We start from the raw sequence: 119,688 nt of genomic DNA on the forward strand, positions 1-119,688 counted from the left end.
AAAAGTACAAAAGTAATAAAGCGCCGTAAAACTTAAACACTGAATTTTTGTTTCTCCAAATTTCACTTATGTTGATGAGCTCCCGTAGTCTGGAAAATTCTCATTCCGAACTGGCCGGGTCCTCAAGGTCCCAGACGAGAGAGGTTCAACCGGTACTTTTAAAAAAAGCAACTCTTCTTTTTAACAGCTCCTGCAAATCACCGGCAGCTAGCAGAAACTTGAAATGTAACCGAGAGAGAGAACCCCACTTACAGCTGTGCCTTCAAGAAATCTGGTGACACTGGGCTGTGACGAGCCAAAAATTAAAAGGCATTTAGAAATGTGCTGGGGTCTGTGCTAAGAGCTCGGAATGGCTGGCGGGCGTTCCTTCGATTCTGCACATTTATTAATTGCTATTATTGTTAGTAATCGTTTGTTGCCCTAGCACAGTGGCTCTCAACCTTTCCAGACTGTCGTGTCCCTTTCAGGAGTCTGATTTGTCTGGCATAGCCCAATTTTCACCTCTCTTAAAAACCTGCTTAAAAATCAGACATGCACACAGAAAAGCATGCAGCCCACTGATCGTGAAAAAGTGCTTGTTTTCCTCAGCGTGTACTGACTTTGCCAAGGCTCTTTGTGTAGCCTCTTGTAAAACTAAGCACCTGTTTAGATGAGTGGGTGTTCCCCGGCAGACCTCTGAGTACCCCCAGGGACATGCAGATCCCTGGCTGAGAACCACTGGCCTACCTCGTGCAGTCCTGAATCGGGACTCCATCGTGCTAGATGCTGTACAAGCATAAGAAAAAGTCAATCCCCGCCTCAAAAAAATCTAAGAATGAGACAGGCGGCGGCTAGCAGGAGCACAAGGAAGTGATAAGACAATAGTGGTCAGCATGATAGGCAGTGTTCTCCGTACACCAGCTACCTGATCCTTGTTAGGTAGGAGTCCCTGCTGCGCTTCCCCCATACCTGTGCAGTGAGTGGTCTTCTCCACCTTGTCCTGCATGGAAGGAGACAGGCAGGGCCTTTGAGGCATCCTGCTTCCTTCCCTCTGATAGGCAGGCATGTGTGGACTAGGCCAGGGCTCCCAGCTCCAAGTCTGAATGGAGCCGTTCTGTACGAAGTACTGATACCCGCCCGCATAGAGCAGGAAGTTCATTTCGGTGATTAAAGACGGCCTGGAGCATCACACTCCTTGCGTTCTAACCCACGCAACCTTCATTTCCCGGCATTAGTGCACAGAGCGGGAGCGGCGCTTGCAGCGCAGGCGTTTCCATACCAGAGCTGACCTTTGTAGACCCAGCGTTAACTCTCCACTTTATACTTGTGCAGGGAAGGGAGAAACCGCCTTGCCCTGGGGCACCTAGCGTTCTCGGGGAGGCTGCTGCAGTTCTTACATCCACGGCCGCCCACACGCACCAGCTCCGAGAGTCACAAGTCACGGATACTGGAAACCAACGCCTTGACCCCTTTGCGTGGGGGGACAAAAAGGGAGCCTGGTGTACCTCAGCATCCCCCGCGCCTCGCTGCCAGGAGCCAGCCCGAGTTGCGTCATGGAGTGTGCAGTGCCACTGCATTGTGCTGCCGGGCTGGTACGTCTGCACTGGAGTCATTGCCAGCTCCAGGAAACAGCCCTGCATTCCCGCTGATCCAAACAGCAGTGTAGCCATGGGAGGGGTTAGCCACACCAAAGTACCATCCCACAGAGCAGTGATCCCTGTAAGCTGAGCACATGGGTGGCTGCCCAGGAGAAATTCAGGTGCTGCCCAGCTGATTAGCAGAGCACCTACAGTGCCCACAGCTGGCAGCCTGTGTTTCTACTGGTGGTGCACATCTGCATGTCTCTGTGCACATAACAAAATGTATTCCACTCGGGAACGGAAACAGAGGGAACATTGCCAGAAGCACGGAGTTTTCCTTTCCCCTGGGGGTGCTTCATCAGTGCTCTGTCTCCAGACCCCACTGCCACTCTGCCCCCTCCCCGGAAGCCATTTCCTCATTCTGTACCCTCCTGCAAGGTCCCACTCTCGCCCTGCCCCCACTCTGTCCCCTTCCCGAGGTCTCCTCCCACTCGCTGCTCTCTGCCCTCCCCCACGCCTTTCTCTCAGCCACCAAATGCCGGATTGGAGGTGCCACCAAACAGCTGTGGCTGGTGGGTGCTGAGCACCCACTTGATTTTCTGTGGAGAGCTGGTGCCCATGCCACCCCCTCAGAGCACAGCCAGACACCCAGGTAGCTAGGGCCCCATGGCACTGTGTGTCACGAGCTTGGTCAGAGCCGGAAATGCCACCTCCCGCTCCAGGGTGGACATGTCCACAGAGTCAGCCTAGTAAAGTCCCCCTGGGCCAGCGCTTGGACGGCAGGTCGCCAAGGAGCAGCACTTGCCATTTCTATTTGTGGTCGTGCCCAGAGCCCCCAGCTCTGGATACCCACACGCCCCAAACCACGAATGCGAACACAGATTCTGGAAGGGTGTCACGGGGGCAGCTGTGTCACCAGGGCGCCTCCAGCCGGTAGTCCTGGGAATCAGCTCGTCGACTCACCCCATTGATAGGAGGGCCCCATCCAATAGCCTCCCCCAAGCGACCCAAGAGTTGAGGTCCAATGCTCACTCCCCTTTCCTGGCCACTCAGTCCAGTTTTCCTCCCTGTGTCCCACAAGTCAAAGTCTATAGTTTGCCTTCGGGGTCAGGGCAACCCAGTTCACTAGTCCCCACGTAACCCCAAGTTAGTAGTCTGTTAACGAGTTAGTCAGTAAGCGCTAGATACATATCCCCCAGCAAGGGGGTCTAAGCCCTCCCACACCACGGAACCCCAGCCTGGGGCCCATTAGTGGCCTGCTCACGCCATGGAATCGGTGGGAATTCCTGACTGCAACACACTGACTCTGCTCATGTTCCTGACTCAGCCGGGGAATCCAAACTGCACCACGCAGACCCTTACTGGCGACTCACTCACCCCGGTTGGCATTGCCGCTCTGGGGCTGCTTCCTGGCAGGCCTCAGTTTCACCATGTCCCTCTGCCTTTTGGGTACTGCTCCTTCCCCCCGAACCCAACGAGGTCTCGAGACGTCCTGACTTCTGGGTAAGCGCTGGGGCTTGCAGGGAGCTGGCTCGGCACATCCTCTCCCACCAGCCCCAACTGAGCTGAGCTGCTCTCTTTTATATTAGAGCAGCCTGAGCTTACCCAGTAGGCTAAAGGGGGTGTGGCCTCTTTCACCCTCAGGGCTGAGTTAACCCCCTCCTGTCCAGTGCAGGCTAGGTATGCCCCATCACAAAGGGCTATTCTGCGTCAGGACTACTAGAGATCAGGATGCGAGCTTGTGTCGGGGGAGAGATGATCTGAGATGTGTCTTCTGCAGGGGTCTTAGACCTTCTTCTCACACGTCTGGTGCTGACTATGCTGGAGACAGGCTACTGGACTAGGTGGCCCAGGGGTCTGATCTAGGCTGGCTGTTCCAATACCCAGGCCCTTTGTGTTCTTCTCTACTCCTGAATCGGAGCCATACAGCCTGCAAAGGCAGTGCACGGGGCCAATGGCACATGGATATTCTATCACAGGACCTAGGATTCTGTTTTGGTCAGGACACGGGGTTCACACTGGGCTGACAGTTTCTATGGGCCCCTGGGCAAGGTGTGGGGAGGCGGGGTGGGGCCTTAGACAGAAAGGGGGGGCGGGGAGCCAGCCCTCTGCACTGCCTGGACTGCGGTGCTGCTCTTCCCCCAGCCCTCAGAGCTGCACGGAGTGGTACTCCGGCAGCGATTTTAAGGGGCCGGGGCTCTGGGCAGCAGTGACGGCTAGGAGCGCTGGGCCCCTTTGAATTGCCGGGTCTTGGGGCAGCTGCCCCGAGGTTCCCCCGTCAGCAGGCCTACCTGCCTCAATTCCAGCACGGTAGTTAGATTCTGCCCACGTGGGTGTGGCTGCCGCATGGCACCCAGCACGTCTCACGGAGGCAGGCGAGACAAACGTTGCTTCGTTTTAATTAATGCCATACATCCCCTCTCTGGTTTCAGTCCATCACGGTGTCCTTTGCCTCCCGCCCTCGACTGCTACAATGGCTGCCCCATTGCAGCCCAGGCCTGGGTATATTCTGGTGGGCAGGAGACAGGGAGCCCTGTTTTTCCAGGCCTCCCTCACTGGGAGGTTCTGAATCTTAATTCCTGTAAAGCGGTAACGTTCTGTGAGACTCCCCTGTCACAGGCATTAAAGGAACATGTCCTTTTCGGAGCCGAGTGACGAATGCGCAAGGAATAATTTACTTGAGGAATTTAGCCCGTAGGAGTGTCCCCTGAGCAGAAAGCTGTTTCCTCAAGTGGATTCCTTATTCAAATGCATTCAGCAGAATTCTCTCTGTGGACGGATCCCGGACGCATCAGACGGTGCCTGCTCTCTCTGGGCTAGCATGCGCCTCATGGTAGCTGCTGTGGGTTTTTCCTTTAAAGACCCAGGTCCGGAGAGGCAGCCTGTGACACCTCACCTCCATATTGGGGCACATACTGAAAGCCGTTCTGCACATGCACAGAAATGCAGAGGGAACACTGGTCTTCGGGGTCCTCTCTCGTCCTGATTTCCTTATGCCGGGGTAGCCTTTCTGCCTTCTGCACCCCCTTGGGCTGGGCTGGGAACCCAGGCCCACCCTCTCCAATCTAGGGTCCAGCCACACATCTAACCCTTTCCTTTTCGGTGTGGGGCCTGCATAGCCCATCACTGAGCCACATACGGACAGACCAGCTAACCCAGGCCCAAGTGGGGTCATTTTCATCAACACTAGCCTGATATGGCAGCATTATACGCCACCAGGCCCTGACACAGGGCAGGGGAGAGTCTGGCCCAATGAGCCGGATTCTCCCCTCTCCACTGGTGCACTGTGACACCAGAGAAGTCTCCTGTACTTCCCCAGGTGTAAGAGAAGAGAATGAGGCCCAGTAGCCACGAAGCCAGGCCAAAAGGGACACGAGCCAATTCCTCTTTCGATTCAGACGGAGGCTCGATACGTGCTGTGGTCTCTGCCGACTTCTAATTAGCACAAATGTTCTCCTGGAGTATTTTTAATATCTTATCCCCTGCCCCCCCGACACACACGCTTCATATTTATCTTTGTCTTTAATTCACCTGCCTGGCCTGGCAGCCCTGGGGGAAAATCTAATTAAGAAAATCTAATTTTTATAACTGGCATCAAGAGCAGCAGGGCTGAGAACTGAACTCCCTGGCCCACCCTGGGCAGACCCGATCCTGCACAAATGGGTGGCCAGAGAGCAGCCTCGCTCTCCAGGAGGGCTCAGTCCTGTCCCATTCAGAGGGGAGGAGCAGAAAAGCCTCCCTCGTGCTCCTACAGATGCGGATTTACCCCAGGCCTCCCCAGCAGAGCCTGGCTACAGAGGCAAGCGGGTCAGTTTCGGTTCAGACCATCCCAGGACTCTCTTAGCGAACAGATTGCTAGTTTCACTCCTGTCCACTGTAAGGGTGTGTTTAAACTACATGGCTCCATCGATGGAGCCATGTAGATTAGGCTGATCGGCAAAGGGAAATGAAGCCGTGATTTAAATAATCGCGGCTTCATTTAAATTTACATGGCTGCCGCGCAGAGCCGACAAACATCTGAGCAGCTGTTTGTCGGCTGAGCGCGCTAGTCTGGACGCTCCCGCGCCGACCTGAAAGCCCTTTATCGACCTCCCCGTTATGCCTCGTAGGATGAGGTTTACCAGGGAGGTCGATAAAAGGCTTTTCATGATCAGCTGTTTGTCGGCTCAGCGCGGCAGCCATGTAAATTTAAATGAAGCCGCGATTATTTAAATCGTGGCTTCATTTCCCTTTGCCAAACAAACAAATCTACATGGCTCCGTCGACGGAGCCATGTAGTTCAGACGTACCCCAACTGTGCTGATTCCCCGCACCCCCAAACGCGTATTCTCTAGGCCATCCAGGCAGATGTGAGCCCTGTTAGTCTGAAGCTCTTACACTGGGTTACTGCAGCCATGAAACCCGACCTCTATTCTATTTGCTTATACAGAGGCCTCTTGAGCTATGTCTACACTCACAGCTTCTTGCACCAGAAATATGCAAAGGAGGCTAAGCGTGGAATATTGCCGTGCCTCATTTGCATACCGAATAAGCCGCCATTTTTTCAGAAGAGGCTCTTGCGCAAGAAGGAACGTCTACACTGCCCCTTCTTGCGCAAGAAAACCACTCTTGCACAATGCCATTCTTCCTGAAAAGTAATCGGCGTAAGGGCATTGTGCAAGCGGGTTTTTGTTGCACAAGAAGGGGCAGTGTAGACAGCTCCTGCTAGCGCAAGAGCCTTTTCTGTAAAAACGGTGGCTCATTAGGTATGCAAATGAGGCTCGGCGATATTCCACGCTTAGCCTCATTTGCATATTTCTGGCGCAAGAAGCCGCGAGTGTAGACATAGCCTTACTGTGGTGCTTCGCTTCAGCTCTTCAGCTCCGCTCATGCCCCCGTGCTGGCCCAAGGAGCGAATGATGGTAGTGCAGCCAGCCAGCCGCACGCCCAGACACACACACGCCTACCTGGCCTTCACACAAAGGGCTGGAGATCAGCCTTGCTCCACTGGCTGTAACCCATTCACAGCGGCTGGTGAAAGAGCATGCACACACAGGGATCCTTGGATTAGATCACGGGCGTGCGCACCCATGCACACCAGTTCGGGGGATCCCTGTGCACCACAGCTGTGTGGACAGAATCCCGGAGAGACAGTCACCTGTTTGCCAGGAGGTGCTGAGTAAGATACATGCTGGGATAAGCCAGTTTGGCTAAGAACATCTGCCAGTGCAAAGCTCCCAGCTCAGTGCTCCTACTGTAGGCCTGGTCTCCGTTCCTTCCTCACCCATAGCACAGACACCTCTACTAGCCAGTCATGCACTCTCTGGGAATGCCTGGCATGCAAAATGCCGTGCAGATCCATTACCACCAACAAGTGTCCTGGATACACCAGTGCACACTGGCTGGGGCGATGTTCCCACACAGGCGTCTCACCATGGCACAGACGGATGCACACAGGTGTCCGTGTAACCATCTCGGCATGCTGCACACCCCAGGAAGTGGCTCTGAATTGTATAGAGCCAGGGTCTCTTCCCTTGCCTGAGGTTCGAGCTACCTCTTCCCTGCCAGTCCCTCCCCCTCTCTCCCTTCTCCTTATTCAGCATTAATGTCATCCCAAGAGGTTCATTCATCATCCCAAATTAGCCATTATTAAAGCCATCCATTGGCAGGGCTGGGGCTAAAATGAATCGTGTTATTATTCCAGTTACGACAATGAATGACCCGACATCAAAACCCATTTTGAATGCGCAGCGAGACGGCAATCAATTATTTTGTTCCGCTGCCTCGGTGGCTGGGAGCATCCGGCTCTGTGCTGGAAACAGGCTGTGCTCCATTAATAGCATTTCAAAGCCCCCAACAGCAGGCAGGAGTATTTCATTTCATGCCGGGGCAGTTACCAGGGTGGCTCTTGTTATTAGCCCCCTGCAGCCTCTGTTATGGCTAAGGCTGCTCTCGGCGTGGGAGGGGGTTGGTTCGCGTCTTGCATATGTGTGGATTGAGCCTGTCTGGGGCTGTTTGTTTCACCAGCCCCTTCAGCCAGCCCACTACACAGCCATGGCACCCACAATCCTTAGGGCACCGTGCGCGCCTGCCCTTCTCCCCTGTTACCACCCGCCCCTTATCTGTTTCCACCAGGCCTGCTGCCTTTTCACGCTCCACATTCAACTCCATTGGAAGCCCCTCCAGACTGTCTCAAGCAGGCAGGAGAGAGCAGGGCCCATACTAATCAGCTGCAATTAAGATTTTGTGGTCCAACTTGTCCTGTCGCACAATTCATCTTCCCGAGACTGTTGTGATCCTGGCGCTGCTCTGTGGCTCTCACTCACCTCCCTTTGTTTCATGCACAATCATTGTAACAATAAGCCGTCGACTGTGCTGCCTTCCATCCGCCTTGGCATCTGTCCCTGCGCAGTGCTGCCTGCAGCCGCTTCCCCGTTCCAGTCTGGACGGGCTGCGGTGGTGGGGGGAGGTCTCCCTGTCATGGCTGTGTTGGCATGCAGGCCTGTAACAGTCTGAGCTGGTGCCAGCCACCTGTCTGCTATGACATGACTGGGACAGGCCGAGCCACTGAGAATAAAGTAACAGAACTTTCCACTTGATGGGCCTCAGAGACGGAGGGGAGTTCTATTTGTGTCCTCTGAACACGGAGAGTCTGCCATCCTGCCCCTGTCTGAATCCACGGGCTCCAAAGCCCATCGCAGCGAATGGTCTGATGGATACCATGGGCGACCAAAAGCTGGACTTGAAGCAAAACTGGTCATACTGAGTAGCTGCTGCCGCGGGTGAGCTTTCATTAATGAAAACAAGCCCCTGTCTGTCCGTGGAGAGATCTCTTCACCAGCCTGTGGACAAACAGAATCTGTTCTGGGAAGGGTGAGCTACTGCCTTCGTTTCGGAGGGGCGTTCCAATGATTACAGTGCAGAGACCAACACTTCTTGTTTACAGCTTCACGCGGGTGGTTGTAGTAGAAGCATCCAGCTATTCTGGGAGCATGGTCGGAGACAGAGTGGGATTTTTCTCTTTTAGTCTGAGCCATGCTGTCGACCTGACAGTCACTGACACAAACGTTCCTTATACTTGTGCTATCAACATAGCACTGATGTTTCTAACACCGTCTTCTTGGGGCATTTTGTGTCCCTATTTAATGACAATAATACTGTGCACTTCTCCATCAGCTTCCACTGACTTGCTCAACCTCATGACCCTCCCATGGCAGGGGTCCTCCCCATTTTACAGATGAGGCCACTGAAGAACAAAGGAGAAAGAGATTTGCTCAGGGCTAGGCAGTTAGTCGGTAGCAGAGCTGGGAATGGAATGTAGGACTTGTGACTCCTAGTTCCCTTCACCAGGCAATCAGCACATCACCTCCCAAACTGAGCCACAAAGAGTCCCTGGTGTGGTTTGCAGCAGCTTCTTTCCTGCTGCCCCTGATTCGTTTTCTAGGGGATCTCTGGCACTAATCCAGGTTCCGGTCCCCTGGCTATTCTCCTGGTCATCTGAGCACAAATTGGCCTTCTTGGAAGGTGGTGTGCACTGGGATGAAACTTACTCATCAGCTTGGCACAGGAAGTGAAAATGCTGCGTACAAGGGATCTGCAAGGCAAATGTAATTGGAGGCCGTATTCTTTCTGACATCCCGGTCCATGGGTGTTATTGACGGAGAGAATCGCTTTTATAGGCCTCCTCCAGAGCTGGCTAGATTTCAGCGAGGAGTGAGGGAAAGGAGATGCGCACAGTTGTGGATATCTTTCAGATCTGCAGGCACTTCACAAATACAAGCCCTCCTCCAAAAGAACAGGGTGCGGGGAAGATGTCTCATTGACTGGGTGAGAGGACCTCAAAGCTATGCATTAAATGAGGCACAACAAGCCCCAAAGGATGCACTAATTAACTGTAAGTGTTTAAATCGCAGCACGAAGTGCCTACTGTGTTAAGGAAATAATGAATGGAGATTAAACTCCCCCTGGCGTGCAGAGAAAAACAGAACACTTAGGGTGAACCGAGAAGGGCTCTGTGCTTAGGGAATTTTAAGATCTGAGGATAAAGCTGAAGATCGGGTTTATTAAAAAAAATGGAAGAGGAAGGATTCTTCGCAGAGTCACTATGGGCTCATCTCATGTCCCTGTGTACATCCGAACAGCCGGCGGGAAAGGATCACGTGTAAATTATTCCAGCTGGAGCTCGGCCAGGTCCATAGCGTTAGCAATCTCCACACCGGGGAAAGAATGCCATGGAATGTTAATTAAACACAAGTGGCATGTGACCTCTTCTAAAAGACTCTGTCAATGTCAGAGCATCCCCCAGCAGCAGGCCAGGCACAAACGCAACATCTAGGTCATCCTTGAAGGTCTCACGTGCCTTGCGTGGATGGCTCACTACATTCCACATCCTAATGGCATAAACAGCCAAGCACCGGGTATGTAAAGAGCACTCTGTACCCACTCTTATCAGCTTCATTTAGCAAGGACACTCTAATTGACCATTTCCCCCACTTTTTTCCTTTTCTTCCCCCCACCCCTGCCCATCCCCTCTCTTTCTCTGCTATTTATTTGGAACCTGGCCTTCTTAACTCCATTCATCTGAAGAAGTGGGTTGTGCCCACGAAAGCTCATGATACCATCTACATGTTTTGTTGGTCTCTAAGGTGCTGCAAGGCTATTCGTTGTTTTTTCAGTTTTTTCAGCTACAGATTAACATGGCTCCCCCTCTGAAACTTTTCAGCTGGCCAGTACTGGCTTGGCACAGCATGAGATGAGGACAGCAGAGCCAAAGGTCTTATGATGTGGGTTTCGAGATCCCCCCCCACCCCACCAAGCAGGTAGAGAGGGCTGAACGTGATGTAAATCCACTGTAGTACGACAGCCAACATGATTTTCCCCTTTAACCAAAGTCCTTCCTCCATATGTATAATAATTCCTGGTGCCTCCTTGGGGAGAATGAGAGTTTTTCTGCTGAACACTTGTTAAGAGCTAATCTTCATCTGACTCAGCCTTATCAGGTTTTGGAATGGGCTGCAAGATTTCAAGGAGGGGAAATGAAAAGGCTAAGAGAAGAGAGAGGCTCTCAAAGAGGCTGGGAAGAATAATCGACAGCGATGAAGGAACGTGATAGGGACAGAAGCAAGGAATGAAAGAAAGCATCTGAAGAATAACCAGAAGCAGCATTGCATTGGCGTGGCGCTCACAAACCCTGTGGACACGTGGTTTTGTGTGAGGGTCCCGGTCAGAGTTCTGGCTGGGACAGGAGCAGATCAGATCTGTTTGCAGATCTAGTCCCTGTGAATGACTCGGGGGCCTGAACCTGCAATTCTTTCTCACGTGCGGAAGCCTTATTCTTTGTAAGTTAACAACAGTGGGAACAGAGGTTGGATGACTGGTCCCCTCATGTACGAAAATGAGTAAAAATTGATTTTTCAGGTGAGGAAAAAGGCTGTGATTGTTGGGGCAACGCTCATGATCTTGGTGCTTATCAGGGACCTTATCACTATGGGCTCTAAGCATCTCACTCTCACAAATGGATTCATCTGCCCTGAACCCTGTGAAAGAGGCTAGTGGTATCATCCCATTTCACAGATGGGAAACTGAGGCAGAGAGAGATTTAAATGCCTCCCTTAGGACAGGTCTATGCTTTAGGGAAAAGTCGATCTAAGCTACGCAATTTGAGTTACGTTAGTAGCATAACTCAAAGCAACGTAGCTTAGATCTACTTACTGCAGAGTTCACACTGCGCAGGGTTGACAGAAGAAACCCGTCTGTCAACACACCTTACTTGTATTGGTGTTGATGGGAGAGTGATTGGTGGTTGATTTAGAGGGTCTTCCTTAGATCCACTAAATTGATTCCATGGTGGATTGATCACCACTGCTTCGATCCACCCCTGAGTACTGAAGATATACCCATAATGACCCACAGAACCTAAATGCCATTTTAAAAAGTGACTGTTTCTCTCTGTGGGATTTGGACTCCTAAAGGCCAGATATTTAAAGGCCTTTAGGAACCTAAAGATGCAGATAAGTGCCTAGGCATTTGAAAATTGCAGCAGGCACCTAACTCCCTTTTTAATCAATGGGGAGTAGAATAATAGACTCATAGAATTGGAAGATGTCATCAAGAGATCATCAAGTCCAGTCCCCTGCCTTCATGGCAAGACCAAGCACCATCTAGAAAGATCATTCCTGACAGGTGTCTGACTAACCAGCTCTTAAAGATCTCCAGTGATGAAGATTCCTCAACCTTTCTAGGCAATTTATTCCTGTGTTTAACCACCCTGACAGTTAGGAAGTTTTTCCTAATGTCCAACCGAAACCTCCCTTGCTGCAGTTTAGGCTCATTGCTTCTTGGCCTATCATCAAAGGTCAAGGAGAACAATTTTTCTCCCTCCTCCTTGTAACACCCTTTTAGATTTGAAAACTGCTCTTAGTCCCCTCTTAGTCTTCTCTTTTATAAACTAAACAATCCCAGTTCTTTCCGTCTTCCCTCATAAGTCATGTTTTCTAGACCTTAATCATTTTTGTTGCTCTTTTCTGGACCTTCTCCAATTTCTTCACATCTTTCCTGAAATGTGTGCAGAACTAGACACAATACTCCAACTGAGGCCTAATCAGCGCAGAGTAGGGCAGAAGAATGACTTCTCATGTCTTGCTCATAACGCTCCTGTTAATGCAGCCCAGAATCATGTTTGCTTTTTTTGCAACAGTGTCACACTGCTGACTCATGTTTAACTTGTCCTCCACTATGACCCCTAAATCCCTTTCAGCAGTACTCCTTCCTAGACAGTCACTTCCCATTTTGTGTGTGTGAAACGAATTGTTCCTTCCTAAGTGGAGTACTTTGCAGTTGTCCTTATTAAACTTCATCCTGTTTACCTCAGACTATTTCTCAGTTTGTCCAGATCATTTTGAATTTTGACCCTATCCTGCAAAGCACTTGCAACCCCTCCCAGGTTGGTATCATCTGCAAACTTAATAAATGCCTTCTCTATGCCATCATCTAAATCGTTGCTGAAGATATTGAACAGAACCAGTCCCAAAACAGACCCCTGCGGAACCCCACTTGTTATGCCCTTCCAGCATGACTGTGAACCATTAATAACTACCCTCTGAATTCAGCAGACTTTGGTGGAAAACTTAGGCCAGTGCTGAATAGGAGTGTAATAGTGTAGTCGATTAACCAATAAGCAAAAGCTTATAGGTTAATGCTATAGACTAAATGCATTTCCACCCTCCCCCTTTGCCAGTAAATTTTTTAGCAAGCTGGTCAGCAGCCCAGCTCAGTCCTGGCTCATGTCAGGTCTGGGACTTGCCCCGCTGCAGTTCTGTATTTAAAGTGTGTTAGGAGCCGGGTGAGCAGGCAGCCCAGCTCAGTTCCGGCTTGCACCAGGTCTGGGAGCTCAAATCCACCTTAGATAGAGGCTGCTGCCACCCCGCGCTGCAGCCTCTTTATCAGAGGCAACAGCACTGGGTGACATTCAGTCAGTCCGCGAGAGGAGCTGGTTTTTAAACTGGCTCCCCTCATGGACCAGCTGCCGCCTGGCAGCCTACGCTGCTGCCTCTGATATAGTGGCTGCCGGTCCCACCCTTGGGGACTATAGAATCGTTCACTAACCAATAAGAAGTCATGAGGTTACTCGAATATTCAATTAACCGATATTTAACATTCCTAGTGCTGAGCAGTTCTGAAGATCCTGTTTCGAACGATGCTATGTATGAACTGCCCCATTCAGCTCAAAAATTGTTAACTCTGAAGCCTACTGATGTCAATTACCAAAACAAAAACAAAAAAACAAAACAACCTCCCAGCTTCCCCTTCTTGGTATCTACAGTGCAGTAATACATTGGCCAATGTGGCGACAAACTAAAATAGAGCCAAAGGAATTGAATTTCATATCATCCAGCTACATCCTCACACTAAATATGGTGCCTTACTCCGTGAATAATTCTACTGAAGTCAGTGGGGAATATCAGTGCAGCAAGATGCTATTCAGCATGAGTAACAATGAGCAGTATCTGGCTCATGATTAATCGCATAAGGAAATCTCTCCCCATTGTATTATTTGCTTTTTCTATGTAATTAACGAAAGCCTTCCATTTGCTAATTTCTCTGGAGCTGCCATGGAATTCCCCCTCGTAGGTGGCTCCTTCTGCAGAAACCAGCAGCCTTTGCACAGAACTCAGGGCTAGGTTGCTGCAGAGCATGTGGGACCTCGGTTCTGATGTGCTGCTTAACCTGACTCTGCAAGCACCTTTGTTACATTTCAGTTATGTCTCTGCAGGGCTTAAGCCCCAAAGGACCCAGGAAAGAGGCTCGAGCTTAGCAGAGTCAAAGGCCTGGAGCAATGTTCCCTCTAATTTTTTCCATTTGTGTGGGGAATGAATTTTATGTGCACCAAGGCCTGTGTGGATGTGCACCACCAGTGCATGCTGGCTGTGGGCACTCTGCTAATCAGCTGGGTGGCACTGGAATCTCTTCTGGGTGGCCACCCAAGTACTCAGCTTAAGGGGACCATGGCATGGAGGAGAGGGAAGGGGAGAGAAGAAGAGAGGACGAGACTGAGGAGCAAAGTGCACAGAAGGGAAAGGCGCGAGAGAGGAAAGGGAGAGAGATGACGGTAAAAGAAGAGTCACTGAGAGGTGAACCCTCCACCACAGCAACCTGTATGTTCCCTTTTCTAGTCCTCAAGGGCCAGATTTGCAAATATTCAGGCACCAGAAGAGCTCCCAAAGCAGCTTTTTTAACTGCATCTTTTGGTGCCTAAATACCTTTGTAAATCTGACCCCAAGATCCTAACTCCCATGCAGGGCAAAGGCACAGCTCTGCCACAGTGGCAGAAACATCACAGAGAGTGTGTGTAAAAATCAAGTGTGCTGGGTGGGGGTGGGGGGAATGGGGAGGGGAGAGATGCTGAGATACCACAGGCTAAAGAAATCCAATTCCCTGTTAAATTGGAAAAGGCAGTGCTTTGAAGATAATGCTGATAGGATAAAGGCTATAGAACAGAGACAAGGCTGCGGGTCATGGATGCGGGAGAGTGGGTGGGTGGGGGGGTGTGAGCGAGGGAGGGAGCCTGTAAGGAATTGTACTATAGGGAAAATGGAAATGAAAATAAAATCAGCTCGCTCGTAGGAGATTAAAACACGCAGCCTGGCCCCATGAGCTAAATGCATCCGTGATGCCATGCCACGGATGTGACTGGAGTTACAGCCGGGCAGGGGGTATGGCCCCATCTGTCTGGAACGTACCGTAGTCTGCCAGCTTCGCAGGGGTGGAGAAGGGGGACTTGGCAACCCCGCACTGTGCATTTTGCATGACGCATGGTGCATTCCCTTCCTGCGGATGGGAGGTTTGCCTGTCATTGAGCTGATCTTAACTCAAAGTTCAGGGGATATCCAGGCAAAGTATGTGGGAGGGGTGTGTTTGGAGGGAGGAAGGCAAACACAGTAGCCCACATGTGCTTAACCCTGCCTCACACAGAGACCTAGTTTCCCAGGGAGGTTAACTAGCTTAATTCTTCTTCCTCCTTCCCAGAAGGAAAAGGCCAGAGAGACCTCAGTGTGTCTCCGAGCAGCGCAGCCTGGGCAGTAGGGGGCGTGGGATGCTGCAGCATCCCCAGGAATTGGGTACCAAGCCACATGCCTGTGCTGCCCAAGGTCCCAGCTGCCAGGCCTGCTGTTCCCCAGGGGCTTTGCTTCCAGCCCCGGGACCTGTCTGGCCTCTGTCCCTGCACATGGGGCCTTGGACGCTGGTCCCACTTCCAGCCCAGAGGATCCATTCTGGCCTGTGTCCCACTCAGCTGCTGTCCCCGTGCACTGGGTCTTAATGGCTGGTCCTAATTCCTACTCAGCTGCTGCCCTCACCACCAGGTCCTGCATGCAGGATCCCACCCAGCTGCTGGCCACCTGCCCCACATGCAGGGTCCCGGCTGCCGGCACCAGCCCTAAGGAGAAGTGAGGGGCATGGACAGAGGGTTGGGGGTGAAGCTTAGCGCCCCTCACTCCACAGATGGTTTGGCAGAATGGTGTAAGCCCAACCCCTGCTAGGCTGACGTGTAAGCATTAAACATACGCTCAGGGCTGTCGATGGGACAGGAACCCCTCAGCTGTTGAGCCAGATCAAGACTGTTCCAAGTGAGCCATATTAACGAGAGTAAGAGCCAGAGCAAGCGCCAGGAGAATCAAAACATTTGACCTGTTGGAAACTAAAAAGCTCACAGTGGTCAGAAGAGAGAAAAAGGAAGTTTGCTTTAAAGTGCCTCCTCGTTAGAATGCACCACGAGAGCAAGACACAGACGAAAGTTGGGAATGATGGGGTCATTTAGGGAGCTAATCTATTACAATATTTATGGCAGTGCTTCTGGTGGGGGTGAGGGAGAACTAGGCCAGTCCTGGTAGCCTCTGGAATGTCTTGGGGGAGCTGGGAAAACGAATCCCTGCAGCCAATTCGTTCCACACACCTCAGCTGAAGTCTTTTGAAGAAGCCCAAGGGAATCCAGTGCCCAACTCCTATCGCCTGAGTTCCTCCTTCTGCTTGTCAGCCGTCTACAGAGACACTTCCATTTGCACAGATGGGTTGATTGTTCGGAATGAATCATCCGATCCCTTTGTCGTGAGTAAATCCCAGAGAGCATCGCTGTGAGCACTCGCCAGTCCTGGTTTGACAGCGGCATGGTGTGATTGGCCATCTAAAACAGATTACATTGTGTCTGATGTTTTATTGGCTGACACGCGCCCCAGAAGAAGGCTGCCAAACCGACCTGGCCCGATTCCCATGCAAGGACACAGTCGCGTAAGTATTCCCCTTCCGCCTCTTCTCACAAACGTTCTTGCCTGTCAGAATTCTCTGGCTGCAGGAAAGGCACCTCCAACGACTGCACGGTATATTCACCTCGGTTGGGACGTGAGTGTCAGAATCCTCTCAAGCTAATTAGTGTCCCTTCAGTGTCTGAACCAGGCCGGTTCTCCTCTCAAGGCCAGATGCTGCATTGTGCAGCCATTCCACGGGGGGAGGCCGAGGCTTGAGGGAGGAAGACAATTCCTAGTGGAGTCATTAAACTGAAATAATTCAATTACAGTGTTAATTGAACAATTACATTTGGAACACTGCAGTTTAATTGAGCAATATTTGTATTGTCCCAGCGATGTGGAGAGCCCTCACAGACAGACAGACAGACAGAGTCGGTGCTAATGAAGGGCAGAAGATAAGGCCAAGGGCGCGAAATGAAGTGTTGCCTCTTTTTGGCCAGAGGAGGGGTGACAGTGGTTTGACCCATATTGCTTGTAGACCAGACGCCTGGCTTAATTACAGAAACAAGTAGAGGAAGAAGAACCGCTGCAGGCTGCCAGAAAACCGCTCTGCTGTTTGTTTTTAACTGAAAGGCAACACTGCATGGATGGCTCCCAGCACCAAGTGGCTTGAAATCTTACTCATGCACGGCCCTCAGGCAGCAAACATTTCGGCAGCAGATGTAAGGCAAAGTGACTTGCCCAAGGTCAGTCAGCAGGCCAGTGGCAGAGCCACAACTAGAAGCCAGGTTTCTAGCGCTCTATGCTGCACTGTCTACTGAGAGATGAGACAAAGCTGCTGGTTACAATCCCACTAGGTCAGGTCTTTTCCGTGGCTCATGAGGGTGCCATGATGTGGGCTGCGCACGCACCAGTTATCACGTGGCCGCTTAATTCTATAAAAAATGATCCTTCTGTTCTCAACCCTACCAGCTTTGCCCGCCTTGGGACGACACTGTAACCTTGGCCTGCTGCATGCTAACGAGTGGGAGGGCATTGAAGAGGATGGAACTTGAGGAGGGCAGAAAGAGAGGAAAGGAATGAAGGATGGTGGGAGGGTCTGCTTCCGACAGCTTCACGGATAATTATTCCATTTGTCTCCAGCTCTTCACACACACACATTGCCTTGGCCACGAAGCCAGGACATTTTCACTGTCCTGCTGCAGCTGCCGTCTTTCTCCAGCCACTTGGTCTCTGTGAAGAAGCTAATGCAAAGGCTCCTCAGAGCCACCAACTCCCACTGTCTGTGGTGTGCTTGGATTCTCACTCATGGTCACTCAGATCCATACTCTCGTGCCAGCCCTGCAGTCACCTTCTCCACCGTTCTGATGTACAGGCCACAGCCTCCATGCTGCAGGTGTGATTTGGGCACAGGAACACCCACATACACCAGCATTGGATGGGACCCAAGGTACCAAGACTGAGCAATCATCTAGTAAGACACATTCCCTAGGCTAAAGAACTCACAATCTAACACACAAGGCAAACAACGGCAGGAGGGGAAATACAGGCACAGACCAAGGTCAGAGTCACACGTGGGAACAGAAGTGAGGACGCCTGAATCTCAGTCCAGTGCCCTGTCCATGCTATTCACATGGAGCATCACATGCACAAGATTTACTTTCAAACATGTACGTGTGGAACACACATGTATGTGACTTGCATGTTTCCATGTGTGGCAACCCAAATAGGAGCCAAATTCGTCCCTGCGATCTCTTGATTCTGACGGAATTCCACCTGATTGCATCCGGCATGCCTCCTCTTCTTTCTCTGCTTCGGACAACTTCACAGATAATCACACACACACACACACACACACACACACACACACACACACACACACACACACACACACACACACACACACACACACTCAGACCCTAATCACATCCCAGAAACCATTCCCACATGGGCATTAGTTGTGGGACTCTGCAGAGGTCCAAGAACTGAGTGGGTCATGACGAGTGAGTTACCCTCTTGCTGTTAGAGATGGTCCCTCCGGGTCAGAGAGAGGCAGGTAGGACCCCAGAATGTGAGGCAGAAGAATGGTTCTGCCATTGCAAGTCACATCACCTCTCCGGGCCTCTGTGGGATGACAGAGTTCCAACCTTTGTGGTGATAACAGCCGTGAGGGGGTGACAGGTTTGGGAACATGTACATGACTCTGCTCTCCGGTGTTGTCCACCCAGCACCAGGAAACAAAAGGAAATGACAAGTTCAGCCTATGAGCGAGCGGGCCAGATCCTCTACCGCTGTGTGTTGCCACAGCATCATTGACTCCAGTAGGACAGCACTGATTTACACCTGCTGGGGGCGAGGGTCTTTCTTTCTTGCCTGGAGACTGCGAATTTGTCACTAAGCCATTCTTGCATCGTCGGCTGCCCCTTACTGGGGGCACTGCATGAAGAGGATCGGTTGTGTGTGACTTAGCCCCGTTCTCTCCCTCACTCCGCAGCAAGCTCTCGAGGGTCTCCGAGGCCAATGAACTGCTGTTAATATTAGGTTTTCCCCCGCCAGCCTGTCCATTCTCCCCGCCCCCTGTAGCGCCCAGTGCCTGGTTACACAGCCTGCCCTGAAGCTCATTTGCAGGGGGACACACCTCCCATGCAGCTGTTATTTCCCCTGTGATTACAGGCCACTGTCACACCATATCATTATCAGCCCCTTTCGCACTAGGCTGATAATGACCAACTAGGCAGGGCTTGCTAAATGTTACTGCACGGGGCATTGTCCTTGTAGTCTGAAGGGCCATGTGCATGGGGCTAGGGTTAATGCTATCCGGGGGTATTTATTCTCTCTCCAGCACCCCAGTCCCATTGACTCAGATGTCCAAACAAGAGCAGGCCACATGCACACACCTTAGTCAATCTCTTATCATCCAGCTTCTCTTCCTGGAGGCTATTCTCCCTGAATGGGCACGGAGATGGGGGATTTACTACAGCCAGTGTGATGAGGCACTGAACTCATCTGCACAACAGCCCGACAAGGCCAGGCAGTATTATTGTTCCCATTTCACAGACAGAGACACTGAGGGCTGGTGCAGTTACATGGGTGGCCAAGGCCAGAACTGGGAGTAGCTCCCAAGGCACCCAGGTGCATAACCTGCTGCTTCTAAAAGACCAACTAGGGCTTGGGCACCCAATCCTGGTCCTCCTTCAACAGCTGGCACAAACTGCAGTTGTGGAACAAGGTCAGCATGCCCAGCACTTGCATCTGATCCAAAAGACTGCCCCAGGAATCCCCACTGTTGAGAACAGGAGCTGCTGCTTCCGCCTCCCTCCTCCCCAGTCTGCTGGCCCTTCCCTCCCAGCCGCAGGATCCCAGGGGCATATTTCCTCCCATCCCATCCTGCTGTTTTGTGGTTTGGACAATGGGTCGCACACACATAAATAACGCGCCGTATGGGCCAACCTCCTCCCCCGTGCACGGCCAGTGACGCCCATGGGCTTCAGCGAGGGCGGAATCTGCTTCAGTGCGACAAACGGCAAACTCTATGGAACATATCACACAGATGGCTGGGTTTTATGTTACGGCACAAAACTAGGGAATGGATTTTTTTTCCACTTCATTTCCCCCCATCTTTTCTTCCCAGTAATGATGGATCTCCCCTCTCCTCCCTTGAGACACACGCCGGATGTCATTGTGTAAAGAAATGTTTCATTATCCCGTGTCCCCCAGTTACGCAAGTGGTATTTAACGCATCCAGCCGTCTCTCCCTGGGGAACGCAGTGCCAACAGAAGGAGGCTTAGCTTGGCAAACGCTGCCCAGAAACGAGCCCTGCTCCTCCTGCCCCGGCACGATCTCCACCAACGTACAAATGAACTCCTCCGTGGCTCCTGGCTTTCTCTGCTTCTTATTCCCCCATCCTGCAAGGACACAGAGGACTTTCTCTTGATTGAAAGGAGTAGGCCGAGATGCCGCAGCTCTGGGGGAGAGGTTTTATTCCAAAGAACAAAATTGCTTGCCCATAATGGCAAAGGTCTGATTTAAATAAACTCCCAGCTCGGGAGACAGAGCTCTCGGGGCTAAAGAGACAAAGGCGGCGATTGTGTGCTGTTGCCTTCTCACTTCGGGTGAGAAAGGAATTCGCTCTCCATTCCGGGCCTGAACCAAGGCAAATGGGAATCTTTCTCCTGACTTGTATGGGATGAAGCCACCAGTCCAGGGCTGCATCTTCCCGCTGCAGCAGCAGCAGCCCACTCCCAGCCTGGAAGATCCGTCCTGACCGTGAGAGAGAAATTCAGTGGCTGTGTCCACTCTGTACTGGACATGGAGGATCCACGCCCCTGCCAGCGGACTCTCTGCAGAGTGCCTTTCTGCAGAGGGAGAGCGGATCGTGGCCTTCGCACACATTCAGAACGGGGCCGCCCCCATGCTGCGTCACTAAGGGACCCGGAGCTCACGTGGCCCCTTTTCAGTGGGGAAAGGAGAATGGAGGCAAGGGTGCACCACCTATGGTTCCAGGACACAGGATGTGTCCACTGGCCCTGGCTTGGTGGAGACCCTCCCATGATCCTTGTGCAATTCACACACGAGTTCAACCAGGACAGAAAAAAATACAAGGCGTGAGGATATCACAGAAACTCTAACCAGGGCTTTTGTTGGGGTGTGTATGTGCATGAATATGGGTCCCTCTCTCCGAGCCCCCCTCTGGCTCAGAACACACAAGCACCATTCCCTGGGCTTCTCTCCTCTTCCAGTGTTGGCGGGGGTAGTTGCCGAGGGTAACCGCGGATGGGCTCCTAGGGAGGGGAGGATGTATCTGTGCAGCCTTTGCATTAGCTTCTTCTCAGAGACCAAGTGGCCATCAGATTCCCCTCTGCCCTCTTGGCTCGGCTTCCTCATCCGTCTGCTCTGACCCTTGCCTCCAGCCCCGGGACTGCAGAGAGACGTCTGTATTCTCGCCTCCCAATTAGCAGTTGTACCGAACGGGTCAGGCTCCCTCCCCATCCCCATCCAGCACGTACACCTTTGCCTTTGTTTCTCTTAGTGGTTGGACATGCCCCTTTCCTACTGCACCTCAGACTTCACCTGCAGCCTCTCCCCCACACAGCTCTGCCCAATTTAGAGCTCCCCGGCCTCCCTCATCCTGGAGCTTTCCCCTTGTTTTGGCAACACAACTCGGTAATGCCCAGCAGCAGACAAAGCCCTTCAGATGCACCGTTCTCCTGAGCTGAGAGCAACCTGCTATTCAAGTTGTGGTTCTGTAGGGTGAAGGATCAATGTGGCGTCTCTCTGTTTCTTCTATTCCCAACGGGTCGTCTTTCTTTTTCACGTCAGGAAGGCTCTTAGGAGCCATGTTATTTCTCAGTTGCTAAAGTTCTGGCTCAAGATAAAACCTCCCTCCCCACACTGGTTCAGCATGATAGGTTGGTTTGTGACTAACACGCACCCTGAGGAAAACCCACATTCCTTTGTCTAAGACAGAGCTTGTTCATCCCCTTAACTAGGCTTCTCTGTCTTGGTCTTAAATATGTTCTAGTAACAGTAGAAAGAGAGAGTTTATATCTTCATATAGCAAGTGCACATGTGCCTTTTACAATACTAATACCGAGCATGTTGTTAGCTTTCCTAATGTCCCTCACACGGCGTGTTGTATACAGATAGTGTTGCAGTAGCGTGTAGGATGGGTTTCCGGGCGTGCCTAGGCCTACCAGGGGTCAGTCAGCACATCCAGTCAAGGTCAGGTACTGTAGCCATAAGCTCTGATTAGACCCCGAGGAGAGACACTGGAGTGGCAGAGCAATCGGAAGGAAAGTAAGTGAGGACAAGAGAAGAGAGGACGAGATGTAAGAAATGAAAAGCTCAGAGGGGAAGGAAGAATGGAAGAAACAGGCAAAAAGGGGGAGGGAGAAGAAGAGGGAAGAAGGCCCCACAGGAGAGATGGGACTGGGTATTCAGTGTCCATTTGGACAAGGAGACAAAGAGAAAGAGAGACAGTTGTTCTGGAGGATTAAAGAAACCAAAGTTGAGCTCTGCAAAGACATGAGCCAAGTCCTCCCTTCCCTCCACCCCATCCCCTGTGGCTGGAAGCAGCTCTTGCCCCAGGCTGAAAGGCTGCTGCTGGCCATCTTCTGGTGTGAACCCTCACAGAAATTCAGAGAGGGGCTGTGACCCTGTGTGTCCCCATATGTTGCCTCAAGAAGATGCAACACCAGGTGCCAGGAGAGGTGGGTCCTTCCCTGGGGCCCAGCCAGGCATGGAGTGTGGAGAATGTTAAGTAGGGAGGGTTGGATCATCCTGCGTGAGCCGTGTAGGGGAATGTGTGTGTGACCTCTCCCCATGCAAACCTTAAAGATAAGCTGGTAAATAAAAGACTCCAGTTACTCAGTATTTATTTTCAGCAGGGGCTCAGTCAACTTGATGCTAATCTGAAGGCTTATATGGCATAATTCTGACTGACTGCCATCAAACTCGCTTGAATACGAGTCATTTTACCAGGTATCTCGTTTTCAGCACAGTGGAATGTGGTCACCCTACCTTCCGGTAACTAATCCCTCTCTCTGCAGGGAAGCAGCATTTCACACCCACAGCGGGAAGCCTGTAGTAATCTTGGGTTCAAGTTTTTAAATGTCTATACAAATACAAATCTCGGCACTCCTCTTAAAAACAACCGTAAGAACTGGGAAGAGGAGGTGGCGAGTGGATGAGAGGCAGGATTGGCCAGTGGTTGAGGCACCAGTCTCAGACCTGGGAAACCCAAGTCCAAGTTCCAGCGTTGCTACAGACTTCGTGTGAAACCTTGAGCCAGGTGTTTAGTCTCTCTGTGCCTCCGTTCTCCAGCTGTAAAACCTCCCTGGGGTGTTGTGAGAAGAAATGCATTGGCAATTGTGATGTGCTCAGATACCACGGCAACAGAGGCCTGTGTCCTGATATCTTTTAAGCAGAGGGGGAAGTAACTTAAATTTCTAACCGGTACTGTCGTATTGCAAGCCCCTGTCCGAGCCCTCTCCCCGAGCAGTGTGATACAACAGTACCCGTAAGAAATGTAAGTGTGGAGTGGAGTGAGAGGGGCTCAGGGCAAGGGGTTGTGGTTTCTGTGGATGATGGGGAGACTCAGGGCAGGAGGCTGGGTGTGCGGCGGGGCAGGAGTCAGACTTAGAGGGTTCAAGGAAGGACTCAGGACAGGGGGTTGGGGTGTGTATAGGGGGTGCAGAAGGGCAAGGGTGCTATTTCAGGAGGGTAGGGGGCTGAAGCCCCCCCGAGATTCAGACCAGGATGCTGCTTGCTGTTTCCCTTTGTCACTCTCAAGGAGCGAGAGGAAAACAACCAGCTCCTGCCCCCTCCCCTCCCCAGCCAAGAGGCAGAGCTGTTCAAGCACACTGGGCGCTTTCCTCTCACTCCCCAAGAGGGACAGAAAGGGACACAACAACAAGCAGTGTCCCAGTAGGAATCATAGGGGCTGCGGGGCTTCAGCCCCCTGCCATCACCTAAATGGAGTTCTTAGGTAAAACCCATGACACATTAATTGGAGCTAGCTTCAGAGGCCTGGTCACAGACGTGGAACAAGATCATTCCAGGAGAGTCTACTGCCCAATTGCCAACACTAATAGGATCATTTATACGTGCTAGGGAGGCTCTCTCTACAGTGCATTGAGATCTACAGATGTAAGGGACGTGCCAAGTATGATTCATTTCCAAGAGGCGTTCATGTCAGCTTGCCAGAACCACCAATTCTCCCTTCTGCACCATCAGTGTATTTTCTGATTGGCTCTATCCCTTTGGTGAGAACCACCCTTTCATAGATAGAACCCTCTGTGGATACAAAATTAGTATCCATATCTGTGTCCACTCAAATGAGCTGTGGATATCTGCATTGACATCCACAGAGGCAGATACTCACAGATATCCGCTTTATCTCCGTGGATTTGCAGGGCTCTGTTCCTAGACACACACAGTCCTGAGCTCTGGCACAGCCCAGGATACTAAGCTTGATGAAACATAATGGCTAGGACTACTGTTTGACTGGTCTGGTTAATTACGATGCCTGAAGTGGTAGGTGGCTGTGATATTTGGAGGCAATGCTGCTTTGTGTCCTGAAAGATCTCTGCTTGTCCTGGGTCAGCAAAGCTAAACTTTGTTAACACCATTGCTTAAAGTAAACCCCCTTCTGGTAGGTAGCACCCAAAGCCTTCCAGCACCTCCATCTGCCCCCAGTACAACTGTATTTCCACTCAAGTTGTGGAAAAATGTCATCTCTTAGTGGCAGGCCTCTGCCCTCCGGAAGGGAGGGAACGTGAGAATGTGACAGCCACCTCAAGTGGTTTCTGCTCATAATTAGAGGAAAGCACTGCATTGGGATGAATGGCTCACAGAGGCCTCCTGACAAAGAGGTATCTGCTCTGTTACCCATAAAGCAAATAAAAATTCAATGGTCCAGATTCACTCCCTGGACATGAAAACAGTCTTGAGCGTCCAAGATGTTATTTATAACAATAAATGCACCTGCAAATCAGTAATTTAAATAGACCTCGATGCCTAGGGACACCACTGGACCACTAGTTCAGATCTGCCCTATGCTGGCAGTGGCCAAATATTCTTTATTGTCTGAAGGGTCTTCAGTGCTTCTCTGAAATAAATTGGTGGTTCTCAACCCAGCTCCTCCTGAACGAGTGCTGAAGTCAGAAAAAGCACAATCACACCTCCCCTGTGTGCTGACAGTCCTAGCAGAGTGGTTATGGATTTTATGGGCTGGCTCTTCCACATCAGCACTGAGTCGATAAAGAGCTTCAGTCCCCAGGCCTGTCAATATGATATAATGTATGGAAAAGTCCTAGAACAGGGTACAACTTTCAATAGTGTAGCTTTCTGTAACTAAGACCATGGCGAGTGAGGCAGACAGATGGGTCTATATCTGAAGCAGCATTCCATTACTGTAAATCCAATTCCTGTTTTATATCAGAGGTAGCATCACTTTGTCTAACAGCCCCCCCCCCCCAACAAGGGTCTGGGTAACTTTGGGCAGCTGCTGTCTGTATATGCTCAGCCAGCAAAAATGATCTCATCTTTCCTAGATCCCAGCACAATCTCCTTACGCATTGATCCCCAGCATTGGAGCCAGTGCATCGTGTGATTTATTGGCAAATAGAAATTCAGGAGGTCCTTATGTCTTGCCACAAGTTAAGATGCTCTAAGATACAGTTTGAGCAGCTCTTGGCCCCAGACAGAATATTAACACGGTAGCAGAGGTTGGCCGGTATTACCTGGACTTCAGCAAAGGGACCAATTTAAAGGAAGTGGTTGAAATGTCTTGACGTACCTCAGTTTCACCTAGGATGTGATGCGGCCTAATAGAGACACACACTGAAGGCTGCAAATTGTTATCGATCCAACAGAGAATGCTTCTCATGGGAAATCACTGGCAGAGTGTCATCTCCATCACGAGGGATCCATCTCCCCTACACAACCTGTCAAGAAATTAGCTGCATGGGCACTGGTGGCAGTCGAGCTAGTCAATCACCTTCCTCCATGTTCATGCCAGCAGGATGCAGCCGTAAGAGATTATATTTTTAAACCGATTACAAGATCCTGGTTGTTAAACAGAGCCAATCCATCAAAGCCCGAGTCCAGTGCGCCCTCTCCCCTCTCATCAGTGAGCGGATACCTGTTTGCTTCCTGCATGATTAACTCCAGCACGTGGCTGCTGAGTGTTACAAGGATTTATTGGTCTGGCTGCTCGTGGGGGAGGAGTGCGTCTTGGTTGCACACTGGAGTGCCGCTGGAATGTACTCCAGGGCGACAGAGGAACTTCTGCAGTGCCTCAGGCCCTCTGGAAAGAGGTGCTTTGTTACAGAATCTCTCCCGTGAGTACTTTTTACAGGACGTCAAGGCAAGCATGTTAGTTCTAATAGAAGTAACATTTTAATTAGGGCGTGTAGACAAACATGTAGAAAAAAAGTGATGAATCATTTAAACCAATATACAGGTCTGGTCTCAGTCCCACCCTTTGGACCAAGTGATGTCCCGCTATCTAGGGCCTAGTCCAAAAATCACTGAAGTCAATAGGCAGGTTTCTACTGACTTCAATGGGTTTTGAGTCAGATCCATTGCTTCTAGCCCAAAGCACATTCCCACAGGCATTTTCTTGGAATGAAGAGCGCTATGAAATGAAGAGCTATGGAACGAAGAGCACTGGGTAAAACAGGGAAAGATTAAGCATAACCTGGGAACCCCACACAGCAAACACTAGAGTCCCATGGGAGGCTAAAGATGGAATCATCTCCATCCATAATCTCTGCAGGATTTTATCTCGAAGGCAGAAAAGGTGTCTCTCTCAGTCCTGTTCCATTGGCCATTATAGCTGGTGTTCTGAGAATGTATATGGTAAGACTGGGACCCAAGCTTGGGTACAGAATTGCTCAGAGATAGAAATGCTATACTACACATGCTCAGAAATACCTCTGACTCCTAGTCACCGCCCATAGACACATAGAGTGGTTCATCACACTGCCAACTACACACCCAGCAGCTGCAGTGGTAGGATCTATCCATCCTGAACCATTTCCAACGGGAATAGGCCATTGTTTGGCTATCAGGTAGCCATTTAGATCACTGTTTGTTTGAAACAGGTCCCCATTTTCCCTTAGGCAAAGTTGATGAAGTCAAACTCTCTCTTCATCCTCAAGGTGACTTCCAGGGTCTCCTTTTCGGAGATGAAACAAGCTTTGCCATTCTTGCTGTCCACAGGGTGGGGGAGATGCAGTAGCAGCTTCCTAGAAAACAGGACGTAGGGGATTTTTTTAGCCCCAGCCCTAAGTAAGCACTACAAAAGGGAATGCAAATTACTAGTGCTGGGAAGTGTTTGCAATTCAGAAACTGGAACGTGATGGGCCACATTAATTTAGTGTGAGGTGGTGGAACTCACTGAACTACCTGGGCTTGGCTCTACTGGGCCCTCAAATTATTCCACATCTGGTTCTCTCTCAACATGGTCTTGGCTTTGTGTGCTGACAAAGATTTCCAGTGATGGATTATCAGGCCTTTCACAGTTCTTACTGCTGCATAGTGGTGCATTTTTGATGCAGAGTGAGAATGAGACACATCCACAATGCTGTCACAGTGGTAAAAATCTGAATAATGCATAGAGTCTGAACACGTGTTTGAAGAAAATGTAGCACAGGGAGCAGTAACCAACTTTCCTTCTCAGCAGAGGAAAAATAATTGGAGCATACTGCTTCAAGGCTTTGGCCACCCCCTTGACATAAAGAGACCTTAGGGGACAGCCAAAGATTACTCTAAGCACGGACAACACAGTCTCATGGCTGCTCTAAACTAGGCTCTAAGGTCATGTTGGTTCAGTATCCTACCTCTCCCAGCCCTCTGCTCTAGGTGTCACTGGGAGAGGGATGTAATCAGAGCTCCCTGTGCCCTGGCTGCTGGAATCAGATCCATTGTATCTATCCCAAAACACATTCCCACAGGCATCTCCTTGCTGAGACATGGAATGATGTGTGGTGTGTAAAACAGGGCAAGATTAAGCATACCTGGGGACCCCATACAACAAAGAGTCTGAATGTGGAAGCTGGCAGAATTCAGCCACTGATCTCAATCTGCTCTGAATTATACCACTGGAAGCTGGAATAGTTCAGAGCAAATTAAAGCAGCTTTATAGTGGCCTGACATAGAACCAGCCCCAGGACAGACCTTTTGTGCTCTCCCTCATTAGCCACGTGCAGCATTTACTGGGCACATTTGAAAACATTATCATAGAATCATAGAATCATAGAATAATAGGACTGGAAGGGACCTCGAGAGGTCATCGAGTCCAGCCTCCCTGCCCTCAAGGCAGGACCAAGCTCCATCTACACCATCCCTGACAGATGTCTATCTAACCTGTTCTTAAAAATCTCCAGAGAGGGAGATTCCACCACCTCTCTTGGCAATTTATTCCAATATTTGACCACCCTGACAGTTAGGAATTTTTTCCTAATGTCCAATCTAAACCTCCCCTGCTGCACTTTAAGCCCATTACTCCTTGTCCTGTCCTCAGAAACCAAGAGGAACAAATTTTCTCCTTCCTCCTTGTGACACCCTTTTAGATATTTGAAAACCGCTATCATGTCCCCCCTTAATCTTCTTTTTTCCAAACTAAACAAGCCCAGTTCATGAAGCCTGGATTCATAGGTCATGTTCTCTAAACCTTTAATCATTCTTGTCGCTCTTCTCTGTACCCTTTCCTCTCTGGACTGGAAGTCTTTTATTTTCTTTCATAGTGCACAGAATTGCATCTACACTTGGGATATCGACACTAGGTCAGATGATGTGCCACAAAGCCTTTAGATTTTTTGAGATTCTTTTTTTTTTTTCTGGATTCAGGACTGCAATATCTGGAGGCAAACAAGGTATGGCAAATCCCTGACTCTCCAACGAAACTGGATCAGAAGAGAAACAGCATGCGGAGGTTTCCCTACTTCTGCAGTGTTATATGCAGAAGTCAGATTTTGCCAACTTGGGTTTTTTGCCTAGCCAGTGGTTGCTGGGCTGACTGCATTTCACCTGCTTATCGACTGGCATCACTTCCAAAGACTAGTTTGCATTTCAGATGTGATAAATCGACGCTCGCTAGCCTGTAGTGAAGATATGTCTATAAAGCCCCCCACAGATGTTAGTGTTAGGCCCCCAAATCCAGCCCACTAATAACCTAACCCATTAATAATGGCTGAGTTTACATCAATCTGTATTTTTCCTTTGTAACTAAATAATCACATCTGCATCAGCCCTTTTGCATGGTGCTGATCATTCCCTTGAAGCCTTTGTTAAACTCCATTAGACAGAAAACTTACAATACTGCTTCACTTACTTTTTGGGGGTTCGAAGGTCAAGGATCTTGTCCTGGATGTCAAGTGCAATGTCGGAAGACTTTGTATCTGGCAGTTTGATTTTAATCTGAAAGGACATGTACAGGTAAGACAGAAAGGCAGGAGAGACCATGGCAAAGGGATGCATTGGAGGCTGGGACGAGCTTTGCAGTACTGTGGTCTACAGGAAATAGCCAACCTGCTTATGAACCCTGTTGATGCTAAAGAATCAGAGCCAGCATTTTGCATGGGTGATCTGTACCCAGAAGAAAGATGAAGTAGCAATCATTTATTGTAATGGTATCATGATGTCTCTGCATGTATCCCTACCCTCTGCACAAAGCCTGAGTTGAAAGCCTACAGGACACAGTTTGCAGTCACTTAAAGCCCCTGCTTTGGTGGGGGCCTGGAGCACTTTGCACCAACTAGAAAAAAACACACATGCAGAAATGATGTCCCTTCTGAATGCTGCAGACAAAGGAGGTCACTGATCATTGAATAAGGGGGAGAGGATCAGATACTTGTGACCTGAAGGGCTTTCACACAGGTCTCAAATTCATGGGTGCAGCCACACTCCAACTATCCCTCTGGCAGCCTGCTACCAGTAGCTTACCTTGGCCACATAAAATCTAGCCCTAGCACAACGTACTGTCCCTGAGCACCAATGGGGAGAGTCCCAAAACGGCTGACAGGAATGCAGAGCTGTCTGAACAACTGGGCTCCAAACTTCTCCTGCTCCTCTAGCAACATAACCTTGACATCTGACATAAGATTCCTGATTTCCAGTTTGTCCATAGCCTCTGACCTCCTGATAACCAGACTCCTGTCTCATGACTGTGGACTCAGTACTAGATCTTGCCACCCACAACCTGGCGGTGACACAGGCAATTAATTACCTGTTCTATCACTTCAATGAGTTTATGCAGGTGTGAAAAAAAATAGTCACACAGGGTCCTAGGTAAGTGAGTACAAAAGCTTTTTGGACCTGCATCCACTTATACCCAGTCTGAAGCTGGCTCATAGAACTGGGCAGGTTGTGTGTTTTCTGGCTCTCAAGGGGGTTGCGTGACTACCCACAACCCAGTACAGGCCAGTAGCAATGAGCGATTCACGGAAAACTATCGAGATAGTAATAGAGCTGCTGTGTATGTACTACGTTGGAGGAAACAGTGAGAGGGAAAGAAGGAGGAAGTGAGGAAAGGGTAAGCAGAAGGGATTGAAAGTGGCCCAGGGCCATGCTCACCAGCATGTCCTCACAGCAGGCTGTGGACGGGTCCTTTCTGTTCATCCCCAGGAACATGTCCTCTGCTCCCACCTGCTGCTTGAATAAAATCTCATACCTAGCAGAAACAAAATTGGCCATCAAAGCCTGTATGAATCTCCCAATTAAGGGAGGGCAGAAGAAAATGATAAAATTGTTTCTCCTGGGAATGCAGGTCCCTTTCATTTCTGCTGCCTCTCTTAGGGTATGGCTACCCTCCACAGCACAATTAACCTTTGCAGGACCAGGGAATAAGACACTAGGGCTGGAAATTGTACCATGCAAATGTGATATTTACCTCCTACACCTCCAAAATAGCCTGCTGAGGGGGAAATATGAAAAGGATGTTGTCAAATGATTATCTTGCAAACAATTTCCTGTCCATCATTTGGCTCCTGGAGCCCCAAAATAACATCACTTTCTCTGCTTATTTTAATTATATTCCATTTTACATATATTGATTTGTTTTTTTCCAAATCAGTTTGTTTAATGAGAATGCAGCAAAATCTGGAATTCTGTGTTCTCTTTCTGTTGGTCTTTAATGAATGGGGAAACACAACTGAAGACTGTATTTAGAGCATGTAATGTTCTTAGTAAATTGAGCAAAATAAATCAAGCAGTTTCTCTAGATTGTTCTACGGCTACATGGAAGGAAGCTCTTTTTTACATTTCCAGTGATCATGATATAATACAATTCTAATCTCTCAGTCAATGTAAAATCTGTCTATAATTACAGCTCTAGAGTTACTTTTCAAGGCTTTTTCCATGCATTAACGTGAAGAACTACTACAAAGATTTATACTCTCATTTTATTTGTGCTACACAGTACATAATTACTCAGGGCTAGAGAAAAGCTGCACCTCCTTCTGTAGAGACTGAATGGATCCAGAGTGCTTGGTTCTTTTATCAGCATTGGACAAATTTACCTTACCCAGGACAGTAAAGGTGGAGCTTTTAAATAAAAATGTGTGTACAAATGTATGTCGGTGCATAAGGGGAGGCTAAATAGAACACTGTCAAATGTTCATTTAAACAGTAATTTTAAAGGTGAAAACTCATCCCAGTTTCTAGATCAAGGAACTGAGTGGCTAATTGTAAATATGAACAGAGAAAATTGGAAATTCTGGCCAGATTTACACAGAGGTACACTGTGTAGCTCTGTTCGCTTCAGTGAAATTATTCCGCTTTCCACCAACCCTCAGGGTGCAATATTTTGTGATAATAAATGTAAAGGTTGCTTTTTGGATGATCTGACCCGTTGGAGCTAGAGAATTTTCCAGATCGCTTCAGAGCACATCACAGTCTAAACTATGTAACAGCATCCACTTAAGAATGCTTTATTTGTGGTGGAGAAGAAAGAAATCTATTTCTATTTTTAGGTTGGCCTCTGCAATTTGTCTCTGACTGAATGCCATCCATTCAAAGAGTAACACTGCCTGTAAAATACTCCTCAGACAGTAGGTATTTGCCTCTGGGGACCTTAATTCTCTGCAATATAAATATAAATCCAACTCCCCCACCCCTTCTCCACATAGTATAGCATTTCAAAAGAATGAAACTCTCACTGTCTCAAGATACGCTCCGTAACGTTGTTTACAAACTTGGCAGATGTGAAGGCTAATAAATTCTGGTATGCGCCTTCTTTCCATCCTAATCCTACTTTGCACAAGCATCTGACATTGGGCGTAATCTTATAACAGGAAAAACAATCTCCACATTTTTGTAATACGATTAGAAGGTCTCCTCCACCGAAAAGATTAAAATCACTTATTAATTGTTGCTGCTTCGGAGGCAAACCCAGCAGTGTGTGACTACACAGCAAAATAAGCCTGGGCCCGAGCCTAGCTCCCTTGTGTCTACACTGCAGTTGTGCTAACTTAGGGCTCAGACCCAGGGGCCCAGGACCCTCAAGGAAGAAGGGTCCAAGCTTGGGTCCAAGTTAAGCTAGGACGCCAGGTCCGAGCCCTATTGCTTTGCAGTGGAGATACAGGCAGGTCCTGGCAGTCAGTATCCCACAATTCCATCATGGCACAATTTCCTTAGGCCTATCCCAACAATCTAAAAACCACTCTTTTGAAAACGGAAGCCACGGCCACTTTGCAAACAACAGCAGCTGAGGTTGGTGTTAACCCATTCTGGTCTGATCACCAGTCTCCACGCCCACTCCCAGAGAGCCTCCTGGGTTTGCAATAGAGAGATTATCAAGCCTTGTGCACAGCAAACTGCTTCCTGGTAATGTGCAGGGTGGGCAGTAAAGTCTTCCCACAGTGCACTGCAGTTCTAGGGCTGGGGAAGTTGGGAACTCTGGGATATGGTTACTTTGACTTGGGTCTGTGGTCTGCAATGTGGATGCCAAAGTCCAAGGTTCGAGCACCACTTAGAAGAGTCTGAACATAGGGTTTAAACAGGGTTCTCAATCTTTTCTTTCTGAGCCTCCCCACAACCTGCCATAAAATTTCACAGACCACTTGTGTCACAACTGCTGGATTTCTGCATATAAAAGCCAAAGCTGGCATTAGAGGGTAGCAAGCAGGGCAGCTGCCCTGGCCCCCACACCACAGGGGCCCCTGCAAAGCTACATTGCATTCATCTCCAAGTGGTGGGCTCAGGGCCCCATATGGTAGGACTTTGGCTTTCTGCCATGGGCCCAGCAAGTCTAACACCAGCCGTGCTTAGTGGACCCCCTGAAATCTGCTCACAACCCCCCAGGGGGGCCCTTGACCCTTGGTTGAGAATCGCTGGGTTAAAATACAATGTAGATGCTCAAAGCCCAAGGTTCTGTAACATAGATCAGCTGACTCAAGTCCCACTAACCAGGGTTTAGATTGTAGTGAAGAGGTACTAGGGATGCAAGCGACTAGTCGAGTAGTCGACTACCCAATAAGCATAGGCTTATTGAGTAGTCAAGTGAGTACTTGACTAGTTGCTCCCCTTCCCCCCACTGCCTCTATATCAGAGGCAGCAGGGGAGGAAGGGATGAAACAGGAAGCAGCTTAATTAAAAGCCAGTTCTCCCCAGCGCCATCTCCATGGGGCAGAAGGAGGCAGGGGAGGCAGAGCCACAGTGGTCCTGGGAGTGGTGCGAGCCAGGACTGTCTCAGCTTGCGGCACCTCTGGGAGCTAACCCCACCTCGGCTCTGTCCCACATCGCCTAATTAAGCGATTAGGAATTAAGCAAAATTCCATCGACTACTCAATTAGTTAGTTAACTGATACTTAACATCCCTAAGATGTACCCCTAGTGTACATCCCTTCTGGATGGAATATGGATCTGGATTTCAGCTACACAAAACCCATGCACACAGTCTTAGCTCTGTTACACTTACTCTGGCTGTTCCCTTGGATCCCAGATATCATCAAACTCTGATCCCTCTGGCACTTCTTCTGCATTCCAAATATCTTTACTATTTTCAGCCTTCACCTGAGGGGTGACTGGGAGAAGGGATAAAAAGAGAATTTGATACAGTCAGCTTCTGGGATGCTTGTCTTTCCCGGGTTGCTGTGATTAACCATGGTGTGTTGTTTGATACAAGGTATTTCTAGGACTCTAGTCTCTCTAGGATTTGCCTGGCCACAAAAGTAGAATTTAGAAAAGCATCAGAGTTTTTATTTTCATAAACTTTACTGTCCTTTGCCCACCCTATGTGAGGAACAAGTCTGGGTACATTGTGCTCCGGCTTACAAAACAACAGACATTTCTCAAACTGGTATGGGTGAAATCTAGAAGGATAAAGGAAAATAGAGACTTCCCTAAATATCATTTTAAATGAGCAGAGATGATTGGTAAAGAGATTCCCTTTCTCCTCTTTTTTACTAAAGAGCACAATATATCATAGCCCTTTCCAGACATCACTGGGAATATGCAGAACAAAGGTGATGATGTACACTGGGGAAAAGCAGACAGTGAATAAGGCAGGGATGATGTCTATTCCCATAATTGAAGGGAAGTATTCTCTTAAGGATGTACAGCTTGGGGTCCTCAATTGCTTCTGGATTCCTAAAGAGAAACAGTGTTCAAAAGCATCTTTGCTATGTTTGTGACTGTTTCTTCTGGAAACAGCTTTCACTACAGTTCTCTATGCCACTCTCACATCTGGGATGACTCACTGCTATCCAAAAAACTTAAAACATAACAAATAGTCTAGTAGCACCTTAAAGACTAACAAAACATGTAGATGGTATCACGAGCTTTTGTGGGTACAACCCACTTCTTCAGATGACAGGAGGATTATGCAACTACTACAGCTGGTGGGTAATGCAGCTGCCTAATTGTTTGATAATGTTAGCTGGCGGAAGGACATTACAACCATTCTGCAAACACTGCACTGGCTTGCTTTCTTCTTTTTTTTTTCTGGATGCAACTGAAGGTGTTGACAGCACAAGACCCTTCAAGCTGACTGAGAGCTTGCCCCTTTCTTTACATGTGGCTAATGGAGTTGCCAGCACTTTTACTGCAATTTCCAGTTTTCCCAACTGAGGACTGGAGGCAGCATATTCAACGAGGAATACCTGGAATGTGGATCTGCAAAGCAGAGAGTAAATCTCAGTTATTCTTTCAAGCTTTTTCCTAAATGGATTTGTGTGACTTGAGTGAGGGAGGAGGTTATGTTTGGTTAGTAGCTTCTCCTCCTTATTGGGCAGATACACTGAGTTACATGCTGTTTATTGTATGAGATGAGATCTAAAAAACAAGCTCTTGTCTGTTTTGTGTGAGCATGAAAGATTCTACAACACTTTTTGTAAGAATAGTTTTCCCTGATTGGTGTATTTGGATGAAATTTCCCCTGCCCCATAATAGGGTAGTGTGCTGTTTTCTGTGGCTGTCATGCTCCATCTCATATGTGGTGACATTTCAGTGGCACTGTATACACAGCTTGTAAAGTGTTTCAACCCTTTGGGATAAAACATGCTATGCAACGCACATGTAAAATATTATTGTTCCCCTCTCAGCACAGAGGAAAGAGACCACTTTCAGTTATAGCAGAGGGGAGCTGTGTCCGAGGCAGCTGCTATTACAGCTATTTTATTGCGTTACCATAATGGTGGATCACTGTCTTAGCGCACCCCATTTTGCTACAACACAACTTACTTGTGGGCTCTGCTTTTTTTGATGGTCCGATATTCCCAGGACCCACAGCACCAACAGAAGAAGGATGTGACTAAAAAAAGCCAAATAAAACCAATATGAATGTTCCCATAGCCCGCCTCTGTTATAATAAAAAACAATTAACAGCAATAATAATTTGCATTTACAGAGCATGGTTCATCAGAGAATAGCTACAGTCTTTACCTATATCAGAATGCTTTACAAACATTAGTTACATTTTTACAACTTCTTTGTGAGCATTATTATCCTCTCCATTTTAGCGATGGAGAAAATGAGGCACAGAAAAGTTAAATTATTTGTCCAAGGTCATATCAGTCAATGGCAATACTGAAGTTTTGTATCACAGTCTTGTGCTCTAACTATTAGTTAACACTTCCCTCCTCATTCTCATCCACCAATCAGTGGCCTTGATGTGCTGCATTTAAACAAGAATGCCATAACTACAGCCTTCTAGCTGTAGCTAGCATCCGAGGGATCATTTTTATGGGCACTCCCTACTTTGCCTGCCATGACAAAACTGCATACGGATTTCTGTGTACTATATGCAGTCCCAGCACAGCCTTTAGAATTGTTTTAACACTGGCAGTCTTGCAAGGCAATAGCATTTATTTAAAATGATGAATCACTGTAATTCTAATAGGCAGTCAGTGTGCAACATTTGTATGTATATCAAGATTTTTTGGTTTGATAAAAGGGCTTCACATGCAGAGAACATTAAATCAAAACAAAGATTTCAGATTACCAAGAAGATTGACAAGGGAGTGAGGTAATATCTTTTATTGAAGTTGGTCCAATAAAAGGTATTGACTCCCCCACCTTGTCTCTCTAATATCCTGAAACTAACATGGCTACAAATACACTTCATACAAGAAGATTGACACAGACTTCATGGGCATCACTGTGGGCAATTTGCCATTGCTGGCAGACGTGTTATTCATTTTATAAAGAAATCTAAGACATAAAAATCACTTAGATTTCTTTTCTGACAAGATGATAAGGATTAAGAATAGCTGTCAAAGGCAGAGCTAGAAGAACTGAGGGATGGTGGTGGTGAGGAAAACTGACGGTAGATTTTGAGAGATCTGCATTCAACCTCAAATGCAGACCACTACACAGAAAGGGTGTGTCTAGACTACATGCCTCCTTCGACGGAGGCATGTAGATTAGCCAGATCGGAAGAGGGAAATGAAGCCGCGATTAAAATAATCGCGGCTTCATTTAAATTTAAATGGCTGCCCCGATCTGCCGATCAGCTGTTTGTCGGCAGATCGGGGGAGTCTGGACGCGATGCGCCGACAAAGAAGCCTTTCTTCATCGGCACAGGTAAGCCTCGTGAAACCAGGTTTACCTGTGCCGATGAAGAAAGGCTTCTTTGTCGGCGCATCGCGTCCAGACTCCCCCGATCTGCCGACAAACAGCTGATCGGCAGATCGGGGCAGCCATTTAAATTTAAATGAAGCCGCGATTATTTTAATCGCGGCTTCATTTCCCTCTTCCGATCTGGCTAATCTACATGCCTCCGTCGAAGGAGGCATGTAGTCTAGACACACCCAAAGGTTTTAGGGCCAGCCAGTGGACTCTTATAGTGGGGTCTCTGTGAACATGATGTCATGAAGGAGAACTAAGATATCAGTCATTTTTATCCATGTCACAACAGAACATGTACAGGATATCATTAGTTTTATCAAAGAGTTGTGGTGACTCCTTGAGGCATTGTAAGTTATGATTTTCAGGCATCTTAGCCTACCTTAGCCAAAACTAGCCCAGACACACAACCCCCACTCCATACACACACTCAGAAAACACAATGACAATAGCATAGTGTGGACACGGTGTCTGTTTTCCATGTGCCATGATCATCATGTAACAGCCAAAGATGATTTGACACAAAGGAATGGAAAGATATTTCCCTCCTTAATCGTTTTTCCATTCATCTTGCAATGATTACTCACTTCTCCATATTCTATCCCCTTCAACAATATCCATTGTTCTTGAATGATTGATTTGTTTCCGACACACACAGGATTACCTCACTTAGTCCTGGTCTACACTATGGCATTATTTCAAAATAACCCCCTTTAGGTCAAATTTATAAGCAGTGTCCACACTACCAAGCCTGTTATGTCAAAATAACGGACTGTTTATTTTGAAATCTGTACTCCTGCTTTCCTCAGGGAATAATGCAAATTTCAAAATAGTTATTTTGAAATAGCTGTAGTGTGGATGCTTTGGTTTCACTATTTCGAAACAACTACTCCCCAGTGCTTCCTAGGGCTCTGAGTCAAGATAGTGCAGACACATTAAGGGAGCCTGCCTCGGACTAATTTCGAGGTTTCCCTGTAGTGTGGACACATTATTTCGAAATAGCTATTTTGGGAGTTAAGTTGAATGTAGTTGTTTCAAAATAATTTCCTAGTATAGACATGCTCCCTGTCTCCTCCCAGTTATCACAAGCTTTGCTCTGATTCTGCATTGTACCTTTGTATCTCTTACTAGGAAGCCATTTGTCTCTAGGACTAAATGCCTTTATCTGTGGCAGACTCTGGGGAAAGAAAGGGCTAAGTCTGCATTGGAGGCTATTTTAGATAAATGTTTTCATTTCCTTTTGATTAGAGCATTTCATCTCTCTCCTGTTCCCAAGGCAGGCGCTCTCCTACTATTTCTTTTCTCTTTCTGCAAAATGCCACCTTGCAATAATTTCCCTCCTGTTTCAGTCAGTCTAGCACCTGAAGAAACTTCTGGGGTTTGACTCTCTTTTTACTTACACTGCTGAGAGATAAAAATCACTCCAGTGAGATCAGTGGAGTTACACCAATATAAAACTAGTATAAGAGAGGAGAATAAGGCCCCTGAACTTTTGACTTCCATAGCAGTTGCACCATTTTCTACCAGACCTGCATTTGGCCTCATGTGACTACAGAGTTCTTTATTTCTTGTCAGTTACTCACCCCAAGGTCATTGTCATCACTGTCTTCTTCCTGAGGGTCAGCAAGCAGTTTAGCAAGAGCTTGCAGAGAAGAGAATGAAGAAACGCTGTCTAGATCCATATCTACTGTTCACCTGTTCACAGAAACAAACATAAAAGCTGAGGAAAGAACAACTGCGATTTCCTTGTTTTTTAAAAACAATACAAAGCACTTTGTTTACTTTTTAGATGTGATAAATTTTGGGCAGAAGCTCGCTCACCAATCCCACTATTTATGACGCAGGACACTTAGAAATCTTTCTAAGGTGCTTATTTAGCCCTCGTGATCTTATTATTATTTATTACTATTGTGGCACAAAAGAGCCCCAGCAGTGGGCCAAAAATGATTTTGTGGGAAAACTTGCCAGTCTAGACACAGCCATTATGTTATACTAGGGGTGGGCAATAAGTGGACTGTGGTTTACCAGGCTTAGTCCCTGGCGGGCTGCCAGTGCTTTATTTACCTGCATGTCCACAAGTACAGCTGCTCACAGCTCCTATTAGTCGTGGATCACCATTCCCGGCCAATGGGAGCTGTGGGAAGCAGCACAGCTAGCGAGTACTGTAGGGTGGACACGCTGGGGGGGCGGGTAGAGTGGACACGCTGGGGGGGGTGGACACACGGGGGGGCGGGTAGAGTGGACACGCTGGGGGGGGTGGACACACGGGGGGGCGGGTAGAGTGGACACGCTGGGGGGGGTGGGCACACGGGGGGGCGGGGGGGCGGGTAGAGTGGACACGCTGGGGGGGGTGGACACACGGGGGGGCGGGTAGAGTGGACACGCTGGGGGGGGTGGGCACACGGGGGGGGGGCGGGGGGGGCTGGGGGTGGCGGAGGGGGGGCGGGAGTGGGGGGGACACGGGGGGGCTGGGGGGGCGGACACACGGGGGGGCGAGTAGAGTGGACACGCTGGGGGGGGTGGGCACACGGGGGGGCGGGTAGAGTGGACACGCTGGGGGGGCGGACACACGGGGGGGCGAGTAGAGTGGACACGCTGGGGGGGGGGGGGTGGCGGACAAACCGGGAGTGATTAAGTCGAATTTACGGATTGCAGAAGAGTGCGCTCGTGTAGACATGGCCTGGGGGGGACCCGACCCGCACGAGACGGGCCCAGGGGCGGGTACGGGGGCTCCCGCACCCCAGTCCCACCCCCGGTCCCGCTCCCCAGCCCGGTACCTGCAGCCCCCGGGAGCCGAACTCCAGCGCGGTGTCCCCGTTACCATGGCAGCGGCCACGCTTTCTCTCCCCCCGCCCCTTCCGGCCCGTAAAGGGCGGGCTGTAGCCCTTTTCAGCCAATCCCGCGAGCGTGCGGGGGACTGGCAGCAACTTCCGCCAGTAGCGCGCCAGATCCCGGTAAGGCAGCGGAGGGGATTGGCGGGCTGGGCGGGAGAGGGGCGGGGCTGGGCTCGCCGCCGCCGCCCGCACGTCGAAGTGTCGCGCCGCCCGCTGCCGTCGTCACACGCCCGCGCGCAGCCCGTCAGGAGAGGCGCGCGCGACTGGTGAGGCAGCGGAGAACGGTGGGGGGCTGGGCCCTGAGGCGCCGCGGGGCTCGGGCGGGGACCGGCCTGACGGGCCCCTGTGGCCCCGCGCGTCCTGCCGCCGCCCGAGCGGGGAACCGGCCCCGCCCCACCCCTCCCCCCACAGTCACATTTAGACGGGGGGGGGTGAGGCCTGTGCCTGGCAGCAGCCGGGGGGGGGCTGGCCTTGGGGGCAGAGCGCTTCCCTCTGCCCGGCCCCCGGGGCCACGGGCCCAGCACGTGGCTTCTCGGGGTGATGGGGCGGCTCACGGCGGGGGGGGTTCTCCGTGGTGCCTGCAGCCGCGAGATCCACCCCCACCCAGGTGCGACCTGCGGGATCCGTCCCCGGGACACGTGCTGCGGGCGAGTCGCGGCGCGTCTGGACCCTGCCAGGGTGCATTTTGCAAGGGCGCGTCGCTGCCTTCATCTCCCCCGTTAGGATGGCGGGCTCGGCCCTTCCCCTGAGATTGGGAACAGTGACGGCCAGCCCCACGGCCCCCCGCCCCCTCCCTGGCCCCACTGCCCCCTCCCTGGCCCCACTACCCCCCGCCCCCTCCCTGGCCCCCCCGCCCCCCGCCCCCTCCCTGGCCCCACTGCCCCCCGCCCCCTCCCGGGCAGCCAGGTCTCCCCCAGCCCCACTGCCCCCCGCCCCCTCCCGAGCAGCCAGGTCTCCCCCAGCCCCACTGCCCCCCGCCCCCTCCCTGGCCCCACTGCCCCCCGCCCCCTCCCGGGCAGCCAGGTCTCCCCAGCCCCACGGCCCCCCGCCGCCTCCCTGGCCCCACGGCCCCCCGCCGCCTCCCTGGCCCCACTGCCCCCCGCCCCCTCCCGGACAGCCAGGTCTCCCCTGCTTCTCCTCCCAATCTCCCTTGGCCAGTCCCGCTGCCCGCGTCCAGCCCTGCTTCCGGCAGCCGCTTCTCTCCCCCCCCCCCCCATCTTCCCTGGCCAGCTCCTACCCCTGACCTCATGCCCCCCGGCAGCCCTGCTTCCGCCAGCCCACCAATCTCTCGCGGACAATTCCGATGCCCCAGGCAAGCCCTGCTTCCAGCGGCCGCTTCTCCCATACTCCTCCCAATCTTCCCCGGCCAGCCCCCTGCCCAGCTCTGCTTCCGCCAGCTGCCCCTCCCCCAATCTCCCTGGCTTGCCTGGATTCCCCCATCCAGTGCTGCTTCTGATAGCCGGCTCTCCCCTCCTCCTTCTCCCCTTCTCTGATAGCCGGCTCTCCCCTCCTCCTTCTCCCCTCCCCTAGCTAAGCATCTGCCAGGAGCCGGAAGATCCAGCTGCAGACTCCTCCCAGGCCGGCCAAGGGCTTGGGAGACCAGGCACTCCGGGAGCCCGGAACACCCCAGCAACCACACTGAGGCCCGGTACTTTTTTTCTGCGGCCCGGTATCGAGCCGCGGCCTATAGTTTGGGAAACGCTGGGTTAGCTAATTAAACAGGATTGTAATGCCTATAAGTTACTGTCAGATTCTTAAATTAACATGTGTTATGTAGCCTTTGGGTGAGGGGGGTGAATTAGTTTGTAGCTGGTAGACATATCTATGGGAAAAACGAAAGTCTTGAAATAGTCCTTATTCTGCAAGGTACAGCTCAGTAGCGCACTGAAAGTGAATCATGTTAACTGCATTTCATCACCTACCATGATGTGTAGTTGCACAAAACAGCAGAATTCCTTATCCAGACAGAAATTGGGGTGGTACAGTATGTGATGGACAACTGGGTGTTTTTTTAATTATTATTTTTTTCTTCTCAGAGTCAGAAATCATCATGAGTCAGTTTAACTTTGGATCTAGTTCTGCTGGGGGAGGGTTCAGCTTTGGTACGCCAAAGACAGCAACTACCACAGCACCAGCAGGATATTCCTTTTCCACACCTGGGGCTGGAACTGGATTCAGTTTTGGGACACCAACTCAGACTCCAGCAAGTACCCAGTCTACGGGTCTGTTCTCTTTGACGACCCCTGCTACTTCTGCGCAGGCTTCTGGATTCACTTTTGGATCACCGGCCACATCAACTGCAGCCCCAGCAGGAAACGTATTCTCTTTAGGGTAAGAGCTAACTGGAAGAAACATCTGTTCTTGTTCTCATGAGTTGCTATCATTGAGGATTTGGGGTTTTTTTTTGTAAATTTTTAAAAAATGTATTGGGAGTGATAGTGGAGAGAATCCAAATAGAAAGCCAAGGATTGAGTCTTGTGGGGAATTCAAAAGAAGAAAGATAGGTGCTTGACACACAGAAGGAGAGCAGTTGTTCCAGATATTCCAAATGATGCAGAAAGTGTAGTCTTTTACTAAGAGAAGGTAATTAAGGAATTCTCAAGGTAAGTGGTGTTAAGGCATGACAGGGGTTTTTATACAGCGTGTTAGAATTGAGCTACAATCTCTTTGACATTAAATCTAATGCTCTTCAAAGAATTCTGGTAAAAGGTCACCTTCCTGAAACTCTGCTATTAAAAAAACCCCTATCCTTCAGCATTCTGCTGGACTATGTCCTGAACAGGTTAGTTTATTTTGCTTGTTTTGTTTTTTTTGTCCTGTCTAGGGGAAATGTACCAAAGTTAAACTTGGGCAGCAGTGGCACCACTCAGACTACAGGAATCACAGGGGGGTTTGGACTTGCTAACAGTACTGCCCTTACCAGCTCTATACCTAGCAGCGTGTCATCAAGTCAAATAGCACCTTCTGGTTTTGCCTTTGGCCCCACTGCCGCCGTTACCGTCGCAACCACCACCCCCCAAGCTGGAGCAACTGGAGGGTTCAGTTTTGCCAGCAGCGGAACAGCTCAGACTGGAACCCCAAACTTTAGTATCAGCTCTGTGGGAAATACAACTCAGCAAATAGCACCTACAGGGTTAAGTTTTGGAGCAACCCCAGCTGCTGCCACCATTGCTGCAACTACTGCACAACCCCCCCCTGCCTTCAGTCTTGGGGGACAGTCCACAGGTAAGTGTCAGATCTTGAATTGGGAGTTCAACTGTTAACAGTGCTACTCCATATTAAAGTTCCTCTAGTCAGCTGACTTCTGAAGCGCTGTAAATAGAATGGTATTTGCCCATTGAAAGTTCTAATAATGCAAGTGAATTGATGGCTCTTTTGAGAAATGGATACTGAAATCTTCTGTTTCAGTCTGGTGTGAAATGGAACCAGTGCTAGAAGACACAGTTTTCTAATATGTACATTCCTGAAGTCACCAGTTACTTGTAACATTTTTTCATATACAGTGAAGAAGGTCTCAATAATGTCACGGAATTATAGAGTATATTTTGCATCCTAAATGTCCATAGATAAAAGCCAACTCTTTTTTTTTTTTATGGCAGTCAGACATGAAATTTAGAAAATGCACACAAGTAGAATTTTAGCAGCAGTGTTCACTGTTGCAGATTGCTCTAATGGGAAATAATAGTGTGTGAGCATGCCTTGAGTCAATAAATCAGTTTGTGGTTTAGTTAGTCCAGCTTGGTTCATGAGCAGCTGTCTCTTTTGTAGATTACTTCTCAGAGGAAATTTATTTTTCATAGCGCTGGATTATAACACTGCAATGCTGTGATGAGTGGTCTGCAGGCTTATCTCATGAAATCTTGTGCTACTGATTTGTTCATATCTTCTGAGTATCTAGACCAGGGGTGTCCAAACTTTTTTCAAAGAGGGCCAGATTTGATGAAGTGAACATGCGTGAGGGCCGACCATTTTGCCTGACATTCTTTGAACCATTAAAATTAAATGCAAATTAACTATTTTATGCAAAGTTTATTGCAAACGGCATACTTTTCATTTCGTCACCTGGATGACAAATCTAAACAGGTGTTAAATCACTCTGCCTTTCATATCTGAAGGCCAAATGAAAAAAAAATCCAGGAAGCTGAAATATATGTCAGGAACATTGTAAAGTACATTACATATTATTGGTAATAAAGGTTGTCTGTCAACTTTTAAGTTCAAAAAATATGAACAGGACCATAACACCAAGTATACATGTTGTGTCCAAATATATTTATAACTGATTTAGACCAACTGACATTAACTGAGATTTTACAATGTATTCATCTCAATACATATGGATTCGTTGGGGGCCATGAAAGATAGATATTGCCAAATTACCTGTGGGGCCATATTAAACCGGAACACGGGCTGCAATTGGCCCGCGGGCCGGACTTTGGACATGCCTGATCTAGACACACACATGATGGGATAAAATAAGAGTTCAGAAAGAAACAAAACTGCAGAGATGACAGTGGGATGATTTGATCTTGATATTGCAGGACCTGGAATATCTTTGCGATCAGTTCCACAAACTATGTGAAAAAGGGCTGGTACCAAAGTACTGGGACCATCATAGATAAACATCTTTTGTTAGAACTGTTTTCCTTAAGTGTTGGGGCTTGGCATCAAAGGACTGAAATAATTTGTTGTAAATTGGTTGCATTTGTAAAAACAGTTCTCTTCAGAAATAAGAAGAGACCTTGTGAGTAAAAAGACCTTGCATTAGTCAATTGCTGATACTTCCTAAGCCAGGGCTACTCAACCTGCGGGTTGCGTGCAGCCCAGTTGTTTGCGGCCCACGGTACGGTTTGGGTTTACGTGGAGCTCAACATGCGGCCTCCAATGGGAACGCACTCCACAACGCCGAAGCATCTCCCAGGTGGGGTGGGGTGAGCATTGACAGATGCAAGCGGACGGGCTGGCTGGAACAGATGGGTACAGAGTGTTGGCATTTCTAGCCCCCAGGGAGCAGGTGCTGGGAGAGCCAGGGCATTGTGGGAAGGGCTGGCTGCTTAGCCTTGTGACAGAACCTGAGAGGTGCTGACTGGCTCACATTGGCCACATTTGGGTCTAGTGCCACAGCTTAAGGCTTAATCTTTGTATTCATGCCTGTCCATGTGAAAGAAGCTATTTGCATATATATTTGCATCTATATGCAACCACACTTAAGTTGCAGCCCTCGGCATGTGCTGTGAGTATCATAGTGGCCATAGTTGAGTAGCCCTGTCCTAGGCCATTTAAGAATAGCTCCAGTACCTTGGACAGGGACAAAGTAGACAGCAAACAGTCAAGTTTGATATGTGAGCACAAAGTTACAGTAATAGTCTTTTGTCCATTAAAAAGTATGATTGGGATGTAGGGTGGAAGGGAGAGTCCAGAGCCTAGGTGGGTGATGTTTGGTTACAGTTAGTGTGAATTAGAACAAATCTTAAAAGTTGTTGTAGGCAAAATTATTTAGATCTAGTGAATCCCTTTGACAGTGCTGATTCTAAATCTGTCAGAGAAACATCAATATAAACTGATAATAGATACTTTCTGCTCTACTAATTATGATATTGTTTTTCACACTTGACTATTGCTGGTATTTTGGGTCTCAGCTTAAGAACTGTTTGCTCTTGATTCATTCTTGTATTTCTTAATCTAGGTTTAAGTTTTGGAATGCTGGCCTCGACAGCACCCACTTCTGCACCCACAGGAACATTGACAGCTACTACCATCCAAGGACCTAGTTTATCATTTGGAACCAAACTTGGAGGTAGGTGGTGATTAGGTCACTGTGCCTGAAAGTTGGGTCAGAGTAAAGGGGGGCTGACTACCCTGACTGAAGTGATTCTATTTATTGGGGTGTGGAGAGCAGATCAAAATAGGAGTGGATGCATGTACTATGTCTTACAGTGATTTGCTCTTCGGTCAGAGTCCTGAAAGCACTGTAAGTTCTCTAAGTGCATTCTTATTTGTACAGCTCAATTTCACTTTGTATAGAGTTTTACATATGAAAACTGCATCTGACAATTCTTCATAAAGTATAAAACAAAGAGACGCTTATGGGTGATTGTGAGGGTAAAGATGTTTTCAGGTTAAACCTGTAAATATATTAAGTACTGATGAAGCATAATGCTGGAAAATTGTTTTAAAAAGAAACAGAAGCTGCAGAGGAGAAAATGATTACATCAGTAAAAAGCAGATTAGTGTAGATGAATGGAAAAAAGTGTGTCAAACAAAGTCCCCATTCTCTGCTTTGTTCACTCTGAACATGTGTGTTGAAGCATCAGAGAAGGATGGGTTTGGATTTTTTTTTCTGATTTTAGGCTTGACTGCAACATCCACAGCCGCTACCACCACACCTTCCCTTCTTGGTTCGTCTGGGCCTACATTGTTTGCATCAATAGCAGGTTCTTCAGCACCAACTTCCACTGTTGCCGCAGGCCTCTCACGTAAGTCACAGAGTATTTATCAAACAGTTCTTCTTGCAATCCTGATATTAACGAGTAGTAGTCCAAGGATAGGTTGGCAGGCTCTGCCTGCGATGGTGGTGTTTTTTCCTGAAGTGGAAGAATCATAATAAGATACAACTACAGCTATTTTAGTCTTTGATAGTATCAGCTTGTCTCTATCTGCTTCCGGGCATAAATCTTATCAGTGCTGCACCTGTTTATTGCACAGAAAATTTTGTCTAGAAAATAATACATGTGAGATGAGTGGCAATTTTTTGTGTCCGCTATCCTGCTATTGTTGTCATGGCTGAACATACCAGTGACTCTGCTGACAGCTGTTGAATGCAGGCCTGATCTACAGTACAAAGCTACAGCTTTACAAAAGGCAGCTTACATTGACCTAATGCTGTAAATATCTACACTATAGTGTTGCTACTGCTGATATAAGTTGCACACTGCACCAACTTAATAATTCCACCTCCATAAGAGGCATGGGTAGGTTGATGCAGGGTCAGTATAAACAGTGTGTTGACCAAAGGGCCTTATGGACCAGATCCGGCCTGCCAAGTGCGTTGATCTGCCACAGATACATTGCTGCTGCCCCACCCCAGACCAGTCAGGGCCTGGGGACGGGGGAGTGCGTGAAGTCTCCTCCCCTACTGGGGGCATGTGGAAAGTGCTGCCTGCCCCTTGCAGGGTGGGGATAGGGAGTGAGAGATTTCCTGTGCGCCCCCTGGCCCTGATTGACTTGGGAGTGGGCGGAGCACGTGAAGTCTCCTGCTGCCAGGAGCATAAGCACCTAGAGGGGACCACTATCTGTTCAGAACAGCTGGCAGTTCTCTCTGGAGGAGGCGGGGTCAAAGTCTTCACCGCTCCCCCCATCCCCAGGCCAGTCAGTATAAAAAATTTAGGAAGTGGCTCTCCGTCTAAAATTATTGCTCAGTGAGGAGGGAGAAACAATAACAGGAAACTTGGAAATGGCAGAGGTGCTTAATGACTCTTTTTTTGGTCTTCACCATGAAGTCTGATGATGAAGGAATGCCTAACATACTGAATGCTAGTGGGAAGGGGGTAGGTTTAGAAGATAAAATTAAAAAAGAACAAGTTAAAAATCACATAGAAAAGTTAGGTGTCTGCAAATCACTGGGACCTCATGAAATGCATCCTAGAATACTCAAGGAGATGATAGAGGAGGTATCTGAGCCGTTAGCTATCATCTTTGAAAAATCATGGGAGACAGGAGAGATTCCAGAAAACTGAAAAAGGGCAAATATCGTGCCCATCTATAAAAAGGGAAATAAGAACAACCTAGGAAACTACAGACCAGTCAGTTTAACTTCTGTGTCAGGAAAGATAATGGAGCAAGTAATTAAGGAATTCATCTGCAAATATCTGGAAGAAAATAAGGTGATAGGTAACAACCAGCATGGATTTGTAAAGAACAAATCATGTGAAACCAATCTGAGAGCTTTATTTGATAGGATAACAAGGCTTGTGGATAAGGGAGAAGAGGTGGATGTGGTATACCTAGACTTTAGTAAGGCATTTGATGTGATCTCTCATGATCTTCTGATCAGTAAACTAGGCAAATACAACTTAGATGGGGCTACTACTATAAAGGTGGGTGCGTAACTGGCTAGATAACTGTTTTCAGAGAGTAGTTAATGGTTCACAATCATGGTGGAAGGCCATAACAAGTGGGGTTGCGCAGGGGTCTGTTTTGGGACCGGTTCTGTCCAATATCTCCATCAATGATTTAAATATTGGCACAGAGAGGACACTTATTAAGTTTGCGGGTACCACCAAGTTGCGAGGGGTTGCAACTGCTTAGGGAGGATAGGGTCATAAGCTTTCCAGACTGCTCATGATCTCTGCCCCCCCCCCTTGCAAAGAGCCTCAAAAGGTGGTCTTTTGGCTTGACCATGGCAATTAGATGTCTTACCTTTTAGATAAAGTATACCTTGGTTGTACTGTTTTGTGGAGCTTTTTGTTCATATATAACACTTGCTATACCCTGTGAACCAGAGTTGTTTTTGTTTGAATTAGGGATGTAAGCAAGTAGTTGACTACCCGATAAGCCTGGGCTTATTCAGTAGTGGAGTCTATTACTTGCTCTCTTTCTCTCTCTCCCCTCCCCCCCCCTCCCCCCCGTGCCTCTGTATCAGAAGCCGGTTCTTAAAAGCTGGTTCTTCCCAGCACCATCTCTCCAGTGCCGCCTCCCCCCACCACACACTGCTGCCTCTATTTTGGAGGCAGCAGCATGGAGTAGGGAGGGAGGATGGGGGAGGCTGCTGTGAAGCAGTCCCTGGCCGCGGTGGCCGCTCCGGCAGCAGCCCCTAGCTGTGGGGGTCCCAGCGAGGAGCTGTCCGCGGACAGGGGCTGCTAGACCCACCTTGCAAAAGCCAGGACTGAGCCTGGCTCGCACCAGCTCCAGGACCTACCCTTGCTACATTTAAACTGCAGAGGCGCAGCAGGGGTGGGTAGCTCCTGGACCCTGTGCTAGCTGGGACTGAGCAAGCCTTCCCTTATTGACTAATCGTGTAGTCGATAAAATTAGTGAATTACCCACATCTTAACATTCTTAGTTTGAATATTGTCCAGCAATTTCAGATGTTAAGACCCAAAAGCAGAAAGTTGAGTCCATCAGTAAATATGCATACTACATAATTTCAGGATCACCTCCCTTCTCTGTATAAGAGCAAACATGCAAAACTGGGCCATCCGAAGTGAGAAGTAGCTGCTCACGTGCATTAGAAGAAACCAGACAGTATTTTGAGATCTTTACCCTCTGTGTTCACAGGAGCACAGCCTAGCCAGATCCCATCAGCCAAATTACATTACATGTTGCAAAATCTCAATGGGTGTGGAGTCAGTCATGCACCTCATGGGGACCAAACGTGTCCTTGGTGTAACTCCATCAAAGTTAATGTAGTTCTACCAGAAGTGAATTTAGCTTAATGACTTAATTCTGCTTTACATTTTGGCAGCCCTTCTAAGAAATGTATCCCCGTGAGGCTTAATACATTTGGCAAAAGTTGTGTTTTGTTTGTTTTGCCATATCCAGGATGACATATTTGACAACAGTGGGTTATTTCCATAATGAGTTACTGGCAATCCTCACTCTCATTTAGCCTCTGTCCTATTACAAACTGCTAAAACAGGCATCAGGATGCTTTGCCAGTGGGGCACACAGGAAGCCATGTCATTGTCTTCTATTTACAGTTGGTGGCACCTCAGCTGCAACAACCAGTCTGGGTACTCTTGGATTTGGATTAAAAGTCCCTGGAACGACAACTGCTGCAACCATCACAACCACCAGTAAGGACTAGAGGATGAAAGGGATGGAGCTGCCAGCCTGATTAAAACTAATGTGTACTCCATGGTTCTCAGTTTCTTTCTACCTGGGATCTGAAAACAATCCACTGTTTCCTGTTGAGATCCATCTGCCTCCACAGTTCCATGTAGCTATTGTGGATTTGTATTCACAGCTAGAAACCACAAAGGGTCTTATCTGGGGAGTGTCCGAGTTTGGCAGTCTGTTTTACAGGATTGGCGTGGGACTGCTGCTACTGGCACAGCATCTCTCTCTCCAGCCACCAGCCTTCCTGCCCAGCAGGCATAGGTAGCATCACTTCAAGAGGCTGTGGAACTAGCTGCATGTCCTGTTGGAATGTTGCTTCACAGCTGAACGTTGCATAGGGCATAGAAGGGAGAGAGAAATACGGAGGGTTGAGGAGCTGTAATAGGATTAGTTGGGGTAACAAGGATGGAGTGCTGAGTTAATAGGAAGGCAGCATTTAGCTCCTCCCTGCCCTGGATCTTAGGGAATGCAGAATTTTGAAGCCTTTTCTCTACTTCCATCAACCAGTGAGGTGTTTGCACTTCTTATTGACATCCGACTAGACTTAGTAATAGCATAGTACCTGTTAGCTCTGCCAGTGACTTCCTTTGTAAACTTTGGCTGTCTGTGCCATAGCTTGGTTTTTTGTTTTTGTGTGTGAAATAATATTGCCCAACAAATATTGGGGCTTGCTTCCTTAAGAGCTATAAAGTGCTTTGAGATCCTGAGGCAGAAGGGGCTATATAACTCAAGTGTTTATTAATGGATATTAATCAGAATTATAAAAACATGTTTTAGTTCACCAGCTCTGTTCATGGGAAATCCAGTTCCAAAAGAAGAGTGGTGATTCAGATTACAAGTTTCATGTGTTGTAGAGCTATTCAGCAGTATAGTAGTTGGGGTACTGCAGATCTGGGAAGAAAGATGTGTGCACAAAACTTGCATTGTGTCTTTTTCTCAATATTACCTGACTCACATTTAATAGAGCCATGTGGGTTGGAAGAGAACTTGGAGATCTTCAGTCCATCCCTGTCCATTGTAGCAAAATTGATTTATTTATAATCAATATTCTCTCTGTATATCTAAATAATTTGAAAACTAAGAGAAATAAACCACCATTTCTTGCTTATACAGGCTAGAGCTTTCTAAAGATTTCTTAACATCTTAAAAAAGTGGATAAGTATTATTATTCACATCTTACAAATGGGTAAGTGTGAAGTGATTAAGGTCACACAATCAAGGTAATTTGTGAATAGAACTCATGTCTCCTAATTTCCAATCTTGAGTCCAAATTGCTAGATCACAACTGACCTTCTCCTCCTCTCTACTCATTCCTCCCTTTTTATGACATTACATCTTTCCTTCCAGGCACTTCTTCTGCTCCTAGCACAGGCTTTGCCTTGAATCTTAAACCACTGACCACTACTGGTACCCTTGGTGCTGTGACTTCTACTGCTACCATAGCAACTACAACAACCAGGTGCGTCCTTTCAGCCAATTGAGTTACTGCCTAGTGTCTTAGTTCTGTGGTGGGTACTGAGGGTGAGTGTTCCCAAGACAGGCAGTATATTGGGTATTGAGTGGAAGAACCAGAGGAGATTCGTCCAAGAAAGGAGACGATGCTGGGATTGGAGTGCAGTAGTATCCTGGCCCAATTCTGTTGGGTGTGTTTGTAGTTCAGTGGCTGTGCCTTTAATGTTACCTGTGGTGTCAGCTTTATAGCTTTTCATTTTAGAATTTGTATTCATTCAAATAATGCTCAATGCTCTCTTCAACTCCCCCAATCCCAGCGCTCCCCCAGTGATGACTTACGCCCAGCTGGAGAGTCTAATTAATAAATGGAGCCTAGAACTGGAGGATCAGGAAAAGCATTTTCTTCACCAGGCTACACAGGTCAATGCCTGGGATCGGACACTGATAGAGAATGGAGAAAAGGTAAGCTGGCATGCTTTTCTGATAGGGTGAGACTTTTACGGGTATTTTGGTGCCCAAAGATGCAAATAGGCACCCAGTGGGCTTTTCAAAAGTATCTAGATACTGAACTCACATTGGTGTTTTTGGGGGGATGTGAAGAACATGTCTTTTCTCAATTTCTCCCCTATCTCTCTACCCCTATACCATTATTGATAATCCCTGAATTCTGTTGCTATAGTCTGTTAAATTCTGTGTGTTCCTGTCTGATTTTTAGATTACTTCATTACACAGAGAGGTGGAGAAAGTGAAGCTGGATCAGAAGAGGTAAGAGAGAAACTGAGTGCTTTAGTTTTCCTGTTTCAGAGGGGTAGGTAGCCATGTTAGTCTGAATCTGCAAGAACAACGAAAAGTCCTGTGGCACCTTCTAGACTAACAGATATATTGGAGCATAAGCTTTCGTGGGCAAAGACCCACTTCGTCAGATGCATGTAGTGGAAATTTCAGAGGCAGGTATAAATATACAGGCATAAGAAAAGAGTTCCAATCAAAAGTAAGGTTCTCTTGATTAGAACTCTTTTCTTATACCTGTATATTTATACCTGCCTCTGGAATTTCCACTACATGCATCTGACGAAGTGGGTCTTTGCCCACGAAAGCTTATGCTCCAATATATTTGTTAGTCTAGAAGGTGCCACAGGACTTGTTAGTTTTCCTGGTGTAGTGTTCTTTCCATCTCTTTTCAGCTGTTTCATGATGCTTTAGCATTCGTACAGCACATCAAACTCTCCCACTTGTTCTTTTGCCTTTTTGCAGGTTGGATCAGGAACTTGATTTCATCCTGTCACAACAGAAAGAGCTGGAAGATTTGCTGACTCCTCTGGAGGAGTCTGTAAAGGAACAAAGTGGGACTATCTACTTGCAGCATGCAGATGAGGAGCGAGAGCGAACGTAAGGAAGTGACCCTGCTTAAGCACTTGAAATGACAGAGCTAATGTAACATTTGCGACCAGGAAATACTAAACTTGGAGTACAGGGATTATAAGTGATTGCTGTATGATTAGGAAACTAATACAGCTTGGACCTTCCTGATCTGGCACCCTTGGGACCTGACCGGACCCAAATGAGGGAATTTTCTGACTATGGAGTGGTCCTCTTCCACTGGTCTTCCAGGACACTGCCCCTCCCTCCTGCTGGCCCGGCTCCAGCCCTGCTGCTACAAGGCTTGAGGCTTGACTCTGGCCTGCTTCTGCCAGCTGGCTGGGCTCTCCAGGGGCGAAGCTCCCTAGCTGCTGGGGCTTTCCAGGGACGGGGATTGATGGCTGCCCTGCTGCTGCCGCGCCAGGTCTGGGCTCCCCAGTCCCAATGATAGCACTTCCCCACCATTGGACTGCCAACCAGCTTGTGCTCCCAGGTGCCAGGGCTTTCTGGTCCAGCAATGTTGCCTGACCAGAGAGTCTTGGATTTAGGAGGTTCAACCTATAATAGCTTTTTCTGGAGCATAACCTTCCCAATGGCTTGCATTCCCCATATTGGAAGTGGAGATAAAGAAATGGGGAAGTAGAGCTGTCAATATATTTTATTAGGTAGCATAAATGGAATTCTTTGGGAGATGTGGACTCAAGTAGCTATTTGAGGACAGACTATTAATTTTCAGAATGATCTCTTTAATAGTACTGAAAGTGAAGTCCCCTGGATGCTCGGGAATCACTGTGTGAGATGATTCAAATCATGCAGGCATTTTAGGGCAAGAACTGGTGAATTATAGTAAGGTGACCAAAGAGGGTGCCCAAGAGATGTGTCTTGCAGGGTCTGGGCCAGTTGGCTTGTTTTATTTCTCTGGCAAGGGATAAGGAGAATATTCTCTTGAATCTTAAATGATAAAGAGCTTCCAATGTCTTCACATGTGTCTCTCCTATGGAAGAACATTGGTGTTGCCTGGTTCATGTCTAGGTAAAACACTTTTCCAGCATGCTTGGTGTTTGTTTGACTTGAAGTGCTCTGACCTCATCTCCTCTCATGTGCTTTGCAGCTATAAATTGGCTGAAAATATAGATGCCCAATTGAAGCGTATGGCACAGGATCTCAAAGACATCATTGAGCACCTGAACACATCTGGGGGCCCTGCCGATACCAGTGACCCAGTGAGTATGAGCCTAGTACTCTCTGCAGGTGGTAAAAAAACTTACAAGCTGCTTAACTTGTGTAGTTCTGAATGCTCTTCATGTCCTTTGTATTTTCAGGATTTGAAAAGGATTTTACAGCATTTTTTTTCTATAGTAGGTTTTTTTTTCTGTTGACCAAATTCTTGTTCCAGCACAAGCCAGTGTGGCTCATATGCTTACTCTAGGGTCACGGTGACATTACAAACTCTGCCAACAGAGAGTGCAAAACTTCCTCCCACAGTTATTCGCCTGCTTTGTATTTCTTGTATATAAATGTATTTGAAGTCTGGAAAATATTTCTCACCATATTGTAGATTTTTGCAGACCTATCAGATTTTGGGGTGGACATTGTATGTAAACATGTTTTGGTGTACATTTCGTCTTCGAATTCAGATCTGAATTCTCACCTATTTCTGCTACCTGTCAATCCCCAGCAAAGTTTTTGCCTTTTGGCTTGTCAGTAGAGAATTTACCTTTTAATGAACAATGCAGAGAAGGCAGTTTTCCCAGTCTCTTTTACACCACCTTGAGAGTAAACCTTTTATGGGTATGACACGTCTAATCTCTCTAAGCCTAAGAGAGCCCAGGCCACAAGGATGCTTTCCAAACCAGAGGTCCTCAATACTGCTTTGTGCTACTTCGTACTAGCTTCACTCGAGTGAAGTGACTGTTTAATGTATAGAGAATTCATTTAGTCCTGACTACTGCAGCAAGGATCAGGCCAGGCTGGTGTCTAACTGGTATTTCTTTTATTTTTGCTCACTTCCACACACATACTACAGTGAAATAACTCATGCCTAAAATCTTGCATCTATTTTTCTTCAGCTCCAGCAGATCTGTAAAATTTTGAACGCTCATATGGATTCGTTGCAGTGGATTGACCAGAACTCTGGTAAGAACCTTAATGAATGTCTTCTCCCCCCCTCCCCCCCCCCGGCTTAAGTAAAGAAATAGACTGGTCAAAATGTCAGGTCTGAACTGCACTTAGGAAGGAAGACCGGGTGCCTTAAAGGAGGAGGGGAAATGCAATCTCTACTGACCTCTTTGTTCGGTGCTTAGTGGAAGGACTGAAGGTTGAGAAATCAATTAGATAGTGATTAGTGCTGGTAATGGACTGAGCAGAACAATAACTTGCTATGACGTTAAAGTACTAAGTGCAATTCTGTTCTGTGTGTTTCTTGACCATACATCAGTTCAGAAAGATACACAAGGAGCCTTCCCCAAGTACCTAGTTCATTGTCATTGAATTCACCTCTCTCTTTGTGCTCCATTAAAGGCTATAGGCCACAAGTAGCTATTGGAAGAAGTTCCTGGCCATTTGCTAAATATTTTTTAAGAAAAACAGTGTTTTAAAATGTATCCATAGAAAATGGATTTCCTGTTGATAGACACTAACTATGGGCTTTTATTAGCCTTTTTCTTTATGAAAAATGTCTTTAGGGGTCACAAATGCTAATTGCTCGTGGCCACCCCCACTGGCTTTCCTATCTCAGTATCTATTCTGTGCGAGTGCACATGCTTTCTCCCCCTCCTGACTTCCAGCACAGGAACACTGTATCTGATGCTGTTAGCTGAAGTCAAATGTTCCCTTTCTCCAGATGCAGTAACTCCATGTTCTGAGGGACATTGCAGAAGTTGCAGAGTAACAATTTGAAAAGATAATGCTGGACAGATGTTATGCTTAGTTCTGAAAGGGAAGATTGCTGTCTAGGGACTGGTTTTTTCACTAAAATATTGGGATGCTTCCAGGGTTTAATTGTTTTTTCTTAAGTTACTACACACAGTTTTCATGACCAAGAACCATCTGTCTCCCAGTAAAAAATCCGGAGTATTCTAGCTAGTTTGCATCTCTCCTTAACTTAACCTCATTAGCCACAAGGAGACACTGTAGAGTAATGTGTAATGACTCTCCAGGACTAAAGTACACCAGCTCTGCTTCCCCCTGAACCCTGCAAAGCCGCAGATGCCCCCAACAAATGGTTTATACTCATTCCTGTGGAAAATCGGCATAACTCCCTTGATTTGAATAGAAATTCTGCTTACACTGGGGCTGTATTTGGCTTCCAGATTCCTAAAAGGTGTTCATTTCTCAGTACCCAGTGCTTGCCATCATAATGAGACTTGGCTTTCCTGGGATCTTTCCTGTAGTAACAGATCTGTGCATCCAGTGGCAGAAAGTATCTGGGAAATTAAGCATTGTGTAAAACAGTTACCTGCTTCATTTGAAAATCATTATTAAAGGGGTTGCAATTTGTTCCCTCGGGTGAGAATTTTTCTTGTATTATAAATTATGGTTGTTCACCCAATTAATTAGATCATAGATTAATTGAATAATCCAGTTTCTATATTTTATGGGATGTGCAAGTTTCAAAGAGCAACATGTCAACTTTAGTATGGTAGGGCAAGTCCCTCAAGCAGGGATAGAAGCAGTTATTATTACAAAATGTATTTTTTTTCCTTTAAATGGTTCATATGCTTCTTTTGTTCCCTTGGGGTGTTCAACAAATGTTCTTATTTATACTCATCCATCACATATCCCCTTCTTTGACAGCCAAAATGGCTTGTCCCATTGATGGGACTGGGTGCAGTGTAATTTCTAGAATCAGAGACTCTTCACAAGTTTGTAAATCCCATTCCCTAAAACACCTTCAGGGCCACTTCATGAAAACAAATCAGTTTTTCTAGACAATTGTAACTAGGGATGTTAAAAAGCGGTTAATTAAGTAACCACTGAAAATTGTAGCAGAATGGATTATAGGTCATGAAGGGAGCTGAGAGGATAGTGTATGAAGTGTGATTTGTGTATTTTCAAGTACGGAGCCAGATCTGGCTACTTAGGTTTAGCAAGTGTTTAGTTTCTGACTTGGTAAAAAAAAAAAAATAAATGCTGAAAAGGTAATTAATTTCTGTTGTTCGGACGTAAATCAAATTGAAGTTGGGTGAGCAAGGAAGATTGGAGCAGTGGCTGAAATGTCCTCTTAGGCTTGTCCATTTGGTTTCTTCTGCCATCCTAGCCATCCAGTGTACTGTACTTTGAGCAGATCAGCAGTATCCTGTGCTGGGTTTCATCTCCCTTCCTTTTCCAAAACCTGTCTTAACCTTTGATCCTCGGTCTTTGGGACACTCTTCTCTCCTCCAGATCTGTACTGCCCACGGATGCTTCTTATGAAAAACATGCATGTATTGTGGGTTTTTTTGCACTCTCCCAACAGCTCTGCTGCAGAGGAAAGTGGAGGAGGTGACGAAAGTTTGCGAGAGCCGCCGAAAGGAACAGGAACGCAGTTTTCGGATCACGTTTGATTGAGCAATCCAAGAAATCGCTACTGCTATAATATTTACTGGATAGCCATTATGTAAAAACTTTGCGAAAATGGAGTAAAATTGTGATATCCTCTTGGTGTTTTTTTGTTTTAATAAAGTGCTTTTTTGTGTCAAACCTCCTATACTGATTCACACCATAGATTGCATGGAGCTTCTTAGTTCTGCAGCATTTCTGTGAATTTTTTTTTGTACATATGTTTCATTCATTTAACTCAGTTATTGTTTGCTGACTTTTTAGAATATTTTAAACCCCAAGAAGTGACAGGGATAACCTCTCCAGCTCAGTATTACATTAAAATCGGACTTATGATGATGTACATTCAGATCTAAGCTTTGCATATGCTATTGAAATAACTTTTTCAAAATGCAAGTAATACATGTTTGCCACTGAGTCAGATCATCAAACTGATGGAAGTCACTGGCAAAGTGACTTTAACCAGTTTGTTAAAGTGGTAAACCAGCTTTGGAAAGCAATAGCCTCTTGTGCAGATAACGTTTAGTTCATTTCAGCTTATTCAACTGTTTCAGTTCAGTGATTAGTTCATTAAATGTTAAGATGATTGGGAGTTGAGGTGGAGCCAGGGCCTGCTTGTTTTCTCTTCCACTCTATGACAAAGTGTGAGCAGATGGTGACCAGAAGCAATAGTTCCATTCAAGTACAGATAATACTTCCTTTGTTTTAATAAGTTTTAAATGCAAACAGGTTTTGATAAACTTCTTTTCTTATGTATCTAGCACTTGTAAGTTTGTTTTTTCTTTGGTTAAATAAAACTAAAATGTTGGGGTTCGGGGACATTTTTAATTGAATTCCACATTCCATAAATAGAGCTTGACAGCAATCACATGTGAAAATGTAATCTACTAAAGAAGTGTACTATTTACCATTTTCTGACCTGAGTAAATATTAATCTTTTATTGTAAGATATAAAATGATTTAAATGTGTATAAATAGTGTATCCTGATGAGCCAAAAGTACCACATTTAGTGTATTTTGTTGCATAACATTGCTCTAATAAGAATCAGCCTCTCTTTAGCAAACCAACTAAACTACTAATGTAAAACAAGGTTGAAAGTGGTAAATTAAAACAAAGGTTCCTGCTTGTTTACTTAAACTAATCCATGCTAAACTGGGCCTGTTTCCACTTCTGAAACCACGGCCTGCATTCTGCCATCTGCAATAAGTTGGGTGCTCCCTTCATGCTTGTATCCCAGTCTTTTCTGAGATGTCATAATTCTATGCATTTTCTTTTCTGATTCAAAGATCATGAGATTGCAGGTAAATTGTTGGAGGTGTCCTGGTCCCTAGGGTTAGAGAAAGTGGGTGAGATGATAAATATATTTTATTGGACAGGCTGATGTTGGTGAAAGAAACAAGTTTTTGAGTTACTCCAAGACCTGAAGAGCTGTTTGTGACTAGTGGGGGTACCTTGCTGATTGCTAGGCTTGGGCTGTGAGTGAGCCACACTGGCTGCTGTCTGTACCACGGCCCAGTAGAGTAGCTGATGGGACAGGGAGGTGACCTGTTCGACCAGTTACCCCCCAGAGAGCGGAACAAAGGAAGGTGGAATGCTGCCCCTGGCTGGGGGCAGGGCTGGCAGGGACGGGTCTTTAGTGGCTGTCTGGGAAGCAGGGGAGAAGGAGCTAGGGAGGGGGTTGGGATTGTAGGGCCCAGCTACCCCCCATCTCAAGGAGGGGCACTGAGGCCTCTTAGCCCCAGGCCCTGTAACCAGATTACATCTGTGCTGTGCTGTGCTGTATCCTGGAGGAGCAATAAACGCCCTCTATTCTACTGGCTGGTGGAGTCTGTCCGTGCCATTACGGGGGTGCAGGAAACGGGAAAACCCCAACGTGCTGTCACACTGTATATAGCTTGAACATAGTCTTGCATCAACATCAGCTGGCCTAATGAAAGATGTTACTTCACTCACCTTGTCTCTTCAGAGGAAAATTGGCATTTCAGCAACACTTAGCCCTGGGGTGGGCAATAAGCAGCCATGGGCCACATGTGGTCTGCCACGGTTAGCCTCTGGCAGACTGCCAGATACTTTATTTACCTGCAGGTCCACAGGTATGGCCTCTTGCAGTTCCCATTGATCATGGTTTGCTGTTCCCAGCCAATGAGAGCTGGGGAAAGTTGTGGCTCAGCCCATGGGATGCTTATTGTCCACCTTAACTTAGCCCCAGATCCACAAAGATATTTGACTTCAGTGGAAATTAGGAACCTGAATGTATTTGTTGATCTGGGTCTTATTCTTGAGCACTTGTAGTGTTCAATGAATTCTATACCATATGTGGACCATGGGGGCAAGTGGCAGTGGACATCTATATTCTTTGTTGTTTTAGACTGAATTTATATGTTGTTTGTAGGAAGGTGGTGAAACTGGATTGAGCTTAGTTTGTACAAAGATTTGCTCAGATACAAGGTGTATAGAATTTACTGTTGCACTAATAAGAAAACAAACACCAGGCCTGCTGATAGGCTGGAGAGATGCAGCTTCCCTTCTCAGTGCTCTCTAACTCAGCGTCATGGAGTAGAAATGACTGTCTCCAGCCAACTTATAAGATTGAAAGATAGAGTTGGTAATACAGTCTACCCTTCCCTCTCCCTTGGTTTGCCCTATCGCTTTAGCTGGCCCATCACTTTAGCTGATGCTCCTGATGTTTACTGAGGTTAATAAACTTAAACAACCAATAGTCTGGTAGCACTTTAAAGACTAACAAAACTTGTAGATGGTATTGTGAGCTGTCATGGTCTGAAGAAGTGGGCTGTGCCTACAAAAGCTCATGATACCATCTACATCAGGCCTGCACAACATGCAGCCCGCAGAGGCTCACTGTGTGGCCCCATCCGATCTGCTGGCTGGACAGAGAAGGGGAGCGGGAAGTGTGATTATCGCCACCGGGCTGCCTAGGTGCAGCTCTGGCGCGAGGAGGCGGGGTGTGAGCCAGAGGGCGGGATGCTGGCAGATGCCAGGACGCTGGCGTGACATGATGTCACGGTCAGTGACCGCTGGATTCAAAAAGGCAGAAGCCAGGTAGGGGAGGAGAAGGGGCTTGTGCTGAGGGGAGAGGGGCAGGTCAGGAGAAAGGGGAAGACACCAAGCGGGGATAGGGTGAAGGAGAGACGAAATGTCATGGGGCCAAGTGTAGACTTGTGGCCCGCAGCTGTCTTCTTTGGAGTAATATGGCCCTTGTTGCTTTCCGAGTTCGGCAGGCTTGACTTATAAGATTGCAAGATAGAGCTGGTAATACAGTCTACCCTTCCCGCTCCATTGGTTTGCCCTATCACTTTAGCTGACCCATCACTTGAGCTGATGCTCCTGATGTTTGCTGAGGTTAATAAGCTTAAAAAACAACTAATAGTCTGGTAGCACTTTAAAGACTAACAAAACGTATGGTATCACGAGCTTTTGTGCGCACAGCCCACTTCTTCAGACCACAACAGCTCATGATCCCATCCACATGTTTTGTGAGTCTTTAAAGTGCTACCCGACTATTTGTTGTTTTTTAAGTTTATCCTGTACAGACTAACTCAGCTACCCCCTGAAGTTACACTAGTGCCCGGTCAGGAACAGGCCTGCAGTTGCTATACATATAAAGCCCTTTTTGCGGAAAAGCATCTGTGCCAATCTAGAGGCTTTTCCGCAAAAAAGCCCTGATCGCCATTTTTGCGATCGGGTCTTTTTTGTGCAAAACAAATCTGAGCTGTCTACACTGGCCCTTTTGCGCAGAAGGACTTTTGCCTGAACGGGAGCAGCATATAGTATTTCTGCAAGAAGCACTGATTTCAGACAGTAAGAAGTCTGTTCTTGCGGAAATTCAAGCGGCCAGTGTAGACAGCTGGCAAGTTTTTCCACAAAAGCGTTTGTTTTTGCGGAAAAACTTGCCAGTCTAGACCCAGCCTCAGTGTAAGAAGGACTTGCTGGTGTCTGTATGGCGCTTGGCTCCGATCATGGCTGGTGCCTGTCACACCATACTCAACATGCTGACTAATAGCAGGCCATGCTGGGGCTCAGGCACCCCAATCTAGCTGTGAGGAAGCCCCTGGGATCTGCTGCATGGGGAGCAGGGCTGGGCGCAGGGAAGAAGAGGACAGGCCCCCGTCTTGCCAGCTTGCAGGACTCCCCTGCGGGTTAGCGACGGGGGCAGGGCTGAGCCTCACTGTACTACAACTCCCAGAAGCCCATGGGGCGGGGCCCGCCTCGCTCGTTCACGCGGGTTGCGCGGTGCTGCTGGGAGTTGCAGTCCAGGCCCTGAGCTGGAAGGGGCCGGAGCCATGCGCAGGTGAGGGGGAGGCTTCCGGGAATCATGTAGCCGGACGGGCGCTGCGCTGGGGAAGAAGGGAGATGGGGGGGGGGGGCGTGGAGTTCGGGGTGCACTCAGGGGAGGGGCAGCGGGGGGAGGAAGGCTGGGGATGCAGCATTGGGGTGCTCTGGGAGGAAGAATGGAGGGCTGTGGAGTTCGGGGTGCAGAGACGGGAGGTGGGGGAGGAAGGATGGGGATGCAGCATTGGGGTGCTCTGGGAGGAAGGATGGGGGGCTGTGGAGTTCGGGGTGCACAGACGGGAGGTGGGGGAGGAAGGATGGGGGGCTCTGGGAGGAAGAATGGAGGGCTGTGGAGTTCGGGGTGCACGGAGGGGAGGTGGGGGAGGAAGGATGGGGTGCTCTGGGAGGAAGGATGGGGGGCTGTGGAGTTCGGGGTGCACAGAGGGGAGGTGGGGGAGGAAGGATGGGGTGCTCTGGGAGGAAGGATGGGGGGCTGTGGAGTTCGGGGTGCACAGAGGGGAGGTGGGGGAGGAAGGATGGGGTGCTCTGGGAGGAAGGATGGGGGGTAGGGGCTGTGGATTTGGGGGTGCTCTGGGGGAGGAAAAGTGGGGGTTGAGGGCGCTCTGGGGGGATGGTTTCCTTGTACACAGTTTCCTGTGAGACTCTAATGCAGGCAGCTGTTTGTACAGGAATCCCAGCGTTGCCAACACTTGTGATTGTATCTTGTGCGAATCCCACAATACTTAGCGTTTTTCTTAAAGCCTGGAAGCAAGACAGGGCAAGGACATCTCCGGTCCCTTTCAGTACCCTTGACACGATACGCTAAAAGCTTCCGTGAGATGCGGGGGTGTCTTTCCCAAGGGCAAACTCTGGTAGAGATTTTTTTAAAGGAAGTTCCAGTTTAACACAGGGCTCCAGACTAAGCTGGCACGACAACCAATAATAGAAGATAAAATAAAAGATCATAATGCAGCTGTACAAATATGCCCACACCTTGAATACTGGTTGCCCCACCTCTAAAAAGAATACAAGAACTGGAAAAAGCAGTGAGAAGGGCAACAAAAATGATAAGGGAACAACTTCCCTCTGAGGAGAAATTAAAAGGCCTGGCACAGTGCATCTGAGCAAAGAGATGACTATGAGCAGATATGACAGAAGTCTATACTATTACGCATGGTGCAGAGAAAGCGAATCGGGAAGGCATTACCCCATCACATTACAAGAACTAGGAGTCGTCCAATGAAATTAGTAGGCAGCAGGCTTAAAACAAACATAAGGAAGTAGGTCTTCACCCAATGCACGGTCAGTCTGTGGAACTTGTTGCCAAAGTCTGTTGTGAAGGCCAAAAGTATAACTGGGTTCAGAAGAGATTAGTTCATGGAGGATAGAGCCATCAGTGCCAATTAGCCAAGGTGATCAGGAGCCCAACTCCATGATGAGCATGTCCTGAAACCTCTGATTGCCAGAAAGCCTGGACACTGGGCTGGATCAATTGAAATTGGCCCTGTCTTGTTCATTCCCTCTGAAGCATCTAATACCAGCCAAGGTCAGAAAGAGCATATTGGCCTTGATGGACCATTGCTCTGATCCGTGTGGCTGCTCTTATACCAGCGCGTCTCTAGGGGTCAACGGAATTGAAGCTTTCATTTCAAAACAAATGGAAGTTTCTAGCTGTGATTGTTGTGGAAAAGCCCAGATGTTGCCCAGTGCCTGGCTCACCGCCTGAGCTGAGAGGCAGCCTGACAACAGCGGCCCAAAGATAGTAGTGGGCTGCTTCATTCATACCAATACAGTATTAAAGCCTAAATCGTAATACGGGTCAGACGTCTGCGCTGTTACCATTTCACTGCTCACCACTTCAGCAGAAACAGCCTTTAAGATTGTGAATGGGGCTTGAGAAGTAAATCAGCAATTTCTTCCCGTCCCCTATTCTGACCTTGGTACAGGCGCTGAGAGACGGAAACAATCACAGAACAGTAGATAACAATGGCCTTTAAAATTCGGTACGAAATAACAAACGTGGGGCACTATTCCATGCATGGAGCAAGTTCTCCCTTAAGAAAGGCCGGTTGCTAATCCAGTTTGTAACTATGTTCTAGCATGCCGCCAACTTCCTGCTTTCTTTGACCGTCTCCGCTGGCTTTGTGTTTGATTTGGAGGTTGCTTTTCTTTCCTTTTTGCACTGAATCATTTGAAGCTAGGCAGGAGTCATTTATGAAAGTAGATCTTCTGTAACTAAACATTACAGGATGACGGATGACTAAAAAGATGATGCTTGTGGGATATTTTAAAAATCATCTGTGCATCTTTCTAATGGACATCAGTGAGGCATTCTGCCTTGCCGGTTATTTCTAGTTCCCTCTTGTTCTGGATAGCCCATCTGGACTATCTCACTGATTTCCTTGTGTTCTAACAAAGGGCTGGAAAGCAGAATATTAATACGCTTGATGTGGAGGTGTAGGGAGTAAAGCACTCTCAGCAACTTACTGACTTACTCGCTGTTTTTTTTCTGAGCCCAGGGTCAACAGCAGCCTGTCTAGTGATGACCTTCTTCTGGAGGATTTGGAGACAGAAGGAGAGCGGCAGCTGAAGAGCCTCCTTCACCATCAGCTTGAGACTGCTGTTTCCATTGAACAGTGAGTATTGAACCAGCCGGCTACGCACAAGAGGCCGGTGTAGCTGATGGCCTCCCATGCTGGCGGACAGAGCACGTTCTGATTCTGGAGCAGCATTGATGCTGTCGCATGCGGCTGCTGAGATATTGGTGTAGGCGAGTCTGAATCAGTGTCCAACAGATGGAAGCGGGTTGCACAACCAGAGCTTTTTGTGCTGTGTCTCCCTCAAGTGCTGAGCTTTGGAGCATGACTCTTTGGAGCGTGACACAGTCAACCAGTGGAACTCCTTGCCAGAGGATGTTGTGAAGGCCAGTATTTTAGCAGGGTTCAAAAAAGAACTAGATAAATGTATGGAGGATAGGTCCATAGATTCTGATTAGTCAGGATGGTAGGAATAGTGTCCCTAGCTTCTGTTTGTCAGAGGCTGGGAATGGGGCAAACACAAGGGGCAGGTTACAGAGGACAGCATCTATAGAAGTAACATAAACAAGAAGTTTGGTGGCATTATAAGACTAACAAAAGTATTCGGGTATTAGGACATAAGCACAACCTCTCCGGTGCCATGCTATGCTGGTGCAGGTAGAGAGCGGGGCTGCTGTTTTGGGTTGCAGGTGCGTGTCCAAGCGGCGATGCTTCGCCCCAGCCGCGCTTTACAAGCCCTTTGGAGAAGAAGCAGCAGGGACTCTGACCTTATCGCAGTTCCAGGCCCTGCAGGAGAGTGAGCAAGAAACAGCCTCTCTTCGGGAACTGGGGCTCTCGGACTCCGAGATCCTACTCTGGAAGAACCATGCGGCAGCCGATAAGGTGAGGCAGGAGCTTTGCCACCAGCTACAGGACCCAGCTGAGAGAGCCATCTAGAACAGAGTTTCTCAACCTTTTTTTATAAAGTACCCCTTTAAAAAAGATTATAAGTACCTACAGTTTCCAGAGACACCATTTTTTTTTCTACCATTGCAACACATTTGTTTAAACAACTTAATCGTAGCCGGGCGGGCAATGAAATTTTTGGGTGTAAAAAGTACAAAAGTAATAAAGTGCTGTAAAAAATGCAGTGTTCTCCACGCTTCAGTTATGTTGACGTACACCCCAGATTTCTCTCGAGTACCCCTAAGGGACTCGTACCACTGGTTGAGAAACACTGATCTAGAGCCTAAAGGAGCCTGCAGTCCAAAGCTCTGCAGAGCGTATTAATAATAGTCAAGGCTCGACAAACTATGTAATCTGCGCATGTGCAAATCGCCGGACAGCTTTTAAAGCACCCTAAGCGTTCTACCAAGGAATAACTAACAGTGCATCTACGTACCAGAGAGCTGCATGCACAAATCAATTGGAAACCAGGTGCAGCTGTTACCCCAATGTTCCTGGCTCCCTTTAACTGAGCACTGGGTATGTGGATACAAATACAGACCGTCCTCGCTGTAAGTCCAAGATACAGTCCAAAAAACTTGGACTTATAGCGAAACCGCTTAAAGTGAGGAATTTTTTCCCCACAGCTGACTTCTGTTTGCGCCATTTTTTTTTTGCGCGCGACTTAAGAGCGGGGAATGGGAGGACTTATGACGCATCCGTTCCTACAAACGTCAGCGCCTTTCGTGTGGAATGGGTGTATACCGGGGCGACTGACAGCAGGGACGCCCTGTAAACGAGGAGCAAAGTGAATTAAATCAGAACTGGCAGGAAGCTCAGGCGCGAATGAGCTGCTTCGACCTTCCTTCTCCGAGTGGTGTGTTCCCAGCGTTGAGTACGATGCTGTCTCTGCCCTCCTCCGATATAACAGATGCTCTCGAGCCCGCCCCCCTTGGGGTAGCTCTTGCCCCTAATCAGTGCCTGGATTTCCAGCATCGCTCTGAAAGGGAGGCGGGTTTTCTCCTGAGCGATGCTGCTGTTGTGTTTCAGGGCTCCGGGCTGGGGGCAGCCCCGGAAGCCACGCAGGAACGGCTGCGAGCCATCCAGGAGAAGATCGCAGAACACCAGCGCATCCTGTCCCTGCCGCAGAGGTTTGCTGGCAGCAAACAGCTGAGCCGGCGGGAGATGGAGATTGAGAACGCGCTCTTCCAGGGGACGGACCGTCACTCCTTCTTGCGGGCGCTCTACCATCAAGGTACACAGGCTCCCCGATGCCACCTGCGCTGCTGGCAGGGTGGGAGAAACTCACTGTTTACCGAAGAGTACAGGAGGAAATATTCTATGAATGTAGATCTGGGGCAGTCTGGAGTGTTTGCTTCCTGCCCTTTCTCCCTGAAGAAATGGTTCCAGTTCTACACTGTGTGCTGGGGGGTGGAGGAGTGGGAGGGAGCTATTTTCCTGTGGCTAAGCACATCTTGCCAGAACAGACTGTTTAAAGGGATCTCTAACATATGAGCCCACACAGAGCCACTGTCAGAATGGATAGCCCCCGCCAGCAGGCTGAATTCTGTACTCTCTGATGCCTGTCCCACCCTGTTGGCTCACTGGGATGCCAGAGGTGTCGCTGGAGGCAGAGTTCAGCCTGTATGTTTAATAGAAGCAGGTTCTCTTAATTATTTGTGCTTCCCAGGAGCCCCAACCAAAATCAGTGCTCCATCATCCTAGGCAGTGTGAACACACACAAGCTAAATATACAAAATAGCTACAGGGTGGGAGAGACACTGACTCGGGTAAGTGACTTGGCCGAGGTCATCCTGCAAGGTCAGTGGCAGAGTCAGAAATGGAACCCACGTGTCCTGATTCCCTGCTCAGTGTCCTTTCCACTTCCCCACACTCTCTCTCACCTGAACATCATTTTTCTCCTGCCCCTTGGCTGTATTCTTTCACACAGCCGGACCCTTATGCAGTGGTGCTTAGCACTGCTCTAGAAGACTTCAGAACTGCATCATATGCCAGATCATGGCCAGGTTTTGCAAGCAAAACAATGAGGTTTTGTTTGTAAACCCCCTCCCCGCTTAGTGCAGGATTCTCGCGACTTATTTTTAAAAACGCCTTTGTGACGATGATTGTGCTAGACCAGGGGTGGGCAAAAGAGTCTCCGCAGGCTGGATCCAAGCAGGTTGATCTGGCCCGCCGAGGACCTGCCACTCTCCCCGCCCCCAGGCCAATCAGAGCTTGGGGGTGGCGGGATGCACATGAACTTTCCTCTGCCCGGCCCCTGCCCTGCAAGGAGCGCATGGTGCTTAGAAACGCCACGGGCTCCTGGCAGGGTGGGAGGAGACTTCGTGCACTCCCCTTGCCTCAAGCCCTGATTGGCCTGGGGGCGGGGGGAGCACACATAGTTTCCTCCCACCGCCAGGGGCACAGGCACCTGGGGGAACCTCGGGTGGGGGGCAAAGACGGCACTCGCTTCTCCACCACCAGACCAATCATGATCTGTGGGTGGGGAAGCAGAGCAGTGTCCTGTCCCTGTCCCTTCCCCTGGAGGCTCTGCCCCTTCTGGTGCAGTCCAGGGCCACTTCAAAAATGTCTGAAGTAGCCCTTGGTAAAAAATTATTGCCGACCCCTGTGCTAGGCGCTGTACAAACACAGGCAAGAGAGATGGCCCTTGCCCCAAGAGCTGACAGTCTAATGACATTGATTCCCCTTCCCACCTACAGCTGCAAAGTCCAGGAAGTGCAGCTGCCCGCTGACTGACCGCTCTGGTGTCAGCGCCCCAGCTCAGAGCAGCGTAACAAAGTCAAGAAGCAGCCTAGATTAATGCTACGTGAAAGGAGAGAGAATTTCCTTTTGCCCTAAATGAATTCTTTGCATTGGTCGTTACGGCTGAGGATACCGGGGAGGTTCCCAAACCCGAGACATTCTTTTTAGATGACAAATCTGAAGAATTGTCCCAGGTTGAGGTGTTATTACAGGAAGTTTTGGAACAAATTGATAAACTTAACAGTAACAAGTCACCAGGACCAGATGGCATTCACCCACGAGTTCTGAAAGAACTCAGATGTGAAATTGCAGAACTACTGACTGTGGTTTGTAACCTATCTTTTAAATCAACTTATGTATACCAAGTGACTGGAAGATAGCTAATGTCACGCCAGTCTTTAAAAAGAGCTCGAGAGGTGACCCTGGTAATTACAGACCAGTAAGTCTAAGGTCAGTACTGGGCAAATTGTTGAAACTATAACAAAGAATAGAATTGTCAGACACATGGATGAACTTAATTTGTAGAGGAAAAGTCAGCGTGGTTTCTGTAAAGGGAAATCATGCCTCACTAATCTATTAGAGTTCTTTGATGGGGGGTTAACAGGCATGTGGCCCAGGGGATCCAGTGGATATAGTGTACTTAGATTTCCAGAAAGCCTTTGACAAGGTCCCCTCACCAAAGGCTCTGAAGTAAAGTAAGCTCTCATGAGATAAGAGGGAAGGTCCCCTCATGGATTGATAAATGGTTCAAAGATAGGAAACAAAGGATAGGAATAATGGTCAATTTTCAGAATGGAGAGAAGTAACTGGTGGGATCCTGCAAGGGTCCATACTGGGACCAGTCCTATTCCATATATTCATAAATGATCAGGAGAAGGGGGTAAACCGTGAGGTCGCAAAATTTGCAGATGATACCGAACGGCTCAAGATCGTTAAGACCAAAGCAGACTGTGAAGAGCTTCAAAAAGATCTCCCCAAGCTAGGGCTACGTCTGTACTGCAGCCTTCTTCCGCTAAAGCTTATGCAAATGCAGCACAGAGTAGAATATCGCCGCGCTTCATGTGCATAATTAATTAATTAGCAGCTGTTTTTGTGCAAGAGGCTTTTGGAGCTGTGTAGACGGCTCCTTTTTGTGCAAAACCCCCTCTTGCACAAGAGCTGTTTTTCCAAAAAAAATGAGGAAGACTGGCTCTTGCGCAAGAGAAACCAGTCCGCATGCTGGTCTCTAGAACATATCGAAATCAAGAGGCAGATTAGCTCCTTATCAAGTCTGCAGGATGATTGATAAAGCATTGATAGAAAGCATTGTGGTAGAGTTGCTGTTCTTCCTGGAATACCATCAGTCACTGCAGGCAGCCTACATTTTGCCTTTCAGTAACTTCCAGACTCCTGCCAGAGGCTGGACTGAGCTGCTCCAAAGCAGAACTTCCTGTCTTTGGGGCCCAGGCTGTGGCTGTCCCTAGTGAGCTATTCATTTACTTGTGGTGGTGGGTTTTGTCATGTCACTAATATTCCTTTGCTGTGGATTAGACGAAGCTCAGAAGCGGATGGTGGATGAGAAGGACCCCATAGGTCACTTGGAGAGTGTCTGTCAAGAGATGCTAAAAAAGCCATTGCCCAGGGAATCCGAGTCTGCAAGAAGTGATCCAGGCTTGCCTTGTTTCCCGGCCCCAAATGGCTCTCTGGTAAAGGATACCACCCAGCTTCCAGACCATGGAGAGCAGACAGAAGAAGATGGAGGTCCCAGTCTCCCCAGGGTGAAACCACCGGAGTCTGTGGCCCAGCGACCCACCCAAGGGCCTGCAACTGTAAAGGAGCCTGTAGAGTTCATCCCAGAAGAGGAGATCCGCAAGAATCGTCTCTCGGAGGAGGAGATCAGGAGCATCTCCCGGTTCTCCTCCTACAAGCCGGGAGAGCCAAGCAAGGTATCGTGAGCACCGAGCTGAAGGTAATAAAGTGCTATATTTCCCCTTCCTCGTTACTGTACCATGCCCTGACGCAGAGCTCTGGGGAAGCTGTTCTGGCACCCGTGCTAGATTCATGGATGCCAAGGCTCATGGGCAGACTGCTATAATGGGTACAGATTCCTGCTTGCTAATGATGGAGCATCACCAAATCGGTGTGTGTAGTCACCTCCCAGCCAAAGGAGGAGTAGTCTCTGCTAGGGGAAAAGGGGGAAATTTGGAGTCAGCAGAAGAGATTTCCCTGCCTAAATACTCCTGGGGTACCTAACTGCCTGCCGTGCTTCCAAGCTAGCCCCAGATGGACGATGGCAGGAGGAAGATCTTTGACTCTTGGGGTATGTCTAGACTACGTGCCTCTGCCGACAGAGGCATGTAAATTAGACTACCCGACATAGTCAGTGAAGCGGGGATTTAAATATCCCTGGCTTCATTAAAATAAACATGGCCGCTGCGCTGTGCCGGCTCAGTTGATCGTTGGCACAGCACGGCAGTCAAGACATGGATCGGTTGACAGGGATCGCCTTTGTCGACCGATCCCGTAAACCTGGTTTCACGAGGCATAAAGGAGCGGTTGACAAATGTGTTCCCTGTGGACCGATCCGTGTCTTGACTGCTGCGCTGTGCCAACGATCAACTGAGCCGGCACAGCGCGGCGGCCATTTTTATTTTAATGAAGCCGGGGATATTTAAATCCCCGCTTCATTGACTACGTCGGGTAGTCTAATTTACATGCCTCTGTCGGCAGAGGCATGTAGTCTAGACATACCCTTGAAGACCTAGACACACACAGTGCCTCCTCCATAGCTAGTCATGAGCAGTCTGAATGTGCCGTTGCTGAATGCTGTGTGTAAACCTTGTGTAACAGCCAGCAAGAGCTCATGATCTAAATAACGGGAGTAAACAGGAACCTATGTAGATATGGTGTGAGAGATCTTCAGAGAAGCCGCAAGATGCTCTCCTATATGTGACTGTCATCTAAAACACAAAAGCTTCAGAGGGGTAGTCTGTAACAGGAAAAACTTAAAAACCAACCAATAGCCTGGTAGCACTTTAAAGATGAACAAAACATGTAGATGGTATCATGAGCTTTCGTGGGCACAGCCTACTTCTTCACATGACTGGGGTGTCAGATGCCCAGAACCAAAAATAAATAAAGGAAGGAGGGCAGGGACGGAGGGGAAAACAGGAAAAAATTGGAGGGTGGGGGGAGAAAAAGAGGCAGAGGGTAGATACATTTCAAAGGGAAAGCCGAGCCAGTCTGTAACAGGAAAAACTGAAAATCAACAAATAGTCTATTAGCACCTAAAGACTAGATAGTTAAAAGAGGCAGATAAGAACTATTAGTTTGCTGTGTAAAGGAAGAGTATTAACACTAGATTCTACACAGACATAAAGAACCATAGGCACTTTTGTAGGTTGGCTGATAATGTCCCAGCCATCCAATAGCGTGATATTAGGATGCTAATAGACTGTTTGTTGTTTTTCAGTTTTTCCTGTTACAGACTGGCTCCACTTTCCCTTTGACATTTTTCTCCCCCCACCCTCCAATGGTCTCCTTCTTTCCCCACCGTCCCTGCCCTCCTTCCCTTATTTATTTTTGGTTCTGGACATGCGACACTCCGGTCATGTGAAGAAGTGGGCTGTACCCACAAAAGCTCATGATCCTATCTACATGCTTTGTTTGTCTTTAAAGTGCTACCAGACTATTGGTTGTTTTTTAAGTTTTTTTCTAAAATACAGCCGACAAGGTGACGGTGGGGGAGGGCTGTAGTGGGGTGAGAGAGGGCCCTTCTCACACATGGCTGAGGTGACTCTCTCTTCCTGCCCCGTTGTTCTGGGGGCTGGTTAGGTGCTGTATCTGAAGAACCTGAGTGCCCGGGTGACGGTGAAAGACCTGCTCTCGCTGTTTGCTCGGTTCCAGGAGAACGACGGCCCACCGATCCAGTTCCGCCTGCTGAGTGGCCGCATGAGGGGCCAGGCCTTCATTACCTTTCCCAGTGAGTCGCTCTGCTCCATCCCACAGATCTTTCATGACGGTGCCATGTCCATTCTGCAGTGCACAGTGCTACAAGGGCCATGCTCCCTGGGGTGAGGGGGGAATTTGGCTTCATGCCGATCTGACCTCAGCATCCCCATGCTGCCCGCGTGACGAATCCCAGGCCCCTCAGGGTCTGAGAGCGGGATTCCTTATCCCACGTTCGATCAGTGCTGGCATTCCCACACTGAGATCCCAGCACTACAGCTCTGTGCATGGAGAAGACAGCAGAAAGAGCGAGGAGGAGACATCCTCGTCCTGAGGGCTGTACTTGAACCAGTGGGCTGGAGAGCAGAGCTGATTGTATGAGCAGTTATATGTGCCTGTGACCTGAGCTCACTCGCCTCTCCTGTTCCAGGCATCGAGATTGCCCGGGAAGCCATGCTGCTGGTGAACGGCTACAGCTTGCTGGGGAAGACGCTGGTGATAGAGTTTGGGAAAAGCAAGGAGCAGGCGTCAAGTGTTGCCTCTGCCTCCCCCAGCTTGTGCGCCACAGACCGTGCAGAGAAACCCACTACTAGCTAGAGGACAAGTAATCCGTGAGGCGTGCGTGGAACATGATGCTGCATTACTCGGCTGTTGGGACAGTCTCCTTAAGTCTCGGAGTCTGAGCTCCGCACTCAGATAGCTGAATCCCAGTGTAGGCCAGAGGAGTCCTGGGAGCTCGGTTCTTTCCGGTGAGGCCCAGATGAAAGCTAGAAATCACCTCACTCCACGTGAGCAGAGGTGACCCTTGGGATGACAGGAACAGAGGCCACCTCTCCCGGCCTGCGGCAGAGGGGATGCTGCGCCGAGTGGCTTGATGACAGACACTCTGGTTGGAGGGAGCCTGAGGATCTTAAATTGCTGTGTGTTTGAACACTCCTCCCGGGCAGCGTGCGCCGAGGCATGAGGCCTGTGCTGTGTTCCATTCTGTGTGGATTTTAATCACACAACTTTATGCTGTTTGGACAGGACACCAGCTGGCCATCTCCTCTGTCGCACGTGATGGCGTTTCCCTCCTGTTTTCTCTCTGTTGTGGTGACCTGTAAGGGGAGCGAATATGTGAATAAATGTGTTCCAGTTCTATTTGCTTCGTGCGTGTCTCTATTCCCCAGATGCTCTTGAACCATTCGCCCTCTCAGTACCTTAGGAGAGCTGCATCCACCATCTCCTTTGCCTAGGGGAGATCTTTTTGGAGACTGCAGAAGCCTTCTAGGTAGGCCCTATTCTTTAGGACCATATGTGTTGTGCTTTGCAGAATAGACCATAAGAGATCTCGCTTCTTCCTCACAAGTTACTGTACCAGAGCAGACTAGCAATGGTCTGTCTGGTCTGAGAGCCTCTCTCTGACAGTGGATAGCAGAGGAGGGCTTGGAAGAAGGCATAAATGCCCCTCTTGTCACCCCATAGCCACTTGGCTACACCAATGCTTTTGATTTTACAGGTTGAATCTCTTTGGTCCAGAACTGTCTGGTCCAGCAACATCCATGGTCCAGCATGATTTTAGTTTGCCAGATGTCCACTTAACATAGGTGTGGCCAAGTTTCCTGCGGTCCCATAAAATTTGTTTCCAGCCATCAGTCCCGGTTCTCCGTGTTCTGTGCTCTTATTTAGCTCTAATTTTCCTCCTCTTCTGAGAGCCCAGTAAGCGGTGGAAGTGCTGGTAATGCAGCGAGGCAATATTGACCTGCTGTGATTCGGCAAATTCTCTGGTTCAGATCTCTATAGTGCCAAACTAGAGAGGTTCAACCTGTACTATGCTACTTGAGTGGGAAAACTTCGCGACCCCTCACTTTTGATCCACTATTGCTCTGAATCACAGAGATTGGTGGCCTTTGTGATTTTTTTTCCCAGCTAGCTTCCCAGCTGCTGTTGATATAAATGTTCAGTTGCTTTCTAAGAATTATGCTGTTTTTCATCAGGAATATTTTTCATCCTCTGTCAATAAATATGGCAGGTTACTGTAATGCTGCCTCTCCACCAACCTGCCTGTCTTTGGAGAGAAGCATTTGAGATCCCTTTGATTGATGGAACCAGATTTTATGGCTTTAACAGAGGTGAGCTGAGCAACACCTGCCAGGCACCCAGAAGAGATGCGGAGTCCCTATAACAGCTGGTTCCTTTCCCTAGCAGCCAGCCAGTAACCCAGCTGTCTGTTGCTGTTTTATCCTCTTGTCTAGTCTCCCCCTAGCCTGTCAGTTTGATTTTTCTGGCTCTTGTCTCTTTTGTCAGCTCTCATTAGCCTTTCGCCATGTGCCGTGCGCAAAATCTAGGCCTGAGTTCAAACGTCAAAGGGAGTGATGTGCAGTGTCCTATGCTAGAGGGTGACTTTGGAGCAAAGCAGAACGCAGAGGTATTACTGCATGCATCCTTGACGAATGCTCTACACACCACAACAGAACTCTCTGGCTTTAGTCCTAAACCCCTGAGACCTTGCAAACCCTGGAGGCCTAGTTCTTCAAAACAGCCACACGCTAGGCACATCTGAGGAGCATTCTTGGACTCTTCAAACCCCAGAGTTCCTTTGGGACTCTGTTTGGCGGCCCCATTCTGCTTAGTTCACATTGTCACAGAATGTTTGTGTGTCACCAAGGGGATGGTTCCAAGCTCAACACGGGCAGGGATTTGAATTTCAGAGGGAGCAGAGAAGATGGAATTTTCTTCCACTTGACAAGAGTAGAAAACAGAGGGACGTGCTAGAGGTAGGTCCTGATTAGGGATATGAATGGCTAATAACCAGTTACCCGATTAAACGAGATTTTATATCCCTAGTCCAGAGTATCCATTTTGTTTCCTTTCATGAGTGAGTCTTTACATTCAGTTTTCCCCTTTTATGCCCACGCTTCCCAGAAGGTGTGTAGCCTTGAATGATCATAGGGAGCTGATAGTGGGACTTGGGGACAGGATGAACTGCTGGGCAGGGGACAGGCAGATTAGGTGAGTGCCCCCCCAGCCGGGTCCAAAATCATCTTCCTTAATACCTCTGGGCAAGTGCTAATTGCTCCCTGCATGCCTGGGGCTTGGGTGGGGTAATTTCAAAACTCCAGTCAGGCCATAAAACGCGGTATGGCCCTTTAAAAGCATCTAATGGGGGGGGGGGGGGTCTGACAGCTCGTGCTGTTCGATGGGGTGGGGGGGTTAGCACAGCACAGTGCCCCGCCCCGGCGGCAGGGGGCGAGCGCGCAGCGAGGGCCGGAGCTGGCCGCCATGTGGCCACTGGGAGGCGGAAGTGCCCCCGCGGACGCCGCCATCTTTCTGCACGGCGGGCCGAGGGGCGTGTCCGGCCGGGCGGCCGCCCTGTTGCTGTACGGCGGCGGGCTGGCCGTGGGGGCCGCCATGTTTCCGTACGGCACGGGGCAGGAGGGGCCGCCATACAGGTTGCGGGAGCAGGGGGCTCGCGGCCGGAGCGGGGGCTCGGCGGCGCCATGGCCCGCAGGCTGAACACGGAGCAGGGCATTCGCCTCAGCGCGGTAGGTGGGGCGGGGGCGCGGCGCGGGGCGGGGCCCGGCGCGGGGAGCCCCGGCCTGACCCCCGCTCTCGCTCTCCCCGCAGATGAGCCCGCGCTACCTGCAGAGCAACAGCACCAGCCACACGCGGCCCTTCAGCGCCATGGCCGAGCTGCTGGGTGAGCCGGGGGTTGCTGGGGGCTGCGGGGGGCGGGGCTGCGGGGGGGCACTGGGAGCTGGGGGGGCGGGGCTGGGGACTGCGGGGGGGCACTGGGAGCTGTGGGGGGCGGGGCTGGGGACTGCGGGGGGGCACTGGGAGCTGTGGGGGGCGGGGCTGGGGGCTGCGGTGGGGGGCACTGGGAGCTGTGGGGGGCGGGGCTGGGGGCTGCGGGGGGGGCACTGGGAGCTATGGGGGGCGGGGCTGGGGGCTGCGGTGGGGGGCACTGGGAGCTGTGGGGCTGGGGGCTGCGGTGGGGGGCACTGGGAGCTATGGGGGGCGGGGCTGGGGGCTGCGGTGGGGGGCACTGGGAGCTGTGGGGCTGGGGGCTGCGGTGGGGGGCACTGGGAGCTGTGGGGCTGGGGGCTGCGGTGGGGGGCACTGGGAGCTGTGGGGCTGGGGGCTGCGGTGGGGGGGGCACTGGGAGCTGTGGGGCTGGGGGCTACGGTAGGGGGGGCACTGGGAGCTGTGGGGAGGTGTGCCTGGGGGCTGCGGTGGGGTGCTGGGAGGTGTGGGGGGGCTGGGTTGAAAGGCAGTGGGGGGCTGCTCAGGGCACTGGGGGTAGGGCAGAAGGCTGGGGATACTGGGAGCTGCTCAGGGCACTGATAGCTGTGCTGGTGGGCAGGGCTAGGGGGCCGTGGTAGCTGTGCTGGGGGCCGTGGTTGAGGTTGTTAAAATGCAGCTAATTGGCTAATCGATGGAATTTCCATCGACTACTCGATCAGTCGGTAAGGGAAGGGCGCTCGCTACCCCATTTAAACTGCAGAACCCCAGTGGGATTAGCTCCCTGGGGCAGTGCACGCCAGGACTAAGCTGTCCCTGTTCACACCACCCCCAAGAGCTAGCCCTGCTGTGGCTCTGCTTTTTAAATGTAGTAAGAGCCTCCAGGCAGAGCCACCATCTTACTATGAACACTTCCCAGGGCCCTCCAGCCCCGTACTCTGCCCCCCCAAGCACAGCTACCAGTGCCCTGAGCAGCCCTTCCGGCTCTTACTACATTTAAAAAGCAGAAGTGCAGCGTCTGGGACTGGGCAAAAGCCGGGACAGCTGATTCCCAGCTCCTGCCTGGTCTCCCGTTACTTCTCTGACCCCCACAGAGACGGTGCTGGGGTGAACAGCTTTTAAGTGCCGGCTCCTCTCCCCCACTTTGCTGCCTCTACTAGGTGGGGAGCGGCTAGTTGAGTAGTGACTCGATTACCTGATACATCTAGGCTTGTCGGGGAGTCGACTACTTGACTAGTCCAGGGGTGGGCAATAATTTTAGACAGGGAGCCACTTCAGAAATTATTGAAGTGGCTCCGGGCTTCCCCGGCAGGGGCAGGGCCAGGACACTTCCATGCTTCCCTGCTTCAGACCATGATTGACTTGGGGGTGGATGTGATAAAGTCTTGGTGCCCACGTCCCTGGTGATGGAAGGAGACTTCCTGTGCTCCCCTTGCCCCCAGGTCAGTCAGGGCCTGGGGGTGGAGGGAGCGCGCAAAGTCTCCTCTCACCTTGTCCCCGTCCTGCAAGGGGTGTGCAGCACTTAGTCAACTCTGGTGGTTGACTTTGCGCACTCCCCCGTCCCCAGGCCCTGATGGATCTGGGGAGTGGCAGGGCGTTCTCAGGCTATTTCTGGCCCCCAGAGGCCCTTTTATCCACTCCTGGACTAATTGCTTACATCTCTAGCTCTGGTAGCTGTGGTGGAGTGCAGGGTGGGGGCTGGAGGGCACTGGGTGTTGCTCAAAGCACTGGTAGCTGTGCTGGCGGACTGCTCAAGGTTCTGGTAGCCATGGCTGGGGGGTCAGAGTGAGGCGCTGGAGCTCCTGGCAGAGTGTTCAGGGTAAGACTGGTGTGGAGAAATAAAAAAGGACTAAACAACACTTCCTTATTTACTAACTGAAGAAGTAGAGGTCACCAATGAAATGAATAGGCAGCAGGTTTAAAACAAACAAAAGGAAGTATTCCCTTACCCCAGGGGTGAGGAGCCTTTTTTTGGGTGGGGGCTGCTCATCCACAGAGAAACCAGTTGGGGGCTGCACGAAAGTGAGAAGCAAAACCAAAAAGAACCCCAAACCCTCACTGACGTGACCCCTAACAGAGAAGCAGAAAGACATTTCCCACGCTCCCCTTGCACAGCAGAGCGTAAGGAGGTCCACAGCCAAAAATGAGGGGTTCAGTGTGTGGAAGGGGGGCTGCCTGGAAGCAGGCTTGGGATGTGGGTTCTGGGCAGGAGTGGTGCAGAAGCAACTTCCTCCCCCTGCCAGTCATAGCCTGTGAATCAGATCCAGACACTAACTCTGGCCCATGAGACTTGAGACTCCCCGCCCCCATCTCGCAGCTGGCAGCCAGGGCTGGCACTCCAGCCTGGCACTGAGAGGACTATGGGGAGATTGCAGGGCCAGAGCACCAGCATCAGCTCCCCAATGCTGGCAGGAGTTGGGGGGAGCCCCAGGTCTCAGGGTCTGGATCCGGGCAAGCTAGGGACTGGGCCTTGGGTTCCCCAACCCTGCTTTACACAATGGACAGCCTCCCTTTGGAGCTCTTTGATAGAGGATGTTGTGAAAGCCAAGGATCAACTGGTTCATAAAAGAACTAGATATACTCCTGGAGGTAAGGTCCATCATTGGCTCTCAACCTCGGTTTGCCAGAAGCTGGGAATGAGCTCACTTGATTATCTGTTCTCTTTATTCCTTCTGAAGCACCTCTCCTGGGCCACTGTTGGCAGACACGAGATTGAGCTAAATGTACCTTTTTTTGGCCATTTTTATGATGTATCCTCTATCGGGCGTTTCCCTGTACTTGGGAGAAGCAGGATTCAAGAATGTTTTCATTTCTTAGATCCGAAGAAAAGGAGATCTGTGTGTCAGCAATGAGTATACCTAATTGCCCAGATTTTTTCCTTCCACAGACAATGCTTCAGATCCTGGTGTGACAGCTAAGCTTCTCTGCATTGATGTTGTGGAGATCAAGGGGGAACTTTGTTTGGCTTTCACGGATAATGGTGCTGGAATGACACCTCACAAACTTCACCGTATGCTCAGGTAACAAGCTAAGAATTCACCTTGGTATGATTCTGCTACCTTGGATTCAGATCTTGCAAGCAAGCGTTGTCGTTGACCCAGAGTTCAGGATTTCAGGAATCCTGATTCAAATGTACATGAGCACTCCCTGTGGTTTCTCTTTTCTTTCTCTCCCACACACTGTGCAAAATACTAAGATAACTGCTTTTAGATTTACCCTCCCATGAGCTTTTTATTAAACATACAGTGCATGGTCCAGGGACGTCTGACTTTTTACATTAAGGGCTGTTGCATGCATGGGCTTCCTCGTGTAACAACCTGTCCCTGGCCTAGCTGAAGTCATTTGGCATGAATTATATGCACTAAGCAAGAGTCCATGCTGCAGTACATGGGGCAGGGAATAAAATAAACAAATGTCTCCTGGAGTTAGTAAATGAAATCAGGAATCCGTGATCTCGTTTTTGAGGACACATGGTAACAATGAGTTCCCCATCTTGTCCCCCTTGTCCTCAGAATGTTAAAATGGCTCACAGTTTTAGAGAACATGTTAGTAGCCGTGTTAGTCTGGTGTAGCTGAAACAAAATGTAGCCGTGTTAGTCTGGTGTAGCTGAAACAAAATACAGGACTATGTAGCACTTTAAAGACTAACAAGATGGTTTATTAGATGATGAGCTTTCATGGGCCAGACCCACTTCCTCAGATCAAATAGTGGAAGAAAATAGTCACAACCATATATACCAAAGGATACAATTAAAAAAAATGAACACATATGAAAAGGACAAATCACATTTCAGAACAGAAGGGGGATGGGGGGGGGGGGGAAGGAAGGTAAATGTCTGTGAGTTAATGATGTTAGAGGTGGGGAAGGGTAGATGTCTGTGAGTTAATGGTATTAGAGGTGATAACTGGGGAAGCTATCTTTGTAATAGGTAATTTTGTAATTCCAACCGTCAGGGGGAGTCCATATAGAATTATTCTTCCTTTTGTGTTGATAGGGGGGATCTGGTAGGTCAGATTGGTGTTCATTGGTAAGACCCCAACTACCTTACCCATTCTCTTCAGTGAGGAATTTCAAGTCCATTTCAATTTTTATTATATAACTAACTTTAAAAAAATAAAATTTAATTTGGTACTTTTTTTTTCATAGATTATCAAATATGCCTAAGTGTAACATTACCTTTTCTATCTCAAGCACTCAGTAACATTCTTAAGATACCACCTCTCATCCCATCCCCTGCCAAAGGCATAAAGATCAGCTGGATACTCTTGCAGTTGGTTTCAAAGGTAAAATTCTCAACATTTGGCTTTCCCAGGAGAGTCTCCACCCTCCACTTAGGTCTGCGACAGCCTGAATTCAACAAACTTCAGGATGTGATGCAAGGTGATCTTATTTGCTCTTGGTGAGGTTAGTTTAGGTTTATTCCTCATACTGAGGCCATGTGATCATCATCCTTTACTGAGGGTGGAGAAGGGCATTGAATCTGTATCTTGAACACCAAGCAATATAAATAGTGAGTGCTATCTACGTTGCAAGTAGCATGTTCAAACTGGCAGTTAATTTTTCAGGAGTCTTATCAGGCTAGAAAATAGTAAAAACTTGCTTCTGCATCTTCCTGTGCAAGCTGCTTCCTTTATGCCTCTGTGCCTTGCAGATGTTCAGGGAGCATCAGATGTCTGTTCCTTTGGGACCAGTCACACATTTCCATCTTCTTCCTAAGTCTTATGCTCATGTCTGTTTTTCCTTGGAGCATCACCAAGCCCTCGTTCAGTTGCATTTCCAGTACGTCTGGGGGAATTTCTCCTCACTTGCATGCTACTGCACCATTCATTGTGCTGTTCTGTTTTTTCTCTCAGAACAAATGCCATGTAACCTCCAGGTTTCCATTAGCCCTATTAATAATTTTCCTTGTTTCCAGAAGGCAGTCTGCAAAGCAGATAGTCACTTGGGGTAGTGCGCGGTTTGGTCGTTCCTCTGCAACAATTTGGTGCTAGATAAGAGAAGGTGGGGGACAGAAGCAGAGAATCTATCATTTCTTTACATTCTGTGAACACAAAACCACAGTTCTTCCGAAAAGTCAGAGGGGTTCAGGAAGTGAAAACCAGAAGCCTTAGCCCCTTCCTGTTCTGTGTGGTCAGGGAGGAAAGCAATGGTTTGGTCTCTTAATTCAGGTTCTGTTGTGTCAATATGAAGTGACTGTGAAATTGAGTTGGGGGAGGGGGAGGGTAGTAGGCCTCTTTTATCTGTTAATAATTTCTCATTGAAAGCTCATTGCAAAATCCTTTCCTAGAACTAGGGAGATGCTTTCCAAATCTGATGCAAGACTAATCCAGAGTGAGCTAGAATGAGGTGTGGCAAAGCCACGAAGTAACCATCTTTCCTTCCTACATCACTTCTTCACCCTTCCTGTCATTTGGGTGTGGTGAGGGTGTCTCACCCATGCACATTGAAGAAAGAATGAAAAGAGAATTAGATGGAGGGGCCCAGCATTGCCGGCACATAGATACTTACATGGAGGATAGATAATGAGACTAGGAAAGGGAATTTCGTGATCTCCCCCCCCCCCCATTCTCCCTTCCCTCCCAAAAGGTTGCTTACATTTCAAGGAACCACCTTTATTATCAGGGTTCCATCTCTAGTCTCTCCTGATTAGACACCGTTAAGTGTCAAGTTAATAGGTGAGTGGGACATGCAGTGCTTTAGAGGCAGAATGGAATGGTGCTGTGGGCTTATGTCAAGATTGATTCTTTATCAAGCTGGTTTTAGTAGTTTGGATCACAGGAGACTCAGTCGTGGAGATGCACTGCTGATTGAAACTGCATGGCTGCAATATCTTGGCGTTTTTCTTACTTCACATATCATGCTCTACTGGTGTGTGAGGCCGATCTCATTGAGGTAGCATGTGATGTAATTGCAGTATCAGTGAGGCATGGTGGTGTCTGTTGTAACTCATGAAGTGAAACGTGAACAGTGAAGACAAATGCTTCCTTGATAATCGGGGAAGCAGGCGTGGTAGATACCTGAACTGGCCTTGACTGTCTGATCTGATGGGAGGGGAGGCTGGACCCTTTTCGGTCTTGCTAATCCCTACTGCGGGGTAAACATGCTGGTTTGTCAGATGCCTGCTGTGGCAGCATAGTCTAGTACTTAGAGCACAGTGAGGAGAAGACATGTGGGGTCTAATCCTGATTGTCATTGGCTCGTTGTGGTGCTCTGTGGGGTTTTAAAGAGTCGTTGATAAGCCTTAGGCTTATCGGGAAGCTGAATTGACTACTTGCATTCTTCTCTCCCTCCCCATCCCCCCGCTACCTCTGTATTAGAGGCAGCAAGAGGAAGATGGGGAAGCAGGAGCTGGTACTAGGGAGAGCTGGCTTAAAAGCCAGTTCCCCAGCCTGCCCTCTTTCCAGCAGCAGCCCCTCTCCTGGGGGGGGGGGGGTCCCTGCTGGACCTTTTACTTGATACTTTTACTTTAGGAACCAACAGCAAGAGCATCCAGCTGATCTTTATGCCTTTGGCATAATTAGAAGTCCTTAGGCAGAAGGCACTAAAGAAATGTTAATTATAAAACTTACATTCAAGCACCACTGTGAAGTGATTAGAGCAAAGGACCGGACATCAGGAGAACAGGGTTCTAATTGCAGCTCTGCCATTGCTTAGAGTGACCTTGAGCTAGTCTTTTTACCTCCCTGAACCTCCATTTGCAAAGTGCTTTGAGATCTTCAGATGGGAAGTGCTGTATTAAGCCAAGTATTATTCATTTGCCTATTGCTCTTTGGGTGACCACCAGGGAGCTCCACATTTAAAATTGCTTTTTACTCCATCTGTTCCTCTTCCTGCTGCCCTCTTTCAGACAGCTTTCCCCTTGACTGACTGACTATGATTTGCAGCTTTGGCTTCACAGACAAAGCAGTGAAGAAGAACCACCCATCCATTGGAGTGTATGGTAATGGTTTCAAGTCAGGCTCCATGCGTCTGGGAAAGGATGCCATTGTCTTCACCAAGAATGGAGGTGCGCTCAGCGTGGGACTCCTTTCGCAGACCTATTTGGAACGGGTCCATGCTCAGGCTGTTGTTGTCCCGGTGATACCGTTCAACCAGCAAAATAATATCCTTCCCTGTAAGGCAAGAGTGGTTGTGCAGTGTGAATCATCTGGGAAGGGATGCAGGGGTGGGAGAAGCATGTTACCGAGGAAGTCCACAGGTTCGTGTTTCATGAGGTGCCATTGTTGCAACAGTGTCTTCACATGAGTTCTGATGTTGAGGGTTTTCGGGGATATACCTGGGTAGCTCCCACAGTGTTGTCTGCATGTGCCACTGCCTCAGCTAACACCTCTGGCAGGCGTCATCTTATGGAATACTACGGCATAGTTCAGTGCTGCGTTTGGAGAGCCCCCATAACAACACATGTGCTTGGTGTTGCATCCATCATATTATTCCCTTGCACTTATGTCAGAATTTGTCATGATCTGGTGGGCACTCCTGCTCATTTCCACGTTCAGCACGGCACTCCTGCTCATTTCCACGTTCAGCATAACCCCCTGGGTAGTCACTGCAGTAACTACATCTCCATCTCCTGTGGAATGCCGCCTCTTTCCTAGTAGTGTGGTCTGTGCCCCCACATAGTTTGACTGCTCTGTAGCATTAATATGCTCGTTGGGTGGTGTGATACCTGCATATGGTGCTGTCTCCGTAATGATGGGAGCCTTAAATACACAGCTGCCTGTATTGCATCGTTCCCATGGGCTGTAATGGTTGTGCATGGTATACCTCCTTGCATTAACAGCAGTGCATAACTTTACATGCTCCCTCCCTGATAAAATTGTTGCCTGATGGTATTTTTCCGACAACTTCTTTTGCTCAGGAATTTGCATGCTTTACCTCCTGTTTGGACACCTCTGGTATTGGCACTGTGCTCTGTCATGCTCCTGATGGGTGCTATTTGTGTGTGTATCTCCTGCCTAGGCGGTAATATCTAAATTCTTCATGTCTCCTTGGTAGCGGCAAGGGGCGAAACACAGGGCAGTTTTGTTCTTTCTTTAACTCTGTGGCTTCTAAAGAAAATGATTGTTACGGAAGACTCTGGGTCCAGCCTCGAGGCCATCCTGAAACATACGCTCTTCAATACCGAGGAGGAGTTGCTGGCTCAATTTGATGCCATTCCAGGCAAAAAGGGCACACGGATTCTCATCTGGAACATCCGCAGGTACAGGGAGCCAGGGCACGCAAGGAGGGATGAGTGGGAAATGGTAGGTGCAGCCCTCTGTAAGGCTGAGGGGAGAGAGGCTACTGAATTACCTTTAAGAAGTGGGTTCCTAGCCAGGCCCAATTTGCATTAGGGTCAGTTCAGTCTTCCAGGATACAAATGTCCAATTTTATGCAACTTGCTGTGTTTGGCTCTTTCAAGCATAACAATGACACCATCTTACTCCACAAGTTTGCTGCTAGGAAGGATCCCAGTCAGATCTGCTGGCATTAGTGACTAAATATGTTCTGCTGCAGCCCTTCCTCCTCTTAACCCTGCAGAGCCACCCTGGCTAAGAGAGAATCATCTGGACTCGGGAGTGTCTGCTCTGAGCATCATGAGAATGGATTACATTCCAGTGGCTACAACTGTGCTGAAACAAATGGCTGAGCACGGGTGTCACTGAGGGCCTAAATTCAGCTGCAGAGGTTTTATTAGCTCATGTGGCACATGAGGAGCCAAGACCCAAGCTTGAATTTCAAAATTTTCAGGGATCACCTTCAGAAATACTTCATGTTACTTGTAGACTGAGCACATTGGAAACCAGAAATAATTGACCCAATAACAGAACTGCATGGTGCCCTCTTCAGTCTCTTTGTCCAGTAGAACTGCACTTTGATGATCAAGACCCTGCTTTTGGTGCATGGCTATATAAAGATCCCATATGTAGCTTATTAGAGTAGGCTATTACCTACGTCTCTTTGCTAAATTTCCCCTTTATCTATTATTGTGTAGTGTTCTGTCTCTATTGGCTCCCACAAGATATCCTAAAAGTAGCAGCATTTCAGAGGTGTTCCCATGCATATTGTTTAGGAAATGCTTGGGAAGAAGGTGTTATAAAATGTCAAATATTTTTAGATGATACTTCTGGTTTTAGCTTTTAACCAATACAACTATCCTGACGTTTCTTTTCCACACCCAGTTATTTAGAGTAAGCACTAAGAGAATTTTTTAATTCTGAAGTTTCAGTTTATCCCCCCCCCCTTTTTATTAATTGGATTATGTCCTTAAATTTGTTGCTGAGAAATAATAAATTTAGTAACAGGGGAAACTGAATAGTGGAGCTCAGTTTTTCCAGGTTTTTTGGACTAAGGTGCTGCCCCACCCTGTTCACAGGCTAGGAACAGAGCTGCAGCTAACCTCAGAGCTGTGGCCCCCGCCTTGGTTCCATTATCTCTGTCTGTGGTTCCGCTCCCCTCTCCCTCCTTCGAGCTGTAGCTCATGGCTCAAGCTTGGGGAAAGATAGGGGTGCAGAGAAGGTGAAGGGGGGTGACCCTGAAAGTTCAAAGACCATTGCTGTATAGTTGGATTGCTATAAAACTATTCTGTTGCTGATACAGGGTGACTGGATAGGGTTTTTTTGTTGTGTTTGTCAGAAATAAAGATGGGAAGACTGAATTGGACTTTGATACAGACAAGCATGACATTCGAATATCGGACTTCGGCCCAGAGGAGTCAGAGAATGCTGGAAGAAAGGTTCCTCCTCGTCTTGAGAAGGTTCAAGAGTCCTTTGCACCAGAAACAGAATACTCCTTACGGGTGAGTTAGGGATGGTGGAGTTGATTGTTTGCGTAGGACAGATGCAGGGAAAGGATCAATGTGAGTTAAGAGTCTGTGCTGATGTCAGACATGCCAGCGTCCTTCAGTGTAACACATCTCATGGAATTAAAAGTTGTGGAATTCAAGCTGGGTATCTGTTTGCTGTTAAAGGACTTGGCTATTTGGCTATACAGGACTGATTGCGTTGTCAACTGACTTCACTTTTTCCCCCAAAAGGTTTCTAGAGCAGCCTGTGCCATAATGCCTTTCTTCTTGCCTTGTCCCCTGCTACCAGGCATACTGTAGTATCTTGTACCTGAAGCCCCGCATGCAGATTGTTCTGCGACAGAAGAAAGTGAAGACTCAACTGATCTCCAAGAGCTTGGCCAGTATTGAATATGATGTATACAGACCTACCTCTACAGTATCCTTATAGCTGCCTCTGACCCCGGGTGATTTCATTTCGTCCAGGGAAACGCACAGTGAAGATCACTTGTTTTCTAATTGAAATAAACTCTCTCATCTGTACTCCAAATTGATTTGGGTTGGCTGGAGGAGTAGAGTAGGAAACAAAGGGTTGAAATGACCTTGAAAACTTACTTGTCTTCTCCTTCTCTCCCTTCACCTCCATAGAGGCTGGATCTCAGTCTGAATAGTTCAGGGAGCCTTGAAATTGTTGGGAGTGGGCAAGAATGTCCCAACTTAATGTATGGAATCCATTGCATGTTTCAAGTGTAAGTGGGGTCCAGATCAGTGAAGGAATCTTCATGTTTCGGTAGTCCTGGCAGCTGAATTCCAGTACCACGCTTATCTGGCATTATCATCACAAGCCTATTTAAACCTGTATCAAACTATAAGCACCTTAAAAATGTATAGGGAAGAACTCTCGGTATAAACTGAGGCCTCGTTTCTATGTGCAAGTCCAGAAAGAGGAGGTTATTTTTAATCCCAGCCCTACATACTCAGCCAGAGATCAGGACCCATCCTAAGTCTCTTGTTTGTGCATCCTACTCACTAGTAAAGATTTTACAGATTAGATCCTGCCTTTGGTGACACTTGAGCATAAGTGTTTGTAAGTATACCTAAGTGGAGGTTAGTAAGTGATGAGGATGTGCAAGAAGGAATGGACTTTGACTTGGTGTCTTGCAACTGTGTTGGTTCTGCAGAGCCAGCATGAATAAAATGCAATATATCCCTGACGCTGTAGAATGCAGTTTGTTAGAATACACTTAAGATAACCCCAGATGGTGACATACAATGAAAATATGCCACTCGTACTTACATTCCATAAATGTGGGAGCCTTCTTAAAGGGATAGGCCCTCAGAAGGATACTTCTGGTGTAACAAGACTGTGCTTCATATATGGCTTCAAGTGTTTTTTTTTTTTTTTTTTTAAACCTAGTGGCAGAATTTTTTGCTCAGAACTGAAACCAGTTTCTTACTGAATTTCCTTTACCTCTGTGGGTCTTTGATAGCTTCATTTCGTTGTTTCTTGAGGTTTCTTTGGTCTTGTTTACAAAGCAAAACAACAGAATTTAATCACGTTTTTATTCATTTGCTGCCCCATCTGGGTTAGAACTGTTTGATCATGGTTCTTTGGTCAGAACTCGACTACTTTATAATCTGCTCTCGAATGGTCTTGTTCTGTCCAGACTGGCTGGGTTAAACTGTTGGAATTTAGATGGGTGCAGTGATACTTATCCATCATTTTTGGCTGTGACTACCAGGCCTTCCTCACTCTACAAAGGCCAATGCTCATCTCTAGCTTCCTGTTAAAGAGGCAAGGGTGTTGCTTTAATCTAAACAGCACAGCTCCTGCAACACACAACCTACGTCATGAGGTTGAGACATTGAAGACTTGTGTGCTTTATCTCTTTTTGGCGACCCTTTGCCTTCTGCTGTTTTCCATCAGCGCTCGCCCCCTTTCCTCAATAGCATTCCCACAAAACACCATTCACTTCTCCTTGCTTCTTCCTTGGAGCTTGCAGCTTTTCTCCTTGATAATCTTTCTCTCAGAACAAAAGGGTGAAGATCACATTTGGGTTCAATTGCAAGAACAATAGCCACTCTGGGATCATGATGTACCACAACAACCGACTCATCAAGTGCTATGAGAAGGTGGGCTGCCAAATGAAGGTGAGTGATCAGTTCTTCCTCTCTGCTCTCAGGAAGGGGGAGGCGAAAGGAACATAGCTTCACCAAAGATAGGCCCTGTCCATAGATCCTTACCTCAGGTCCCCATTGGCCTCCAGGATCTCAACAGCTTAGTGCCGGAGTTCTTGAACTTGGAAACTCGGCTGTCAATCTGAAGATATATCCATATTATACGGATGTCTAGAAACTGATCCAAACATGCCTAGAAACTGATCCAGACATGCCCTTTGAGATTTATTGCTGCTGCTGGGGAACTCAAGTCATGAAATCCATCCTCTTTGCCCACCTGGATCGATCGCTTCTCTCGAATCACCTTGCAGTGGTGGGGCAGCATAGCTGTGCCAGCAAGCTGGCTGTCATTTCTTTGTTTCTAGGAGTCATCTTAGATATAGATAAATTGGTGGCTTTCAGAGAAAGGAAGCTAGTCAGTATTCCAGATTTATAACCTTTGGGATTTGTACTTAAGCCTTTCCTTGCCTGCTCTATCTCCAGGGGCGTCTGTCGCCTGGGGACTGAGATGGAGATTGCTAAGCATTCCTATCTGATACTTAGTCTCAGAAGGGTAATTTATTAATTTTAAAATCAACGAGTAGTCCTGTGGCACCTTAGAGACTAATAAATACATAGGATCATGAGCTTTGTGGGTAAGACTCACTTCACCAGATGAATTGGAGTGAAAGTAACAGAATTCAAGGTATGTATAACAGCAAAAGCAGTCACCTGTCAATTGTAGGACCTGTGTTAATGAATTTAATTATGTAGGCTGGATGTGTCCCATTCATAGCTTTTGATGTGAAAATGTGAATGTCAAAAGGCAGGGGAAATCGGCTTTGCAGTGTGTTAACCAGTTAACATCTTTATTCAAGCCCAGGTTGACACGGTCAAATTTGTAAATGAATTCCAGTTCAGCATGCCAGCAATGCTCCTCTGCCATTACATATTGGCCAAACTGGACAGTGTCTGTGACACAGGATAAATGGACACAAATCAGACCTCAGGAATGGAAACATGTAAACCTGTAGGGGAACATTTTAACCTGCTCGGATACTCAATAAAGAGTTTAAAAGTAGCCATTCTTCTACAAAGGAATTTACCACATAGAGAGACTGCTGAACTGGAATTGATTACACGTTTGACACTGTTAACCTGGGCTTGAATAAAGATATTAACTGGTCAATGCTAATTTCCTCTGCCTTCTGACATTGCATTTTCACATCAGAAGCTATGAATGGGGCACATCCAGGCTACTTAATTAGCTTCATTAACATGGGTCCTACAATTGACAGGTAATTGCTTTTGGGAGGAGGGGGGGGGGTGTACGTACACACACGGCTTGACAAATCACTGAATCAGGCAAGTAGATTTTGGCTGGTCACCCTGTTCATCGGCAGCACGCGCATGCGCAATGCGGGTCTTGCGCATGCGCAGTGCAGGGCCGGCGAGTAGATTTTGCCATGGTTTGTCAAGCCGTGTGTGTGTATGGACACACACATGCCTACCCCCCTTGGATTCTGTTATTTCCACTCCAGCTCATCTGAGGAAGTGGATTTTACCAACAAAAGCTCATGATCCTATATGTTTGATAGTCTCTAAAGTGCCATAGGACTACTCATTCTTATCTGATACATGTTACTGCTGTGCATGTGCATGCAGAGATGTGACCATAAAGTTCCGTAGCAGGGAGGGGATGTGTGATACTGAATCTTGTTGCCATTTTTTCTGGGATTCCTTGGGAATAGGAATTGTTCGCCTGAAGGAGCTGCCTCTTTTTCTGTTGTAATCAGTGTGGCTGAAATGATTGGTTCTCTTCCTTCCTTTTTGACCATTGGTGTAGGGGGATGGCATGGGCGTGATTGGGGTGATTGAGTGCAACTTCTTGAAACCAGCACACAACAAACAGGACTTTGAAGAAAGCAAAGAATACCGGTAAGGGAGGCCTGCAGCTGGGTCTACTGCTACGTTTGGGCTTCAGGTTTGAAGTAGCCCCCTGCTGGCCCATCTGCCTTCTGATGCCCCTACCAGAAAATGTTTGACCATGTTTCTCTGAAACATGGAGAGATCGTGCTCTCCTGGATTGAGGGAGGGAGTAGTTTCCATGTTGTTTCAGCTCTGGTTTCCATGATTGTCTCCATCCAAGAACCCTAAACATTGTCCCAGAGAGATGTCTGAAATGAAACAGTTTTTCATTCTCTAAAGCAGTGTTTCTCAGGGTTTTGGAAACTAGCCACCCTACAGGAAAATTAAAGCCATCTTTTCCCCCTTGGGCCCTGGAGTAGTAGGCAGCGTGAGAGAAACTGTCACCCGCACCATTCCATATCCCTCCCCCCAGCTACTCCATTAGTTGGGTGTACCCTTAACTTTGGGGAAATGCTGCGCTGTAGAGATGAACATGTGCACACGAATGTAAGGATCACATTTACAATGGTTAGTGGCAGGGAGTGGGCGTCAGAGCAGACCCTGTCCTTTGTCTTTGCTTTGCAGATTGTGAGCTGCTCTCAGTGCAGATAGCTACCAGAGCTCTGGGCCCCTGTGCTGAGGTCAGAGCTCTCTTTGTTTCAGCAGGAAGTGAGACATTCATGAACATCTCTGGTCTGTCATCTCCCTAACCCCCCTCCCCCACCAACCTCCTAGTTTAGTGACTTGACCAGAACTTGCATCCTTCTGAAGTGTGGGTTTCATGCTGATGCTTGATGGAGGCTTCTGCTGTCATTTCGACACCAGGAAACCTGTTTTTAGCAGTGGATAGGGTAGATTAGGCAGCCCTTGCACTCAATGATTAATTGCTCCCATAAAGTTAGGGGAGGCTCCACATCCCTCAGTCTTGATCCCTATAGCAAGCTCGCCTGTAGAACAAGAGAAACCATAGTTTGGGATGAGCCCGTTCTTCATGTTCCAGTCTGAACACAGCTCTCTAGAATTTGGGTTTTCTCTTCTCCTAACTGTCAGGTCACTGTTCATTCTAAGTTCTCCTCTGATCGGTGTGATGAGATGTTTTCTGTTGGAATGTGTAAGAGATGGCTAGACTGGCTGAAAAAGCACTTGTACTTGCACTTACCCTTATTCTGTTATACAGGCCTCATCCCAATGCAAAGGGTAGAAATTGTTTTTCTGTTGGGAGAAGAAAACTGTGTGTTTGCTCCATCCTCTCTTCCTGTGCACAGTCCCCATGCTTGGGCTTGTATATAATTTGTTTGAAGTTTGTTGATGCTGGCCTTAGTTCCATTGGTAACCTGAATCATATATAACAACCAATGACTGGATGAGACTACCTGGAAATGTTGGAAGAGCTGATGGTTTCTCTTTGGAGATTGTGGGACGACCGCCCCAAGGTTTCCGATGGGGCTAGCCAAGACTAGTTAGCTGCTGAGTTTGGTCGTGGCCTTTCTTGGTACTGTGACGGCACGTTGGGGGTTCCCCGTCTCCTGCACCCCGAAATGGCACAAACAGACTGCACCAGCCAGTGGAATTGAGGGTGGTTTATTGCTCCTCCAGCACAGCGCAGCACAGATGTAATCTGGTCACAGGAACTGGGCTAGGATGCCTCAGGCCCCCTTGAGATGGGGGAGACTGGGCCCCTAAACTCCAGCTCCTCTCCCTAGGCTGTCTCATCCATGCCCTCCGACAGCCAGCAACCAACTCCCTAACTTCCAGCCCTGCCCCCCAGCCAAGGCAGCATTCCACCTTCCTTTGTTCCTCTCCATGGGGGGTGTCTGGCCACTGGTTTGCATAGTGACTCATCCTGTTTTGCTGGGTCGTGGTACCCACAGCAGCCAGTGGGGGTTCCCCCAGAGCCAGCAGCATAGAAACCAGCCAGGTACCCCCACTACGTCACAGTTCTCCCCCCTCCGAGAGTGAACTGAGCAGGGTCACTCCGCTCGTGACCTGGGGAAGTTCGGGTCCTCTGCGTGGGAACCCGCCCCGGGGACATGGGTGCTCCCCTTGACTCGGGCCGGCCGTGGCGAGGCCCCACATGAATTGGCTTCCCTCTGTCCACTCGCCGCCCCGCTCCAGGGCGACTGACGCAGGCCTGTCCTCGGGGGTCACACCCACCCTTCCGCTGGCCTTGATCTCTGGCCGGGGTCTCTCGGGCCAGGGCCATGAGCCCAGCGAGCCTTTGCTGGACAGCCAGGGCGGCTTCCACGCCCGACGCTCCATCCAGGGAGGACTTCCCCTCCCATAACTCTCTCAGCAAGCCCAGAGGGTCTATCTGGGGTAGAGACCCCCAAGCCGCGTTCCTCCTGTCTTGGGCCTTCCCGCCCCTCTGGCAGGAGTCACAGGACCGGCAGTACCGCTGCACGGCTGTAAAGATTCCCGGCCAATAGAAGTGCTGGAGCAGCTTCAGCCGGGTGCTCCGGATCCCCCGGTGGCCCCCAACGGGGACATCGTGGGCCAAATACAGCAGCTTGAGGCGATACTTTCGGGGGACGACCAGCTGCCGCTGGACACCCCATGCCCTCGCCTTCCTGGGGGGGAGCCACTCACGGAACAGGAGCCCACGCTCCCGCAGGAATCTCTCCTGGCCACCTCTCCCCCGGGGCTGAGCTGCACGGAGGCCAGCCTGGTCCCTCAGCCTCTGCAAGGAGGGGTCTGCCTGCACCTCAGCCTGGAATTCAGCTGCTGAGGCAGGGATCGGGACCTGTCCCCCACCTCTGCCTAGGTCCGGAGTCCCAGCCTGGCTGGACCCCGTGTCCACTGGGATGGGACCCTGAGGACGCTGCCAGGAGTCCTTCCCTGGACCCACATTGTCAGCCCCCCGCTGGCTCTGGCTCCGGGTAGTGACTAGAGCCCGCTGGGATTCATGGGGCCACTCCTCTAGGTCGTTCCCCATCAGCACCTCGGTGGGCAAGTGCGGGTGCACCCCCACTTCCTTGAGGCCTTCCTTCGCCCCCCATTTCAGATGCACCCTGGCTACAGGCACCTTAAACGGGGACCCATCTATGCCCTTCAGGGTCAGCTGCGCGTGGGGTAGTATCCGCTCCTGGGCCACTATGTCAGATCGGGCCAGAGTCACCTCCGCCCCCGTGTCCCAGAAGCCCGTCACCTTCCTACCATCCACCTCCAGGGGTATGAGGCACTCGCTCCGCAGGGGCCGTCCTGCCCCCACCCGGTACACGGAGGAATCCGCCTCCTGAGAATCAGACCTCCCAGGGGAGGTGCACTGAGCATCCTTCCCCTCTCTCTGAGCTGAGGTTTGCCTGCCAGCCCCTGCCTCTGGGGCAGCCTGCCCTTCCTCCCGCCCCAGCCAGTTAACCCTGGACAGTCCCCGGTCCTGGGACCTGGTGCACTGAGCCCTCTTGTGGCCTTTTTGCCCACAGCGATGGCAAGTTAGGCTTTGGGCTGTCTCTGTCCAGGCCCTGGCTGGTTCTCTGGGGCGCAGACGACCTGTTCCTTGGTCTCGCCCCGTAGTTGACTCCCTCCGTCGCTCAGCCGAGATCCGGTCTCTGCGCGGTTCCCTTTCTCTCCGGGACTCCCGTTCACACCCGGACCGGCTCTCCGTGAACTCATCCGCCAGTCTCCCGGCCTCCTGGGGGTTCTCTGGTCTCCGGTCCTTGAGCCACAGCCTCAGTTTGGGTGGGCACGCTTCATAGAACTGCTCCATCATGACCAGCTTGAGCAGCTCCTCTGCGGTCTGGGCTCCAACTCCAGACACCCACTTGCGGCAGTATTGCGCCAGGCGGGAGGCCAGGTCCACATAGGTCTCCCGTGGCCCTTTCTGTACCCCCCGGAACTTCTTCCTGTATATCTCGGGGGTCAGCCCGAACTTGTGCAGCAGGGCCTCCTTGACTCGGTTGTAATCCCCTGGCTGTAGGTCCTCCAGCTGACTGAGCACTCCGGCCGCCTCCTGGCTCAGTGCGGGGATGAGCTCCTGCAGCCAGTCAGCTGGGGGAACCCGTTGCAGTCCACAGGCCCTCTCAAAGGAGCTGAGGAACCCGTCTATGTCACCCATGTCCTTCAGTTGGGCCACCACGAGCCTCTCCAAGTGGCTGGCAGCCCTGGGACCTTGGGGCCCATCCGCACTTGGCGCAGCCGGTGCCCCGCCGGTTCTCCGCTCTGCCATGGCCAGCTCATGCTGTCGCTGCCTCTCTCGATCTTGGCGCTCCTTCTCTCGGTCCTCTACTTCCAATTCCCTGATCCGCAGCTGGATCTCCAGCCGCCGCAGCTCCGCTGGGCTGGCCCCTGCCCTAGATGGGCTACGGCTTGCAGGCCTCCCGGGAGACGCTGTCTCATCTCTCCGTTGGGTTCCAGCGCTCCTCCCCCTCTCTGAGCCTGACACACTCTCAGGGGGGGTCTGGCTGCTTCCCCTGGGGACAAGATCCTGGCCCTGTGGCTGGTCATTCTCTTCCAGCTGGGTAATCAGCTGGGCCTTGGTTGCTTTCCGCACAGGCAAGCCCCTCTCTCTGCACAGCCCCACCAGCTCTGCCTTCAAGAGTCGGGCGTAGGCCATCTGCCCGCTGGGCCCCTCGGTGCAGACTCACCAGTCTAGTGCTGCAGCGCCCCACGATTCCCAGGAACCGCTTCGCTCTGTCTCCAGCACGCCTGGCTCCAGGGCTCTTGCTTCTACTGCGCCTTGTCGCTTGCCGCTGGGAGCTTCATCCACGGGGTGCAGTGCATCCCACTTCTGACACCAGTGTGACGGCACGTTGGGGGTTCCCCGTCTCCTGCACCCCGAAATGGCACAAACAGACTGCACCAGCCAGTGGAATTGAGGGTGGTTTATTGCTCCTCCAGCACAGCGCAGCACAGATGTAATCTGGTCACAGGAACTGGGCTAGGATGCCTCAGGCCCCCTTGAGATGGGGGAGACTGGGCCCCTAAACTCCAGCTCCTCTCCCTAGGCTGTCTCATCCATGCCCTCCGACAGCCAGCAACCAACTCCCTAACTTCCAGCCCTGCCCCCCAGCCAAGGCAGCATTCCACCTTCCTTTGTTCCTCTCCATGGGGGGTGTCTGGCCACTGGTTTGCATAGTGACTCATCCTGTTTTGCTGGGTCGTGGTACCCACAGCAGCCAGTGGGGGTTCCCCCAGAGCCAGCAGCATAGAAACCAGCCAGGTACCCCCACTACGTCACAGGTACAAATTGTGTTTGTGCTGTAGCTGAATTTTGGGGCCAAAGATGAGTGACCTAAGCTTCTGTGCGCACCTGACCGTGAGCCCTAAAGGATGCAGAAATTCTAGGAAGAGATTTTCTAGTCTGTTCTGTAGAGGAGGTCCGATTAGATGGCCCTAAGAGTTTCTTCTGGCCTTAAACTCTGTGAAAACTAAGGTACTAGTTCCCCTGGTTTGGAAAGGAAATGACCCTGACTCTGACCAAGAAGGCAATCCTGCTCCAATGAGAGTGGCAGAAAAATAAGACCCTGGAGTATTGGGAGCCCAATGTAGCAGGAACAGGATGGTATTGAGGACTACTGAAGCTGTGGGATGGGTGAGACACCAGGGTTATTCCTGGTATAAATCTAACTGAATGTTCTAAAACCCAAGCTGACCCTACGATAGCAAGTCTGAGTTCCTTCTCTGTCGCTGCTACTGTCGTATCTGAGCACCTCTGGTTCCTGTAGTGCAAAACAGAGGCAGGCACTAAAGGAGGTTTGCTTCTCTGCCTGGGCTGTTACTTGTGCTACCTATTGTGACGTTCTGTGAAATATGCCTGGTTTTCACTGCTCTCCCCTTCTCTTTAGACGGACAATTACAGCCCTGGGACAAAAACTCAACACTTACTGGAAGGCGAAGATGGCAGAGGTGAAGTTGGGCAGTTCCAGTGCAGCCAACATGATAGTGTGAGTTCGAACACGGTGGTCTAATTTTAGTGCGGCATTAAAAGCACTGGGCATTCCATCTGCAGAGAAGCGGGGGGAGGAGGGGAGGGAGAGTTTGGGAAAGGGCAAAACATACAGAGGGTTGATTAGTGTCCCTTCACCTTGCGAGAGGTAGTTGCAAAGTCTGCTAGTGTATTGAGTTCAGTGATCTGAGCCTAGTCCATTGGCTAATGTTGGGGTGAGCAGGGCATGAGAAAGAGGGGGCGTTGGCAGATGTGTTAAGGGCACTTGGACTAGGATAATGTGGTGTTCCAGGCTGGGACATAGAGTAGCTTGGCCGCACTGTCTGGATTGGGTGCTAATACAGTTGGGTCTTCATTTTCATAGCCCTGATGTGAGCAGCATGGTAGTGTGGTGAGCAGTCCATTCTGATAGGGCTGTGTGCAATGCTGGAGCATGGCAAGGTGTGGGGTGGAGACGGTAGGGAGGGTTGTGATGCTGAGGGTTCTCTGTCCTCTCCCAGGGACTCTGTAGGTGGTGTTGGGAAGGGAGCTGCTCATCTTCTACAGGCACTTTCTGCAGAGCAAATGGCACATCTGAGAATGGGCAGTTACGAAAAGCAAAATTAACTAGGCCCATGCACTAGAAGTTGCACACCAAACTAGCCAGCCACACAGCAGCAGCACGGGATGGGAAAGCAAACAGGCCTGGGGTAGTTCTTCGCTTTGTAGCCAGGGGGTTCAGTCCATGTATCTTTCTTTCCAGAGGAAGACCAGACCAGACTTGGGTGCAGTGTGAGGAGTGTTTAAAATGGAGGAAACTCCCTGACAAAGTTGATCCTGCATCGTTACCTGAGAAGTGGTTCTGTCATCTCCATCCCCACCCTAAGTACAAGTAAGAGCTCACTACTCTCTTTAAACGTTCTCCCTGCTGCCTCCCGCTATTAATGCAAACACTCGACGTCCCCATTTTTGCTGGCCCCTGCTTCTCTTCCCATGTGCATCTGCATATAAACCTTGGTGTATAGACGTGTACCTGGCCACTAGTTATCACTACTTGGAAAATATAGATAAGGAACTGAAAAAAAGTTCCACTAGAAATACAGGTCCTCGTGTGGAGGGAGGTTAACAGAAGGATGCCTGAAGGTCCTGGACTAATGTAGGGACTGTTTAATATATTAATTGGGATCTGGAAAAGGGGGTGTCATCTGTAATTTGACTCAATTTCATTCAAGAAGATGAGTTGGTTTTGAGCAACATCAGATGGGTCTGCTTAAACTGAGTAGTCAGGCAGCAAGACAAACAAGTGCCAAGCAATTCAGGTTAGACAGAATAATTAAGATTATTCATATGTACAGATGGTTTCTAAATTAACTGTAATCTCTCAGGGAGAAAGAACTAATAGTTTAGTGACAACATCTGCTCCGTGTGTCATAATTGTTGTTTTTAAAAAACCTAACCAAAGCCATCAAGGTGTTAACAGGGGAGGCATTATAAAGGGATAAAGAATATTACTGAGGCTGTTACAATGCTTTTTATAAATCACTGTATCGGGAGGGAGTCGGTTTCAGCAAAAACAGCAAGGAGTCCTGTGGCTCCTTAAAGACTAACACTTTTATTTGGGAATAAGCTTTTGTGGACTGCAGCTCCCTTCGTCAGATGCATGAAGTGGGCTCTATGCCCAAGTCTTGAATTCTCTGGAACAGGTCAATGAAAACTCGTAGAGCTATGGAAAGACTTCCAGAGGGAACAGAAGGATTAGGACTGACTAGTTCAGAGACGGGGCACCCTGGATGTATGCTAGGGATGTCAGAGTAGAACTGGATTAACGGTTTAATTAGCACGCTGATGCTTGTCGGTTAGTGGTGTTGGTTACATTCAGCCAGCTCCTTGGGAGGCAGCTTTGCTGCGGCAGGGCAGCAGCGCTTCCTCCCCAGGAGCTGGGCTGGCAGGGCCTGTTGGTGCCGCTCCTGTGGAGGCTTTGCTGTGGACTCTGCAGGATAACTAAGCTTTATAAGGCAGAGCCCACCCCATGTGTAACTGCTGAGATTTTCAGTGGTTACACAGTTACCCGTTACATGATTTTTAACATCCCTAATGTATACACAATAATAGATGGTGTGGAAGTGGTTAGTTGGGAACTCTTCTTTGTCCTTTCTTGTAAGAACCAAGGAACATCCTGGCAAATTTAACCATGATAAAAGAATTCAGTGTTTATGTAGCACATAATTACTTTGAGGGACGCATTGCCCCACAGTACGGTGGAGGCCAGAAACGTAGCAGAATTAAATATTTTATGTGAATCCTATCCATAGTTACATTTATTTATGTATATGGTATGTAAACATGCTTCAAGATATAAACAACACGAACTTTCTGCCTCCTCGTCTGTGTAATTTTAGGAGGTACGTGGCTGTTTTTCCCTAAATATTTCAAATTTTGCTCGGTCTGAAATAGATGCAAAGGCTAAAGTACTCTAAGACCGGCTCAAGTGCTGAAGAGTCTGAGAGAGCAGCTGGAGACATTGTATACAAAGATCCTAAAGACTTGGGAGTTCTCAGGTGACAGTCAAACGGGACTCGTTCATGCTCCAAAATGACAGACTGATCTCGTTACAGAAGTTGCTCAGCCCCTGAGGAGCAGGAGCCCAGTGATGAGGAGATGAGCCCCAGCTATGACCGGAAATTCAGGAAACAGTTAAGTATATGCTGACTCCATCCTGCAGCTCCACTAGCAGCACCAAGGGAGGCAGCAAACCAATCTTGTTGGTCCCGCTGCTGCTTCTGCCAACTCAACGCAATCAGGGAGTGGGAGAGGGAAACAACAGAATCTCTGCCCAGCAGCTCTGGGTGCAGGTGACATTTCCCAGTTTTCTTGCAGGGGGCATGACGTGTCGATTCTTCTCTTGCCCAGTTTCTAGGATCTCTCCCTCCAAATCTAGACTTCTGTAGTTAGTTCAAACTGCCTGCCAGGGCTGTGTTCTGCTGCTGGGGCGGTAAACTCTCTCCATGTTGAGAGGTATCATTATGTCCTAAGTCTTGCCCATGCCACCTCCAAGCTGTTCCTCCTGGAAGAACTAAACTCCAGGTCCTGGTTGAGTGGTACAGAGCGTGGACGCTGAATGCCTTCTTCCTTCCCATCTCTTAGAGAGCCGATCTCAGAGAGGAAGAGGAGGAGGTCATCATCCTCATCCTCGTCTTTGGAGAACCTGGAACACCAGGTGAGAGGAAGGAAATGGATTAGAGGAGGCTTTGTGATGGCTTGGAGAGTGGGGAACGCTGCTTTGCTCTGTGCTGTTGGGGATGGCAAGATCTCTGCCTTTCCCCCTTATCTTTCTCATTTCTGTCTTCTGAAAGAGGAGTTGACACAAGGATCACGGTGTGTTGGCTGGAACAGGAAAACCCCGTGGTGCGCACAGCTTGGACATGCGAACACCAAACCAATATTAACCCCTTACTAATAGTGTGACAGTGCTTAGGAGCTTTAGCTCACATACCACTCTTTTCCCAAGCCCTGCCTTAATCAAGGGGCTTGATCGTGCCCCCTCTCAACACAGAAGGGGTCAGTGAGATCCTTCTATCTGTCCTGTGGTCGCAGGGCGGATTGTCTCAGGCCCTTTCCAACTTTTAGGTTAACTGGCTATATAAAGACTGATGTTTTGAATTTTCAGGAGCACTGTCTTTCGGACACGGCTGCCCAGGATGGGTTCTCCGGGCAGCTCTGGACACTGCAGCGTGCGATCAGGTTGGCCGTCCTTTAGGGACAGTTCCTTCCCAACAATCATCATGGTATTAATACATCTTCCCGCCCCCTCCAACTCCAGCCTAGTCTTGCTGCATGCCCTCTTCCCAAAAATGCCCTCATGTCGCATGCTAGACTAGTCTCCCCTGATGTATTGGGAAGGACAAACTTGGTGAGGACAGGGGGACTTCTTATTTCCATCTTCTCTCCTCCCCATAAGCCACCTCTCAATAAGCCATGCGTATCGTGAAGCACGTAAGTAGATGAGGCTTTGATCGCTGTTGTGGAGCATTTGATATGATGTGAAACAAGGAGGTCTCTGGGGTGTTACTCTGTCCTCACTCATGTTTGTCATGTTCCCACAGTGGTGACATTATTTCCTGTTCTCTTCCATTAGTCATTCATGTTTCTTTTGTGACATCGTCGTCCCACAAAATCCCCAGGTGCATGTCTGTACGTGTAGAAAGAGCGTCTGTCTTTTGCATGTGTCTTTCTGTGCATGGACGGTCTCACAGAAGCTCCAGGAGACACCTCATCTCCTGGCATGGAGGAGCTATAGCACCATTCACCATGAACTCTTACAGCCCTAAACGCTAACTGTACCGGTGGTAGTGGCTCGGGAAGTGGAGGAAAGAGGAATTCCCCTTTGGGAGAGCAACTGGGCAGTCATGTGGCTTGGTCCTCAGCTGGTAAAGCCTGCTAAGATGGTTGTGGGAATGGGGGGCAGTTCAACATCTAGCTGGCAGAGCCTCCTGAGGTGGTAACTGCTAGGGGAATGCGTCAGTCCTGGACTTCTAGAGACTTGTCTGAAGGTGATGTGGATTCACTTCTTGACCATCAGAGATTGGTGATGGGGGAGTGGGAGTTTGGTCCTAGCTGGCAGAGCCCCAGCGGTGATAACTAGGAGAAACTTTTTTTAATTCCCAGATGGCGGATCTGCTCGAATGGGGGCTCAGGCTGTATTCAAGCGCCTTTCTGGGCTGCCTTCAGTTTGGTTACATAACTTTTTCCAATGTCACGCTGTCACGTGAAAAGGGCTGTTTTATTGTTTCAATGCTCCATTCCTTGCCAGGTATTATCCACTACACCCGAGCTTTGCTCTGCTCAGAATAACAGTGTAACGTGTGTGGTGAAGCAACAGCCTGACAAAGAGGGGCCTGATGAGATTTCTGGCTCTCTTACTCCTCCTCCCTCTGCTCTTGACAAGATTGGTGCTGCCTATCTGACCACTGGGCCTTTGGGACAGGATATTCCACCGACAGTAAGGTAGGTGCAAACAACTGCCCCTTTAACACAGCTCTGCTTTTTTTTTTTTTAGTGTTTTGCTGGCCTTGAGATGGGAATGCTGAGAGCTTTGATAAACGGATTGCAAGGCCATCTGGTTTAATTGTGGCTTCAGCTAGCATCTGCTGAGCCTTCACTGCTAACTAGGGATGTAAAATCCCATTTAATTAACTAGTTAAATGTTAAGCTTAACCGATTAAACGGGGGTGGGCGGGGCTGCTCCAGCCGGGCTGGAGCACCCCCACCCGCCGTTAAGGGTGATGCTTTCTGGTTAACCAGTCACATCCCTGGTGTGAACATCCTAGCAGCACTTGGTGAGTCATGGTATTCTGGGGAAAGAATGTGTTTGGTTCCCTTAATTCCCTAACAGGTACCTAAGCCGTGCATAGCTGGGCTTCTCCAGTCCTTGACAAGGGTACCCGTGAAGCCCCCTGTCTCTGAAAAGATGAGTTCAGGACTATTGCTATTTTTCAGAGTCATTTTTCCTTTTGTGTTTCTCTCTCAGCTGAGTCTCCTGCAGTTAATGACACACATGGATTTTTCCCCTTAACTTAGGAGAAGGAAAGGGGAGCAGAGTGGGAATAGATGAAGGGACAGAGATTCTTGCCGTGTCTCTATTTTTTAATCTTTTCACCTTTGTTCTTTTTCTGTCTGGTTGATGCCACCACCTTTACAGCTCTACATTACAGAGGCTCAACCTAATTCACCGTAGCAGTTCTTTGCACAGGTTCAGTTCTGATTCTCCTCCAGCGCCTAGGGTCACTCTGGATATTGGGCAGAGTGGCTCCTTGTCATCAGATGGAGGTGGGAATTCAGCGCACTTTGTGAAGCCAGTCCTTAGCCGCTCTAGCCGAAAATTCGGTTGATTTCTGGCTTCAGGCAGGTGGAACAGCTTCTTTGGTTAAGGGAAGCTTCTTGGCTAAATCTGAACTACAGTTGGGTTTAGGTTCATTTTTTCCCTCTGCTTTCACTTGCCCCGGGCGTTGTCTCCAAAGCTGTATTCGCTGATGGGGGAAGTGAGTGCCCACGTGCTGCGTAAGTGCTGCAGTACACCATTCGGGGCACTTGGTGGCACGATTTGTTCACTTTCCCTGGAGCTTGGAAGAGGAGCCGCTTGAATGGCGAAGGCTATTTTCTATGCACATCGTGGGTAGTGAGAATGACTGTGAAATGCTTTAGAGATGATGCAGTGGCGTGAGTTCTCAGACTGTGGTCAGTGGAACTCTTTGGTACTGCTGCTTACCTGCTGCTTTCGTTTCCAGCTTCGAATTCATGCCAGGAACTGAAAATACACTTAGCGTTTTCCTAACACTTCCTTTTCCCTGCGCAGTCACTGCCGTCGCCATTGCAAATGGAGTCTGAGTGTTCATATTGAAAGGTTCCCTGGTGTGAAGAGTTTGTGAACTCTTGCTCGGAGGTGACAGTTGGCCAGTCCAGAGTACTGGTAAAAACGCACGGCCAGTGTAGCCCCGCACCGGCTGGCTGTGGTTCCCTGTTCCATGCAGTGGCATTGAGACCAGTACAAGCAGACTCAACGTTCTCTCTGCAGCCTTAGCGAAGAGCCCGCTGGCTTTTAGCTCAAGCTGTAGCGGCTCCTGCACTGAGCTCCAGAGGTCTCAGGTTCAGTTCTGCATGTCTGCGTTACACTAGGACCAGCCCGTTCACGGCTCCCATGGGAGAGCTGCTGTAGCAGAACTTTAGCATTGCTCCCCCAGGGCCACTGATGGATGAAGCAAAGCGGGGAGCTGCCTTTGGACCCGGTGATTTAAAAGTGCTGAAGGGCTGGCTATGGGGGAACTAGCCCCTAGTCCTGCCTCTTCCACCCAAGGCCCTGCCCTTTCTGGGGACTCAGTCTCCCTCCCATCTTGCTCAGGGCCTGGCAAAGGAGCCTTCCGGCAGGACCAGCAACGTGGGGACGACGACACAAGGGGATAGCTGCTCTGGGGCCTGACAAGCAGGTTCTGTAAGCCCCAGGCCCTTCAGATGGCAGCCATGACCCTGGGAATGCAGCCTCAGGGCTCCTGGATCCTGTGGCAGTGGCAGCCATAAAGGGCTGGTTGGGGGAATCTCTCCGCCCCTTCCAGAGACCCAAAGCCCACCCCCCACTTAGCCAGGGACACCCCCTCCTCACCCCCCTCCCGGCCCAGCATACTGGTAAGGCCTGGCAATTACTTTCACCCCTGTTCCTGCCGGGGAGGATCAAACCTTCCAATCATAACAGATCCTTTCATTCCTGAGCGGGCTATACGTGGAGAGGAACCCTTTAGCTATAGCTATGTACAGGGAGATCTCAGCAGCCGTTCTGAACCAGCCAGACTGCACAGCAGACTTTTGGTTTTCCAGGCCCAGAAGTGAAAATTAATTTCTGGCTGACCGTTGTACCTGGGAACTTGGGACAGTGGAGTGGAATTTAGCCAAGGTTATGGGCAACTTCTGCTCTTTGTTGGAGGGAAAGGATCACGTGTACAGCAGTGTGGGATGGAGACAGCACATGGAGATTTGAATACACATGAAGTCTCGCAGTCGGGGCAAAACTAAACAGCGGAAATATGAGTAAAGGGAGACACAAGCAGCAAACCACTTTGTGCTAAAGCAAATGCATGTTCAACACATTAGTACTGCCCTGGCTATTTTTTGATGTAAACAAGCACTGTAGTTATTGCAGAGGCAGTGTGAGATTGGGAGGAAGGTTCCTACCTACTGGGGACGGTCTCTTTTAAGAAGTGCCTGGAATGAGCACGTCTGAGAGCTTTGTGACCAGCTTCAGCTCAGTGGAGCCGAGGCACTGGGCACTTATACATGAGCTGACTTCTTCCTGGCTGAAGTTCAGTTTGTTTTCCATTTATGCGAACAAGTTCATCAGCCATCTGATTGACTGGCACACCCAGATTTCACTTGGGATCATGGCTCAGATATGCTTCACAGTATATTGTAAACATTATTTAACTGTATCGTTTTGCTGATAACTTAAAGAAGCCCGACCCACGTCCCCTCAGCAGTGGTTAATGAAACGTATTAACCAAACATTATTCATGAGAGATTGTGCAAATTGCACTTGGCTTCCATTCAGGGACGCACGATTCGCAAGCTGTGCTATCCTGGATTAGAGGGGCAGTGGGTTCAAGTGGATTGAATTTGGGGAGGAGTGGGGAGCCAGGAACTTGAAATCTAATCCTAGCTCTGCTACTGACTTGGCAAGTTTCCCTATCTCTAAAATGAGGATATTGCGAGGAGTATCAGTATCTAGATTTTCATAGTGCTATACACAGTGCAGAGTGCAGTCATCAGTTCTGCAGGCCTAGTGGCCTCCTGCCTCCAGTGAGGGCAAGAGAGGGAAAGCGATAGACTGCTCTTGGGGAGATCAGTGTTACCCCATATACACGAAGGTTCGCTGTCTGAGAGAGGGTGGCACTGCTTGGCTGCTGTTCAGAGTGGGGTCAGGCCCGCTAACCCGGTCCTCTGCTTGGCTGCTGTACAGAGTGGGGGTCAGGCCCGCTAATCTGGTCCCCTCTTCTTTGCAGTAAGCACAAGCTATCCACAGAAGAAGAGCTGCTGGGGAAGCGGCAGCGATGCCTGGAACAGATAGAATCTCCCCCCCCAGATCTGACCAGTCCCAGCCACCACACTTCTCTTGAAAGGCAGAGCTCCACTGAAGCAGGCTGGGAATGCAGCAAGGACGATACGAGTGTAGAGGGAAGGACAGATTCCCGCCTGCTCATAGAACATCTGGAGGCCCTGAGTGACACCAGCCCAGCTGGGCATGCTTCACACGTTGGGGAACTCGGTCCTACCAAAGAGACTCCCGCAAGTCACAGTCACTTGGAAGAAGAGCAAAAAGAGACTGCCCTGGTCCAGGTGGAACTGGAGGAGCAAATGCCGGCCCTAATAGCAGAAAGCCAGGCAGCAGATAAGAGTGTCTGTGTAAATACATGTGGGAACCTAGAGGAAGTAAACAAGAGGCCCTTTGTGGCTGTTGTTGGTATTTCAAAGGCTGCTGTGGATGGTGAGGCTCCCATTCAGCTAATCCCCTTTGCGTGGGAGGAGAGACTTGATAAAGCAAAGGCTGAGGAGAAGGCCCGAAGCCAGGCGGATCCTCCACCTGGTAAAGGAGGAGGAGACTTGCAGGTCCCAAAGACCATGGATCAGAGGAACATGGTAGAGCAGGAGGAGCTAAGACGAACGGTGGAGAATATCTTGGTGGAGCTGAGGAGCATCTCCGCAGAACGGGATTTGCTCCTGCGGAAGGTAAGATTAGCACCTGACTCTGAATTTCAGAAGATTGGGTAAAGTTCTATGACCATAGGGGATGGAAGGGGGTGCTCAGAACTGTGTTAACCAGGAGAGAGTATCCTCTTGCCTTATCTGTCATGTACAACAGGTAGGGGTTAGAATTCCTTCCTTACTCTACTAGCCATTAGCTTGTTCCTTAGCCACTGGAAAGTACCCCCCCCCCTTTTTTTCTTTTAATGTGTGACCTCACTTCCTGTGCATGCCCTGTATTTGCTGTTTCTTTAACCCAGATGGAAGAACTAGAACAGGAGAAGTGCCACCTGGAGACCGATTTCTTGAAAAGCCAACAGGAAGTGGCAACGCTCAGGGCCCAGGAGACTGAAGGCTTGTACTGGAGCAAGAAACACATGGGCTACCGCCAGGCAGAACTGCAAGAGCTGAAGGCTCAGCTGGAGAGGACCATAGAGGAAAAGACCGAGCTGAAGGAGAGGCTCAAGGAGACAGAGCTGCACCTGGAGGTGCTTAGGGAGACACACGTCTCCTGCAGGAGCCCAGAGAGAGGAGACTTGAAAAGGTCAGAACTGTGGGTTAACCCATCAATAATATCAGCCACTCCCAAGCGGGGGAGGAAAATATAAGTTATCTCGTGGGAGACTTCCACATCGGAAACCACCTTCTGGGAGAGCACGTTGGTACCCATGCACTGAAATGCTTTATGAGTAACAGTGGGTTTTACTAAGGATTGTTAGGTTGTGAAGAGGCGGGGGGCAATAGAGGGCTATAGTAGAAGACAGATAACTACAAGATTTACCCCCTCCCCCCACCACACACACACACTTCCTTTGCCAGGGCTGGGTTCTCTACTGTAGTACCCTCCATGGTTCTTTCTATGGAGTATTCCCTGTGCATCATTTAGACAATATTGGCTTCCTTAAAGAAAAGAAAATGTGTGGGGGGGGGCAAAAATTGTCTGTGGATACTGAACTCTCCCACAAGCATGGGACTGTCTGCATCCAGGACGTGTGTTTAACCCTGCTTCTGGCCTGACAGCACTTAATAGAATCATAAGGAACAAGTGTGACCATTGAGCTATGGAACCCTCAATTAGATTTACAAGTATAGTTCCTCCCTATGGTAAGTATTATTCCCCCCGTTCCAGAGAAGTAAACTGCTGTATTGAGAGGCAAAGTGATTTACACAGTGTCACAGGAGAAACTCACAAGAGTTGACCTGAGTTACATTCCCCTATTTCCAATCCTGTGTGTGGGCCCCCAGATCTTCCCATTCTACCATCTGCAGGCCGCACAGCGGTTAGAATAGAGCAGAGAATCCCAGCCTCCCAAGGCACTGGTAACAGGAAGGAAGACCGGGTAAGAGACGTATTGGAACCAGTGTTTGTCTGACGTGGCTCTTCTCCTCTTGCCCACAGCACTGTGGAGAAGCTGAAGAACCTGCGTATGAATGTCAGCCAGCTCCTCTCGCTAGTCCTCCCTCATCTAGAGCTGCAGGATGTTAACTACGAGTCGGACCAAGTTGATGAGATTTTGCAAACAGTATTGGAGACTAACAGGATGTCAAAGTAGCCCATCTCCCATGCTGCCTTTTTGTATAGTTTCTTTAATAAACCCATAGATCTTAATCCTAGCTCAGGGTTTCATTTCCTTAGAATTGGGGCTTCCATTCCTTCTTCCTTTCTTGTGGCTCTGGAACCTCGTTGGTAGGGTCCTGTGGAGAACAGCATGGATAGTTCATCCCTCTGTTTCGTTTGAAGCCAGCCAGCTTCCAGGGAGATGGGTTCTCGGATGTTTTTGTCTCTTAAATGCTTTTCTTGGTTTATTTGTTAGAAAAATCTGACTCACCCCATTATTTAACTAGTGTTAATATTCCAAGTGGCTGAGGGAACCTCTTTTGGTGGCTCTCGGACACTGTCCTGGTGCCAGTTGGATTGCAAGGCTCTAGACTGATAGCGATGAGGTTCTGTGGCGCCCTTCAGCAGAGGGTGCTTTGTGAAAACTCCTCTTGTGGCCTAACCTTCCTTGCGAGAGTGCCCGGCACGCCAGAAGCAAAGCCAGCATGGAAGCCTGCCTTTCGAGGGCAGGGAATGCAGAGATCATCTATCGCCCCTTGTAAGTAAAGCTAGCAAAACCAGACAGTGATGATCAGGGCCAGATAAGTACAGGGATCGGTCACCGACTGATTGGTTGGGAGGGGACAGGAGCTCCAGGGATTCTACTTCCCTAGAACGTGGAATTTCCAAAGGATATAAAACCCTTATAATGCCCCATTCACCTTCCTGCTTTGAAACAAACTCTCCCTTTCACCTGATCGCAAGTGGAAACAACCACTCCCATGTGTAAAGGTTGTGCAATTGCATTGGGTTAACTGGAGATTTGTCTTTTAAAAGAATTAGTCTTGATGTAAGAAACAAATGGCCTAATAGGTTATAGCAAATGTCTGTCACGGTTGTGTAGACGTAGATCAAGGAAGGGCCTGGTTAACTTCACTATGCCCATAGGCAATGCTGCTGGGGGCCTGCCAGCTCAATCCGCTTGAAAGCCTCCTGCCGTCAGGGCATCCAGAACAGTCTGGCAGACCAGTAGAGCAGGTCTTTCACCTGCCGTCCCGAATGGGGTCGCCGCCGGGTTCATTTTTCAATTGTGGAGATTCCCCACCTAGACCTCGTTCCAATCAAAATCAACAGGAAACGTTATCGGTTTTCTTCCTGGAGCTCTCTTGGATGTTTTCCTGTTGCCCTGGATGGACAGGCTGCGATATGCTCCCTCCTATTCCACTCCTACCCAGAACGTTGTTACAAATCAAGCAGAGCCAGGCTCGTTTGGTGCTTCCGTGCTGTCAGACCAGGCTCCTTTGGTGCTACCGTGGGACCCAGATTCGATCTTTCAGAACCAGGGTCACCTCCTCCCTCCCAACCTAGAAGCCTTTCAGCTGACAGCCTGCATGCCTTGAGAGTGACATCTTAGAAGATCTGTCCAAAGGGGGTGCAAGATATGCTTTTGAATAGTAGAAAACCTGTTTAGCAGGTATGTTTACTTGATGAAGTGGAAGCAATTCTTCATCTGGTCCTAACAGAAAGGGGTTTCCCTGATCTGGGTTTCAGGATATCTGTTGGACTGTTTGGGATGGCAAGGTTGAGCCATTAGCTCCATCAGGCTCCACCTGGTAGCTGTCTTTCCACCTTCCACTTGGTAATAGCTCTTTTTTTCCATTCCTATGTCAGAACCTGCATATGAATGTCAGCGAGCTCCTCTCGCTAGTCCTCCCTCATCTAGAGCTGCAGGATGTTAACTATCTGTTAACTGAGTTGGACCAAGTTGGTGAGATTTTGCAAACAGTCATCATGAAGGTTACCTTAAAAAACCTGATTTGACATGGGAATGGACAGTCGCCTCAGCTGGGAGAGCAGGTAAATTATGAGCTGTAGAGTCAAGCTCCATGTACAGTCTCCTAAAAGGACAAGATAGCACCTACAGCCTTATCTGAAGTTTCTCAACGATGAGGTTCTGACTTCCATGTCCATCAGGCAATATATTTGCCAACTTTCTTCCTGACCCCTCATTTTCATAAGGAGTGAGGAGAGACTGGACTAACTCAGGAGTTTTACTGTTACAGACAGGATGAAAAGACTTCCAATCTCGTGGATCTCTTCTTGCGTGTGTTTGAGCTACAACACAGCTAACGTAACTCCGAAAAGAGTGCTGGTGCATTCAACCCTGTGTCCAGGGTCTTATTCTGGACATTTTGTAGAGCTGCAGCTCAGTGTTCGCTGCTTGCCTTTGCCTCATGTTATGCTATCTCTCGGCAACCTAGAGATGATGCTAGATTTGGATGGTCCGTTCTTCTGCTAGACTCTAGTCCCACCTCTAGATCCAACTGCTTGTGCGTCCCCTGAAATGAAGTGCATGTGTGCAATCACTTGAAGAAACTGTTTCTCGCCTGTTCCATAACTACTGCTGTTTGAAATGCGGTGCACCTCTCTGTAGCAGTGTGTCCTATCAGAAGGAACTGAGGTGTAGTTTGAGGTGGCTCTACCCTTTATACCCTCACACATAGCATGAGGCAGCAGAGGGCATATGCACCATCACAGCAGGTTCCCAGAATCTCTTAACATTGTACTATGCCCGTGCACATTTAAAGTGAAATGGACATATGCAGCGTATGCTCGAGAACGTCAATATGGAACAAGTTAGTAACAGTTTCTTATCCCTGGATCTATTCGCTATCTTCTGTTTCTGTGTGTTTTCATTTTCCCTCCTAGTATCGCTAGGTCTGGATTCAAAGGTTGTATCCATTTCTGAAAGAACACCCCCAGGATCTGGTCTCTTGCTCTGTATCTGCCTGGTCTTTAGCAAGACTTGCCATTCACCAGCAGAAAAAATAACAAAAGTTACTATGGTTAAATAAAGCTTATTGTGGTTTAAAAAAAAATAAATCCATGAATGAATTTAGCTGACTAATCTTAATGTTATGCTTTGGAAACTGAAAACAGCTTTCCAGATATCTAGCCAATCATCCTGCCTCCGAGGAAACTTCAAGGTCTCTTCAGTGTTTTTTCTTTTTTTTAATTTTGCAGGTAATTAATTCCTTTACTAAGTACATTTCTACATCACAGAAGTTAAACTTCTCTTCACTCCTTTCTTCAGTAATACATTCTTTGCCATCACCCTTATGAATATTTGTAGGCCTGTTAATGAAAAGTAGATGTTAGTCTGCAAATCAGACTTATTTCTAAATTAAAGCTATCTCCCTTATCTTTCTAGAAGACCAGATCAACTTTATCTACTTGCTGTGTTGCCTTTTAAAAATCCCACTTTCTATTATGTTATTTTTCTGCTTAGTGCAATGAGTGCTTCCATAGAAAGAGCCCTGAGGAAATCAGAGCACCGACCTTTAATCTCCTCAGCTCCTTGGCTACCTTGACACGGTCTTATCTATTTTTGAAACTACGTAGTTCCCTGTTATAGCTTTGCAAAGCTCATTTACCAGCTCAGATACCAAAATATTCTTGTACCTCAATGATCATCAAAAAATTAATATTTAACTTGCTATCAAAAACTATCCATCTCAGGTGAGCAGGCAAGAAGAATATTGATAAGAATAAGAATTTTGACTGGTTTACCTTTACTGAAACTCTCCACTTTTCCCCCCTTTTTGAGCAATATGTAGATTGAAGTCTATTCCATTAGATGTACGGTTATGAAAAACAGATAGCAAATTCAGAATTTTGGAGACAGTTCCTCTCTCCTTATTTAATATTTACACTGAACAATTAGAATGCTTGAATTTCCTTACAATGTTTGTGTGCCCACATTACATTTTGTATTCTCTCAACCGCTTAACAGGAATCTTGGATGGGAGGGGAAGGCAGTTATTCAAAACAGGTCTGTAGGTTTGTCTCTTAAACAGATCTAATTTTACCCCAGATAAAACCGGAATAAACTGCATCATCTGCCCAGATCCTTTTTCAACTATGTCCAGTATTTTAGCCCTGGCTCCTTCTGAAGGTTAAATTATGTTGTGTCTTTTCATTTGGAACAATCACAGACCATTTTGCTTCCAAATATAAATAAAGCCACAGAGTAATTCTGTTCTCCTGCCAATTACACATAGCACCTGTTGGTTTACTAGTTTCTCCATTATGGAAATTTGCTTATTGTGAGCATAGATCCTGCACTGTTTTAAGTCCGTGGGAGTTCTGCCATTGATTTCCGTGAGTGCAGGACCAAGGCCTATGTACTTGGTGCTGTTACAGGGATCTGTTAGAAGAGGTGGACTCGTTAGAAGTGTGGCTGTCCTCTGAAGAGGCTGGATAACAATGGCCCCTTCATGCTTGCTGCCCCTGTGTGTTTGGTCATAGCAGTTCTTTTGGCTGCATTGTTATTCATATATGCACTAGAGAGCTAAAACAGTTGTGAGATTCTCTGGGTTCACTTTTTGGCTCATATGTGAACAAGACTTGTTAACCTGTTTTTAATGGCAGACTCTATCGTTGACCCATGAGCTAAAATGAACTCATGGGGTGAATATGTGGTGCTGGGCACGTAAGAGGCGTTAGGGAGAACATAGTGTAGCTGGATTGTGTTACTTCTAGGCAATGGGGCATAATTGAAATCAAGGTATTTGTAAGCCCTGGGTTGTTAGCTTTCCAGCCCTGTGAGGATCTGTTTGAGAAATGCCTAACATCCTCTAAATCTGACCTATGATCAGAGTTGTTGACTCGAGTCCCACGACTTGAACTCGAGTCTGACTTAAGTCGCATAGGTAACTCGACTTGAGAATTGACTCGGGTTCATTGTTTGTGACTTGAGACTCGAGACTTGCTAATTTTGTTAAATCGACTTGGTGAAAAAATTGTCCGAAAATGCCAATATTGATGGCTTGTACAAAAGTGATGACATTTTTTAAATTAAGTCTTGGGACTTGACTCGAAAGTGACTTTAGCGACTCAAGACTCGACTTCAGACTTGAACTGTAGTGACTTGAGACTTGCCTTGGACTTCACAATGACAACTTGAAGACAACACTGCCTATGATACTCTTCTATCCATGGGAGGGAAGCCTTGGGACTAGTCTCCTTCTCTCGTCTACCTTTGACTCCTCATTCAGAGTTTGTGGTTCAGAGAGGCCTCCTTGCATGGATCTTAGAAGGAACAGAGGATTTATTTTTACATCTGTAGTGAGCCAGACGGGTAGGAGTGGTTCACAGTCAGGAGTGCCTACCCCAAGTTGGTGGCGTGTTCCATAATTAGATTTTGCGCAGCCGGTAACAAATGTGAACTCCAGGATCATTATAATAGTCGTATCATGTCGCCACAGTCTTTCCCCTTAGACTTTCCGGTCTGTTTTGTCACCCTGGCACGCTGAGCTTAGTGATCGCTTGAGCCACAAAATATTCAGGTTCCTTCCAGTCCCAAAAGACCAATCACTTACTCCAACCCTAGATCTTCCATGAAAGACCAGGCCTTTAGCCAGTCCTCTTAAAAAAAAAAAAAAAAACGCACAACTCTATCTAAAGGCTTATGAAGTCGGGGATAATGAGTTGCTTATGTGTTAAAGCAAGCAGGCATCTACACACAAACGAGTTTTTATCTTAGATTGTAGAGAGCAGTCAATTCAAAACATCTTTCAGGGTAGACCTGTAACTCCTGGGGATCCCTGGCTTCAGCTGTGTGTGTCCTATGAGAGTTCAAACAGCAAGGAGATGACAAATTTTCCTGTCTTTGTTTTGTATTTCCTTATTCCAACCCGTGAGTCTATAGGATGAGCTTCCTTGCATGTGGCATTTCCATAGTGTGGTGGGACCATTCGTCAGTATGGCAGTGTTCCTTGATAGCTCATCTGATTTTGATCGGGCTTCTGGAGGAGCAGGAAGAAACACTCTCTTCCCATCTGAATTCACAGGTTTAGAGCAAATGTGTTTGAAGTTATAAAGCACAACATCCATGTTTCCTTAGCGTATGGAATACAGACATTACAAGCATGCTATCGACGCTAAACACTGCATTCTCATAAGCTTAGTTTGAGCAAAAGTCTAGTCTCCAGCTATGAATTTGCAAAAGCAACAAAGAGTCCTGTAGCACCTTATAGACTAACAGATGTCTTGGAGCATAAGCTTTCATGGGCAAAGACCCGCTTCATCAGATGCATGTAGTGGAAATTTCCAGAGGCAGGTATAAATATGCAGGCAAGAAATCAGGCTAGGTTAATTCAATTAGGGAGGATGAGGCCTGCTTCTAGCAGCTGATCTGGAGGTGTGAATACCAAGAGAGGAGAAACTGTTTTTGTAATTGGTTAGCCATTCACAGTCTTTGTTTAATCCTGAGCTGATGGTGTCAAATTTGCAGATGAACTGCAGCTCAGTTGACGAAGTGGGTCTTTGCCCACGAAAGCTTATACTCCAAGACATCTGTTAGCCTATAAGGTGCTACAGGACTCTGTCACTTTTGCAGATCCAGACTAACACGGCTACCCCTTTGAGCTATGAATTTGTGAGTTCTTAGCTATTGCTTGCAGCCTTGGCAAGAGCTGGCACTTCCCTGTAAGCGTTACAAGCATTATCTACTATGACCAAGGCTATTTACCAGTGACGCTAAAATATAGGTGGTTTTGGGGGGCATAGAGGGCAGGGAGAGCGTGCCAACCAGGAAACCTATAATTAATGGGCAGGGTTAAGGCTTATCAGTGTCTAACCCCTGCTCCCCAGCCCCAACCTCTTGCATGTTCAATATCTTCTGTGCACCATTGCAATGAACTTAAGGAACCCAGAAAAAGTGGAAAATCCAAGGCTAAGATCAGCAATATTTGCACAGTAAAGAGATTACGTAAAGCTGCAGAAAAACGACTTACCGGCTGTTATATTGAAGACGCATTTAAGAAAACATGGATCCAGTGACATTTAAGGCTTTACCTGTTTTATCTCTTCACTGACATACAAAATCCTCTGGCTGAGTCTGAACTAGGGTAATTAATCCAATTCCTCTCAACCTAGGATGCTTAAGTAGCACCTTCCCCCCCAAAACAGGAAATCTTACAAACGTGGGGTCAGCTAATGGCAATTTCTCCAACCCATTGGGAACTACTGGAGACTTTATGAAAGGTACCTGGAGTCCTGGAACTCTTCACTGGTCACATGATGAGCAGTGACGGTTCCTTTAAGATTTCAGGCACAGTTAGCCAGCTGTTAGGTGTTTATCCCAGTTAGGAATTCCAGGGTTAAGTTACTTGAAAACTTAGTTCACAAGCTGACGGGGATGACTCCCCCTTGGACTGACTGAGAAATCGCTGTTGCTGTCCCACTACCCACCAGAAATAGTCCCTTAGCTTTCCTCTCTGCTCTGCCAAGAAAGGGGCTGGTTTAATGAAGCTGTCCCTGCAGCAACTGTTTGCTGTCTCTCTTTTCCAGCAATGATACAGCAAGGTACCTAATCACGTTAAGAATCCCCACAGGGTAAGTCATCTGTATTGCTAGCATCTCTGAGACCTCCTTGGGTGGGAGGGAGGCTTAATGGGAAATTAGAGCACTTGGTAACAACCTCCAGCCCGTAGTGTGTGGAAGCTTTGGTCCAGTCTTCACTGATTCTGAGGAGTCCACCAAAAGTCTCATAAGAAAACAAAAAACCCAAGCGTGAGCTTTCTCTGGAGTGCTGCATGCTGCAGGTTCTGAATCAGAATTCCTTCTGCTTCCGGGGTCTGTTGATCTTTGAGGAATGAGTCTGTCTAGATCTCCTTTTCTTTTACTGCTCCATTGTTTTATTAGAGATTGATGTGAACCTTGCGAAGGTGCAGTGGCACATTTCTCTAGCCCTCCAGTTCCTTCCCGTTTTCCTGAGGCTGGGTCTATGCTAGAAACTTCTGTCAAAAGAGCCAACATCAAGCGTGTGTACAACAGTCAGCTGACATCTATGCTACTGCAGAAAATTAACCTAAAGTACACAACTCCAGCTGTGTGAATTGCTGGTATTGACATGCCTGAGGGGTCTAAACTATGGGGGGTTGATGGGAGAAACTCCCATTGACTTACCTTACTCTTCTCAACAAGGGTAGAATTCATGGGTTAGCTGCAGAGCTAGCTGCAGTCAATTTGGCCCAGGGTAAGCAGATGGGCATCCCTGGCTTATGCCTAGTATTCTGGTCCTATGAGCCCAAGTAGCGGTGAGATCTAGTTCCTGCTGTAGGCATTTTTATTCCCTTTCCCCTTCTGCTTTGAGTGGCAAACTCAGCTGATGGGAGGAGTCCACTTGCCAGACTCATCCTCATGGGCGTGGGAGAGTAAGCAGCAAAGTCTTGTCCTTTTTAATGTTTCCCGTATCTGGTGTCGGAGGGCTTTCTGTATTGGGTAGGGCCTAACACCTTCTGTCTGAGCCCAGCACTCCGCATTGGTCAGTGTCTCTCTCCTGCCTGGTGACTTGGTGAGAGAGGCTTATAAGGTGACTGCTCAAAGATCGCCTTACACGAGGGGCTAGAGCTGCCTTGCTAAGCCAGAGTAATGCCTGCAGCAGCTTACACGCATTCAATGACGTCTAACCGCAGAACGCATTCCTGCAATGCTGACACCTGTTTGCACGACTCTTAACTCGCAGGGGAGCCTGACTGATTCCAGCCTGGGGCGCCTCAGCCTCTCAGCGCCTTGCCGTAAATTTGCAAAAGTTCTGATTTCCCATAACTCCCCTACCTACCTGTGGGGTTTTTCTGTGCTTTTGCTCCCTTCACCTTTTTCCCCCTAAGTGTCTCTCTGGCCTGTGTTCCTGCTTCCTTGTCCCAGGCAGCTTTTCTAAACGGCTTTGAGCAGTCCTTGAAGATGGGCTGGCCGTTTCCTCCTCCCCAGCTTGCTTTAGCAGAGTTGTGCCTTGGGATGGTCTCTTAGGCTATGTCTGCACTTTAGCCTTCTTGTGGAAAAGCTTATGCAAATGAAGCTCGGTGTGGAATATTGCTGCACTTTGCATAATTAATGAGCAGCCGTTTTTGCACAAGTGGCTTAGGAGCTAGGGCATTTGCCTAGGGACCATGGGGGAGGAGGGTGGGTTCAAGCCCAAGCACCCACCCACCCCAGGGGCAATCAGACACAGGACAAGGGACCCCCTGAAAGCAGGGAGGGTGGGGTGGACTAGGAGATACAGCACTTGCTTGAGGAGGACAGGGTTGTGGGTTGGAGTCTCCACCCTGGGAGTAGCCAACACAGCTGTGTAGACAGCTCTTTTTCGCACAAAACCCCCCTCTTGCGCAAGAGCGGTTCTTCTTCCGCTCCTTTTTGCGCAAAGGCCTCTTGCGCAAAAACGGCTGCTTGTTAATTATGCAAATGAAGTGCAGTGATATTCCATGCCGTGCTTCATTTGCATAAGCTTTTCTGCAAGAGGGCTACGGTGTAGACCTAGCCTCTGGGGTCCCAGCATTCCCGGGCATGCTGGTCGATTTTCACACTTTCACACTCTGTCCCTCGCTAAATCCCATGATTCCCCAGCGCTTCCCTTCCTGACCTGCCAAACTCTTACACGGCTGTGCTCTGTGCAGTGCGTGGTTGCGGGGTGACGCTCTCCTGGCAAAGATTCTCTTCCCCACGTCCTGCTGCTGTAGCCAGTGTTAACGTTTGAAGGAAAACTGTCCCAGTTTCGAACCCGGGCGCTGGCTCTCACTTCAGAAATGAAGATGGTGTGATGGGAGCCATCTCCGCCCAGGGCATTCAGTGCTCTGTGACTCCCAACCCTCCGCCCTCCTTCACCACTGGCTGCTTTTCAGTGTCGGCCGGCTCCCCGCTCTCGGCCCAAGATTCCTGGCGTGGCTGAGAGAAGAGCAGAAAGGACTTGGGTCCCTTTCCTAGCGCTCTTGGTTCTTAATGTCTGACCCTCGTTGCCGTCAGCCTCCTATGCAGGGCTCGGAGAAGCATGGCTGCTGTTTTCTAAAGCCACAGTGGTTTCTTACTGTCCCCTGCCCTGGGGCACCTGCCCTCCCGAGCAGGCCACTCTGCCCACCTTGCCTTGTCATTTGGACATGATACTGGCAATGGGACAACAGATGGTTTTCCAGGGGCGGTGGGAGGAGGGTGGAAAATAGAAAGAAGCTTGGGGGGGGAGGGCGGGGGAAGGGTTCATGTAAATTGTTGGCCGATCAGTAAGCAGCCTTCGCTGCTGCTAGGTTTCGAGGCACAGGAAGCGGGACAGTAATGGCTCAGTAAACCTGAGTCTTGCTTAATAACTTCAAGTGCATAAGAGGAGCAGCCCTTCACCCAAGGAGCCTAGGACCCTGCTGGCCTTTCCTCCCCCCCCCTGCATTTCAAGGGGCTCTCACTTCTGGGATCAGGAATGAGCCCAAGTTGCAGCCGCAGCGTGGTGGCCCGGGGTGCACCCTGGGGGAAGGCTGGGTTCTGCGTGGGAAGGGGCCGCGTAGGTGAGGTCACCAGCCTGCCCTGCTGGGGTTGCTTTGTGTCGTGCTGCGGCCCAGCCTGTTTTATTCTCTGCAGCCACGTCCTGGGCGGGTCAAGATAAGAAAAGGAGGCTGCAGCTTAGCCCCTGCGCTCTTGCTGGCCACCGCCTCGTCCCCAAATCCTGCGTCCAGGGTGGTCGTATGGGGAGTGGCAGCAGGCATAGAAAGTCCTCGGCGGGCAGCAAGGCTAGGCACAACCAGAGCCCATGCGGAGAGCCGGAGGGACAGCACAACAGCACGCAGCTCCTGCTCACGAGCGAATGGTGGCCACGCAGCCCCTGGCTTTTAAACACAGCCGGGAGTGACTAGGTGCAAGGTCGGAGGGCAAGAAAAGATGCTGCACTTCCTAGCCATAGAAGTGAGCGCCACGGTGTGGTTCCGGGGGTGAGAGTTACTGCCATCTGGCTGATGGGGCAGAGGAAGAGAAGGGACAATTGTGTCAGGGCCCTGAGCTCAAGGGGGCCCCTGAAAACTTCTGTCACTTAAGTGAAATGGGAGAGGGGTGAGAGGGGGGCTGACTGTGCAGACCTTTGCGGGCGCTTCTCCCATGCGTGGCAGAGAGCATGACGCTGCCTGTTGGAACATTTTGAATCCTGGGTCATCGCGGCTGCCTGATCCGTGAAGCGAAGGGGAGCAGCGGATGCCGGGTGACACCGTAAGACATCAGAGGCGGCGGCATGGTTTTGGACAGGGCAGGGAAGGGGAAGACGGAGGAGGGATGGCAAGTGAAGTGGGAACGGAGAGCTAGGAAAATGCTCTTGGCAGCCGCACCAATGCTGAATTCTGCCGCCCCCAGCTCCAGGTGTGGCTGCTGGTTTCTGCCTCGTTCGTTTATGGCCTGTATTGCGCTTGGCGATAAGAGCATGTTAATATGTTATTGCCCCTTGTTTGATCTGAGACACCACGCAGGCAATAAGGCAATCAAAGCTGCCTTTTGTGGCGAGGGAATATTTATGAGTCATCAAAGCAGGGCCAGTGCTCAGCTGAGTGTGGGGGGCCCTGGCCCTCCGGTTTCCATTCTTGCCAGCGGGCAGGTGGCTGAAGGACCCTGTGGAATGGGAGTGACTCCTCTCCTTGGGGGTGCTGCTGCAGGGGTGGTTGGTAAAGCCCGGAGCCAGGACAGCTGATTATCGGCTCGGGCCGGGTGCCCCCACTGCACACCAGCCTCGCGAAGAGCTGACAGTAACAGGCAGAGCCGCAGTGGGGTTAGCTCCTGGGCCGGGAACTGGCCCCGCTGCGACTCCCCTGCGTATCGACTCGTTGATGGAAAATCCCTCGACTAGTCGATTCGTTATTTAACTAAATTGAACATCTCCAGGCGCCACTCCTGCTGTGGCCACTGATTGTGGTGCCCTTGGGGCCTGGCTCCTCTTGTTTCACTCAGGGCGCTGCACTCGCTGACCTGCTCGCCTTGGGCGCATCCTCGCGGATCCCAGCAGCGCGGCCAGCACTGCCAAGTAGGCTCCGAGGGCTGATAACAGCATGCCCATCAAGATACCGGGCCCAACGGCAGCCGCCCAGCACTGACAGCTGAGCGGGCACCGAAACGGCACAGGCCTCCAGCCCCCGGAGAGAGGCGCCTGAACTGCATCTCTGAGCTGAGTGAGCAGAGGAGAGGGGCTGTTCCCTGGGCTGCAGAGTAGGCGAACCCGTTAACTGGGCACTTTCCACTAGCCTGAAATTGACATGGAGAAAACTAAGCCAGTGTGGAGAGCGGGGGCTTTGGACAGCACTGGGGTCTCCTCATCAGTGCGCTGAGTGAACTTCCAGCCACCCCTCGGGGTGCAGCATCTCCCTCCCCGGCGCTTTTCATTCACATGCCTGATCATTGACAGGACGGCTTCAAACAGGATGGGAATGAGGAAATTCCAAGGGAGCCTTGGCTAAGCTGAAGTTCTAATCTCCAATGGGTAATTTAAAAGTGCATTAGGTTTACAAAAGTCACACTGTGCCAAGAAACCCTACTTCGGGGTTGCATGTACTTCCTGCCTGTTACATTACCCTCAACAACCTTAATGGTGCCCCTGTTGCTGAGTTTTCAACTTGGAGGCGTCCTTATACCCATGTACCTTGCATCTTGTTATCGGATCAGCCACGTATTCTGTCCTTCCTCCAGCCTGTCCTGTGCATTGGAAACTCAGCCCTTGATTGGAGCTGCTGAGGTGTTGAATCTTTTAACAAAGAGCTTTACTTCTGATGTTCATTTGGACATTTGCATTAATGGGTGGGGATGAAAAAATAAAGCCCAGAATTTTTAATAGCCTGAATAAATCAGCTGTTTTTTGCAGTCAGGTCTCTTCTGAATAGTGATGATTCCATAACCCTGCTGCTTCTCCTGTCATCCGCAGAGGCTTTGAGCAGGGTGGTGCAACACTGGATAGACAAGACCAGAATGTCCAGTGCATGGAAAAAAACCCTCTTATTTCAAGTGTTTCTCAAGTCTTGGTTGTGCATCGACTACAAGAAGCAAGCACTTACAATTGGTTTAAGTAAGTGGGAATGATATCTGCTCTGTGCTAGTTAGGTCAACACAAGGCAGCCTATGTCGACCAAGTGTTACCACTAAAATTTCCCTCCCACCGACATAACTGCCCCGCTATGCCCCTTTAACTCCATCTCCATGAGCAGCATAGAGTCACGGTGGATGTGGCTAACTCAACACAGCGCCCAAGCCACTGCATTGCTCACATCGACGGTTACTGGCTGCAGCGACTCTCCCACGACGCGCCGTGTGGATGGTATGCTCAGTACCAGCGCGCCTGCAGAGGACATGCAGAAACCAGTGCAGTACTGCAGCGGCTGTAGGATAATTGTGGGTTACAATAATTGTGCAGCAAAGACATGCCCTGACAGATGAACTCCCCACCTTTCCCGGACCCAAGTGCAGGTGTGCCTTTGTGTAAGGAACAGTCTCTAGAAAGACTTGCTGCATAGTCAGTGGCTAGTGCTTGGCACTGATCTTTCTCCCGGACCTCTGCTTCTGTAGCTGGACTGGGACCCACGTTCCCAAGTACATGGGTTAGAACAGCCAGACTTGGTCAGCCCAAAGGTCCATCTAGACCAGTGTCCTGTCTGCCGACAGTTGGCCAACGGATTGGTCCCACTCAACTATTTGCTCCTCTCTCTCTCTTGGCCTTTGGGGGCCTTTGAGCCCTTGTGTCCTCTGTGCAAACTTTTCAGTGACTGGGAGAACGTGTTTTGCTCCAGAGCAAGCGGGGCCCAGACCGGCAAAGGCCCTTCACCTCGCAATGAGCTGCAGTCTCCCCTAACGAGCATCTCTGTTATCACCGGGGTCAGGTCCCTGGGGTTTCTGCTGCAAGACACATGGAGGGGAGAAAGTATGAGTCACGCTATTATCAGGAGCATTAGCGCTTCAGGTAAACATGATTTCCCTGGTGCAAGGTTAATGGTGGAGACGGTGACGTCTCAGCAATGAACCTGCTGCCCCCCGGCTAATCTAAATTGCTTTATGCTGGGAGGGCAGGTAGGGAACCTTTAAAACTGCACCTGATGCTCCCAAGTTCATGAATGTTGGCAGGCGAGGAGGCATTCACCAGCCCCAGAGAGGGGGTGGCTGGAAGATGTTCCTACTGATACTGGCCAGGCCAGCCATGACTGCAGAATTTTGCAAGGCCCCGCGATTCAGGGCTCCATCAGTGCCCCCCAAGGCCTCAGCAGCGTAAGGCAGGGCCGTGGCAAAACCAGCTGCCTGTTCAATGATGGATGGGCCCTGCAGACACTGCCAATGCTCCAGGCTGGCTGGACCGTCCCTTATCGCCATCGTC

General features: G+C 48.9%; 4 protein-coding genes across 11 annotated transcripts; 3 read left to right on the forward strand and 1 right to left on the reverse strand.

Annotated features, from left to right (window-relative positions):
* Positions 1-25,372: 25,372 nt before the first annotated feature.
* Positions 25,373-39,757, reverse strand: DNAAF6 (dynein axonemal assembly factor 6). Of its 4 annotated transcripts, none has more exons than XM_075896705.2 (7): positions 39,623-39,757; positions 38,429-38,540; positions 35,463-35,532; positions 33,700-33,805; positions 30,357-30,453; positions 29,116-29,201; positions 25,373-25,723 (listed from the first exon to the last, which is right to left on the reverse strand). In XM_075896705.2, the coding sequence occupies exons 2-7, from the start codon at positions 38,525-38,527 to the stop codon at positions 25,672-25,674; spliced, it is 510 nt and encodes a 169-aa protein (XP_075752820.2). In that variant the 5' UTR covers positions 38,528-38,540; positions 39,623-39,757; the 3' UTR covers positions 25,373-25,671. The 4 variants fall into 4 exon arrangements, with proteins under 4 accessions (XP_075752820.2, XP_075752816.2, XP_075752819.2 ...); XM_075896701.2 differs by lacking the exon at positions 25,373-25,723 and adding an exon at positions 26,159-27,028 and having other exon boundaries at positions 39,623-39,755; XM_075896704.2 differs by lacking the exon at positions 25,373-25,723 and adding an exon at positions 26,159-27,028 and having other exon boundaries at positions 39,492-39,628.
* Positions 39,758-39,827: 70 nt separating this feature from the next.
* NUP62CL (nucleoporin 62 C-terminal like) lies at positions 39,828-57,676 on the forward strand. 3 transcript variants are annotated; one of them, XM_075896698.2, is made up of 14 exons: positions 39,828-39,945; positions 41,210-41,327; positions 41,716-42,010; positions 42,504-42,904; positions 45,366-45,476; positions 46,030-46,155; positions 49,378-49,473; positions 50,864-50,975; positions 51,286-51,430; positions 51,684-51,733; positions 52,223-52,357; positions 53,439-53,550; positions 54,397-54,463; positions 56,784-57,676. In XM_075896698.2, the coding sequence occupies exons 3-14, from the start codon at positions 41,730-41,732 to the stop codon at positions 56,873-56,875; spliced, it is 1,728 nt and encodes a 575-aa protein (XP_075752813.1). In that variant the 5' UTR covers positions 39,828-39,945; positions 41,210-41,327; positions 41,716-41,729; the 3' UTR covers positions 56,876-57,676. The 3 variants fall into 3 exon arrangements, with proteins under 3 accessions (XP_075752813.1, XP_075752815.1, XP_075752814.1); XM_075896699.2 differs by lacking the exon at positions 39,828-39,945 and adding an exon at positions 40,059-40,286; XM_075896700.2 differs by lacking the exon at positions 41,210-41,327 and having other exon boundaries at positions 39,845-39,945.
* Positions 57,677-61,033: 3,357 nt separating this feature from the next.
* Positions 61,034-72,446, forward strand: RBM41 (RNA binding motif protein 41). The gene is made up of 7 exons (XM_006137458.5): positions 61,034-61,176; positions 63,677-63,793; positions 64,384-64,576; positions 65,669-65,873; positions 68,912-69,306; positions 71,195-71,342; positions 71,739-72,446. The coding sequence occupies exons 1-7, from the start codon at positions 61,169-61,171 to the stop codon at positions 71,903-71,905; spliced, it is 1,233 nt and encodes a 410-aa protein (XP_006137520.3). The 5' UTR covers positions 61,034-61,168; the 3' UTR covers positions 71,906-72,446.
* A 1,529-nt stretch (positions 72,447-73,975) lies between these two features.
* MORC4 (MORC family CW-type zinc finger 4) lies at positions 73,976-105,608 on the forward strand. Of its 3 annotated transcripts, none has more exons than XM_089781667.1 (17): positions 73,976-74,064; positions 74,915-74,987; positions 77,916-78,048; positions 81,914-82,130; positions 83,081-83,229; positions 84,645-84,807; positions 85,103-85,231; positions 86,824-86,943; positions 88,796-88,887; positions 94,638-94,736; positions 95,481-95,609; positions 97,333-97,410; positions 97,862-97,934; positions 99,528-99,721; positions 103,261-103,984; positions 104,260-104,543; positions 105,399-105,608. In XM_089781667.1, the coding sequence occupies exons 2-17, from the start codon at positions 74,915-74,917 to the stop codon at positions 105,550-105,552; spliced, it is 2,811 nt and encodes a 936-aa protein (XP_089637793.1). In that variant the 5' UTR covers positions 73,976-74,064; the 3' UTR covers positions 105,553-105,608. The 3 variants fall into 3 exon arrangements, with proteins under 3 accessions (XP_089637793.1, XP_089637792.1, XP_089637794.1); XM_089781666.1 differs by lacking the exon at positions 73,976-74,064 and adding an exon at positions 74,673-74,832; XM_089781668.1 differs by lacking the exons at positions 73,976-74,064; positions 74,915-74,987; positions 77,916-78,048 and having other exon boundaries at positions 81,993-82,130; positions 83,082-83,229.
* The last annotated feature ends 14,080 nt before the right edge of the window (positions 105,609-119,688 follow it).

This window comes from Pelodiscus sinensis, chromosome 13, assembly GCF_052426305.1.
Source record: "Pelodiscus sinensis isolate ZL-2025 chromosome 13, ASM5242630v1, whole genome shotgun sequence".
Taxonomy (NCBI): Eukaryota; Metazoa; Chordata; order Testudines; family Trionychidae; genus Pelodiscus; species Pelodiscus sinensis.

What these genes read in the sequence shown, in the direction of transcription:
- DNAAF6 (XM_075896701.2), bottom strand. Translation starts at nt 38,527, where the DNA reads ATGGATCTAGACAGCGTTTCTTCATTCTCTTCTCTGCAAGCTCTTGCT. An exon ending in AAAAAAAGCAGAGCCCACAA is followed by an intron (nt 33,806 to 35,462) that starts GTAAGTTGTGTT and finishes CCCTTCTCCCAG; the next exon opens with TCACCCCTCAGGTGAAGGCT. An exon ending in GACCTTCGAACCCCCAAAAA is followed by an intron (nt 27,029 to 29,115) that starts GTAAGTGAAGCA and finishes CCTGTTTTCTAG; the next exon opens with GAAGCTGCTACTGCATCTCC.
- NUP62CL (XM_075896698.2), top strand. Translation starts at nt 41,730, where the DNA reads ATGAGTCAGTTTAACTTTGGATCTAGTTCTGCTGGGGGAGGGTTCAGC. An exon ending in TCTTGGGGGACAGTCCACAG is followed by an intron (nt 42,905 to 45,365) that starts GTAAGTGTCAGA and finishes TTCTTAATCTAG; the next exon opens with GTTTAAGTTTTGGAATGCTG. An exon ending in TGTTGCCGCAGGCCTCTCAC is followed by an intron (nt 46,156 to 49,377) that starts GTAAGTCACAGA and finishes TTCTATTTACAG; the next exon opens with TTGGTGGCACCTCAGCTGCA.
- RBM41 (XM_006137458.5), top strand. An exon ending in ACTGCTGTTTCCATTGAACA is followed by an intron (nt 63,794 to 64,383) that starts GTGAGTATTGAA and finishes TTTGGGTTGCAG; the next exon opens with GTGCGTGTCCAAGCGGCGAT. An exon ending in GCGGGCGCTCTACCATCAAG is followed by an intron (nt 65,874 to 68,911) that starts GTACACAGGCTC and finishes GCTGTGGATTAG; the next exon opens with ACGAAGCTCAGAAGCGGATG.
- MORC4 (XM_089781666.1), top strand. Translation starts at nt 74,788, where the DNA reads ATGGCCCGCAGGCTGAACACGGAGCAGGGCATTCGCCTCAGCGCG. An exon ending in TATACAGACCTACCTCTACA is followed by an intron (nt 85,232 to 86,823) that starts GTATCCTTATAG and finishes TCTTTCTCTCAG; the next exon opens with AACAAAAGGGTGAAGATCAC. An exon ending in AGTGCAGCCAACATGATAGT is followed by an intron (nt 94,737 to 95,480) that starts GTGAGTTCGAAC and finishes CTTTCTTTCCAG; the next exon opens with AGGAAGACCAGACCAGACTT.